The sequence below is a fragment of the Cucumis melo genome, chromosome 12, assembly GCF_025177605.1.
Source record: "Cucumis melo cultivar AY chromosome 12, USDA_Cmelo_AY_1.0, whole genome shotgun sequence".
Classification (NCBI taxonomy): Eukaryota; Viridiplantae; Streptophyta; class Magnoliopsida; order Cucurbitales; family Cucurbitaceae; genus Cucumis; species Cucumis melo.
This window is the reverse complement of record NC_066868.1, coordinates 25,277,216-25,415,043: the sequence shown is the minus strand read 5'-3', so window position 1 is coordinate 25,415,043 and position 137,828 is coordinate 25,277,216. Positions and strand designations below refer to the sequence as shown.

Here is a 137,828-nt window from a genome sequence, read left to right as displayed (position 1 = left end):
AATAATTTTTAAGTAGTTACAATTAAGAAGATGATTTTGGGCATGAAGGATGAAGAAGTGTACATTTTGAAATGATGACTACTTTAGATCCTACTATGATTTTCATATAATTGGTTTCAAAATTCTTAAATTGATTTTCATAAATTAAGATAGAATCAGTATTTAAATGCATGAATGAAATGGGAACCATGTTTGATGGGCTCGAGATATGATGAAGATGACCACGGATGTGTCAATTCTAGTTGAGATATTGGTGCATCTCCTAATCTCACGATCTCTAGTATTTTTATTTAAAGAAACAAAATAGAGGTAAAAATTTTTTTTATTAATTCTCCAATAACCATTTCATCAAGAATCAAGAAAAGCATATTTTAAAAAAATGATAGAAATAATTTTAACTGTCATAGAAAAAAAAAAGGTGTATGTTATTGAAAGTTGACGATGGAATAATAGGAGGAAGGGGCATGGGACTTAAGTGAAGTGTACGTAATAGCCTAATAGCCAAACATTTTTCTTTTTAAAACCATAAAAGCAAATTCATCGTACCAAATCAAAACGAAATTAATATTGTTTTTTTTGTGTGTTTGTGTGCATGTCTCTCTCTCTCTAAAACAGAGCCAAATAGTATCAATATATAGTGGTGAAAAAAGAGATTGGTCAGTGTGTGACATCAATGGATATAAAGAACCCTTATTTTTATCTTTGCATTATCGGATTACATATTAATTTAAATTATTATTGTATGGTTTAAGATGTGATCAAACTACTCTAATTGCTACGGATTATAAGCTGATTTGGTTCACTTTTTTTGGATTCTTTACCAATCCACTCATTCATCTTTCTAATTTCTATAATCTTCCTCTTTCTTAAATTTTCTCTTCTTTTTGGCTAAATTTTAAAATCATTTTATATATATTATTTGTTTTTTTTTTTTTCTTTTCCTTTGATTCAAATCCATCCGATTGGATTTCCAACGTAAATATAACGCCGATACGATAAGTATGACATTTGATCAAGAATTTCGTCGTGAATTACATAACATGAAGTTTTCATCTAAATATTAAATTAGTTTAAAGATAGTAATATTGTTTTTTAATCCTTGTTATGTCCTTTCAAAATATTGTCGCTTCAAATTCATCGTCTTACTTGAATCGGATTTCAATTTTTTTTTTTGGATAAGATGTTCACTTGGATTTTATAGACTTTAATATCATATTAGGTAAGATGGGATTCTTTTTTATATAATTTACCTATCAAAAAAATCTTGGATTGAATTCAATATATGCTCCATTAAATAGTATATATAGGTATTGGATCTTAGCAATACTTGAACCCTATCATGAGACTACCCAAATCTTTATTTGTCACACTCTAATCATATATACAACAAAATATATATGTGTGTGTATGTATATATATGTGTATATTTAATCTTGAGAGGGTTGTTTGGTTGCTTAGCCTTTTCTGTTTTTATTTTATAAAATTTTGAAATATGTTGACACCCTTATCTTTGTTTCTCATAGTCTCTCTCCCAATTACTTCATTTAATTAATGCATTTTCTCCAAATTTCCCTCTCTTTTTTTTCACTATATAATAACTTTTTTTCCTTTTTGAAGCATTTCCACTATACACAACTTTTATCTCCTTCCAACATAAATATCTCTCCATGTAATTTCCATTTGATCTCTTTTCTTTTTCCCTCTGTGTATCTACAAATTGTCTAGTCAAAGTCAAAAGTAGAAGTGGAACTTTATTTGAAGTATTAGTAATTATTACAAATCAGGTTTAATTGAAATAATCAACTCTATTAAAGTGATATTGGAACATTTTGAAGGCATTAATTTAGGGTACAACAAACGTGTTATATAAGATTTTGTTGCTTTTTATTTCTAATTAACTCTCTCATGTGAAAATGAGTTGCTTGGGGTACGCACTTATTCACAAAAGTTTGAACTTTTATATATATGTGTGTGTGTGTGTGTATGTTTACCAATAATTTAGGTAGCCTAAATTTTGTTTTCTCACTCTAATATTTAATCATTCACTCAAAAGCAATTTAAAAAGTGGAGGGTAGGCAGGCTTTTGAATTGATCTGACGGCGGATTCATATATATATATATATACACACATATATGGGTGATTATGGCGTCTATTAGTTAATTAATTAGGTGTTCATAAGCTAAAGTACCAATATAAAATGTGTTTATATATGTACCCAAAATTATAGATGCATATAGATATTATAATCTTAGTGCTGTAATAATTAACGTATACATATGTTGTCTTTTTAAGGGGAGTGGATTGGATCTTCATTTTAAGAGTAAATTTTGCTAAAAACATGATAGTGTATATATAGAGAGGAATTTCCATGGATATAAAATTTGTCAAACTATTTATAAAAATAGCATAGAAAAACATTGATAGACTTGTATTGATTTCTATCACTAAAAATATAAATGATGGGTTTCTATCAATTTCTTTCAATAATAGACTTTTATAAGTTTTTATTACAAATAGATTTTTATTTGTGTCTATGAGTGATAGACTTGCATTAGTTTATATATAAGTAATATTATCAACTTCTATTAATATCTATCTAGATTGTTAAGGGGGTATAAAAAATTTATTATAACTGTTAAATAGGTTGGCTCAACCTTCGTATTCTAAATATTCAAAATCATCTACTCTCTACCACACAAACCACAAGATCATAAAGCTAGCCAAACCACTTTAATTATAACTGAATGGGTTTGTTGGCTTTTTTATTTTTTTGGGTTTATCTCTAGTCCTTTGTTGGATATTATCTTGTATTTCCTTGGTTTCATTGTATATATATCGAAGTGGGGTTGATGAGGGTATTAAGAAGATGCCTACTTAGTGGGAATACCCGAATACACCTACTGACCTAGCTTGTATCTTCCGTTCGGTATTAAGAGTATGTTTGATTTAACTTTTCAAGCGTTTAGGTTTTGGAAATCAATAATTTTAAGAAAACTTGAAGCGTTTGAAAATCATTCAATATATATATATATATATATAGTTTTTAAAACAATTTCAAAGTTTATTTTAAACAGTTCCATCAAAGAAGTTAAACCAAAAGAATTACTTGTATAAAAACACTTCCTTTCCTAGGCCAATTCAAACATTCTAAAAAAAGTAGCATTTGTATGGATATTTCATATTTATATAGATTCAACATAAGGAATGAATTAACATTTTTAAAAGGTAACACTGAATTATACATATTGTAAAATGTCATTAATTATATAGATTTCCTTTAACACCTAAATATTGTATATACATCTCTAACGTAACTGTTTAAAAGATAGTCGAAATATTTTCTTCTAATAACAAATTCATTCATAAATTTCCTTAAAAAAATTCACTAATTAAATCAAGGTACTAAATTATTTTATAATAAAAGTAAATCGTAAGGAACATATGCAACAACATTACTTTATTGATAAAATTTACTAGAAAAGTGTAATCCGTAGGCATAACTAAATAAAATTAAGAAAAGCTACAACATATAGAACCAAAGTTCTTGTACTTTTATCCATCAAAACACGATTGATTAAAATAATTATTAATTACATGAGAGCCAAAAAGAAAACTATATACTTTAGTTATGCACGTACCATAGTCACTAATCTCTAGCTATTATAACATTATTACATGGTAGCTTAGAGAAAAGTTGGGTAAGTACATAATTAAACCAAAACACCAAAATTTAAAGCATTACAAAACGTACAAACATGAACAAAACAAAGAGATTTAATTAGAAGACAACATATGGTTAAACATGATTAAGGTCTGTAATTTGGTGGTTGATCACTTCCAATGTTTTGTGATTATGTTTGTCGTCATCGTCATTGTTGTCGTTGCCGAGTTCGATTTCTTCGATATTGGTCGTTATTATTACCTCAATTGCTTCAACAGAAGAATCTTGTTTTTGTTTCATTGCAATATCGTCCATTTTTGTTTGTTCTGGTAGCTTCATTTCCTTTGCTATGGCTATCTCATACTTTCTGTAAATCAAATATAGGATCATCTGTGCTACTCCAAATATAAATCCCAACACATTTGGAAGCTGAAACACATAATCAAAAGTATTAAATGTAATATAGTTTAGTATATTTATAATAGTTCAAAGAAGGTTTAAGAAATTGAAGTAATTGATTTATACCGCAACATAGATGTCTTTGAGAAATACGCCGTAAAGAAGCCATGTAATTGCGCTAAGTGTGAGGAAAAACGATAATGAAAAGGGCATGAACTCCACGCTCTTTGTGCGAATCACCAATCTCTTTTATAAAGCAAAAAAAAACACATCAATAAAAATATAACAAAACAATAATTAACATAAAAGTTATTCTTTAAAAAGGGACAATATAATTATAAAAAAAAAATAATAATAATTAAGTGCAATCTTGGATGCATCTTAAATTTAATACTGACCATGATGGTAAGGGGAGCGGCAAAGACAGAGACGGAGAAGGCGACACAAATCCATCCAACAACCTTCACTTGATTAGAGCCATGAACTAAGAAGTGAGTAACAAGTAGAATTATGCAAAACCCTCCAAAGTTCAATAGAAGAACAAATCTCAACGTTGAAACCTGTCCATTATTTGTTCATATCAAATTAGTTCATAATGAAATTAATTAGAGATAATTAAGCTAAGTAATGATATAATAATTAATCAAGTACCCGAATTTGTTTAGGAGCAAAAACAATGAAGATGGCAATGTAAAGAGTCTCAATGAGACAGCCAACAGAATTGATAGTAATGAGAAGGGTTTCATTAGAATTGAATGAAGCATAATATAACCACAACATTGCACTAAAAAGTGCCACCACATATGGAACTGATTGAAACCCTTCTGTTGATTTCTTCTTACATATTCTCATAAATGTTGGCCTGCCATAACAAAACACAGAACAACCTTTTAATTAATTACATCAATATATATATATATATAAGTAGAACATGAACAAATTAAGTCATATATATACTTACACAGGAGCCAAGAACACAATGAAGGAGATAATGTTACCTAAAAATAATAATCAATTAGACAATTACAATGAAGAATATGGAAGGAAATTAAGAAAAATGAAAAGAGTAGTTACCAAGAAGACCAAATGCAAAAACTCCAGGGTGATGAGTATCGAATAAAGCCATCACTTTCTGAATTTGTGGTGTTTGAGAGATTTATTGTATGATTGGAATGAAAGAGAAAGGTTTTCGAGAGGGGACCGTCGTAAAAAGGATCTAAACCTTATTATTATTATTTTTTTTTTTATATAATTTTCTTTTTTGGTTTGCAATAACAAATGTCAGAAGGCTACCTTATTTATAAGCCTCAATCATACGTTACTGTTGCCATCAAATCATATTATAAAAAAATGAAACCCAATAATTAATATGGGATCAATGAAGCTTCTTAGTATTATTATTATTACAGATTAAGCCAAAAGTGAATGCCACGTATGAATAATATATGAATTGAGAGGAGAATTACGTACGTTACATTACCAACACAACTCAGCCTCCTCTGCCCTCCTGCTCTTCACGTGACTTTACTTCTTTTCCATTTCCCTTTTTTCCTTATTTTCTGCCCTTTCTCTTTTATTTCCCCAAAAATATATACTTAGTGATGCATGCATCTATTTTCTTCTATCCAATTATTAATCCCTAAAATTATCACTTCAAACTTTCAAATTCTTACCCATTTCATTATGTTTTGGTTTTCAATTTTTACTTTCTTTCTTAATTTTAAATTTTTTTTTTATTTTTAATTCATCTTTTAATTTCAAAATAATTTTAGCCTCAATTTATGGTTAGATATTCATTTTTTTTTAATTTGACGTTAATTGACTTTTAAAATAGTTATCTCGTAGAATTTTATATTTCATTTTAATAACAATGATTAGAAATGAGCATTTTTAAATATAGCAAAAAAAAATTGAAATCATTTACAAATACGACAAAACCTAGGATAGGTAAGTTTTTTCTCGTAAAAATAGTTTTTTTTTTCATAACAATTAAATAGGAAATTTCAATTAACTATAATTAGTTTAATTATTTTAAATTAATTAACTAACATTAATATTAAAGGTAGAAAATGGATATTTATTTGAGGTTAAAAGTGTAAATCTTGAAACCTAAAGATCAAATTAAAACAAAATTTAAATAATCGTAAGGATAATTAAATTGAAACGTAAAACCTAGAAACTAAATTGAAACCAAATTCAAAAGATTGATTAAATCTGTAAAATATGGTAAAGTTTATTGACCAAATGAAAACTAGATCCAACTTCTAAAAACTAAGATGGTACTTTACGTTACCCTAATACTTTTTTAACGGTTACGATTTTGTTTTTGAGAGGTTGATAGGAAAAAAAAATAGGATGCAAGTCCCATTAGAGTATTGTTTTATTTTGCCCATTAATCAATGAATAAACCCTACTAATACCTTTTAATATTTTAGATAATCCAGTTAGCATAACTCAAAAATAATTGATATAGTTTTTCATTCCATAAGAGATGTCTTACTAAGAAAATATTTTAAATATTTTCCAATATTCCACATCATTACTTTTTTTTTAATAGAATGATAATAATATTAAATTTACCCCAAAGTTCTAAAAAAAAACTTTCAAATTTGTTTTTTCTATAAAGAAAAAAAAAATGATTGAATATGTTAACAAAAACATATGCAATATTAAACTATTATTCTAACAATTTTTTATACATGGACATACCACCTACTCTTGTATTATTATTATTATTATTATTTTGCCTTTTGGTAATGAATAAGTGAAATTTTCCTATTAAACGACTTAGATTATTTCACTTATCTTATCATGTTCAAATCAATTAGACGAACGATACATCAACTTTCATCAGCAAAGGGTAACAATTTTTGCATGAGACATAGTTGAGGATTTTGATTTAAAATATTGAGGGCCAAATTGATAATTATCTAAAAGATATAAGTAATGATTGAGAGTAGATGATTTATATCTTTCAAATTAATTGCACCTAAAGTTATTCTTTCTTTCTTCTTTTATAAACAAACCTTCCCCAATTATAAACCCCTCCTTGTAATAGAAAGTTTGAATCCTTTACAATTACATCCTTCTTAAACGAACCCATGCATAATTCAAATTGAATCAAAATCCAAAAATCAAAAAATTACTCATAATAGAATTTAATTAATAATCGTCATGATTATTATTATTATTATTATTATCATTATTATTAAATAGGTTAAGCGTGTAGGGTGTGATGTCTAACGAAATGAATTATGGAATGATCAGAATTTAATAAGCAAAAGCTATTGCTTTGTTATTAGATATTTTGGTTTACCAACAAATCAAAAGGAAGCAGGTAATTCATCATCTTTAAAACGTTTTTCAACTTTACTTTTACATCTTAACCTAAGAAGACACATCTGTATTAATATATAATTAATATTATTATTGAGCTCTTAATTAGTAGCACTATTGATTTGAAAATGATTTTGTTAATTTAATTCTTTATAATTTAATTTTGTTATTGCGTTCTATCTAGGCCTAGCTTTTTGACCTCCCATACATGAACAAGGGGACCCAATACTTTATGTACAAGTGGCACCATATTCATCCAAAAACAATAAGATTAAAAATAATTATTTTCCACTCAAAGTTTTTTTGTTATAATATTTATATAAATATCTCTAAAAGAATTAACTCCATATAATTGGAAAATGGTAAAAATAATAATAATAATAATGATGCAAAAGTGACAAAAATGAAATGAAGTGGGGTTTTTGGTGGGGAGTTTGGATTTTAGGGGATAGGGTGAGGTGGGGGAAAAAATAAATATAAATTTATAGAAACCCAGAGGATAAGATTTGTCAAGTAGTGTAGTGTATTTTTATTATTATTATTTTCTTTTTTTCCTTCTTTGGCTAATGATAAGATTAGCTTAATATATATGGCAATATGATATCTTCCATGATTAGTGGAATTCTTAAATATATCTTAATCAAATTAACCATGCAATTTGGGGTTGCTTTCAAAATTTTAAGAAGAAAAGTGTTTAGTAATTCAAATATATTTGATATTTATACCAAAGTATGTTTTTAAAATTTTAGAAACCCTAATAATGTTATCTACTGTAAAGACTACCAAATTCTTCATTTGGTCTATTTTGTACACATTCAAGTCTAAATACAAATGAGTTTGCTTCAAAAGCTCAAGTGTGATGTTCCTTAAGTTTATTCTCAATTTTTGTTGTTTTTATATATGAAAAATTCAAAAAAAAAAAAAAAAAAAACTCTATTGGTCATATTTTTCTACACTGTGATTTTATCAGGCACCATTATATATATATTGTATCATTGAACATTCGATTTGAAAGAAATAATCAATAAATAGGATTAGTAGTCTTATATAATTTCAAAATGTGTGTTTTTGTGACTTTTTGATCTACTTTCTACTTTATTTGTCAATTTTAACTCTTTTTCTATTGTACTCTTAAATTTACTTGCTTTTATGTAATCTCCGTTGTATATATAATTTTCTCATACATCAATCGTCAAATATCTAATAGAAAACTTAAACTAATGATATTTAATTTCATTAATTAAAATAATAAAGCAAATAGTGGTGAGAGATATTTTTTATTGAATCAATGGTGTGGGATTTTGTTGAGAAATTAAAAAAAGAAAAGAATAAAGAACTTAAAAGGAAAAATATATAAGAGAAGAAGAAGAAGAAGAAGAAGGTAAGGTAAGGCAATTATTGAGAAATGAGTTGGTAAGTTTAGATGATAGACACGAATACACTATTTGCTTTGCCATTGCCTTTGCCTTTGCCTTTGCCTTTGCCAATGCCTTTGCCCTTTGCTTTTCAAAGTTGTTATCTTCTTCACTTTTTCTTAGGTCATTAAAGTTTGCCATTTTGCTATGTATTAACACTTTTCCATCATAATGCCAAATGCCAATCCTCAACCCCAAAAAAATAATAATCAAAAGAAAGAAAAAAAAAAAAACCCTCTAAATTAATTCATTAAAACCTTCTGTTGACTTCCTATCACCTTTTTCCCAAAAGATCATGGAAAACCTTTAAATTTTAACCTATATTATTCAATTAAACTCTCCTTGTAATTTGTCAAATTGAAAAACACATACATATAACTTATGCTTCTTCTTGGTTTTTGTTTGTATATAATAATTTGTTTCTATACGACCCTAAAGTAGGATTTTCAATGATTGACTCTTTGTCTTTGTAATATATAGGCAGTCTCTTCAATCAATATAAATTGAAAGAATATAATATGAGGTAAGGGTGAGTTCGAGAGTTGTCATTTTCGTTTTCTTCGATATTGATCTTGTCCGTTGTTTACGCGACGAGAAATACAAAGAGAGTTCGAGAAGTCTCCACGTCCAAATAATGCATATTAAGCATTATTTCAACGTCTTTTTCGTATGTATATATTTAATAGTTCGAGATCTTAATACTTCTTTTTTTTTTCATTTATTTCAAAAGAAAGTTCTTGAAATTGATGATGAACCCCAAGTGTGTGTTTGGTGAAGAAAAAAGCATTATATAATTATTATCCTATTTTTTAAGATATGGTTGTTTACAATGAAATTTCATCTGTAATACAAAAAGGAAAAGGAGTGAATGAAGAAAAAGATGAAGAGCTTTTCCACTGTTAGGGGCTTTCCTAATGCATAATACAAAATTGATTCCAAACATGATTGATTGAGATATGTAATTTTTGTTAGGGAGATTTGTTTTTTTATTATTATTATTTGTTATTTATTATTACTATTCTTCTATGAAACCAATTATTATTGAAGTTTGTTTTTTCGATTTTGATACGCAATTGGATTCATCCCACACCACAAGAACTGATTTTGATTGATTTCTACTTTCTTTTTTTTTTTCTTCTTCTTTTGTTTTAGCAAAATTAGAAACACTTGGGATCACATTTTATTTTATCTTGTAAAAAGTTACTTTTTGTTTAGCGTCAGCAATGTTTCTTTTTATATTACAAATTATATAAACATTTTGCATTGAAATATCCAATTATGTTTGTAATTTTTATATAATTTCAATTTGATTAACTATATAATTAAACAATAATGTGCTACCTTTTATGGAAATGATTAGAATGATATAGTCATGAAATTAAATGGAATGGCCTTACTTGTCTCCATCTTTCCATTAAAGAGACTAGACCACTTGGATTTTCCCACACCTTCTTGTATTTAGGTTAAAAAATATTTATTGTCACAGGTTCTTTAGAAGTTTGTAAAGTTGTCGACTCTGTATGTTAAACTTAATTTATAAATTTTAGTGTTCAACAATTTAATCCAATCATATGAAATCTCATTTTCTTCATTTTATTATATAAATTTTGTGTTATAAAATCACGTATCTCTATTTAGTTTATCAATTTATTTAGGTACAAAATCTCATTTAATAATCTTGATGATGTATAAAATTAAAAAGACAAAGGTGATTTACTACCTTATATTTAGCATAATTTGCTTTGAATTACTCAGTAAATAGAACTTTTATAGTCACTTTCCAATGTTTTATAGATTTGATTCATGAACATTATAAAATTTTGATTAAATAAAATATTCAGTAAATATGTTGAAGGGAAGAATAAGGGGAGCAACAAAAACAAAAACATGTACATATTAACTTTGGTATTTGCCACATATATTCACTAATGCTTAAGTGAAGAAGTGAATGTATGTGGAAGGTACGAAGTTTTATAATATATAAGATATTATGATGTAATGATAGAAGAATTGACCTAGCTATAATAAATTATATATCAGTTTTTTTCTAATCTTAAAAGAGGTTAGGATTAAGTCTTAATTTGCCTAATGGGTAATTGACTTCTGCCTTGTTGGAACCCATGAAGTCCATTTTAATCATGAACTTTTTTTTTTTTTTTTGTAATCTTTTCCTAACCTAATTTGACCTAGCTATTATATGCCAGGTCCAGAAAAATTACTCGTAACAGTACTCGTGAACAATATGTTTATGTTTAAATTTATTACGTTAGAGGTATTTAAATAATAATGTGTATAATTAAAGTAATGGACGATGGTATGTGTGGTTAATATTTAATCGAAAGAATGGCTACGATCAATTTAAGAATACACTAATTTCCATGAGTTAGTTTTCAATACCCTAACCATGCATTCTAATATTGGATAGATTTATTAATATTATAGCAATAGAACAACATGACTTGAGAGTTTCAAATCACCGATCTCTTGATGGTTAATATACATTCATATGTTAATTGAGTTTTTCTTACTTTGATAAAAAAAACTCATACTTTACTAAGGTATATTGATTAAATTTATAAGTTAAAAGAGTAGTTTTAATCATCGAATGAAATCATACTATCAACGTTGAGGCTTGAAAAACTTTCAAAAGTATCTTAAAGATTCAAAACTTTTGATTTTATATTTAATAGGTCTCTCAACTTCTACTCTAATTTTCGTTTATAAATTTAATTGATCTATTGACATACATTAAAATTTTACATTAAAACAATAGACATTTAGACTCTAAACTTTCGATATTTGAATTATATAAAACTATAACTTTTAAAAGTTTAGAACCTAAATAGCTGCATACCACTGCCACATATTTGAAATTTAAGTTTATATTTATCTAGAATCCTTTAGTGAGATTTCTGGTGGGACAAAATTGATAAGAGATTACATGTAATTCATTTCGTAGTGATCTAAATGACAAATTGAGCCGACAAACTTTAGTCATTTGAACAATATTTGTTTTCTTGTTTTGCGAGTTGTTGTTTCTGTACATTTACAACCATAAACGGAGATGGACGGTTCAGATAATTTCCTTCTCTTCCATGTTCTCATCGCTCTCTCTGTCTCTCTCGTTTTTGTCCCATCCTCTTCTTTAATAAACAGTAACACTGATTCTTTGGTTTTATAGGTCTTTTCACGAATAATTCATCTCCATACTTTAATGTTACATCGTGGTGGTGTGTTATCAAAAGCTTCAGTTTCACTAAGTACATATCTACAATTAATTGTGGGTTACGACCAAAGATCGATTTCGGACATCATCAATTTGGCTAAAAGACCATGTACATATGTACGGGTGGACTTATTTTGTCAATGAATTTTGTTTGTTTATGTTGTGTTTGCTTTAGAAAATCATTATAACCTAAGTCCGAGGTTTAATTTTATTGGTGACTTGTTAAGTTTGATTATTTTAAATTAAGCTAGCAATTATTAGCAGCTAAATATAAATGAATTAAATGAGAAGGTTGTGTTATAAATATAAATTAAATGATAAACAAAAACATTAATCTATAAAATGAGTTGTCCATAAATTTATAATTGGACAAATTTTTGTTCATGATATTGGTCTCTGTGTCAATCATAACTTTGGGATTAGGTTCATCCTATAATGAACCTATATAAATCCACATTCTTTTTTCTTTTTTTTTTTTAATTTCAAAGTTATTGTTTTACTTTTTCATTAAGAAATAATAAATTATATTACATTTAGTAACTATTTTATTTTTTCCTCTTTTTTATCAAAATATTTATAAAAAATCAAACCAAGTTTTTTACAACTTTTTTTCTTTACATTTTGATTTAAGAATTCAAATTCTATGGTGAGTGAAAAATCATGTCAAAAAATTTTTAAAAATTAAAAATAAAATAGCGGGTGCTTGAACACAAAACGTAAAAAGCTAAAGAATGTGAGGGAAATCATTAGAAGCTCTCGATATGTAAACAAACAAAAAAAGAAAACAAGGGCAAGGAAGCTAAGTTTTTTATCGATCCAAACACCAATTTCGTTTTTGTAAGAGTGATGGGCTCATAGTAGAGTCGTGGAAGCAATAAGAGAATCAAATGTGTAATAATGAGATGTTGAATAACAATTAGCAACGACAATATTACTTAAGAAAGTGAAGGTTAAGGGGCACTATTGAAACCAAATACTCAAAAAGGATTCAATAAAAGAAGAAAGAAGAGGAGAGTTGGGAAGAAGAAGAAGAAGAAAGAAGAGGAGAGTTGGGAAGAAGAAGAAGAAGAAGAAGACCCCAAATATCCTTTTAGCTTCAAATCTTCTGTTATTTTAATGTTCAATCTTTTCTTTTCTTTTCTTTTCTTTTCTTTTGTTCTTTTCCTGATTGAAAAGTTCGCCAGTCTTAACAGTTAGAAACTTTTTCTGAATAGAGCAGGAGGAACAGGAATGAGTAACTTGTGAAAAAATATTTTTCTAAATAAACTTTCATCTACCGTACGTTTTATTAAAAAAAAACAATCAATTTTTAAATGATTTTAAATATTAAATAAGTAATTTTAAAACATAACAAAATAAATCAAAATATTTACTAAAATATTAAAAAAAAAAAAAAATCTATCAATATGTCTAAAATTTTGCTATGGTTTCAATTTTTTACTAATTGGAATTTGGAGGAAGCCTTTTCATAGAATTCAACTTCATATGGGATGAATAAATTAGGGTCAAAAGTCTCTCTTCATGTTCATAAGAATATAATTTCCAATTCCAATGTCCATAAGAAGCAGTAGATGCTTCTCCCAAAAATAATGACAATTATGATATTACTAAAAAGGCACAGCAAAATGATGGCATTTGGAACCCCATTTTGCAATAATATACACAAATATCCCTCAGGCTTAATTCTTCTACTTCTACCTTTGTAGATTATGTACCAAGCTGAGATGGGGAAGAACTTGATTTTGTAGTAATAAAGGAATTAATCATATTTATACATTCTTCTCTACTTCAGATTTGGCATCTCAAAAACTCAAGATATGTATTCTTTTTTTCTCTTTTTATTTACCCCTAAACAACAGATCCAATGATAACCCGATTGATGGCTTCAATGCACGGATGAATTTTCGAGATGAAGACATTGAGGGGTTATCTTTATCTGCTTTCTTCCTCCGAGAAGGTCCCCCGGGAGCTACTGAACTTTTAATAGATCCTGACTTTGAACTAAAAATGGAGGAGCTGAATGAAGTATCAGCTGCCCCAAATGATAGATGGCCCCTCTGGGACGTATCGTGTGGCGGGTACCCGACGGCCCCATCTTGATGAGGTGGAGGAAACTTCTCGCTCTTGCTCTTACCATTTATATTTGTCGCAATTCTCCACCTCTGGATAGCAGAGACATTTGCTAATAAGTATGGAAAGATTGAAATGTAGGGAGGATAAGCAAGGAAGTTTGACTTACATCTAAGTTTGCTTGTATCTCTGCATTAGCTTCAGGAGCTGGGACAGCACGACCGACCCGATCCCGTACTCTTACTCTCCTTCCACCACCGTCAACAGCTGTTGATTTCCCATTTAGACCTCTTTGCCTGAAATGAAAGCGTAAATTGCTTGATAAGATACCAAGACTGATCTAGATGATTGAAACACGAGCAAGGGGAAGGAGGGAGGGAAAACCTTCTAGCTTCCTCATCTCTCAACTTTACATCCAATTCTTTGCTAGGAGGGTATTTTGGTAGACTTGATGGTTCACAAGCAAGAGGCTCGGTAGTAAAGAACTGTAATCAGAAAGATTAAACATATTGTTTTATGCAAAACTAGACAATTTTATATTTGCGTAAGCAATATTATGAAGCAAAATTACTCACTTCGCTATTCAGAGCAGCAGTGGCAGTACCTCTCCCATCGGGGTCCATTGAAAGGAGAGATTCAATAAGAGGTAGAGAAGAAGATGGAAAATCTTTGAAAGTTTCTGCAATGCAGCGTTTGTATGGTTGTTGGGGTTTAAATAGAGTTGCATTTGGCAATTTGTACTTCTTCCAGTAATCCTCGGATGGAGAACCACATAATTTAAATATCTTATGGAGTTGTTCAACCTAACAGAAAAAGTTATCCATGATCAACTTCACACAATGATGATGCATCAGTTCAAGATGAACAAAGAAATATCTTGTAAGACGGAATAAACTGAGGTGGAAAACTAGAAATAAGTGTTGGAATAGACTCTTAAACAGTCGCATTATGAACTGAACTTGGAAGATAAAAATGTAAGCAAAGCATAAAATCATTGACGTCATTTTTTTTAAGTACACTTCACTGTCGTCTGGTGTCATAATCACATGCCCATTTTTTATGATAAAGAATTTAAATAATTGAAACATCAAGCATTTTCTTAACATTTTCACATGAAAAGGATTTAAATGATTGAAATATCATGCAACAGCTAATGCTCAATTCGTTACATATTTGATGACAAATCAATTATTTTTCACAATCATTAAAGGCTCAATAATTAATAGCATCATATTTTGAGGATCGGCCAATTTAGTTCAATAGAGACAGGTACAATATATAAGGACCGCAGAAAAATGTTACAAAATAAGAAGATAGGTGAGGAGGAATAGAGAGATAGAAGTTGCAATACCTCTGTCCTTCCTGGCATGATCGGCCTCCCAGCGAGCAGCTCGGCCAAGATGCAGCCAGCACTCCAAAGATCAACCCCTGTACCATAAAGAGTCGCTCCAAGTAATAATTCAGGAGGACGGTACCAAAGGGTTACTACTCGACTAGTCATATGTTGGTTCTGTTCAGGATCAAAGAAAGTAGCTAACCCAAAATCAGCTATTTTCAGTATTCCTTCGTTATCAATTAGCAAATTGGAACCCTTTATATCACGATGCAAGACACCTCGGTTGTGACAATGCTCAAGCCCGGACAATAGTTGCTTCATATAGCATTTGACCTGGTAGAAAAATTACAGCCAATCTTTTCATGTTTTTGACATAATCAACGTGGCAAATGTCTTAAGTAGAGCTACCCTCTGCAGTATGCAAGAAACCTCTGAGAATGCATTAGCATACAATCTACTACTTGGAGAAGTTAGAAAAGGTCTACTTGAAGTTAAACTAGAGTTTTTCTGTCTCTAATCATCTCAGATACCTTCACTTAACCAACCATCAATTTTGAAATATAGCTATTCCTTGAGACATTAGGAGACGATAAACAACGGAAACTAAAGCGACACGAGCAATCTTGTTCCTTATTTTCTTTTCAACTACAGAATTCGCAATTCTGAAAGTATAAAATCATGTCTAAGTGTGTATGCTGGTTCAGTGAAAATAGAAATTCAGCCAAAGATTAGTATAACGTGGAAAATTCTGTTTGAGTCTCTTCTTCTCTATGTACAGAGAATCCGGAAGAAATATGTGAATCCAAATGCACAGAGATGTCGAAGAAACTAACACTTTTTTTATCTAATCCAACCGAAACCGAATTAACTACAGGACAATATTAACTAATTCAGAATTTACTTTATATATCTCTCCGATCTTCTTGTAGCTTAATGAAGTCAAAAACATTAAATTAGGCAAGAAACCTGATGAATTTGCTTTTAAGGGGAAGAAGACAAAAGGAAGAAAAATGGCAAAAAAATCCAAGTAGCTCACGCCCTAGCAGTAATATTGAAAAACAGAGCAATCAAAGTGCGAAAAGGAAAACAAAAGCCAGACAGAGCAGGCCAGATCAACTCAAAACCTAAGAAAATTTCGCCAGAAAAAAATCAATTACAATAAACAACACCGAAATTCATATTCAAAACACAACAAATTGTACGGGTTCAGTCAATATTAGAAACAATCTGGATTAACCGGAATAAATACCTGAGGCTCCGTGAACTTGACTCCTTGACCGGCAGCAAGTCCGGCGAGGTCGTGTTCCATATACTCAAACACTAAGTAAAGACTACACGACATTCTCGAAGTAACCAAGCCTTCAAGCTTAAGCACATTGGGATGATCGAGGCGTTTCAGAACCAAAATCTCTCTGGCCATAAACCTTACACTCTCCGGTTCTAAATTATCAAACCTAACCTTCTTCAAAGCTACAATTTTCCCCGTAATAAGATCCCTCGCCTTGTACACATTGCTATAAGTCCCTTGCCCAATCTGAATCACAAACAACAAAAAAATCACACAAACTTTCCACAACTACTGAATCAAGACAAAAAAAAAAACAAAAAGTGAAAAAGAAGAAAAACGATCACGAACACGTGGCAGGCAGACCTTAGCAAGCTTCTCAAACGTATTAGCTCGACGAGGCGTCCATCCTTGGATAACCTCGCCGGCGACTGCCAGTAGCCAAGACGGCCAACCTTGCTCATTCCTGTGGCAAAGGCCCGGCGAAGGCCTCCGACGCTCTACAGAGAAGGAATCCACGTCCTGCTGAACTCCCTGATTTTCTAATGAAGTTGTGTGTTTGTTAACTCCGTGGATATGAGAAAGGTGGTCCGTGGTGCGACGGCGACGGGGAGGTCCGGATGCGCCCAGGCGAGCGTCGGCGGCTGGTGTGCCAAGAACGCAACCCATTGGGGAATGTCCCGTAGCTCATAGAGTGATGCTTTTAACTCATGAAGGAAGGAGAAGGAAAATGGAAGGAGGTGATTATGGAAGGAGAGAAAAGAGAAGTTTTGGGCATATGAATTGTGCTCTGTTTGAGATTTTAGGAATCAGTGAGTTGAAGAATGGAGAAGACGGTGAGAGTGAAAACTCGTTAACGCCTTTTCTTTTTTTTTTTTTTTTTTTTTTTCCTATTTTTCAATTGTTATTAAGAATAATAAGAATTTGATTTTCATTTTGTTTTTTCAGTGAATATTTAGGCCTTGTTTTTTATTTAAATTACAAAGATACCACTAGTTTTGCTGACGTGTTGATTTTGTATTTACCTCAAAAATCAAACTCAAAACAAAGACTTTCCTAATTTCTTTTCTAAAAACAATTAATTCACTTTGCTATATCAATATTATTAAAATTAATTCTTAGTTAATTAGTACATATATTATTTAATAAAAAACTCAAATCTCAACAATAAAATTTAACAACATTTTATTCGATTTTTCAATTAAAAAAATAAATCAAATCTAAATCTATCTTTCCATTCATATCTTTTAAATAATAATTCATTTTTTATTAACCTATAGGCTAAATCACAATAATTTAGTATTGATTTAACTTTTTAGAACCAAAATTATCTTTTAACCAATTATTATTTTAAAATTTAAAAGAATGCCTAAATTTGTAACTTAACTTTAAATATAAGTAAAGTCAAATAATGTTTTCTTTTATATTTTTCTATTAAAAAAACTCCCTTTTCAAAGAAAAAAGGCAGACCACTTTTTCTACCATTAGATATATATATATATAAATGAACTTGTTTGTAAACACATATATACAAAATTATATTTACAAATCAATGGTTTTGGAAGCTTCAACTTTTTAGTTTTTTTTAGTTTTTTGAATAAAATTAGTGGCATTTAGGTAATTTGAAATTATAGTCAAAACTATTCTCAATTTCACACTAAACAATGGGAAGGATATTTTGTATGGTTTGATTTTGTTGTAAACTATATATATAGATGTCACTTTCTTTTAATTAAATATACCCAAATATAGTGATATAATTAAAAAAATTAGAAAGTCTATAAAGTTTTCAAATTCAAAGTAAACAAAAGAAAAGAAAAATACTTAGGGTAGAGTCAAAGGATGTGAATTGATGTTTTATTTTTTATTTTAGAAAATTTATTTGAGAAAAGGAAGAAGAAAAAAGAGAGTTATTGTGAAATAAATATTACCTACCAAAGCTGAATGTATTAAAAATGGGTGTTTTGTTAGAGGAAGTGGATGAGCCACATTTAATGCAGAGAGCTCCGTTTTGGTATTATTTGGTATCCATTTTTCAAGTTTATTGTATAAACTAAATAAATTTCTATCATTGATAGACTCAATAAAACATAAATAAATATTTGAACGTTTATATTAATAGTTATTATACGGGTGTGTTGATTTTTAAATCAATATCCAATCCTTACTATACAACAACTAACTATAGGGAAAAAACTTAATTCAATCATTCATCGATCAACAATAATGGTTTTTTTTTTTTTTTTTTTTTTGAATTTCTCAATTAAGTTGAAATTGCAAGTATTTATTTTCCCTATTAAATAAATGGGCCCTTAGTTTGGTTTGGTTTAATTCTTCAATGTCAAAACATACTGTGGTACGAAAATATATAGAAAGGAGAAGATAGAAGAGAGGAAGGGCCTCTTAATTTAATAAATTATTACTGAAGGTGAAAGAACGTCGCAGTTAATATATAAAGGAAGTGACAAGATCATAAGGTAAAACTAATTATGATAAATATCTTATGATTATCATTAAGAGCTTAGTTCAACGGACACTAATGTACGTCCAAAATTAATGGATTTTAGATTTAAAGAAATTATTGTATGGTTGAGTTTTATTGTTTATTAAATTTATATTATATGTTTATAAATAGACAATAGGTGTTTGAAAAGATATAGATGAAGTTTCAAAATGAAGCTAAGGCTACAAATATTGACCAAACAAAAGCATCCACCAAAAACATTCTTAGGGAGGTTAGTTTTAATAGTCTTTGATAGGGAATATAATTAGAGATTTAGTAATGTTATTTTACTAACTTCATATATATTATTCAAACCCATGCTTTGGTTGACAAACCAACCACCACTACTGACTTGAATCTTTGCATAATTGAAGGAAATCAAACTCCCATTTAATCTTAGTACTTTGACTATTATTCTTTCTTATGGAATATATTTTTTTAACTATATTTACTCACTATTGTAAGCAATAAAATTAATGTTTTTAATTAACAAGTTAGTTAGTATCTTTTATTTGGTTTTGTTTGCTGATTAATCTAATTAACTTATTTAAGCATATACATATTCAACTAAGAGTTTAAGAGAACCAAAATTTTCCAAGCTAACTATAACTCAAGTATTATATTATTAAATTGAATAGTACGATAACAACGGAATTTTATAACTATCGAAATGTTAGAATGATATGTCATTAGTTTAAGTTTTTTGGTTAATCGTTTATTTCCTTTTCAGTATACTAATTCATATATTGAGTCCACGAGTGAAGAAAAATGTTAAAATGATATGTGATTAAATTTATATTCATCCACTAATTAACCTATGTTGTTGATTCCACAAATTAATAAAACTAAATTTAAAATATGAAAGTAAATTTACAAACAACCTTTAGATTAACGTCTAACGATTACAAAAATAGTTTATAGGCATTTGTAAAAACAGTAAAAAAATTTATGATAATAAGGTCTATGTCACTGTATTTTCTAAATTGCAAAAATAGCAAATTTAAGAGCGGATAGCTCTCCGATAGCGTTTTGATTGTCGTTTGATAACCGTATGATATTATTAATTACTTGTCATATTTGACATACTTGCAATATGAGCAAAAAAAAAAAGTGCTACAAGCGATTTTTTTGTTATCCGATGCATTCCTAATAGTTTACTTGATTTGAGAAGATTAAATTTGATTTATATAAATATTTTTTTTTTTGGTTTCTAAAAAATATAACAAGGAGACAAATATTTACACTATATCCAAGCCATATATTTAGTAGTTTGGATTTGACATTGCTATACAATCGTTTAGATTTGAAGATGAAAGACAAACCTGAAATATTTAAAAAAACGGTCATATGTATTTTTTTTTTATTTTGTTAAATGAGTCCTAAGTATTTTTCCACTTTATTATATTTAAAAAAATTTCTATTTTTTGAATTATTTTTGGACTACTTTTTCAAAGGTTGAATTTGAAAAATAAAGGAAAATGATGTAAAGTATTATAATAATAATTTTGCATGAAAATTCAAAAAAAAAAAAAAAAAGAACACATTAAATTAGAAGGGCTTGAAGATTGATTCTTTTAAAATTTAAAGAAAAAAAGAGAGAGAGAAAGAGAAAAGAAGAGAGTGTTGTGTTAAATAACATTAAATGGGTTTTTAGAGTGAGAAGAGTGAAACTCTTGGTTTCATTCATCTATTTTCTTCATTTTCAACTCTTTTTCTCTGACTACTTCCTAATTTCCTTTATGGTGACTCCATTTTTCTCTTTCACACTTTCCCACACCAACTCATGGAAGGAATCCTCTTCCTTTTCACCACAAATATACATTTCACATTCTTCCTTCCTTCCTTCCACCCCTTATCAAATTTTTCATTTAATTTAATTTCTCTATTCATAACAAATATATAATTAATTGGAACTCTTTTTTGTTCAAACCCAAAAGAAAGGAAAATAGAAAATATGTTTTTATTATTATTATTATTATGATGATGATGATGATTGGTGAGAGAGCCTAAAGTGGGGAAGAAAAAAAAGTTTTGTAACCAGAAAAAAGCTGAGAAACCAAAAGGGAATTTTTGGTTTTGGGATTGAAAAGTTGGAGAACGTTGTTTTTATTATTAAAGTAAAATCCATTCTCTTTTTCTTCTTCTTTTCTTTTCCTAACCTTAAAACATTCCATCATTTTAATTGGAATACGAATTAAAAAAAAACGATACTCTTTAAAGAAAATAAAAATCTTCAAAATGTTGAAACAAACGAGTCTAACAAACATAAAGTTGAAAAAAGCAACATTTATAAAGAAAGCGACGAAATTAATTTCATCCACGAAAAATTGTATATTTGTCGGATCAAGTATACTCTCGATTCACAAAAGAGTAAACCAAGAGAAAGAAAAAGAAAAATAGTGCATAATTGTTGATGTTTGAAAGACAAAAATGGAGGATGGGGGTTAGTTACTTGATTGGTGTTTTTAAAATTACTATGTTTCTTTCCATAGAAAAGGAGACAATTGGTCAAATTTTTTTCTCATTTTTCTTGAATTAAAAAAGAGAAAAGAGAAGAAATCATTTTGATTTTGGTTGCTATTAATTCCTTTTTGATTGTCACTTCTTCTTCAATCTTCCACACTTGTCTTTGTCTCTTTGCATTTCTTAAATGCTTTCTCCTTTTGTTTAATGATTTTGTCCATCACTTTGCCCATCATTGTGTATAAATAGCTATTTCCTCCTTACACAATTTGACCATATCTCTACCCATAGTCCCAACACACAATCACTATCTTTTTCTCTCTTACCTAGTGTGGCTCAAGTCATTATAATATTTTTCTACAACTGCTTTTGTGTCTTTCATAGCTTCATCTTTCTATATCTGTTTATTATGATTATGCAGTATACATTCATCTAAACTCTATAACATAATAAGATATATGAGATGCAAATTACACATTTCAACTACAAATATATATTAAAATTTTATTAGCCCTTTTATTTTGAATTCATTTATTTAAATAATTTCTCCACACTTGTATTGTGATGCATGCATCTTTATTAAAAGAATTACTCATTAATCTTAATTTCTAGATTTACGTATGAGTGTAGAGTTATTCAATTAAAGAAAAGAATCACTTCTAGATAATTAGATAATCTATAAAGTCAAGAGGCGTGCTCGACTTCATGTTCTCTTAGATTGTGACATGTATAAACATGTCCCCATTAGGCATTTGGTGAGCCTAACCCATTTTCCTATGCCCATTTTGGTTTTAAGTTGTCACTTCTAGTTCATATATATCATGTTATTATTTTTACTTTGTTGTTCATATTTGATCTAGATGTCAATTATCCCTTCAATCTAAAAAGAATTGATGCAGAAGAAGCACATTTTTAGTAGGTTTGTCAAATATCTCATTGCTTGAAAATGAATGTTGACAGAAACCAAGAACATGAATGTGGAAATATTAAAATGAAGAACATAGGCCGAATTGGAGTATTGCTATCTACTAAAATTGTGGGCTGGGCTTGAAGGCCCATGTGGGACGTCAAGCTTGTATCGACCCAGCCCACGTAATAGAGTTTGCCTTGTTGGGTGCATACCCAGCCTTCGAATTGGGCTCACAAGGCCTTCAATTTTTTTTTTTTTTTTTTTTTTTGCAATTGGTAGTGTTTTTTTAGATTAATCATTAAATGAATAGAAATATAGAAGGGGCATATCTTTTAAAAATGGTACATGTAGCAAAATTTGTCATGTAGGGTTGATCATCGATCCGGTTTGGTCGGTTTTGTATAAAAATCAAGACTGAAAATCAACCTAGTCGGTTTATAATAAGGAAAATTGACAAAATGTTATAATTAATAATGATTTGAACAAACCCGTTATATTTCCAACAATCGTTACAATCGTAGTTTATTCAATTAGACATTTCTGCTTCAATTAAAATTTGAAAAGAAATATAACATATTTAATAAATTATATATGATGTTATATTTTTTATAGTTGTGAGTGTTCGAACTAGTTTACATGTATCTCCATTAGTTTCATGAAACAATCCACCTAATTCTATACTACATTTAAGTGTCAAGAAACCTCGTAAAACATTAAATTCTTGGTAGGAGGCCACTATAGATATTGAACCCATTAGTCCTTAGCTCTTTTTTTATCTACCATTAGGCTAACTTACGATGATTTGTGTAATATTATAAAATGATAAAAAGAACATTTTATACCATATAGTTAATTAATAAGTTAGTTAACAATAGATTAAAATAGCTCCTATAATATTTAGTTGATACACTACAATTATATCCGTTGTTTATGAAAGAATTAAATTGATATTTAAGCTTATACCCAAGAATGATAAACTAATATAATAAATACGTTTTCAATAACTTATTTTCATGATGTACCATTAATTTTTATTTACTAATTAAATACATATTATTACTATTATAACTAATCATTAGATATTGAAAGCACATATATGGATTATTTGCAAAAAAAAAAAAAAAAAGACATGGAATAACTTGAATGAAGAAGACCGTAAAAGATAAATTCAAACTAAGAAACGCCAAGGATTGGTGGGGCTATAAGAATTGTTTATTTTCTGAAATTAGTTTTGAACTAAAAGGAATGTAATTCATCAATATATAATCTAACCAAAGATTTCATTCCAAATTGATTAAAATAAATTCACACTACAAATCAGTCCAAAACACATTTATTACTTAATTATAAGGCCGTAATCACAAAATAATAATAATAAAACAAGAAAAGGAAAAAGAAAAAGAAAAATTAGAATCCAAATTAATCAAACATAATGTATCCAACATGTGTACCAATTGCATGGTTCTGCACGGCGACCAAGTTGACAAAAGCTTATAAAAAATATATATATATAAGGACAAAATGAGTCGGGTGCATGCATGTGTATTTATATTTATTGTAAGAAAAATTACATCAACAAAACATATGTATTTATAATATATATATATATATATATTGCAACTGCTTTCTTGGCCTTGGTCGAAATCGTATATTGTTTGAAAGTTTTCTACCTATTTTTTCATTTATATAGATCATAGCTTGATATTATTATTTATGTAGTAGTGTTTTATTTATGGAGATTGGGTTATTTAATTATTTAATTAGTATGGATATACTTTTTTTTTTTTAATTTAAAAAATATTAGGGAGTTGTTCTTTCCGTTTGGGACAGCCCATGCATGAGTTAGGGTTAGGTGCTGAATGATGTGGATACATATTATTTGTTGTTAAGAGAGGGAAAGGGACAAGGCAATTCAATGGTTGAGGGGCCAAAGGCCATAGGGGGTTGCCTCCAGTGGACCCTGGCCCCATTTTTTGGCCGCAACCACCGCCCCCTCTCTCTAACCCACTGGTCCCTCCCCGGTTGCTCATCAGTAAATACGGTGGTCGTGATCGTGGTGCTAACGATGACGACAACTACGACGACGATCCTTTTCTTCTGCCTTGTCATTTGTCAATCGTCTCAATTGCTTAAGATGGAAGATTTTTGGTATTAAGAGGCGGAAGAAACCCAAACTCTTCTTAGTTTTTATCGTTTAAAACCTTGTGTTTGGAAGTAGCAAAACGACGTGAGAAAGAATAAGACAATTTTCTCTCCCTCCCATTTAGGTTCAAGACTTGTATTTTAATGTTAATTACTATGGCTTATTTTGATCTATTTCGAAACGGAAGAAAAAAATGATTAAAAAAATGAAAAATTAAATAGTTATTACTTTTTCAATGTTTTGAATTTGTTATTAGGTCTAGGGTTTAGAGAGGTGTTATGTAGAAACCCTCTTACCTAATTTCGATCTTTGAAATAGTTTAAATCATTATATGATATTTTTCACTAACAAAAATTAATCTTTCTTTATTAGGTAACAAACGGTTAGCAAACCACGGAAATCTTTATTTGAATATTTTTCCTGTCTACGCTTTCTCATTTCTTTGATTATAGATTTCATAAACATATATCAAACAACCACAAACGGCCCAAAATTTCCCTTTTTGTAGTAATGTTTCCCTTGAAAAATGTTTTGATATATAAAATCTTGAAGATGATTTCTTATTATCAAACGGTTTAAAAAGTATATACTTTTTCTACAAAGCACTTCTGAAATCTGATATATCCATGTAGTCTCTGCGATGTTTCAAGGAAAGAGAGAGTGAATAGAGTGGTCAATTCCATGGCCTGACCTTAGGGTGTTCTTTCTTTTTTCTTTTTGGCTTAAATAACTATTTTATATCTTTCTTCAGAAAAATTTAGTTTCCTTTTTCCTTTCACTGAAAAGATAGACAAAGAAAAAGACTTCACTCCCTGAATTCATTCATTCCCATATACCCTTAATCAAACACACACACACAAAGAAAGATCTCCAAACAAAAACAATATCCCCTATTAAACCACGAAAAATTAATAACAATAAGATCTTCATCATGTCCTTTTCTCAATTTTTGTACCCATTTGCTTTGTGGTCAAGATTTTCATACTAATCTAAATTTTTCTTTACATTATCTCCACCCCTCCCATCATTGTTAATATAAATAAGCAAACAGTTTCAAATACATTATATACAAACATATTATAAAAAAAAAAAAATTAGATCGAGTTTTAACATATAGTCGTATTGATATGCTTTATTAAAAGAAAAAACAAACTATTTATGATATTTAATAAAAGCTTAGAGACAATATATATAGAAAAGAAATTTGAAATGACAGGAGAGATTAAATTGAAACAGTAATGTAGGCAACGAATAATTAATAGCTCTCTCCTAATAATTAGGCAACTAATTAGCAACAGTGATATTGATTGTGGCTTTAAAAAGTTGGTACATACAATAATTAATCATTCAATAAATATAAATCAGAGTGGTATTGAATATAGAGAGATTCTACTACTTGTCCCATTCATTTCATACCAAAAGAAAAAAAAGTAAATAAAAAAGAAAAAAAGAGTCAAAGGATGATGGTGAAATTTCGGAGTGATGTTATGAAATAGTACAAGACATAGGCCAAACGGAGAGAAACAAGACCATACATGAATGTCGGCTACCTCACACACCAAATTTTAAATATATCAAAATCAAATTTAAAATTAAATGTAGATTGAGATAAGTCCTTACTATATACTATACAAATATTAATATTAAATAAACTAAAAACCTAGGTACAAAAATAACCCACTTACCCACAAACACACAAACCATCTCACTACCCTATCATCAATAATATAGAAATAAATTTAAAATCATTTACTAATATAAACATTTGAAATATAATTTGCTTCTCATACTTAAGAATTAATTAATTAAACAATCAAATCTAAAGTATAAAATTGTAACATTTTGAAACGTAGGAACTAAACTCAAAACTTAAGAACCTAAACTCAAAACTTAACAACCAAACCTAATGAAATGAAAAATAAAATTTTAAGTTCAATCAAACCTAGTGAATGAAAAATCAAATTAAACTACTTGTTTGAAAAGTCGATGGTACAAATTGAAAAGGAACCGAGCTAGGATTATTTTAGCGCTATTTCATTAATGGATTATTAATGATATAAGGTGGTGACCACCCAATTAAATGAGAGGGAGGGGCTATGCTTAAGATGTTGGAAATAAGAGGCAAGAATGGTCAGGGGGACTACCGAAAGGGCTTCTATGAAAAGCTATTTTACATAATATTTTTCTTTCTTAACAATAACATAAGGGTCCCTTCAAACACCAAATTGATGGGCTGGTAGGTTGCATATAATTCTAATTACACCATTTCCAGCTATAATTATATTCAATTTTTATTGTTATTATTATTATTTACTATATATTTTCCTATATTTAATTTTACATCCCATAATTATCCATTTTTCATTATTACCACAAATATTATTATAATTCATGTATAAGTACTAATTTATTTGGAAGGGTGTGACATTTTTATTAATATAATGAGATAAATTAAAGAAGGCCGGGAGGGAGATTTGTGATATATGAATATTTATAGAATAGGACATATTGAAGATCAACTTTGGGGTCCAAAATTATTCATGATGAGAACAATTCAACATGTGGGGGCTATGGTACTCAACAGCTGCACAACAAGAAAACCCCATTTGATTATCTATATTATGTAACTTTTCATTTAATGAAACAAACATATTTTTCATCTCCCCCTTTTCTCTCTTTCTTTTTATTAATCTTAATCCCAATATGTTGATTTACATTTGACATTGAATTATTGTCCATCCCTCCCTAATCTCTGGTAATTAAATTGCTGAAATCATATATCAAGGTCTTGATTAGCAACAATTAGATATCAAGGTGTTTGAAGCCATGACTATATGTGAATGTCTTTTCTAGCATTTTTAATCTTAACATGTGCTTGGTACCCGCTAAGTCAAATTATTTGGAGGTTGTTCTTTTCTTGTCTAGCTAGTTATTTTAAGGATCTTATTAAAGTATCATTCTTTATCTCCACGAGGTGAATATCTATATATGCCCATCTCTTTTTTGTTCACTTTCGTCATTGAAATAACGTCTTGGCTCACTTTATGGCATCAAAGGTGTCGAAAGGACAAACTTCTTCCCTTCTTAATTTTCTCTCCTTTTCATGTATCGTTTAAGTCTATGGTTTTTTCTGATGCAATCCTTCAATCCAATTGTTTTTTTTTTTTTTGTTAAACTGTTTTATGAGTTATCAATTAAGGATAAAATTAAAATCACTATTAGTCCCTTAATCTTTTATTGCATTAATAAAATTTAGTTCACCACTTTTGATTTGTAACGACTTAATCTTTATTAAGAAACAATTAAAATAATAAAATAAATTCAATATTGACAATTTTTTTATTAATTCAAACTTTATAGATTAAATTGTTGCTTAAGGAAAGTAATTAAAATCGAGCAATTATCTGTTTTTTTTTTTCCAATAAAGAAAACGCACGAAGGGCTTTTATTGGCTTCGACAGAGCTATTATTCAATTACTGTTTATAAAACAAAGTCTATATTATTTAATTACACAGTTATTTAGGATCTACTTCCCACTGTTTCTTCATCATTTTTAGCCAATAACCTTCTTCAAAACTTCATTACTTCAATTCATTATTTTCAAATATAATCTTTCCCTGTCTCCAATAATTAATGCAAATAATTGAATTTATTTGTTGTTGTTTTTCTTTTCTTTTTCATCTCTTTATGTCAAACTGTATATTAATTTCTCACCATGTCATTGTATTAATTAGTGGGTCAATCGCAATTTTTTATCATTCAAAAGTTTACTTAAAATTGGGGTGTTATATTGTATATATGTTGTTTAAATTTGTAATTTTTTTGGGAAACAGATTTATATAGAAATTATGGTATTTTGCATTCAACGTGACATATGGGATTTATGGGCACCAATAGTGACTACTTTAATATCACACCGATTCTTTCGTAAAAAACACATGCACATAAGGTTAGAATAGACTTTGAAAATTGATAGAGAAGTATCATGGGATTCTTCATTTTTCTTTTTTCTTCCTATGATTTTAATGCAAAACAACCTTACCAAGTTGTCCTACTGTGGATGATGATTACTACTTACTAGCAGTTTTGTTTTAAAATAAAGTTTATCTCTTCACATTCTATTTTTAAAGACATATTTTCTATTTTTTTTTTTTGAAATGACAATTAATTACTAGTACTTCTCTATTGTATTGTTAAATCAAGCTTTACATTAACGAATTACGATGAATATAACTATATCAAAACTTTTTAAAGTTTTCCTAGAAAATTTGTAGAAAACCCTAATTAAAAATTTATTAATCTTTTAGGTCATGAATTTGAATCTAGATCACTCGAAAATTTAATATTTTGGTGTAAAATTTAGTTAGAGAAACAATTCATCTGTATTATGTTACCTAGACATGATGACCCTCTGGGGGATTTCTTCACATGGAATCTTGGCAAAAAGAGAGATTTGGCTGGCTATGGCATTTTGTAAATGACTTCATCAACTGTCCCCTTTCAACTTTTCTTTTTTCCTTTTTTAATGGAGAAAATCAAATGAAAGATCAGATAGAAAAAAATGTCAATAAAAATTGAGAAAAATAAACATACCCCTTTTCTCAATTCATGAAATTTTATTCCATTTTGATGTCATTCAGAATATGTCATCTCATGATTTATCCCAGAAGTTTTTATCTAATCAGCTTTGATAATATAATATAAGATTCTTCTAATGTTAAAATAAAATAATCATTGTTATTTATGATGACAACATCTACTTTTCTATCTAAAATATTAGATAATTAAACTATGACACTTTAACCCATCATTGGTCTTAAAAGAAAATTCAAAACTTCACGAGTTAGAATTTTATAATTGACTTGAGTGAACTTGAAAAGAAGTGTTTTTTCCCCTTTTAGAAAAAGAAAAATTATAAAGTAAAAAGGATTTGATGGACTGATTGATTAATATATTTTTGGCATTTTGTATGAGCATAACACAGTAGAAGTTTGACAAACATCATCAATTTGCCAGACAGTGGTCTGTTCACATAACTGCATGTTTAAATCCCAATCTTATTCAACAACCATATACTATCCTCCAAATTTCATTAAAATCCAATACGATTACGACACGTTGTTTGTTGTAATTTAAGAATGGTTTGGAATGACATACCTAAATCGACCCATAATATGTTAAATTAACAAAAAAGCAGGAGGAGAATAAAAGAAAAGAGAAGATAGAATAAGTCTGTTTCTGTAGATGAAAAAATTGCATATATTAACAGATGAATGGAAATTACATACATATATATAAAATGAAAATGGATACACTTACAAGCTAACAAATCAGTTTTTTATTGTTTTTGTTTTTTCATCTAAGACTAATACATTTAAAATAAATAAATTTATTTATTTAATCTAAAAAAAATCACTGGAGATTCTCGAAACTTGAGCAGCCACAATTTGATGTCTTTGAAAAGATCAGATCCTTTCTGTGTTCTTCGTCCATTCATTTTTTTTGTTACTTCCACTTTATTCAGGTTCTCTGTCAACTTCGTATCCCTCTTCTTCTTCTTCTTTTTGTTTTTTGAAATTTAATTTTAATAATTTAAATTCTTAGTAGAGAGCTTTCTTTAATGGAAGTAACATAAGTTGTCGCCAATTCCTGATGAAATAAGAAGCTGCTTTCTTTTCTGGTCTTCGACATCCCATGATGAAACTTTAACGTTATCCTGATAAGAATGTTTAATGTTACTTCTAATGTCCTCAAACTGACTAAATCCTCAAATTACTAAACAATAATCTCATGTTTTACATTACATTTAATTTACCTGTGACGATTGAGAGTAACCGTTGTTTGGGCTTATCCCTTGTTGAAGTAGAAACAAATTAGCTGAAGGGTCCATTAAGGGAAAATTATTTCCGGTGGAGATTGCCGGAGATGGGGTTGCCGGAGGCGTCGTGTCGATCAACGCCTGCGGTGGTACGACGCTGCATTGCGCCATCGCTGGTAGTGTTGGCGTTATGCTACTCAACGACGTCGTCTGGTCAAAATTAAAAATATATATTAATTAAGAAATAGCTTTTTTTAAAACATTAATACTTTTTAATGGTTTTCTTTTTTCGGCCTAACCTCTGGTTGGATCATGAGGCCGTCTAAGTCCATTCTGAAGTCGAAGAAAATTGGGTTCAAAGAAGCGAGTTTCATGGAGAGAAACTGAAAAGAAAAATAGAAATTAGCGAAACCTAATGATGTAATAATGAGATTGATTAAAGAAATTAGTTTAAAAGAGTGTTATCTATATACATATATATACCTCAACTTGATTTTGTAGGGACTGAACATAATTGATAATTTCATCCAACATAAGGGCCTTCCCTGTAACCTATTCATCACCAAAACCCACATGGCCATTTTTTAGCACCAGATTAATTAATTAATAAAAGAAAATAATTTAATTTGAATGAATGAATGAATAAAATGAAATGAAATAGAAGTATATAAGTATATAAGTTTAATTACCTTGTCGCAACCGGGAACAAGGCGTTGCAATGTCTTCATCCTTTCACTAATCTTCTCTCTTCTCACCTGAAATGACACGACAACGACATATCGTTTTTAGCGTGTGGGGTATATACTTGATCAATTTCTTTCTCAAATAGTTAAACTTTATATTTTTGAAATTATTAATTAAACAATATTAATATAATTAATTACCCTCTCAGCAAGACTGTGGCTATCAGTGGCTTGGCCCCTTCTAGCTCTGACATGAATGTAACCAGTGGTTGCACCACCATCTTCTGAATCTTTTATCTTCTCCTCTAATAATTTCTTCCCATTTTTGGCCTTTTGATCTTTTTCTTTCCCTTCATCTAATTCTCCTTTATTTTTCGGCTTCTTCCCATTGCTCTGATGATCAGTAGTCCCCTGAAATAAATATATACACATAAATTTTACAAAATAAAGAAAAAACAATTTAAGAAATAAAAGAAAAATTGAAAATTTATTCTAGACCTTGGATTGGGCGGAGGAGGCGGAGGAATTATTCCGACTCTTCCTTTTCTTACTACAAGGGGAAGTGACGGTTACAGTAACCGCCGGTTTCAACCGATGTCCAACTGGCAGCTCAGCGCTGACGTCGGACCGGTCGACCAAAGCTGAAGATTCAGGGCTTTGTTTAGAGAGGTCAGGAAAATGGTAAATGGGTTGTTGTTGCTGCTGCTGCTGCTGTGGTTGATCTTGAGGGTAAAACTGGGAGAAACAATTTGTGTTGAAATTTTGTTCATCAAAAAAGCCTCCCACTTTAAGAGGATTATTGTGCAAGAAAATAGAGTCAAGAAGAAATGGTTGGTATTGATATGAAAAAGCTGCCATTTTTTTTCTTTCTTCCTCTTCTTTGAATGGAAGCTATTGATTCAGGTCTAGAAAAAGTGAGTGCAAGAAAATACTCAGAGGGTCAGGCTTATATAAAGAGTTAAGATAGAGATAGACAAAAACAAAAATTTAAAAATAATAATAATAATTAAAAAGAAGAAAGAGAAAGAAGAAAAAAAAAAGATGCTGAAATCTTTGGTAACGCATTCCCATGCAAAATTTCAGTGTATAATTGACTGGTCTTTTCTTTTCTTTTCTTTTTTGAAAAAGCAATTAAATTAAATTGGTTATGTTAGAAATTATAATTATGATTATATTCATATATCATTTCAAGAGATGTAATTGCTATCTTTTCATATGATGAGTCGTAAGTTAGTGTGTTTGGGTCAGGGATTGTTAAAGGACGAAAGCTGGTGACAACTATTTCAAAAATAGAAAACATTAAACTTCTTATGTGTCGACTGCTTGTTTTTAAAATGAATTAATGGTTTTGAACATCAATATTTAAGGGATTGTTTATCCAAAAAAAGTTTGTTTCTTTTTTGTCGTATGATTGATTAGTTTTGTTACCGTTGTATTCATACTTTCTCTACATCGTTAATTTTTGTTTAATTATTACTACTAACAATTATTGGGGTTTATTTATTTTTTTCTTTTTTAGTAGGAATAGCAAATTATTTACTGATATGGTAAACTAATGAAAAAAGAAAATGATGAAATCTTCTGTTTTAGGGTTCAAACAAAAGGGGTATGGTTATTTTAATATAAAAAGGAAATTCTGTCTTATTTATTGATTAAACATATTCTTTTATCCAACAAAAATAAACCATTTCATCAGAAGGATATAAGTTCATAACATTTATTTACTTCAAAGTTTAGGGGATAACTATTCGTTGGCATGAAATATTATAATTGTAAACTTTAGTTCTCACCGTAATTTAAAATTGTATTGAATTAGATTTTAAAACTTTCACTAACTTTTAAACTTTTAATTTTGTATTTAATTAGGTTATTTGATATATTTAAGCTTTTCAAGAGAGAAAAAAAAACTAATTGATAATTGATTGATGATTAAAGTTGAATTTCATGTTTAATATAACCCTAAACTTTCAATTTGGATATGTAGATTTAAAAAAAAAAAAAAAACAAATGACAAGAAGGTTAAAGGGTTCATTAGATTCTAATTTATAAAATTTGGGGATCTATTATAAAAAGTGAAGTATAACATAAGTGACATAGAGTTGGAACAATAATCTACTATGTACTTTTTAAGTTTGGAGACCTATATTACACACAAACCGTCTAAAAATTCAACTAAATACACACAAATCTTAAATTTCATAAACTAAGTTTATAATTTAACATCTCGAGAGAGCAAGAATTGTATGAACTTTTTAAATCCTATGATAAATTTTTAATCTTAAAAAGAATCATTGACCTGTTCTTAAACTAATATAATTTTGTCTCTATTAAGTTTTCAAAAAGTTCAGTACTTAACTTTTTTTTTCTTTAATAGAGGAAAACAAACGTGCCTACAATATTAAGGGATTCCCATGGGATCTTTAATACGGACATGACACAAATTTATTAATAGAATACCAGGTACATGCGAGGCTAGAAGTAAGCTTTTAGAGAGGGGAGTTAGTTTAACATTGCTTCGAAATTTGAAGCTATTGAACTTGGACTATAGTCTTTAAAAGATGGTTGTCTAGCACACCATAATCCTATGAAATTTTCAGCGTTATCTGAGAGATTAATGACATTAGCTTGTTTGCTTGTTTGAGAAGATGCAGTAGTTTCTTTCAGACCATAAGATCGACACGGCATAATTGAAGATTATGGTATTTCTTTTGTTATTTGAGTTCCAGTGGCAGAAGGAACAACAAAGAAACTTGGTTCCATTAAACATACGGCAGCTGAAATCCTGTGTGCTTATGTGGCAGAAGTACTCAGCTTTCTTAACTTTTAATTTAATTTTCAACATGTGACTATTACGTTAAACATTTTAGAATCCGTATAAATTTATTATACACAAAATCTAATTTCAAATATATTGAAAAATCAAAATCTATAAATTTGAAACATATTAATTAGGTAAATATGAGAAACGTTTGTAAGAGTTGAAAAGTGTGTTAGACTTAAAATTAAATTAAACTAAATGCATTTTTAATAACTTTTCAAAGTTATTTTAAGATTACATCATATATATATATATATAATTAATTAAATAAATAATTAATTAATTAATTAATTAATTAATTAAGTCTCTAATCAATTAGTAATAAGAAAGACAACATGTGGAAGGAAATAAAGGCAAATGGGATATTGGGTAGGGGTAGTGATTAAATTTATTTTCTAAAAATGATCACAATATATATCTTGATGGGGGTAGAAATGGAAAAATCCAAAAAGAGAGTATTAATTGAAAAGAATAGAAAGGGATAGAAAGAAATAGAGAAAAGTGTTATAGGAAATGAAATGAAAGAGGGAAACATGTTAATTGTTTTTGTAGAATTGAGAGAATTGGGAGTGTGGGACAAAAGAGGAAATTTGGCGGTTGTTGATCCCACCCAAGGGAAAGCGGCCCTCTCAATGTCTCCATACAATTTACAAACAAATACAAGTGCATTCATTAATGACTTACTAACTATGCCCCAACCTAATCCCCTACTCTCATTTCTCAATCTAACTTACATCCATTGATTCAAGTGTATGCTAAAAATTCAAAAATTTGTAATTTTAACATACAACATCAATAAACATGATAAACTAAAAAATCAAATCCACCAACCAAAATCCACAAACCAAAGGTTGGTCTGTCTGATCCGTGATAACGAAGGGTTTTGGTTAATGTTAAATGCTTAAACTCCTTTATGTCCATTGTCATCGATTTGAACATTTACTAAACCAACTATAGTCAGTTCGATGTCAATTTGATCGAAAAACTGTCTTCGATTGACTAATGTTGAACCCTAATACACAATCGAACCCCAATCACCCTTTCTTTTTCTTGTTTTCTCCCTCTTAAATAAAAATTTTACCTTTGCAACAATATTGTTTAAAAATAATGTGAAGTCAGAGTAAAATTAAAATAAATTTATAGTGGGAAAAATTTGTATGAAATTTTCCACTAAATTCTGCAAAAAAAAAAATTAATCTATGTGTTTAGTTTTTCAAAATTAAATATATTCCATTTGATCTTAAGTAGATAGTTTGGCTTTTACTAGAGATAAGTTCATTTAAACCATTAATTTTACTTAGCTTCATGAATCCTCCTTGAAAAAGAAGTTTCTTAAACCTCTTGATATGAACAAAATAAGTAAACTATCATGTTTTTAAATTAATGTCAATATATATAGAGTTGAAATGTTTTAATTTTATAAATGAAATAGGAATAAATTAAGTCAATATTTGACTTGAGTATACTGAATCTTCTACTAGTATACATGGACAACTGTGTGGATCGATAGTTCAAATATATACAACTATCTAAGTTATACAAAAAGTAATTCTAAAATTTAAATATTATGTTTATATAGTCATGATAATAATAATAATAATAATAATATATATCGAAAAAAAAGAAATAAATGAAATAGGAATACGAGGAATCATTTAGCTTAAAAGGACACTTTTCCCCCACTTCCTATCACAAGTTCTGCCTCATTAGGGCAACATTGTCATACAAAAAATGAACCTTTTGAAAAGAGTATATATGCACTACCAAAGTACTACATAATTTTTTTTTTTTTTACCTTCTGCCATTTTTGCATTTAAAAATTCTTTACCTTGAGAATTTCTCCCTAAAAAAATCCATCTCGATCACCATAAATTTAAACTAAAAAAAAAAAAAAAATTAAATGTCCTAAACCTCAAAAGTTGGATTCAAATGAAGAAAATAATAATAATTAAGAATTCCGATATCAACAATGGGCTTTGCAATATTTGACCGATGACAATTCTGTATAGTCCATTTACTATAGAAGTTCCCAGGGAATTCATTAGAGGAATGTTTCCAATCAAAATTGTTTGTTCTTGCATATCCCTACGGGTTTTCCAAATTAATCCTGCAGATACGTATAATTCAAAAGAATATGTGAGTGATTCATATACAACATCTCTTTCTTTTATCAATGGTTCTACCAATTTATATGTTTCCACATATAATTGAAATTCAATTTCTTGATCTGTATCTTCAATTTTTGGAAACTTAGAAAGTTCCTCTGTTAAGCCATGATCAATGAACCTACAAAACCCTTCAAATTGTATCTGATTAAACGCAGGTATTGTGTCTTTTTTCATTATTATTTCTCTTGTCAAGGTTTTTTATATTTATATTTCAAGATTATGTATACTTTTTATTATTTAGTCAATCATAATTTATTACGTGATAAATTTTCATATATATATATATATATTTCTTAAATTGTTTTGTTTTAATATTTTCTTCATTGAATTGACACATGGACATTATACCAAACATAGAAAATCATCATCAAATCGTCCATTTTTTGGAAACCCTCGTGGACGATGAGACTGTTCAAAGACTTCTCTTTTCTTCTTCTTTCCTTTTCCTTTAATTGCTGGGATATAAATAGAAAATTGAAAACTTTATTTACGCAATTCCTTAATTATTTTAATATCCTCAAAATAAATATAATCATAATATATGTGTGCAAAAAAAAAAAAAAAAAAACCCTTTGAATTATTTATTATATGTTGATGAGTTTAGAATTGGTTGAATTTTAAACACCTCTAAACAATTATGGAAATAGGTCACAGATAATTAGTCTCTTCTACTCCACTAGTGATATAAAAGCAACAAATATAATTGAATGTACGTATATCAAAACATTATTAATCTATGGATTTATTAAAATTGTATTGTTAGTACACATATTTAATTATATTTATAATTCAAAGCTATATGGCTAACCTCGAGCTATAATATTTATAGACACTAATTGATCATAGAATAGGAAGAAGTTTTTAGAATAACAAGTAACCAAATGTAAATTATTACAAAATATTTATCAACTATACTTAACAAGCAATTATCAAAAAAAAAAAAAAAAGAAAAAAAAAAGATAGAATCTAATTATGGGCTTTGTCGGCAGTCTTATTGGGCTGTCAGGCTCTTAAGCTCGGCCCAATGGTGCCCTCAACACACTCTCAATTGCCAACTCCCAATCAAAACCCTCTAAAAATTATCCATTATACAATATCTTCATTTCTAGATATTGAAGGTTGGTTATACTAAAATAAATAATAAAAATGAAAAGTAAGAATTAGTTGAATTATAGTTAATTAACCAACTTTTAAATGGGTAAAAATTCATTAAGGTTTAGTAGTTTCTCATATAGAGGGGAAGATGATGCCTCTTTTTGAGTTCACCTTTGGACCGAATACCTGTTTGGACAACCAAATACCTGTTTGGATTTAATGTGTTTTGATACCATGTTTGATAGTATGGACTTCGATCTCAAAATCAATTGGCAAAGAGAGGAGTGGTCCATCTATCTTATTAAAGGAGTGTGAGTCTTCTTGATTTTGTTTTAAAGTGGGATTTTCAACGTACCAACAAAGTAAATGATAAAATATAATTCTCGTAATAATTATTTAATTAGGGAAGCTTTTTCTAATAAGTAGAAAAGATTTGAAACACTAAACTCAAATAAAGATTTATTGATAATATAATTATTATCATTCTTTAATTGGATTTTGTGGTTGTAACATTATCATGAGTTGGATTGGTAGAAAATGCCAAAAATGGTCTAAAAAGTCAATAGATGAGATCACATTTTTTATACACATGTTTCAAATATTAAAGTGTCATATATATTATTCAATCAAGCATTAATTAAGCTACATGAGAAACGAGACTTTAGGGTTTATTTTATTTTTGATATTTCTATATTTTTTTTGTGTATATATCATAATTAATTTATTCGCGTTTCCCAATTTCCAAACATCCAACGTTTTCCCAAAATTGAATTTCTCTCATTAATGTGTGTTTTAACTTTATGGTCCTATAGGGTTCAAAGCTATATTAGGCTATATGTACTATCTCCCTTTTGCATAAGTCACACGGTAACAAAAAGCCTAGACAAACTATAGGCTTCAACGTATAATTAATGCCCTTAGGGTGGGATGTATGCAAGAAATCTACCACGAGTGTTTTGAGATCTAAACTTGGAGTGAACCGTGTGGACTATAATAGTTCGTTCAATGTTTGGTACTTGGTTAAACCAATATGGAAATCAAGAGTTATTTGTACCCTTCATTTTGTTACAAATTTAGTAGTGACTCATTAATCATATAATCACACTTCCTTCCGCTTGAAACATGAAATACTCTAATTAATACATACTAAAATAGTTCGCATAATGTACATTATTGTAATCTATAAACTATGAGTTAAAGTAATGTTTATACGTTTGATTAAATGGTGTGGAATATCATGATCTAGGAGTTCCAAGATCTAAGCACTTGCAGATTTCTCTTTTCACTTGGATTGACATAAATCGCCCTTGTTGTGACCCAACCTACTATGTCTTATATGACTGATTATCTGACTTTGAACTTCTCCGTAGGAGTACTTGTGCTCCCTCCTTTTGAGTTTGATCCCTGATTTCTTCAGATATAATATAAATCGTGTCATCTATCCTGGTGAGGAGAAGGTTGCTTTCAAACCTCCGATTCAAACAGCACAATTACGCCACGGTAATGTGCCTTTGGATGGTCCACACATCTCGAGGTCATGCGCCGATGAGCACATTAAACTATCCTTTGATTTGAATAAATGTGCCAAAAAGACTATAATCCCCGGTTTTCAATTGTTATCAAATGCTAGAGAACGTAAATTTTAAAAACTCGATTTTGTTTTTAAATATTTGATTATTAATTCAAATGTTTACTTAGAGAAGATGAAAACATGGTTAACAAATTGTGAAGAAACAAATACAATTAATTATTTTTTTAAAAAAATCAAACTAAGATTTAAATAGCCCTCAAACAAAATACCTATCCCTTAAAATATTCATTTCCAACCATTTTATTGTAACTTATTGAATCTTAAAATTGTTATATATTAAAAAAAATGGATTATCAATAAAAAATATTCAAAGTTGTTGAGATTTATCCCAAGTAATTCTAAAGAAAAAGAAAAAAGAAACACAGAGCAAACACAAAAATGGTAGTATTTGTAAAAACAACAAAACCTTCACACATATATTTTTACAATGAATGTGTACGACATATATAGATCTCCATTTTTGTAGTCAATGTAAGACTACATTATTAGTGGTGGCATTACCATACGTGTTATGTGTATCATATGCCATGCATTTCCGGCACTAAAATTATTCAAATTTGTACCTCTTATATTGTTTCATGTCAAAGTTTCTGACCATTTAATTTGTACGTACTCCACCTCTTCATAGTAATTAATGTTTGGGAGTAATCAAATCAAGCTTCGCGATTTAATTATTAATTTTGTCACATACGGCAATGAGAGAGAATATGGAAGAAGAAGAAGAAGAGGAATCAATATTTGAATAGTGGAAACACTATTTTTTAAAACACATGCACAGCCAATAATCAGCTTTTGTTCTTTGGTTACTACTAAAACTTACACAACAGAGAGAGTATCTTTTATGAAGATACGATCTCTCAATTTTTTATGAAATATCCAATCCAATCCCATCTCACTCCATTTCGTTTAATCAATGTCCATCTTTGTTTCGTACCCTAAAGTTAATATGCACCGCCCAATTTACGTACACAATCATGTGTGTATTCATATAAAGGCCATGGTCTAAAAAAATATTATATATTTTAAATCACAAAATCTTTTCATATATTTATAAATATAATAAATATCTCATTATAGATAATCAGTGATGTTTTACTATATTTGAAAATAGTACTAAGATTTTACAAACACTCCAAACTTTACCCTTTTACTCTAAGTTACTTATGGACGAGACTCGAAAAACGGTTACCATTTGAACTTAAAAATCAAATCTATCATAAACTAAAGTAAGAAGATTTATGGTACTTGATGGAGGACAATCCTTTCTAATTAATGATATAAGACTGTTTGGATGAAAAGAAAAATAAAACATTGAGAGCTTGTGTTTAATGTAGACAATATATCATATAATTATGGATATCTTTTAGAGTTCATTGTCCCTATTAAAACCCATATACCACATGTCTATTTTATATTCTAAGTCAACTAGACCTTCTAAAAGGGTTTCACATTTGCTGTGAAAATAACGTAGAAAATAGTTGCTAATATTGTTTAAAGATACATTCATAGTTATAGAATTGTTAAAAGTTGCTATATAAGAATTATTGTTGTTGTAGGGTTAACAATATAGTAATTTCGATGGATAGTAATTTTGAGGATAATAATCAAATATATAACAATATTTTAAAAAATTGTAGTCACCTTTTTTACGTCTTTCCCCGTCCGAATGATTCTCTTAAATCCACTAAATCTTGTTTATATCCATATTTACTTGATTCCAAATATTAGTTCAAGAGCACATTGAGTAACTTTTGGGTATGACTGGCAGTAAGAAAGAATGAAAAATCAGTCCCATCTTACTCATGATAAAAGCTCTTTCTTCGGTTGCATTTCTTTTTTCAATCGAAGCTCTTTCTTCATTCAACAGCTTACTCAACCGAGACTGGGCCTAGTCCTCTTCCTCTGTCTCTTTCCTTCACTCCTTTCAGGTTGTGCTAGTTTGTTCTGGCTTTCTTTAGCTAATAGATTCTTATGGATTTTGTTATATTTATAGTTTTAAATATGTGTATATATATATATTAATCTAATTTTTATATTTGCGATTAATAATAAAACAAGAGCAATGTTTAAACAAAAAAAACTTGGGCCTACATGTAGACAAAGTACCACAATGCTATGCATTATTATGGATTATGCGCATTGTGGAATATCCATTATTGTGGGCTCAATTACATCCATCTGGAAATGTCGAGCCCAAAGTCAAGAACTTGGGCTTACATGCTCTGCTAACTCCCTCGCGGGCCGGCCCAGAAAATACCAGCCCGAGGTAAGATCAAGGTGTGGATCTTTTAGAAAAATAAAAGAATGTTACCTCTCCCATTTCTTTTGCTTCCATGATTTCAGCAATATCATATCGATCTCAAATCTCACTAACATGAGGCCTGATGTAGCACCACAATACAATGTGTGTGTTTCTTTAACGAAAAACAAACATAAATTTTAGAAAAAAGAAAACAAAAAGAAAAGGAGTCCTGATTATTTATTTTAAACAAGTTGTATTTTATTTGTTTGCTTAGAAATAGATAACAAGTTGCTTTACTTGTCATTTAAATACACGAGGTCCATTATACACCTAAACACGACAATGTCAAACTTCAATTAATAAAAAAAGAAAGAAAGAAAGAAAGAGAAAGTTTTGTAACTTAAAATGTGACATTTAATGGTTTCCTAATTAGAATTCTTCTCATATATTGAACAGCTTATGATATTGTAAAAATTAACTAAAAAGTTGTGAACATAATTATGATATTGAGCATAATTATTTAGAAATTCCATGATCATACGCCACGAAATCGGGAATCTGAATCAAACGACGTTGTTCTATATTTTTCTTGCACGACCTATTTTGTCAACACCGATACTTTCTCTTCTCTTCTCTTCTCTTCTCTTCTCATCTCTTTTCTTTTTCTTTCTCGAGAAAATCTAGCCCCGAGAAAATTTCATCTAATTTCGGAACTGCGGTTCAATCACTTCTCATTATTTCCGTAAACGGAAATGGATCGGAGGAGACCAGCTAGTCCAGTTTACGCCAGGCAATGGAGTGGCGGCTCCAGCAGCACGGGATCTTCTTCTCCGGTGATGTCGCCGGCTCATCCTCAGTCTCGATTGGGTGCTTCTTCCACCATCAAGCGAGCTCAGAATGTTGCCGCCAAGAAGGCTGCTGAACGTTTGGCTCTGGTAATGGCCAACAGTCATGAACCACCAGAGGACGAGGATGAAGACGATGATCTCAACTTTCGATTCGGTGCTCCACCTCCTCCTCGTACTCACTCCTCTTATCCAACTGTTGTCAATAGTAATAGTACCAATTCGTTTCATACGATTTCGGGTCCAAGGATTAACAGATCTCCATCCCCCGCGGTAATTTCGAGTGTTCCTGACTCGTCTGATTTAATTAGGTGTCTGGTTGATGTCAATTCTCATGATGTTTTGTCTGTGTCGTTATGGATTGGTAGTTGAATTGGGCTTTTCTAGTCTCTACTTTTTCTTTTTTTTTTAGTCATGTTTTATAAGATCTGTGCACTAGTAGCTTGGCTTGTTATGGATTGTTCTAGGATATAATGGAGTTTGTGATCAATTCCCAGGCGGAGCATTTTCCGGCGGTTTTAATTGTTTTAGCATTAGCATGTGGTACACTATCTAACGAGAAGGTGATTGGAATTTCTGGTGTTTTGATTAGTTAGGTCGGAATATCGTAGAGATTGTTCCTCAAGTTCGATCCACATCAACTGGTAGATCCGTGCGTGTGAACCCGAGCGTACCACCGAGTAAACAACCACTTAAAACTCCGGTCTCCATACCTCCAATTGAACCTCCTTCTAATAGGATTGGAGATAGAAGGTTATTATTAAATGGAACCTTCTTTTTTTTTTTTCAAATACATGTGAATAATGGAGCTTATAGTCATGAAAAATAGGGCAGTACAACTTTCTTGTTTAGTTCAACGAACTAGCTATCAGCGGGAAGCTTTTGACAACGTGATGAGGCAGTGTGTTTTACCATTTACTCAATTCCAAATTTTTATGCCAGGTTTGCATCGGATATTGGACAGGCCAATTCCAAAGATGCCGGAGATCAGCGGGAAGCATCGGCACTGCGTGATGAGGTATGGCATTATAAATGTAGAAATCAATTTCTCTTTCTTGCATTAGAAAGATGGCTACTCCATTCGGTTGGAGGAAGCTTTTTCCTCAGTGTATTGACTTCGTCTTTTGATCTATGGAGTCGCACCGTAACTGTCGAGTCAAATGCTCCAAATCTGACTTGGATCTTTTTGCAGCTTGATATGCTACAAGAAGAGAACGAGAATATACTTGAAAAGGTCTGCTTACCATTCCAAGAAAGCTCATGAGTATGAATATCAGTTCCCTCAATATCATGTTCAGTTGATATTTACACTCGAGTTTGTTGGACAGCTTCGACTAGCAGAAGAAAAACGAGAAGAGGCGGAGGCTAGAGCTAGAATGCTAGAGAAACAGGTATTGATTGACCTGTTGATTTTTTTAATTTTGATAATAAGTTGATTAAAAAGTGAAAAATTAGTAAATCATAGTGCTTCAATAGAAAATGATGGCTGTAGGTAATTTAATGGTTACTAGACTGTCCTCTCTTCCGTTATGCTTGACTGCATGTATCTTGAGATGAGATGTTGGTCGGCTAGTTTTATTTTTTATTTTATTTATTTATTTTTTAAACTTCTGCATAGGTAGCCAATTCATTGAATTAAATTTTGCATTTGTTGCAAGATTTTCACATCTCTTTCTGGAATTTTCCGTTTATTGTTTTCCTATTAATACTTTAATAGGTGGCTACTCTCGGAGAGGGTGTGTCCTTGGAAGCTAAATTATTGAGCAGGTATGTTTGCATCCTTCTGGGTTTTCCTTTCTTTATGAAAGTTTCTGTCTTATTGGTTCACACTATTTATTTGTAGGAAAGAAGCAGCCCTGCGTCAAAGAGAGGTATGTTGAGGTCGTAACTGCATAAAGCTTGTAGAATAGGTTTTAAGGAATCAAGTCATTTATATATGGAGGCCTTTACAGTATTAAAAACCTATTTCTAGGAAATGGGCCAAGGCGTCCTTGTTTTTTGTTTTTGTTTTTGTTTTTGTTTTTAATCCTGTCTGCTATTCTTTGTACAGGCTGCACTCAAAGCTGCACAACCAACCAAGGATAGTAGAAACGAAGAACTTGCTGCCCTTCGTTCAGAAATCGAGGTCGAAATCACTACATCTGTTTACATGACTAGTTGAGTGTTTTCAATCTACATCCTGGTTTCAGATGTATGACATTGTAATTATTTTATCAGAACTTAAAAGAGGAGTCAGCGGCAGCTACAGAACAACTCCGAGAAGCAGAGTCTGAAGCAAAGGCTCTTCGTGTAATGACACAGAGAATGGTTTTGACACAGGAAGAGATGGTTAGTGTTTAGCTAAAGAAGCAATATCTACGTTCAGTTGTCTTTTCCTGTGAAACTCTATTTCAATTATATTCATAGTTTAACTTTCTTTTTTCCAGGAGGAGGTTGTTTTAAAGAGGTGTTGGCTTGCTCGCTACTGGGGCTTAGCTGTTCAATATGGTAAGAAACACTTTCTAGAGTATAAATGCCTCATAACATACTTGAGTTTTTTAGGTTCTTTGCTTATTGGGATGATTTGGCAAGATTAAAATTCTATATATTATGAAAGTTTACAACAATAAATTAAAAAGGAAATTCAAAAAGCCCTTGGTGGAGTATTAAGGTGTTCTTGTAAACCCTTTTGGTTTCTGGAGGGGGTACCTTGTCCCTTCCTATATTAGGTTGCTGGTTGGTTTCTTTTTGCAATGAAGTGGTTATCGTTTCTTACAAAATAAATAATCAATTAAAAACATAAGAGAAAAAGGCTCTACTTTTGAAGTAAGGAAGCAAATTCAAAATCATGGAAAGTATTGGTAAGATGACGAGGAAAAGAGGCAGCTGTGGTTGAATTTTGTGAACTTTCACTCTGGTTGAGAGCATTTCAGTTACTGAAAAGGAAGATAAAAGAAGGTAGGTGTTGGATGCAACTGGTTCTTTGGGTAGTTCTTTGTACTCTGTATGCTGTTTGGAAACTTAAATACCTGCCCAGAGAAGTGATCTTCTGGCGTAGTTGATATATTTGGAAGGTTGAAACTCTACTCAGACAAAGATCCCCTTATCTGGAGACTGGGTGTTTGCTCAAGTTTGATCCAGTTCTTGCTTGAAAGTTGAAGAGAATCTCAGTCATTTGTTTCATTGTTCTTATAAGAGAAAAAATTGGTGCCAGTGTTTCAAGGATTCAAGTGTTCAAGGATCCTAGATGTCGCAGTGAAAAACAATGTTCCTTTTTATGCTGTGTTATTCAGTTGGACAAGGAAGCTAGATTATAAATTATTATAGTTTAATATGGTCAAGGGTACTTTATGGGGACTCTGGACGTGAAGGATCGGCACACACTTTTTAAGGAAATCGAGATTTGTGGGAGGAAGGATGTGAAATCATCAAAGTGGGCTGTTGGCTTGCTCTCTCTAATCCTTCTTGAGCCTTTTGTAACAATTTTTGCTTTTTTGTATGATATAATGATTTAATGTTTTTCTTTCCCTTCTGATTATTTATTTCTTAAAATTGTTTACCTTAAGAAAGTTGGGGCTTGAGAGACTTCTTATTTTGATAAGAAACAAATTATATGTATGACATTACAAAAGAATTAGCAAAACTCTTTATGATGTTTTCTTCCCTTGTCCTCCTCTCCTCTCCTGAACTTGTTCATTGATTGTTGATCCTCTTTCTAGTAATTTTGTATAGAACGTGAATGACTTTTTTCTTTCCCGAAGAGATTTTGAATGCCAATTATCTCCCTTGGTCCTTTTTCCCTCCTATTTTTCATTTATGTTCTCTAAAGTACAAGGTTTTCTTTTAATAATTTTACTTCTAGACCGCTTGTATATGCTGCAAGAATTTGTCTTCTTTTATAGTGTTTTTGTTTTTGGGTCTCTCACCCCTGATTTGCTTATTTTCAGGCATATGTGCGGATATAGCAATCTCAAAACATGAGTATTGGTCTTCTTTAGCTCCTTTGCCGTTTGAAGTTGTAATTTCTGCAGGACAAAAAGCTAAGGAGGAGCCTGAAGGTTGATTCAACTGTTGGCTCTTGTTGTTTTATATGCAATGCGTTTATCTAGTCCTCACTACTTGATTAATAAAAATAATGTTGGGCATCAATGTTTCAGGTCGAAATGATCAAGATAGGAGTAAGCTCATCCAGGACATAAATGATCTCTCTGGGGAAGGAAATATTGAGAGTATGCTTTCAGTCGAAATGGGATTGAGAGAATTAACATCTCTAAAGGTTTTCATTTTCCAACTTCGTTGTTGTTTCTATTTCTCTCTTGCTTATATACCCTCTGGTTACGTCTTTGTGTAAACCATAGTATTCTCTATGATAGCTATAATAATCACACTATCTGTTATTTCTTTTTGTATTCCCTGAGTTAGATGCGAATAACAGCTCTTTGCAGCTCGATCATTCTGCTGTATCCTTGCTATTGATATGCCCTTGTGTTAGTCTTTCTCTCAAAATCCTTCATTATTGCACAGGTTGAAGATGCAACTGTGCTTGCATTGGCACAACATAGGCGTCCGAGTTTGATTCATCAATCAGGTTGTCAGTTTTTTTCCCACTTATGTTTAGAGTTTCTATTGTCTTCCAAACTTCCTGAACAATTGCAATTCCAGTTTATTTAGATATTTTGAAAATTAATTATTTTTGTTACTTTTTTATGTATTACTATTTTAAATAATCAGAGGTCCGTTCACTTTTTATGTCTATCTTTAGATGGACGATTACTTATATGTCATCTTGGTCACCGACTAAGCAAATATTTTAGAATCAGAACCTCAAGAATTAGTTTAAAGCTTTAGTTTGATTTGCAATTATTACAAACTAAATGATTTGTCAATTGAATCAAATAGGACAGGTACACATAAAGTTGCTTATTTTCTTTCGTTTTTATAATCACAGATTCAAAAGCACCTGCTGATCCGAAGTTTTCTGAGGCTTTTGGTAAGTTGACTGCTGCACCTTATGCACTACAATCATTAGACGTTTAGGAGATCAAAAGCGCAGCCAGATCTTTGTATTAGGCTGTTTGTTATTTTATGGTTGGTGGTCGAAGGAAAAGATTCTAAGGGTTTTGGACATGATATGCTTGATGAATCATAAAATTAAAAGGGTATAGGAGACAATTGACATTGACTTGATGGATCAATCTTGATTGAGTTTATGTACGAAATGTTACTCCAAGTGTAGGTATAATGCATAGGTTAAAACGAGAGGTAGACACTCTGTCAGGTGCGTTTTGACTTGACAATTTATCTATATTCTTTCATAGGCGACCCTGTATCTTGCTTATTACTCTATTCTCTCACTTCTTTCTTTCACTTTCATTTTCTGTCTTCTTTCTTTTGCATACATTTTCTCTCACTAACCTCTCCCTACATACATTTTATTTCTCATTTATTTTTTATTTTTTAATTTAACGGTTTTCGTTTTAGTAAATTGTCAATTTTAGAAGTATTTGTTATAGAAATCATTTAAAAAGTGTTTTTAGTTAAATTTAAAAAAAATCTAAAATATTAGAACCGAATCATCAAGCAATTTATTATTAAGCACTTCACTTAAAAACACCCTCTCACAAGAAGAAATGTTGAAGCTGATGGTTTTACGGTCCAACTCACGCCTAAGAACTCAATAAGAAGAAAGATGGGATAAAAAAAGGAGTGAAAGTTTCTGTAACTAGTTATTTCATGATTGAACTTCTCTCTTTGCAGAACTAAGTGAAGCTGAGGCTGAAGATGTTCTTTTTAAGGAGGTAGTTTCATCTGTCTCATCTTTCTTCTTGTTGTTGGTGACGAGGAATTGAGGATTATTTAGTTTTGTGCTATGTGAACCTCCTACTTTTGTTTGTCCTTTTGCGATTTACATTACACTATTATTAGGTGTTTGGAACACCTTTGGAGAAAAATGTTCCTTTTGTAAATAAAATTGATTTTTTTTATTGGCACCTTTGAAAAAATTAATAATCTAAAGTGGGTTTAATATAGTTTATTAAATGGTTTTAGAAAAATCCTAATAAGTAAGTTGTTAAAAAATTGAATTAATTTAACAACCTTTTTTCGAAGAAACCCTTAAGAGATAGATTATTGAAAAAGGTTTGTTTCTTGTTCCCCAAAAAAAGAAAAAAGAAAAAGAAATGGAAGTCCTCAAAATATGTGGTAAGAAATTGACAGAATCATTTCTGAATACAGTGCATCCAAGCAAAATTGTCGTTTAAAATAATTTTGATGATGCAAGATATAGTAACATTCGTATTGAAATCTTTTCTCAAATGTGAATAAATTAGAAGGTGTTCCGAATAGACCTTTATCTCTTTGGTGAAAAAATGTGGAAACTCCGGTGCTTTCAACTAATATTTGATATTGTTTGCTTTTACAGCCTATGGCATATTTTCTTTTCTTTTCTTTTTTTTTTTTCTGTAAGATTTTCATATTTCATTTCTAAGTCTAAAGTTATTATCCTGTTAAGTATCCTAGATTAATGTAAATTATCTGTTCAACTTTTATGAACTACTTTACATACCCGTATCTTGGCATCCTGGCAATTGTTTGCCCCTACAAAAATGGGCGTTGTGCATTTTTGGTTTAACTTAAGTCTGTATGAGTCAGACTTGCAAAATTTTGGTTTCGAAATTGACGGAGTTTGAAAACTTATTTAGGCTTGGCTTACGTACTTTTGGAGAAGAGCCAAGGCATATGGCGTGGATGAGGATGTTGCAGATGAGCGGCTCCAGTTTTGGATCAGCCGTAGTGGACAGCCTCCAACTTCACATGATGCTGTGGATGGTACGGTTCATATCTTCCATTTCCAGTTTGATATCTTTGCGTTTTGGATAGCTTTTCTAGTCTTGTATTTGAATTAATCTATTGCTTTTTCTATTTTTATTATGGTATCTATACAAATTAGCTTCCTTATCAATGTATTACCGACATTTCTGCAACTGCATAAAATTTCATAAAACACTGGAGTTGCCCTTTTACCCACACAAGAAGTGGAATTCCTATCCTTAGGAAAAAAAAGGATTCAAAAAGGCAACGCTTAGTATAGCCTTTCTAAAACCATCTCATATGGGGATTCAACTACATTATATATTATTTTTAAAAGCCAACAAGTGATCTAATCTTCATGTTGGACTGGTTTGAGTTAGGCCTAGCACACATGTGCCATATGTAAGCCGCCCTCTAACCCTATTAACACCTTCAATAACGATATTTCTCTCAACAATGAGAGTAGACGTAGCCAACACATTGTTAGTGAACCACGTTAAGTTTGTGTCACTTTCTTCCATCTTTTTTCTTTGCTTGTCAATTTCGATCTCTTATAACACATCAATATAGCCAGTTGTACTCTATCTAAAAAGATGATAAATATAGATGTAATTTGTTCGTCTCAAAGCTTCAGATTATGCTGGAATGTATCTTATATTCCATAAGCATAACTCTTTATAACTTCATGAAATAGCTTAAAGTTTCATATCCTTTGGCAGTTGAACGAGGGCTTGTAGAGCTGAGAAAGCTTGGAATAGAACAACAGCTTTGGGAGGCATCTCGAAAGGAAATTGATCAATCTTCTGCATTCTCACTCAGTAATCACAAATCTGCAAAAGACTTGGACACCTTATCCTGAAAGATCGCTCGCATTTATACGGACTCAAATGTCAGTTTTTTTCTTCTTCTTTTTTGCAACAAATTTTCTCTACCACCTTTCTTCTACTTTGACCCTGTTTTGCCCAGAGTGGATGCACATTATTTTATATCCTTGTGCCTTGTGTGATATTCTGTTACATCAACCCCCTCAACTGAGAGTTTATAGTGAAATGTTATTTTAGAGTGCCTCGTGCCTTGTATGATAGATAGACTTCATTCCCAATTCTTTTACCCAAAAAGTTCAATTTATTTTTTTACAAGTTTAGTTCTCTATTATAATTATTTAAGTCTCCAATTTGGGCTTTTCCCCCTCGAAAAACATAGATTGAGAAGGGGAAAGAAACGAATACAAATTCTTTAATTTAACTTCTTTTCCCCTTCATTATTTCTCTCAGGCGCGGTCTGTAAGAACAATAGCTTAGGAGGTGTTTAATCCACTGGGTTAGTGAGAAATTATGGGAGTTTTGCCACAATTTATGGAGGTCTGGTGATCCAGTGTTCATTGATAAAAATGATATATAATTGGTATAATTTTGGATTTAATTTTACTTTGATTGTAACCATTTTGTTTTTAAATTAAGACTATTTTTTTTAATCACTTACTCTAGTTTGTATCAATTTTACGTAGAAAAATTGTATTCTTAGTGTAATTTCAAAAACAAACAAAAAACGAAACGGTTACCAAATGGGACGATAGTTACTTGTTTATATTATTTCAAACTCTATCTAAAGATTCTTTTTGTCTGGCCAAGGATTTAGTTTAATAAAAAAATCTTGTAGATTTCAAAAAACTAGAAAACTATGAATACTTGTACCCATCCATAAATTTACCACTCAGTGTATTGAATGCACTAACTGTCCAACTTTTGGTAGGTTTTTTTTTTTTTTTTTTTTTTTTTTTTAAATGATGTTAACCATTAATCATGCAAAAAGGAAAAGGCAAGAGCCAAGGCAAAGACACACATGGGGAGTGTAAGCCACAGACACACACCAATGTTTGCATTTGAGCAATCAGTAGATCCATCATTTTCAGTGAATATGGTTTTTGGTATACAATGAAGTCAACATTTATTATTAAAATAATTAAACCAAACAAAAGGCCATCTCTCCTATCTCAATGGCTGCTCTCCATTTTCTGACTTCACGAGCTTGCTCCACTCATATTAATGGCTGCCTTTGTTTCTGCTACTCTCATTTATTATCCTTTGTCCCCCTTCCTTTCAGCTGAACCCTCCTCAATTTTTGAATCTAATATCTCACCCCCCCCCCCCCATCTCCCCCATTCAATTTTTGTACTTTCAACTCCCCAAATTTTACTCTTGAAGCCCCCCCAATGTGGTTTTCTCTCTTAAAAGAGGGAATTTTTCTATTTCAGTTCCCATTTATTGTTTGAGAAACAGAGAATGAATGGTAAAAAAGCAAAAAAGAAACGGAGGGATAATCGATGGGATTTTGATTTGGGGGAGGGGGAAAGAGTGTATACTTAGTAGGTGCGGTGAAAACTGAGGGTTCACGAGATGCATGGCTCCTACTTTATTAGTGTCATCCATCTAACTTAATTTTATTCCTAGCTTTCAAAGATTATTGTTGCCCTCTCCCCAACGACTGTTCTTCGATCACTTTGCTTTAATGTGGCTACTCATCGTAATCGCTGTAAATTAATTTGATAGCACATTCGTCTCATAATTTAACTGTGAAAAGATTGTTTAGTTACATTGTAACGACTTCTCATTGAATAATTTCTCTTTGCTAATGATTTTCTTCTTTTCTTCTCTTGTCTAAAGTTTTCTTGATAAAAACTCTTAAAATTAAGGATTTGTAAGACATTGCATCATTTGTGGTGTGTGATTTATTTAATTAAAATAAATTCAAACATAGATATAATTATTGTCTTGGAATTAAGATAACCACTTAGAGATGTTTGGGACGCTGAATTGGTTATTATAGTTAATAGTCGATATTTGAAGTATAGACTATTTTAGTTTGAATTACTAATGAGAAGATAGAATATTAATTATTAGAGTCAAACAATGAGATAATTTAAATTTTGTATTGTTCTTTTTTAGATCGGAAGCTTATATTTGTCCTACTTCTAACATATTTCAAACAAAAATTTCTTGTAATGTGAAAAAGTTGAAAATTGCAATATTTAACCTAAACAAAACACTTGTAAAATATTTCAAAATGCTTTTTGAGCTAGCACATAATTAAATGATCTTCACTCAAGAGAGCTTAATTATTTCCTAGTACTATACTCACAACACTTTTTTTTCTTCAAAGTCATAAATTCACTATATTATCATTAATTCATTTGCTTAATTGATTGCAATCAAACAATTTAAAAAATGGTTTTCAAAAGTATTTTATAAGCCTAAATTTGTATCAAAATTCTAGTGTACATGTTTGGTCTACGTATTTATGGGGACGTGTCTAATAAAGTTTGTGAATTTTATAAAATAAAGTATCAAATACGTTCACAAAATTTAAAATGTATCTAAGTAGTTTTTTTTAAGGGTGAGTATGACGACCAAAAAATTAAGTTGAACAATCAAAACTTCTAGTCGATCTTCTCTGTTTGATGTCTAAATCGGTTTGAACATTTAATAGATCGATTATTGTCAATTCAGTGGTAGTTTAGTTAGAAAAGTGACTCGATGCATACCCTAATTTTTGTTTTCTATAAAAATATGTGTATGTATATATAAAGAAAAGATTCACCTGAAAAATACTACTAAGAAAAGAAAGAAATATAGGGAATAGAAGAGTGGACCTAAGATGAAAAGTTCTGTATTAGTTAGAAGCAAATTAGTGTAACGGTCAGTCATTGTTTGTTTCCCCAAAATTTCATAAAAATCCAAAAACAGAGAGATGCTTTCTGCTTTCTTCTCCTCTCTTTCGCCTCATTTCAATTCTCATCAAAAATAACAAACCCTATCAATAACATAACACCCAAACTGATAAAATAAAATAAAATGACAAAATTTTATAAAAAAAAGATATTTAATTGTCTATTATCATATTATTTTGATCTATTGTTGTTTATAAGGTGATATTTTTTTTATATTTTATAAATATTTTTATTTCGATAGTAAAATAAAAGATAAAAAAAAAAAAAAAGAATAAACAAAAAGATAATGCCCTTTTCATTCTGCAACCTTTCCTCTTTCCTTTCAATTTTTTTTCTCCATCTTCTTCTTTAAACTTTCTCTCTCATTTTCCTCTCCACCTCACTGCACTTATCTCTTTCTGTCAGTTTTCCTCCATTTCTTTTCCCATTCCCAATAAACTCTTTTCCAAACCTAAACCTCCAAAAAAAATAAAAATAAATAAAGAGGTACTCTTCAACCTCATCATACTCATCACCTTCTGCTTCACCATGCTTTCCAGAGTTGGGAACGTTCTTTGGATGGAAAATCGCGAGGATGAGGATTCGTCTTCCTGGACTAAAAACAACAACGACCACAACCATCTCAACCACCCTGTTAATTGCTCTGTTTTGAACAACAAAGACGAAATCACCTCTCTCTCTACCTTCAAATCCATGCTTGAGGTTGAAGACGACTGGTGTATCTCTGCTAATGCTCTCCATAACCATAACCACCACACCGACATCAATGACATTACCTTCTCTCAAAATTTCACCGACCCACCTGATAATTTGTTGCTCCCCCCTGGAGATTCCTCCTCTTCTTGTTCCCCTTCTTCTTCTGTGTTTAATAACATTGACCCATCTCAATTGCGTTTCTTCTTGCCTCCAACTCGCACTTTGTCTTCACTTCATAAGGTAGTTTCTAACAACCCTTTAGACCATGGCTTCGATTTGGGAGCAGAGGTTGGGTTTCTTGACGTCCAAGCTTCAAATGCTTCGACTCTGCTCAACGATGGAGGTGGGTTATTAACTGGGTTCACTGATTTAAGCCCAACTAGTCAGATGAACACTCCTAATTTGTGCTTGGGTTCTCAATTGACAGCACAAAACGTGGCCCCAATGGGTGACAATTGTTCGGGATTAGCGGGATTTCAGAGTTTTGATGAGAATTTGGGAAATGCTCTGCTTTTGAATCGGTCTAAGCTTTTGAGACCACTTGAATCTTTTCCCTCAGTGGGAGCTCAGCCGACTCTTTTCCAGAAGAGGGCTGCTCTAAGGAAGAGTTTAGCTGATAAGGGAAGCAATTTGGGGGTTTTGAGCCCCGATGGCGGCTGGTTCTCAAATAGGATTGAAGGAGGCATTGGGAAAAATGAAATGGGTGACGAAAATGGGAAGAAGAGGAAAATGATTTATGCAGATGAATTGCAAGATACTAGCATTGACACATCCCGTTTCAATTACGATTCTGATGACTTTACCGAGAATACTAACACTAAATTGGATGAGAGTGGTAGAAATGTTGGAAATACATCTAACGCCAATAGTACAGTAACCGGCGGCGACCAGAAGGGGAAGAAAAAAGGACTTCCAGCGAAGAATTTGATGGCCGAGAGACGCCGGAGGAAGAAGCTCAATGATAGGCTGTACATGCTGAGGTCCGTTGTTCCAAAAATCAGCAAAGTAAGAATGAATTTCTTGGCATTATCTTTGTTTCTCGCTAGTTTCATATATTTGTATTTCACGTGATATTCTCGCATTCTCAGATTCACAAGATCATAAGAACATCCCCCCTTTCTTTTAAATAAAAGCCTCGTTTTTTAACTGCTGCAAAATTGCTTCAAATTCATATAACTGATTGCAACTATTCCACATCTTTGGTATTTCTATATTTCATAAATGGACATGTGGGTGATGCGCGAATATAGGCCACGAATGTTTTAAGTCCACTAGTAAAGAATGTTATTCTTTTGTCTTGCTAACAAGAAACAGAGACTTTGAAAAATATGGCTTGTCCTCCTTCTCTTCGTTCTCATTCTCATTCCTAATTGAGTTCCGATAACGCTCTGTTTCCCTCAACCGTCTGCGTCAATCGTGTTAGTATTCATTTGGATTCTCAGTTTGAGATTTTCAAATTTGGTTTCTAATGAAGAAGTATAGGTTAGTCTCATTTACACTTGCGCATAAATTTTCATTTTGTCATGCTCTCTGTTTAAACTTGTTTATCTCTATGCTTCCTTTCCCCCACTCCCTATCAATATGGACAAAAGGATCTATACTTGGACGATGCACTGTTTGGTTGTAAGTTAGCCTTCTCAATTATCAATGAACAGAGTTGGGAAAGGTGAAAACAGCTCTCATGTACTTTCTTTCTTTTGGATCTACATATTAAAGGAATATTCCAAGAGGTTCATATTGTTTTAGCACAGGAGGTGTTGATTAGAACACACACCTGTTGGTCTTTGACATACATTGAGCTAAGTTTACTTTGACATCTCTGAGAGATTCTTGTAATCATGTATGTAAGAATTTGTTAGAAAGTTGCTTTCAAGGTTCTGTATTCTTTTCACTGTTCTGCTTCTTAGAGTTAAACATAATACAACGTAATGTAAATTTTTCCCCTTGGTAATTACTAGATGGATAGAGCTTCAATTCTTGGAGATGCGATTGAGTACTTGAAGGAATTACTGCAAAGAATCAACGACCTCCATAATGAATTGGAGTTTTCCCCTTCTGGGGCTGCCTTGACGCCGGGCGCAAGCTTCCATCCCTTGACTCCAACACCACCAAGCCTCTCGAGTCGTATAAAGGAGGAGCTTTGTCCTAGCTCATTTCCCAGCCCAAACGGCCAACCTGCAAGGGTAAATAAATTCCTTATCCTGGAACAACTTTCCTTTGCCCTTCAAATGATCCATGACTCTAGCATTTTGCAATTGTATGATTTGCTATGACCATGTCATGAAGAAACACATTGATGGTATTACTGTACTAATAGGTCGAAGTTAGAGTACGAGAAGGACGGGCAGTAAATATACACATGTTTTGTGGTCGCCGACCGGGTCTCTTGCTCTCTACAGTTAGGGCATTAGATAATCTTGGATTGGACATCCAGCAGGCTGTGATTAGCTGCTTTAATGGTTTTGCTATGGACATATTTCGAGCAGAGGTGAGAGATTCTGTTTTGACATTCAATTCTTTTATTTACCATTTATTCATGCGTACTCGATGACATGACTTGACCCTTAAGACTTTGACTGATAAAGAGTACATATTTTTCAGCAATGCAGCGAAGGTCAAGATGTCCATCCTGAGCAAATAAAAGCAATATTATTGGATTCAGTTGGCTTCAATAGTGCTACATAAATATCTGCTAGACAAGTAAAGAATGCTTGTCCTTTGACAAACTGAACCATTTCAATCATAATTTACCTTGCTTTTTTTTTTCTTCTTAGGCTGAGTTCTCTGTTGTTCATCAAGTAATTGACTCCATTGTTGACTCAGAAGTAAAATCTTCTGGAATATTATATGCATTGACTTGCTCTTGAGATGATTGTCACAATTTAAAGTTTCGGTTTGTGTAACTATTCCATGTTTCAGAAAGAGGTCGTAACTTGATAATCTCATCCTTGTGAATCATCACTTATCAAAAAATTAGATAATTTCACTATGTTTTCATCCATCATGGTTGAGCACACCCAACTTCATCCCTACATCAGCTCCGACTCGATATCGCAGCTGCTCGAAATATATATTAATAAGATGAATTGGTTCTTTTTTCCAAGAAAAAAAAGCAAGAGAGAGAGGGAGAGGGCTGAACCATTCTAATCAGTGCAGAACTAGGATTAAATTTGCACGATGGACATGATTTATGACTTCATAATATCAAACTATTGAGCACTTACCAGTCTTAACTATAAAACTGTTCTGTCGATGTACAAAGAGCAATTTCCTGTTTGCAACGAAAACTACTAACAAACATTAAACCTCACGCTTTTTGACAATATCAAATGCCTAAAGCAAAACCAAAATACATGTTTCTACACTTGGGCCACTTCAATGGATTGCATGATACCGAAGCTTATACTTTGAATCAGAAGAACTCTATACGCCCATATCATGCGAAAATGGTTTTACCAATTAGTATAACCAAGAAACGGAAAAATATCACAAGCTATTGCGCTTGCTTGTTGGTACGCACACTTGTTAACTAGAGATCTGCCAGATGGGAGATGTGATTAGGCTTCAGCAATATGCACGGCACCTCTATCTCTATCATCCTTTTTTGGTGCCTTTTTACGCTTTCTTTCACTTTGAGGCTCTTTTGCCTTTAGATCATTGCAGATGGATGTTAATATGGCAGCTAAATGCTCGTTTCTATGGGCTGAGACCAAAATGAAGCAAAAGCGAAGAGGAATAGGCAATTAGGTACTAATTCAAGTCTGTTGCATATGGACTAAATATAACTAGACTAATTACAACAAGTAACAACTTGGGAATTGGACACGCTAACCTGTTAGTATTACATCTTCTGTATTTACCGATTTCCGACCAGCATGTTGAGCAAATAACTCAAGGTCCTTCGCCAACTGTTCTGCTACAAAATTTATCAATCCGTTATCTCATTGCAACACTAATCATAAAACCAAATCAAACACAAATATGACAGAATTATCTTCTTTCCTTGCTGGTTAGACGGAACTACAATTATTGCAAGAGAGTGACAAAATTTTGTTTTCCTCGCATGAATTGTACCATTGACATTTAATATGTTATCCCTGTGACTACAAACATAAGCATGACCCTATACCAAGCTATGAACTTAAGGTCCAGTTGAACCTTTGTAAATCTACCAAATCATTCCTGCATTTGATGAAGGAATACACTAATTTCATCCATATGATATAAGTATACGTTTACTTCTTTTAGACAACGAAAGAATAGAATATATAACGAGAAAAATAAAGAAGTCAGAAAACAGACTTTTTTTTAAAGGAGACAAGCTTTTTTATTAAATAGAACTCAAAGTAAAAAAGGATTATACAACAAGAAAAATAAAGAAGTTAGAAAACAGACTTGAAGCTAATATATTATATATAAATTAAAATAATAAGATCGAAAAACAAATCTAGTCCCATACTTTCAGTTGTCCAATTTTAGTCCTGTAAGTTTAATAAATCTTAAATTCTGGGGACGTTCGGATTGACTTTTTAAGTGTTTATAAGGGCAAAAAAAGTGTTTAAAACACTTAACAAGTCAATCAAAATTGACCCCTTAGTTTCTCAAAGTTAATTTTTGCCAAAATTGATCAAATAATAACAATAATTTTCATACAATGTGAATTACAATGTGAATATATTTTCAAAACTTATGGTAAAAAATGCTGTAGATAACAAACAGTTTTAAGCCGCAAAGTAATAACTATATGTCTTCCTTGAGGCAAAAGCACAAAATCTAAGTTAAAAGATTAGCGCCATTTTTGGTTCCTAGGGGTCTTACACCGCTTCTACCTAAGGCATATGTTCCCACAAGAGCACGACGAGAGTTAAGGCTTTACAACTAACATGATCACTGTAAGGTGCAATTCCGAAGGTAAGAAGAAACATTCATATGAACTATAAGAACGTCTGATTAGAATCCAAAAGTATCGTGCACATTCATTCCTTCAGTTATCACAATAGTCTCTCTCCATCATTTGTTGATCTAGAAACTTCTCTCTAAGTTAATTTTTACTGTCTTAAACTTGACCAAAGTAATGCAGTTTCCTTCCACCTAGGTCACACAACTTAACAACAAAGCACAGAGAGGCGTCCTAACAAACCGAATGCATGCTAAAGAGTAAAGAAATATATAGTTGAAATCACAAATAAGGTACCTAAAATTGACGGAAGCACAGGTAGAAGAGAAGAAAAATTAAAAGAATTAGCAATTAGATTATGAACATGATGAAGAATGAAAATACAAATCGCTGAAAATAACATTGCAGACTCAAAACAGGCAGAAAAGCGAGGTAAACAAACTTGTAAATTTGAATGCTAAATCCGCAACACAAGTCATCACGGGTTCAGAAATTTCCATGCCGCTTTTATTCGCTGCAAAACAAAACAAACCAAACCGTTGGACAAAAGAGTAAGACAAACAAAAAGTAAGAAAAGATGGAATTAGCATTAAGTAATCGGGGGAGGAGATGAGGTTAACCTTCAGCTTCAGCAATAGAAATGGTGGAGAGCCGGAACCTGTCCCTCAATAGTTCGGATGCGGAGTCGTCTTCTTCCATTCTAGTTTCCATTGCAGAGCAGAGGCTTTACCTTTTTCCATTTCGCATTTATTTCCCTCCACGAATGCCTCTGACGACGTGACGGGGAATGGGATGGCCTTAAACGAATCGTTTCACTATTTTCTTTTCATTTGTTTTTCTCTCTCTCTATTTTGTCCTAATAAAAATTAGAATAAAATAAATATTTACACACAAGTTTCAATTCTTTCACTTCACATCATGCAATTAGTCATTACAAGTTATGACAAAGAGGCAATTTCAATATGTTATAATGACTTTATTAAATTATTCTCGATTTAATAAACTTCTTTCTCCCTCCGATTTCGATAAGATATTTATAACGTTGCATAAGTCTAAACTTTTTCTTATGCTTGCATTAGAAAAAAAGAAAAAAATATTGAATTGCTAAAACGAGAAATGAAATCATGACACAAATAAAGACTAATTAAGATAAAAAAACGTTGCAACAAAAAAAAAAAAAGAACAATAATAAAAGCATACAAAAAGTGTAAAAACTCACACATAACACGACCTAAAAGAAAAGACCAAAATGAACATGACTCGACTGACATCAAGTATACTTCATAAACTCCATAATAATCCCTCCACCTTACACAGTGCGTGTATATATATATATAAAAGGAAAAGGGTTAGGTGAAAATCCCTATTAGGTATATTCAATGGAAGCCCTAGCCAGGCAGTTGCTTGCAATTTAATAAAATAATTACTCCTCCTCAATGGTTTCCTTTAAAAAAAATCTATGAAAAAGATGTCCAATCAGATTGTATTTAAAAATTATGTGGAATCCATTAATAAATTTATATTGTTGTTATTTCAAATATTACTAAACAATAGAATATGTAACTATCCTTATTAGATCAATTAATCTTAATCAACAATGGCAAGAAATCAATTTAAGTTTTTTAAAATATCAAAAAAAAAAAAAAAGACAATAAAAAGTTATTCACTGGTAGTTTATAATTAAAGTTTATTAGGATTGGTTTATTAATAAAATTATAAATTTTCATTAGAAGGGTAGAAGTGACCTAAAATGCAACCAATAAAATTATTTTAACCTAAATTTTGCTGGACAGTCCCGAAGTAATAGCAACGTGTCAATTGCATGTGAATGTAAGGTTTACAAGAGTGGTGTTTAGGTAACACAAAACTCTCCTCTCTACTCCCTACTCCAACACCAGCGATCGTAGGGCTTCCGAGAGAGAGAAGGCTAAAACAAAAACAAACTCATCGGAAGCTCAAAATCCTGTTGAAGGGAGCAATGAGCAATTTTTATTACCATTTTCAATAGAAAGCTAAGAACATGGCGGAGCCTGTGGAAGACAACGACGGAACCAACAGCAAAGAAGAGCAAGAAGAGGCTTTGGTCGCTCTCATCGATCATCGTTGCCGTGAAGTTCAAAATCTCAAGCAGCGTATCTCCTACTACACTTCACAGGTCTCTCTAACTCAACATCCTCGTACCCTTTTTTTAAAAAAAAAAAAAAATTATTATCCATTCGTCTTTTGTTGTAACCTAAGACTAATTTGATGTTTACGTCACTACAAACTCAACATTCTATTCATAGAATTGCTGTATCGATTGATCCATTGGAATCTCTTTTCCCGTATTTAATTTCATTATTTTCAACTTGACCTTAATCTCGTAACTGTCTGCAGCTTGAGGAAGCGCAGAAGAGATTGCAGGATTCAGAATCTAAATTGGCCCGGCTTCGTCGTCAGGGCAATGTTGTGTCATCCAAAGATTCTCTGAGAAGTAGAGCTGTGAGTGTGAAAGTGGAGCAAACGGTAAATGAAGGTAGCAAGCCCCAGCCAGTGTCAAAACCCGAGCTTGTGATTCCGGCTGTGGTTCCAAAGACTTCCCAGAACAGTGCATTGGCTGGAAATGGAGCGAAGGTTTCAAATAGCTCTAGGGCTCAATCGAGTCCTTCTCATATTAAGAATGTAGTTAAAGTTGAAGGGGACAAAAGTATTGGCAATTCTTCTCTTCGAGAAACTTCGAACCCTCCTGATAGAGGAACAAAACGGAAGCTTGGTAGGATTCCCGTTGGCCAAATATTGTCTCTATGTTTGTTTCAGTTTTCAGCTGCAGATTCCTTTGTTTTGTGGTTATTATGCACATCCGGTTCATCATTCAACAACTCTTTTGCGGTACCTGCTAAAATTTTAACTCTTTATTCCAGAACAGCAGTTCAAGGAGCATAAAGAGTTGATTCCATTAATACGTAGCAGCTCATCACCTTCTCAAATCCGCTGCGTTGGGAGCAATCACATCTCCAGTCAGCATAAGAGAAAATTGAGAAGTCTCATCTCATGCCCTGTGAACGAACAGTTATTTGTGACCAGGTAACTGATAAGATTGTATAGAACTTATAAACACTCAGAGAGACTGAAGAAACCTTTACTTAAAACTATGACCGGCGGTCCTTAAAGAACGTGTTCCTTATGCCAAGTGTCTTAATCATCATATTCTACGGTTTTCATTATTCTTACTTCTTTGATTCTTCACCCCCAAAATGATGGAGTGAATAAAAAAGGTTAGGATCCCACAATTAAGTAGTAGTCCTAACTTAATCTCACCTGAAAGGTTTAGATAATAAAGTCCCATTAATGGAAGGGTCTTAACCTGCAAAAAGTATACTTACCCTATCCACCCTTCTAGTCAAATACATAAACTTAACCTTTGTGTGGTATTGAAATGTTTATGTTTTAACAGTGCACTGGATGGAGTAGTCAACTTGTGGCAGTTACAGGCCAGAGGGTGAGTGCTGATTATTTCCCACTTTATCCTACCTATATCATATCTCGTCTACAGCTTTCATCTTCTAGAGTTATAAGGTGTGATCATTCTGGTTTGAGTATGAACTATTTGCGATGCCAATTGGTGAACCTGGAATATAGTACGTGTTTATAAGAACCCTCTTTGAATGAGATGTTGATTTATTTTCTAATGTCATAAGTATAACCATATCATTGTTGGTTTCTATCAAACAAAAATGAATATTCAATAGTTTTGTGCTAGTTAAGATGATGCTTTTAGCTGACTGAGGGTACAAATGCTCATCTGTTGTCTTTAGATCTATAGTTTGAGGGAAAAAAATCCTTTTTTTGTATTGTGGATGTAGTTTCCTATTGGAGGAATGTATTTGTAATGTTGTACGATGCTATTAACATATTACAAAGCATTTAATTAAATACCCTTGTCAGTCATCCCTTGAGGCTTGAAGTATATTTAGTTAGAGACTCTTTTCTATTACAATTACCGACATAATCTTTCCATTTTCTACCCAGATATAGAAATGCTTAAGAGTGTGTTTCTGTCCGTCTCCTCTTACTCCCTCTGTCACAGGTCAAGTGCCTCTCTTCTTAGTTCCGCGGACTGTGTATCTCCAAAACAAAGAAGATGGCCAGAAGATATGGCCTGGCATCCAGAGGGGAATCGTGTATTTCTTGTTTACAGTGCTGATGGTGGGGACTCTCAGGTCTCAATCATGAATCTGAACAAAAGTGAAGGGGTATGGTTTATATTTGTAATCAACGTTTACCTTTGGCATGCATTTTTCTGGCAAGGTTATAATTTTAATTTTTGGGTGCATATCTCTTTTCCAAGACAACTAAATTGTACTTTTTCAGATTTAACACTTTGTTAATTTGAGATTTTGGGACTAAGGTGAGTAACTATAGTAACTATGTCCATACATTGACAGAAAGCTCGTGTTACTTTCCTTGAGGATAAACCTCATGTTAAGGGCATTATCAACAGCATAATCTTCTTGCCTTGGGATAGCACGTCTTTTATCACTGGTGGAAGTGATCATGCTGTCATACAATGGAAAGAGGGAGATGGGGAGAAAATATGGAAGCCAAAGGCATTGCACAGAAGCCTGCACTCGTCAGCCGTCATGGGAGTTGCAGGGATGCAGCAGAAGCCAATTGTACTTTCTGCAGGGGCGGACAAGAGAATACTTGGGTTTGACGTAAATGTTGGAAGAACTGAGTTCAGGCATCAGATAGAAAGCAAATGCATGAGTATATTACCTAATCCATGCGATTTTAACCTATTTATGGTCCAAACAGGGTAAGTTTTCTTATACTAGAATTTGATTGCTATGAGAAATGAGTTGTCTTATGTATAATGCAAGTGATCCCAGATTTCCATTTGTTTTATCAGTGATGCATAAAATTTTGGGCTTTCATTTCTAGCGGTTGAGTGACAATCAGAGAGTGACTCCTTATACTAGACATATAATCAGAGGTTAACATGATTAGGCATGAGCTGATGAATTGCTAACTTATTCCCAGAAGAAATTAAGTTCGTTCTTCAGTTCTAAGATGGGAATAGCAAATATTTCGAGACATATCTTTACAGCCTCTCGAGCATATTTTAATTGTGTAATTCTGGTATCTAGTATTTAATTTTTTAATTTTTTTTTTGTAAGAAATTAAACTAGTAATTTTTCCGAAGGGGAATCTCCAAAAGAGAATGAGAATACCCCGTAAAACCAGTGGGGTTTAGAAAGTAATCCCACTTGGCTTAGGAAATTCTTTGAACATATACACTAAGTAGAGGGAAAAAGATCTCACTAGGTCCATGAAGCAAAGGACCATATTTAGAAACACTACACCCTTCCATTTCTTTGGAACCACAATTTTTATTGGAAAGCCATGTCATTATTGGCCCACATGTAATAGCTTTCTCTCTGGAAGGATCCACAAAGAAGTTGGATTAGAGCCAGCACTGTCTTTGGGATGCACCGGCGGTAAATTACGCATTATCATAAATAGCTACTCTGGTCATTTACAAAGCACTAACTTGGGGATAGAGTAAATAGGGATCATCTGTTCCACTTGTTGCAAGGTGTGCAGTTGATCTTCTTGGGCTAGTACTCACATATAGAACGTCATTTTATAGGAATACCAGCTTACCAAATAGCCTTGATCATGCTATTCTGTATTGTCGGAGAGTTCATCCATCTGGAAGAGACCCAAGAACTAGGATTTTCAAGTGTTGAATCCTCTACATTCCAAAATCCACCTTTAGGACCCGACATCTTGAAGCAATTTGGATAGAATGGCCATTCAGTCATCTCTAATCATTGGGATTTATGAAACTCCTTCAGGAACAACCGATAAAATTGGAAAGGTCGACAAAAGGCTGCTTAAATTACAACTCTGCAGGTGCAGAGCCTCGGGAACAGCAGCCTCAGTGGACTTCATGAAGCCAAGAAACCTCCCACTACAAACTTTAGCTTGCATCTGTACCATTTGTCCACCTGCAGCACTTGAAACTGGCTTGTGGATTCTGAACGTACTCATTCAACTGCTAGGGGTCAAGGGATAGTTGGTAGCATTAACTTTCCTGCAAAGAGCATTAGTTTTCAACATAAACCCCCAACCTCATTTATCAACATGGGCCAACATTCCTCTTATTGGTGCTTCCATTACATTACTTAGCTTTCGTGCACTGATATATTGGATTAGAGGATTTCATCTGACTTGACTTTCGTATATTATTATCTGTAAGCAAAGTTAGTATTCAAAGAAAATGATGAAATACTATATTGAGCCAAATTTACAATTTTTAGTACAATATTGATTTGGTTCAAAGATTTATATTGCCAATTGAAAGCCCCTGCAGATTTTTCCATCATTTGCTTCCATTGAAAAAGAATCGTGGTGATGAAATCCGACAAAATATCTATAGGTTTAGACTGAAATTATATATCGATTAACCTAGAGAAAACTTAAACAAGTAATTTGATTATCTACTTAATTAAATCTTTTGCGTGCAGCACTCCAGGAAAGCAACTTCGGTTATATGATATCAGACTTAGGCAGACAGAACTACATGCGTTCGGGTGGGAGCAAAAGAGCAGTGAATCTCAGTCAGCATTGATAAATCAAGCTTGGTCTCCTGATGGTTTGATTCTTACATCTGGCTCGGCAGACCCTGTGATTCATCTATTTGATATCCGGTACAATTTGCACAAGCCTTCCCAATCCATAAGTGCTCATCACAAACGAGTCTTCAAGGCTGTATGGCTCGAATCACTCCCTCTTCTTATTTCCATATCTTCTGATCTCAACATTGGATTGCACAAAACAGCGTGAAGTTCCCCATCTGGATAGTTTATTTCCCCCATTGGACTCGTTTAGCCTTTTTTATTTTTTAAAGGGAATAATTTTTTTGCATAAAGATGAGATAATGAGTGCCATCCAGTCAAGAAGGATGTTATTTTTTTGTAGTTAGAACTTACAAAGTGATACTGCAAAGCGCCATTTTTCGTCTTCAAGTTTGCTGAAGACGAGAAGCTGTCATCCTTTGAAGAAGAGTGTTGGTTTGGGTAGTTAGAAACGAAATTGCAGAGCGAAGTTTTGTTGTTGTCGCAAATGCTGTGTACTTGTCTTATTTTGAACATTGACAACCTTCTCGTGAAATGTTGTCATCTTTGTAATATCAAACAAAGGAAATTATACTGTTTTAAGTTTGTTCACCAACATTAGACAATGAGGATTCAACTACCAATATTATGGAAATTACACCTACAATGCACACTTCAGCTCACCCCTAGTAAACGCAATTTCATATAGTAATCATACGACAAAACTCTTTTATAAAAAGTTGAAAATTTATGTCACGGTTCTTTGAAAATTGAGTGACAAGATATGTAGAGTAAAAGGATTGGATCATTGGATGATTCTAAAAGGTCAGAAACCTTATAATTTATTTATTTTTTATATAATACAAGACAAATAAATTAAGAACTACGCTTTTTAGGAGTATTCTCAGTGCCTAGTAAGTAGGTTATGTAACATATATGTCGTAAAGCACTATTACTTCACTCCCTTGGGTGATAAAGACTGGAAATTGTAGCCAATAAAATTCTGTAAGTATAGTCAGTGGTGGACAAAAGTATTGCTCAAATATGTCTTGATAAGCCTAACCTTTATTCACTATCTCTCTTGTAAAAGTCATCTATCCTTCTGGCCATTATATGTTTGAACATCAGAAGATATAAACTAAGCTATGGTTGTATCTTCAGGGGATATATCTGAGCTGAGAAAGCTGGATACAATTACTGTGTCATTTTCCCTGAACCGAATTTCGTTGTATGTCCGAGAGCATGTCTAGAAGAGTGAGCAGTTGGCGTGCATTTTGCTTGCTTTCAAGAATTCGACAGCACTTTCAACTGTAATAATACACATGAAAAACATTTGACCAAAGAACAAACGAGAGAGACAAAACATGACAAGCACATATAAGATCTTATTTTAGAGAGAAAAGGTGATGGAAATTTACATTAGATAAGAAAAAATTATTAGGTGACTGTTATTGCAAGACAAATGAACCCTCTAGTATTCTTTTCTCCATGGACGGCTGAGAGAAATTTAATGGAGAAAACATGTCTTTGAGACTGGAGGCTGGAACTGGCTTGAATTCGTAAGGTCCTTCTTTTGTTCCCCAAACCTGTAACGAGTAGCATATTATACATTAAATCTTTAATTCGTTTACAACATTTTCAGCTTGTGAAATTGAAAATACGAAGTATGTAAAACAGATTAAACCTGGTTTCCATCTTCGTCGTAACCCCTTTCCCAGGTATGTACTTCATTGTTCTTTAGGATAGCAATTTCGGAAGTACAATAGGATGCTCCATTCTGTCAAGAAAAAAAGGAAGGCCAAAGGTTAGGGGAGGGAGTAATACTTGGACTACTTACTTTTGAGTCTTACTCTTAACATTCTCACACGAATTATCTGGATTGACAATGGAATATAGATATCCAGATGCTCTTACCCATGAATTTGGAAAACCACCAGGGGGAGTTGATCCTTCATACAAGCAACGTTTTCCACGATCGCAACGCTTAAGATGCAAAGTAGTCAAATGCTCTGCAATGTCCTGTGCATGAAATCTAGACTTGTATGAGATTCATCCAGCTATATCCAATTCAGTTTCAGTGAAGAACAGACTAAATCTAAGAATGATGAACTACCAAACAAGAGTGGACTTTGTTTTAATCTTACAGTAAAAACAATAATGCTAATCTTATAAACTCCAAAAAACTAAAGACAATAGCTTTGTAAAAACTAAAAGATGATAGTGAATGAACAAAAGGTCAAATGGTTCAAACTATAAACCATCTAAAATAGATAGATGACATCGGAGGGATCAAAATTCTAATTCCTGCTTCCTCACTACTTTCACAGCCTGTTTATCTTCATCATTCGCTAGAGTTTAGTAACTTATGTTGACCTGTTTTAACTTAATCCGAGTGTCTTATTTCATCACCTAACCATTCATTCTACACATTAATAGGGTATTGTTAGAAATAACTATGTGAAAAGGAACTTGACTGGGTCATTAAATTGATTAAAAGATAGAAAACTGCTACTTCAAAATCCCAACCAAGTAATTAAGATCAGCATCAGACTCATATTCCATATATGCAAAACTGCAGTCTGATTCCCAGTGGCAGCTCCAATGGTGCCTGCTACCTTACAGAGACGTGACTAAACTTTGTTCTCTTCATTGAATAGTTTGGTAATGTCTTCCAACACCCATGCCCATATTCACATTTTTTATTCTCTCAAGTCTTAACTGTGAACCCATGTTAAGTTCAGGTTCACTAGAAAAACTCACTTATACTTAAGTTTAGTTCCCTCCACAGAACCAAACTTTAGCTTTTCACTTGATCCAAAAAGTGAAAAATTAATGTATATCTTAGATTTAAGGCCCTGGTCAAAAACAAAGTGGATCAAATTGGCATTAAATTTGGACAGGTTAAGGCCAGGTACAATGAGTTTAAGCGGGTCTAAGAGAACTGTCATATATTCTCAAGCAAAATAAACACAGAGTCCCCAGTAGAAAACCACCAGGGGGGAAATTTAAAAAACTTCACAAAACTAAAGACAAGAGCTTTGTAAAAACTAAAAGATCAAAAAAAAAAAAAAGGACTCTGGACCAAGTAGGACAATTGAAAAGCTAAAATTAAATATTTTCGAACAAACTTAAGGCGATATATTCAAGCAATAGAAAATCAGATGGAAGTCTTAAGCAGATGGCTAACCCCAACAATTTCTTCAGGAAGAGGACGTTGGTCTTTTGTCCGATCACAAAAGTTCTTGTACTCCTCCATTTCCCGAATGGCATATGAGCTTAGCTGCAAAGTGAACAAATGTAAGAAACTTTTACAGCCTGTATGTTAGGCAATTTTGGCGGCAAAAGCTCCAATTAACCATGCCAACACCTTTAGAGCTTCAGAAAATTGTAGTATAAGAATACATATCATCTGTTTACACGAACTACAAAACATCATATGTACTCACCTCCACATCACATTTCATCTCTTTCGAACAAGGCTTCACCGTATAAAATCTCTGCAACCGTAGAAGTAATTGAATTATTATATGTATAATGAAGGAAAGTTCAGCAAACTGAAAATAATAGTTCATCGATGGTTAACTTCTTTTCCTTGATAAATTCCAAATTTCAAACTAGAGAAGAGGGTGATATAATAACAATACCTGGCGAAAGGGTTTCTGAGGAGTTCTGGAGAAAGCCTATCAAAACACAAAATAAAATGAGAACTGATATCTGGGAATGGGATACTACCATGCAAGAAAGAGTGCTAGACTCACTTGTTCGAAGTATAACACCGTGGAACCATCCACCATTTCTGCTGCAGGGCACGTAATCATTCTAAAACACAACAATCAAAACTGCTCATCCATGAATTTATCTAAACTACGGTTCAAAATGGAAGGGACAATGAAGCCCTATTCAAATAGATGGGGGGGTGTTCATCATTCAGTAGAGGACTGGAAATTGAACAATTCGCAGCAACTAAACAACATTCAAATTTTACATACCTAATATTGAAGTAATTATCAGGATCCCTAGCTGCTTGCTCCTTCGAAAACTATAAAAAAAGAACAAGAAATTCAGAAATTCAAAAAGGAAAAGAGTGTATCGCAAATGGGATTTTGCAAAGAGATTGAAAACAGAAACCTTCTCGCCAGAAAGGGACTGAGATACAAAGCGAGCATGATCCCATCGCGTTGTGGACTTGGTAAGGCGTTTAAGCAAAAGGGCACCTCCAACGAGTACCAAAGTCTTCATTATCAAACCCCCAGCTCTGTTCCATCCTACTGAGTTGTTATTATCATTGGAATTGGTACCCATAGCTTCCCTTCCTCAGTTCTCAAACACCCATCATCCCTAATCTTCTCCAGGTTCCCCCAAATGATTCGAAGCACAAAATCGAGCTTCAAAGAGTAGAGCCAAGAATCGGCGGACAGAGAGAAGTAAGAACAAAAAAAAAAAAAAAAAGTTGGAAGCGACGGCGAAATGGGAGAGAAATTAGGAGGTGAGCGTTAAATTAGTGCCGTCAAATTGAAGAGAACCCAATACTCCCTCACTTCCCATTACCAAAAATTGGGCGTCGTTTTGTGAAACTTCGCCACATCAAGGCGGGATCTTTCCTTCTCTTCAATCTCTCTCGATATATACACAAAGAACGGCCGTGGCCACAGAAAAATGAGTGCCCTCCAATTTAATTCGTAGTTGGAAATTCCTAATATCCTCTAATATGTAAAAAATGCCTTTTACCATTTTTTTTAGTTTCTATTTTCTTCTTTATTTTTCATTTTTGGTTTTTTTTTTATTTTTTTTTAATGGGGTTTGGTATTTGAACATAGAAATAGTTATCGTTTCAATTTCCAAAAAAGAGAAAAAAGAAAAATGGGGGTTAGAGTCTCAATTTTATGTATTTCTTTGAAAAATTAAATCTGTGACCATTCTAGATTCTAGAGAATTCATTTAACATGTTATTATCATTAGTTTCTTCCTTTATAATGTTTATGGTAAACCATAGAACAAATCAAAACATAATTCAGTTCAACTAATTTACAAAAAGAAAAAAAAAACTTAAGAGTTGTAATAAATGGCATAATCAATCATCGTGTTTGCAAATATGTTATACAAATAATTTATTTATAAATATGGCATAATTATAAGTTTTAGGTCTATTATTCTATTTGTATAGTCTATGGTTAATAACTATTTCTTTATCTAATGCTAAAATGTCACTAATTTAACTATTTTAATTTAGAACTTTGATGTGACTATCGTTTCATACGCTATTAATATGAGTTAATGTCTAGTTGTAAGGTTTGCTAGGTATTTGATGAACTATTTTAACATCTACATCTGATAAAACATCTTCATATATAAATGTGAAATAGTTTTGTATCATTACTAGTTTATTATCTATAATTGATAATTGACTGATCATACAATTGCACCATATTTTGAAAATATATTTTAATACTTTTAATTAATGACAAAAAGCGTATTTTCCAAAATAATCCTAAACTGGCTTATTGATAATTTTCTTGTTAAATCATTTCGGTAGTAAATATACTTATGATTGGTGACAATCTATGTATAACTCTGTAGGGCCAAAAAGACTCAAGATTGGAATTGTCATCCGTACATATTTTATTTTTTAAAAAGATCATAAATATCTCCTTTTTTGATAAATCAATTAGGCAAAACTAGTCCTCTGCATTTTCATTTTCAAGGAATTTGTTGTTTCATAAATAGCATTTTCTCACTGTCAATAATCCTACCCCATGGCTTCCCTGATCATTTGACTTGATGTGATGGGCTAGTGACTGTCGTGTCAACAATGCATTAATTATTGATTATGTTTCGCTAATTCATATATTACTTGATTAGTGATTTTCATGTGCTTTTGAGTGTTAATTAAAAATTAACCCATTTAGGAACAAAATTCTTTTTAGGTATATTTTAAATAGATTTTCTTGAGTTTTGATCAAAGAGGTCTTTGATTCAACATTAAAATCAGATTTTTTGGGCAAAAAGGACACTGGCAACAAATTATTAGACAAAATAGAAATACCGAGAAAGAGAAACTAAAAGAGAGGAAGAAAATAGATCCAGTAATCATCAAACTAAGATCGGAATTTGTAGGAAAAATAGGAAAAGAGGAACAAAATTTTTAAAAAATAGTTTATCCAAAGCATTGTTTTTCCCTCAAAATTCTCCAATCCATCCATCCACCCCCAAGTTTCAACAATCGGCACAAACCATCTCATCATATCTAAACCTCCAAAATAGTATACTTCATTCATGACTACCTCCAAAGAAAAAAGAAAAAAAAAAAAAAATTGAAGAATCAGCGTACAAATTCAACAGCTAGTTTCTTTCAACTTTCGCATTCAGAACCGCAAATTGCAAAAGACTCAGATTCTTCCCTCTAATTATCTCGCCTAGGACCGGACCTTCTACGAGGGGGTGCTGCAGCACCACCATCTTCCTTCTCCTCTCCTTCCTTTTCTCCACTGCTACTTTGATCGCTCGAACTCTCTGCAGCTACCGTGCTCTTCTCCTCTCTCTTTGCCTGTAATAACCAAGAAAAACAACGTAAATCCCTTAATACTCCATATGCCAACGACCACCTTGGCTGAAAGGTTATGAAGATAGTATATTTAATACTCACCGGCTGCTGCTTCTTCCCTCCGAAGACTAGCCTCAACAAGATAGTGAAGATAACAACCACTATTGAGACTATGATGCCAATGGTGAGGTTTGGTTGCTTCTCACCCTTTTCAATGACATCCTGGATTCATTCACATTCATACTCAGTATTAGGGCAATACTAAATAAACAACCCAAATCATAAATGCATAGAGACGGGGGATTTGCACACTTACGATTATCTTTGATCTGTATTGGCTTAGGAAGGAGATATCTGCTATCTTGTAGAGGACATCAAATACTTTCTTCTGCAGGATAGTTAGAAAACGCAGGCATGAGTAAAGAATTTTTAACGTTTTTCTATCAATGAGAGAACTAAAGTTGTTATAGATCTACCTGGTATTCTGCGAGACCATCTGGTCCACCAGCAGCTGCTTCCTCGGCCTTCTGTTTCTCTTTCTCAACTTCAAACTTTGGCTTCCATTTCTCATCACGGTATGAAGTTGCAAGTTTCTCGTCTTTGGCGATCAAAATGTTGTCAAACAAGATACCGTCTTGCATGGTCCAGATCTCAATACCAATTGCAGCCACAGGATCGAAGTCAGGTTTTTCAATTTCGAAGTAGCTAGGGTTAGGGATTTGCCTAGGCTTCCATATTCCCTTGTAGTTAGGATTGTCAATTTCTGGGGCGTGCCACTTGCCCTTGTATTCGGGGTTTCTCTTCATTGGTTTCTTCCATTCACCACAACCAGGAGCTGTCTCACATTTTGGGTTATCAATCTTTGGTGCCTCCCATTCACCATCTTCTTCATCATCCCAATCTTCTGGCTTGGTGGCCTCAGGATCATCGATCTCTTCAGGCTCATCATCTAGCCATCCTTCAGGCTTTTCAGCTTCCTCATCTACAATTTCTATTGGTGCATCCTCATCCCAGTCATCTGGCTTCACTGCATTAGGATCGGGAATTTTCGCTCTCTCATCCCAATCCTCAGGTTTCTTGTCGTCTGGATCGGCGATTGTCTTGGCAGGAATTATAGGCGGCTCAAAATCATCCTCAGAAAGGAAATTGGCCTTCTTCTTCTCACTCCCATCAATGAGAATGCGCACACTATTGCCAGATTCCAAAATGGCAGTGTAAACATGAGACAATTTGTCGGCTGGGACAGAAGGAGGATTCTTTAGATGATGCTCAGCGTACTCTCCAGTCTTAGGATTCTTATGCTTCACGATGAAGTGCACCTTGTTCGTAGCCCCGCACTTGTCAGGTCCAAACATGATAGAATAAGGAGATTCATTATCAAACTCCTTAGCTTTCCATCCAGCATCTTGTGGCCGTAGATACTTAAGATAGGCACCACCACATTCAAGCCCATTTTGAAGGCGAGTCTCAAACTGGAGAACCACAGTCCCGTCCTTGAGACTCACTGGCTCATCGAGCTCATTTACAATGGCGTATTTCCTTGCCTTCTCACTTACTAAAAGTCCGTAATCATCATGCCCCTCACTCTTAGAATGCTTCCAGACACCTATGGAACACAACAGAGCAATGAGTTACCTAAGCAACTCTCTCTAACCAACCCACCGAGCAAGACTACGTATTTATATAATCTCTTCTAATCCTTATTCCCCATCATCAATATTGATTTAAAGCTGAGTATAGCGCTAACGATGCAACTCCCACCCGATTATCTCATACAAAGTCAATCATGTAAATGCCTTGATAGTTACAATCGTTCATTAAGATAGAATTATCACACACATAAACCTGCATCGAACGTTAATTATTCCGAAAGTCGATATTTTCTTCACATCACGTCATTGATCAAAACAATGACTCAAATAAGAGAAATAGTTGCATATATATATAGAAATGAAAAGGCCAAAAAAAAAAAGGCATTTCCATAACATCCATGAAGTAATTGAATAACTGACACATTCACTCGGTCACCTCCATTCTCTATTGTCACACAGATCAGGCCATATACACATCCATCAAGAAGCAATTCGACATTACTATTGAGATTTAGCAAAAAAATTACAAAGGAACAATTAAATTTCACAAAAGACCGAAATGAAAACGAACCTTGATAATCGTCCTTCTCTGACACGATCCAGCGGCCTTCAAAACTCTCATCGAATGAATCGTAAAAGATCTGAACCCCACAAGATAAAAAAGGTTTTAGACATTCAAACAATCAAATGGATCTTAATTTAAGAAAAAAGAAAAAATAAAAAAAAAAAGGAAATGAAGGCTACCTCATCGTCCGATGCTCGGAGCTGAACAAAAGAAAGGCAAAGAACAAGCAAAGCCGCAGCTAAACCTAGATGAACCGCCTTCATCTTCTAGATCTCAAACCCTAAACTCTATTTCAGCTTTACAAGATTAGATCCTGATCAAAGCAGAGCTCCCTTAAAACATTTCAAAGAGTCCGGCAAACTTCTCAACCTCTATATTAAAATTCCATATTAATAGATCTCGAAGGACTTTCATTGCGTTGTTTCCACCAATCAAATCTCGTGCCACGTGAAATCATCCAATCGTTGTTCGCCACGTAGTCAACTTCCCCAACAAAGAAGACTTGTCTCGTTTACTTACCTTCGATTAAATGGGCTTTTTTTCCTTTGGGTTTCGAAATAAAGGCGGCCCATTTATTTCCTCAATGCTAGGTTGTCGTTTTTGGGAAAAACGACACCATTGAAGCCTATTGTGTACGTGCACCTGCACCAATGTCTAGTAGTTCTCGCTTTTTCTACTAATGGTTTTGTAACACGTGTCCCTTTATTCCCATAATTAGTCAATTCTAAGTTAAATTAATTATTTCTTTAAAAAATTATAGTACTTGAAATTAGAGTTTATGTTGATGTCTAATACACTTTCAATTACATAAATACACACTTTCAATTGTATGTTAGAAAAAAACATTTGATAAATATTTAAATTCTTCATTTTGTTGCCTATATTTATATAAATATTTATTTGATGGTTTATTATAGTTTAATTAATATTTCTTAATCTAAAATATATATATTAACATATTTAAAAACTCTATTTATACAAAGAAGTGTTACTTCTAACATAAATTCGTGTGCTAAGTAATATCTATATATACTTACCTAAACATATTTGTGTCACTAGACTTCATGAAACGCAACATATAGGGAGCAAATGGACTTAGTCCATACCTTGGATTGGTTGAGGTTAACTAAGGGTTTGAACCATTTTAATTATACCATAGTCGAATAGAATTAAAGAAAAATAAAATCTTATGTTAAAGTAGAAGACAACAGTAAACTATTACAAAGCATTTCTTTTGAAATATACTTATTTACTATATTCTATTTATAAAACAGAAAAACAAAGGGAGAAAGAAGTAAAGAGAGACTAAGAAAAGGCTTCTCAAAGGTGTTTATAATTATAATTTCTTAATACAAGTTCCTTCTTTTACAAGAGGTTCTTTCTACACCCAAACTTAGACAAGGAAACTCTAGCCCAACCTGAATAAATACATCAATCATATCTCCCTAAAGGAGGGTTCAAAGTCAACTCATATTCATTTAAACCTAGGTCAACTTGTCAACACCTGCTGATGATACATCTAGTGTGAACATACTTATGGGTATGAGACAGCCATTTTTTCTTTTTGTTTTACGAATTCTTCTTGATAATAAGAAATACACAATCACTATGGTTTCATTTTTTGTTCTCTTTTTACAGTATAAAACTATTGTTTTGTATTGATTCGTTTTGTGCAGCAGTGTGATTTTTTTGTTTTTCTTTATAATGGTTGGTTTATGAGCTTTAAAGTTTCATAGTCAAATCCAATATTTTGTATTGATTCATCATTAAAATTAAAATCTAAGAATATTCATTTCATATTAATGGATACTTGACATTGCAAGTGAAACTCTGTATTTAAACATATCATAAATTTCTTTCTTATAACAAAATAGCAAACTCATTGCTTTGAAATCAGACTAATCTTGACTCATTAACCTACTTCTCAAGAATATGGATCTGTCTTCATCTTCTCATAACCAACTGTTCTAGGATTATAAACATGCAGTAGCTGATCACAAACTCGCCGAGATGTTGGCCTTTCTTGTGGGGCAGTTTTAGTACATTGCAAAGCTATCTCAAGAACTTGAAATGCTGCAGATTCTTCGTCAGGTAAAATCGGCTTCAAACAAGGATCTATCAACTCCTCCCTATCAGTTGAACTTTGCATTTCAATTCGTGTCTCTACCCATCTTACCATGTCCATATCCACACCAAAGGCTTCATCAGTAGGCATCTTCCCACTTATGAGCTCCATCAGTACAATTCCCATGCTATAAACATCACTCTTTTCTGTTGCCTTAAGAGAATAAGCGTACTCTACAAAATGGAAATAAGAAATGTTAATCAACTAACAAATACCTGCAAAATTTGAAATCAAGTGAATGGAAAATGGTCTTACCTGGAGCTATGTAGCCATAAGAACCTGCGAACCATGTTTTTGATTCGGTGTCTGTGTCATAATTCTCAACGAGAGCTTTTGCTAGGCCAAAATCCCCCAAATGTGCTTCCATATTGGAATCTAGAAGGATGTTGCTTGTTTTGATGTCCCTATGGACAATCTTTGGCAAACAATCATGATGGAGATATTCCAATCCTTGAGCCAATCCAACAGCAATCTTGAATCTTGCCTCCCAATCAAGCTTCTTTTTCTTCTTTCCATTGATTGCTTGTTGGTGTAACCAATCCCAAACACTTCCATTCTCCATGTAGTCGTAAATCAATAGATTTGAGCCATCTCCTCTGTTGATGCAATATCCAAGTAGTTTCACTAGATGTCTGTGCTTTATCCTTCCTAGTGTCTTCACCTCTCTCGTGAAGCTTCTATTTGATAAAAGATCATCTTTGCACAATATCTTCTTCACGGCAACAGTTTCGCCGGTGAGCAATTCGGCTCGATAGATTGTTCCCGAGCCACCTGAGCCGATAATGAAATCATCACTTAAATTGTTTGTGACTTCCATGATTTCTTCCCAATGGAAATCTCGATTTCCACCAGGGTTGTGGAAAAGTGGTCTTCTCTGTGCTTGGGAAGAACTAGAAGAATAAACACAGTTCACTTCACCCCATCTTTTGAAGGTTTCTAGTTTGTGCTTATAGAGAAGGGTAACTGTAAGCACTAGAATCGCCATTCCTGCTAAGGTCGAAACTGCAGATATGGCTATCACTGCCGCTTCACTCAAACTTGACGACTCGCTCGAAGAAACTTCATTACAACGGTCAAGAGGGCCTCCACAAAGTTGAAGGTTTCCTTGAAATACACTAATTGGCCAATGTGAGAATTCCTTGTCCAACTTTCCTTCTAGCTTGTTGAAAGCTAGGTTCAGCTTGCCCAAACTACTCATCTTACTAATGTCTGAAGGGACTTCTCCACTGAGTTCATTATGAGACAGATCAAGCGCTTCTAGTTTGGATAGCAGAGCAATAGAGGATGGGATTTCACCAGTCAGATTATTGTAACTGAGGTCCAATACACTCTGAAGATTCTGTAGTTGAGAAATCTCAGCTGGTATTTCCCCATCTAAACCGTTTCTCGACATACGAAGCTCAAATAGTTTGCTTATCTTACCAATTGCTGAAGGAATTGAACCCGAAAACCGGTTATCATCAAGGTTGAGAATGTTAAGTGATCTCAAGTTACCAATCTCCATAGGCAGTGTTCCATTAAGAAAATTTTCATTAAGAGAGAGCACAATCAGTTTAGAACAATTGAACAACTCCAGTGGTAATGGACCAGTGAACTGATTGAAAGAAAGCTTAATCTCTCCTAATTGAGGTAATCCTCCTAGCCACATTGGTAGATTTCCAGAAAGATTGTTATTGTTAAGATCAAGGTGAGTCAGTTTCTTACATAACGAAAGCTCAGCCGGAATAGACCCTGTAAGAGAATTCCCAGATAAATCCAGCAATGATAATTCACGAATCTTCCCCAATGCCGGCGGAATTTCACCGGAGAATTGATTGTTTCCTAATCTCAGCCTCTCAAGGGAGGATGAGTTTCCCAGTTGGGGAGGGATTTCACCGTCGAATGCATTGTTTGTAATATCGAACGAAAGAAAAAACGGGGAAGCACAGAGTGGAGCAATGCTCCCATTCAATCTGTTTTTGGATAGATTTATTCTTTGAAGTTTGGCCAAATTGATCAAAGAACGAGGAAGATTACCTTCAAGAGAATTGTTGTAAAGCATAAGCAGCTCCAGAGCTCCAAGAAAACCAAATGTTGAAGGAATTACACCAGAAAGACGATTGTCAGCCAAATCCAATGTAGTTAGTTTACGACAGTTACCCAAAGTTGCGGGAATTTTACCCTCTAGTTCGTTTTGCCGGAGATGAATGAAATTCAGTTCCTTCAATCTTCCAAGGCTCACCGGAATTTCCCCACTGAACCGATTCCCAAAGAAATCAATCATCTGCAACTTTGAACAATTCCCCAACTCGAAAGGAATTTTCCCAGAAAACTGATTGTCGTAGAGATATAAAATTTCAAGCTCCCCCAGCATTCCAATCTCACGTGGGAGATCACCCTGTAGGTTGTTGTGATACAGAGCAAGAGTTTTCAAGTTGCTCAAGTTTGCAATCGACGGTGAAATCGAACCCACTAAGCTGTTGTTATGAAGGAGGATGTCAGTCAAGCTTCTTAGTTCGTAAAATTCATCAGGAATCGACCCATTTAGGCTATTGTTAGACAAATCAATCTGCGTTAGAGATCTGCATTGAATCAACTCCACCGGAATCTCGCCGGAAATTTGTATCTGAGACAGCAACAAGTGTTGTAAACTTGAAGCATTAGAACATAACTTACCAGGAATGACACCAGAAAGAGGATTGTTTGACAGAACCAAGAACTCCAAGCTTCCCATATTGCCCAACTCCTCTGGAATCCCCCCTGTGAGTTTGTTCATAGACAAATCAAGATTTTGAAGATTACCCAATTCAGCAAGTGAAACTGGAATTGAACCCTCGAGTTGGTTTCCCATTAGATTCAAATATAGAAGCTGACCGAGTTCCCCAAGCTCCACCGGGATCTCACCGGAGAGAGTATTATTAGCGAGGTTCAGAATTTGGAGATTCTCGAGACGACCCAATTGCTTCGGTATCGATCCATTAAGACTGTTACCAGCAGCAGTGAAGACAACAAGGCTCGAACAATTTCCAAGCTCACTTGGAACTGGACCTTCAAGTTGATTTTGCTGAAGAACCATATCCTCAACTCGGCCGAGTCGTCCGAGTTCTGGAGGTATCAAACCGCTAAGACTACACGAAGCCAAACCAAGAGTAACCAAATTCACAAGATTTCCAAACGAAGAAGGAATGGGACCAGTAAGTCCGTTGTCACCGATTCGCATAACTCGTAAACTCGACATGGAGCCCAACTCAGTTGGAATCGTGCCATTGAGTTGGTTAGAGAAAAGTAACAAAGACTCCAGCGAATGGAGTTGCGAGAGGTTTGTTGGAATGGGACCCATTAAGCCGTTGCTGGAAAGATCAAGGTGGAGCAGGTTCTGTAACCTACCGAGTGCCGGTGAAATAGACCCACCGAGTGACGAGTCAGAAAGGTTAAGTCCCACCACTGAAACAGAGCCACCCGCCGAGTCAGACCCACAAGAAACCCCTCTCCACTTACAAAAATTCGGATTACTCTCAGACCAATCCTCCAAAACATTTTCTGGATCATCCACAAATGACTTCCTTATCTCCAAAAGTACGTTTAAACTCAACCCATCATCGCACAAAACAACCCCATATTGAACAGACCACAGAGAAAAACAGAGCACAAGAACAAACGGTAAAAACAGAGCATAACAATCCGCCATTCCACTACAAATGCAAGTAACACCCTGTTCTTAGAAACACATCAAAATACGAACAGAGCTATATATCTTGAAAATGAGCGAGAATTTGGGCGGTGCTTATGAAAGACGCGTGGTGAAAAATTGGAAGAGACAAAGAACGGCGCTGCTGCTGCATGGAGGAGAAGCTCTGTTTCTCGAAGACAATAATAATAGCTGCTGCTTATGTAAATGGTTGTGAGAAAAATCGATCTCCTTGTCAGAGAAATGCCATAAATGAGCGGCGGATTTCTACTGTGCCATTAATAATTCTTCATTTTCAGCTGCTCAAATTCCAAGAAAAGATCAGAATCAGATAAGTACATGCTCTGTTTTCATAATTCCATAATAATAAATAGAATGAAGCCAAGGTCAAAAGGGTGAGTCAGAAAGGAAGAATATTATAAAATTAAAAAAAAAAAAAAAAAGGGGGAAAGATATTCAATTTTATGTCATTATAATTTAGAAGTACAGTGGTTGAGAGGATGAAGATGGTGGGTTTGCTTGTTATAATGTGTTAGCTCAAAAAATGGAATGAAAAACAACACTATAGAGAAAGTGAGCAGTTGAAATACTAAATAAATATATGTCAATATGACTAATAAACATACATACATTTCATCTTATATTTGTGTGTATATATATATATTTCTTTTGATAATATCTGAACATAAAATGTGATTGGGTTTGGAGTATGGATTTGAAAAAATGAAGCTTTTTGAAAAAGTCAAAGTTGTCTGATACAAAATTTCAATAATTCCCACACGTATGCAAAACCATTCCATGGTTGAAAAAAAAATGAAAAACAATGCGAAGAGAGCAGCAAAAGAGAGTCCATGCAATATTTATTTAGGGTTTTAAACACTTTTGTTGGCTTTATCTTACCAAATCTTCATGTCTTATTCTGATTTTATTACTTTTCTCAATTATATATATATATGCTCATCTTGGTACGTCAAAACCAAACCACAAATCATTAATTTTCACTCATCCTATTATTTCCCCATTCGCTTACCTTTCTCTTTTGACCTTCTTAAGTAACACCATCTCCATAATCAAGTTTGATCTTAATATTAATTTGTATGATTTTTTTGGTCAAAGTCCTCTTTTTATAGATGAATGAAATAAAAATAGAGGTTATTTAAAATCTATACAATTTTTTCGACGGTATTTATAATTTTTTAGGACTTCATGTTGAATATATTTTATTGGTTTTTTGTTTTCTTTTTTTAATACAATGTCAAATAATAATAAATAAAAATAAGTGAGGTGAGCTATGAGGAATGGGCAGGTGTGTCATTGTCTATCTCGAGGGATTTTTTCCCCATATCCTCTTTAACCCCATAAGGGGAGGATATCCCTAAATCATAGTAGAATTCAACATTTGTTTTTGTGCATTTTTTTTAAAATAATATAATAAATTTGTATAAATTATAGCAAAAATTTCATATTCTATCCATCATTAACACCGATAAATATTGATAGACTTCTATTAATAATGTTAGTTAATATTATATTAGTGTTTACGTTGATAGAATCTAAAAATTATTATATTTTGTAAATATTTTGAATATTTATGTCACCTTCTTTTAAGTTTTTATTAAATTATAATTTAATTTAGAAAAACTTAATTTTCTTTCTAGCATGAATTAAAATGATAAATATTGATAAACTATAGTTTCTTGAGATATTTATAAATATTTTAGTTAGTAATAGTTTTGTAATATAGGTACCCAATTTTGTATGTTTAATTATAAATTAAGTGATTACTAATAGTAGTATTATATTATGAAATCTTAAATTAGGGTTAAACTTGTGAAATATTATTAAAGTACTTCCATTGTAGCCTAGCTTTTAATTGAAGCCATTGATGTTGTACACAATCCAATGTGCACTCCATGGGGACTCTAAATCAAAGTGGAAAGATTATTAAAAGCTCTCAACAAACCCAAAACTTCTTCATGAAAAATATAAAACCTTGTGGTATGTAGATAAGGGTGGTTGTGAATTAATATCAATTCTCTTGTCAAGAAACAAAAGAGTACTTATTGTTTATTAAAGAAAAAAAAAAAAACTTTGTTGTGGTTGTTTTCTCAAGGCAAAAAGTCTTTTTTTTTTTTCTCTAATTTTTTTGTCCAATTCCAATCTATTAATGGGTATGAAATTATGTTAAAATTTTGAACTTTGTTTTAATTTGATTTTAATTAAGTTAGTTTATATTTTTAACTTTAAAACTTTATACTTATTTTCACAATTAAGTCAATGGTAAAAAATAGAATACTTGAAAACATATTAATAAATTGTGTGGTTCATTTTGTTATAATTTGTCAATTTTTTCTATTTAAAAAAATCCATTCATTTTTATTGTTAATATTTATTAATATCAATTTAAAACAGCGACAGAGAATTAATTTCAAAGTGATCGAGAAAATAATGAAATTAATTAAAATAAAATAATCATTTTGCAAATCTAGAAACAAAATTTAAAACATTATTGAGAAAAAAAAAGATATAACATTTTAAAAATATAAGAGACCGAATGAATTTCTTATTTATTTGTTTATTAGTAATATAATAAAGAAAACAATTATTGTGAATTGGTTTCTTTTGATTTTCGTATCAATTATTGTCAATTGGTTTCTTATATCATACTCTTTTCATACTTTAAGAAGTCTCTCTCACTTTGATTATATCGTGTATGTGTGTGTATATATATATAATTATAATCGGCAGTAATAACATCTATAAATATAGCAACGTGTATCAACAACATACTTTTATTATCGATAAATATTGACAGATTTTGTTATATTTGCAATTATTAAAAAATATTGTTACACATACAAAATTTATCCAATTCATTTGAGTTTTTTTTTTCTTTTCTATGTATATATTTTTCTTTTGAAATTTTTATTCCTTAAAATTGTTCATATGTGAATATATAAAAAAAATTTGGAATTGCGGTGTGTGATCCATTATTTTGCTTAATATGTCTAAAACTTGACATTCACGAGAAAGCAAAAAAGAGAATAAGAATATTATGTCCTTTTGTCGGGTGGTTCAATTCCTCCTTAATATTTATTTTCTTGGGGTTAATTATGATTAATTGTTCAACAATTGTCCTTTCCTTCACCAATATTATCTGTAGTGTAGTCTGTATTCACATTTATTCATCTTAAAATTAAGGGGTTCCATATTCACACAATTTCAATCTTTTTTCCAATAAAATTATAATTCTAGAGTTTAGAATAATCCAACTATATATTAAGATTGATCTCTATAATAACTGTTGTATTTTTAATTTGATCACTTTCAACCTCAAAATTTTGACTCATCCATGGCTCTATGGTCCAATTATAACCCAACAAGATCTAAACAGAAATATATTCTTCGGTCATCTTAAGGGAGATTTACAAAACTGTGTGCTTAACATGTTATCTATTTAATAATTTGTAAACTTAATTTACTGTCTGCCTTTAATGTTTATTATGTAATATATATCCATTCAAATATAGTTTGGTAAATAAGTTGTGTAATGACCATTCTTACTTGGATTGATTTTGGATTGAACCATATAATCGACATCAAATAGAGATAGAAGTAATAAGAACTTGAGAAACAACGTAACAACATGTTCATGTTAAGAACCAAGTCTATTGAAGAGAGTTAGTTTGTGTCAAGATCCAAATCAATGTAGCCCACGCCATGTCTCAAAACAATTTCCCTAAAACCAAAACGAACTTGGGGAAGATGGTCATTCTCGACAACCTAGTCAAACGTGGTAAGCTGAGCCATAGCTAAACTCGAAACAGGACACCATGTCCTTTAGCTCGGTGAATTGAAACATTATCCTAAAGTAACACTCGAAACCCTAGCTAGGTCTAGCTCTCTTACATAAGCTGGCAACTTGAATCCTATCTTAAACTTCTTAGCTTCTACGATCTTTTAGTTTTTAATGACTTAAACATCGAAGTGTGTATTTGTAAGCATCACAGTATGTAGAGTTTTGCTTTTTATCAGTCATGTTATTTCTCCCTTTCAAATAAATTTTTCCTATTCGAATTTAGCATCAACAATTTTGGTAAAAAGTTGAATGTTTGATCTCTCCACATTCACATTATTTGAAATTTTTTAATTAAAAAAAGTAGTTACTCACTATTATACCCTTAACATATCTTGGCTTTATACATCATAAATAAAGCCAAGAAAAAAGACGTGTTGTTTTAGCAAAACTAAGTCACTTCAAGACATGTTATAATTTAATTTTAGAACAAAGGGTTATTACAAATCTTATCTTTTGAAATGAGGACCACATAATTATATTCAATAAGCTAATTATATATATATGAGAGAGTTAATCAACAATGGAATTTCCTTTTGAAGTTAAATATAAGGCAAAAGTAATTAATATGGTAACCTGAATCACTTGTTAATTTGCTTGACATATATATATGGAATAATGCAAGGTCAAAGCTAGCAGGTGGCTAAACCAAACAAAATTAATTAATTGAGATAAGTTAAGCCATATATAGAAGTTTTAATAATAACAAATAAAAAAGCTAGATGCCTTGTCCAAATAGAGTATGACAAAAAAGACTGTAAATTAATAATAGTTTTGTGCATTCATTTTATTATCATCAACACTTTGGGGATGGAATAATATCATTAATTTCATCCTAAGCTGGTGGCTCAATTATGCAAACCACTTTCCACAATGGTTATATATACTGTTATTATATCTTAATTAAATTATTTTAATATCAAAATTTCCTTTCTTTTCTCAAACAAAATTAAAGTCAAAGTTATAATAAATGATTTTCAAAAACAAAAACTGAATAAGCCTAAGTTAATGTGTTTGATCAACCAGGCCGAGTTCTGCCATTCTCATGCTTCGACCTAGTAAGGTACTAGAAAGATAATCCTAGTTTAGTCTTAATTAAACTCCTATACGAATAACCTAAGTTATGTATAAAATACAACATTATGCACATTCACAAACCTTTAGAACTGATATATTAATTCTCTCTTTGACTTTAATTAAGCCTCTTTTCATGTCTGAACCTATAAACATGCATTAACAGCAATATTAACAATAATAGTATAAAACAACATATAAAGTTTTCACTCTCAGTAATAAATTCTTTAGAAATAATATTTTTTATAAAAAAAATGACAAATCTGAATTTTGATTTTTCTTATTCATGTGATGAGGTAATACATATGCAGGAGAGTCGGTGACTAAACTTATATGGAGAAAAAAGAAAGAAGAAAGAAGAAAGAAGAAAGAAGAAAGAAGAAAGAAGAAAGAAGAAAGAAGAAAGAAGAGAGAAGAGATGAAAATATGCGTAAGAGTTGACATTTTCAACAACACATACATCGTTAATACATATTCACCTAACCACCAAGTTTTCGTCAGATCCACACATCCAATTATTTATTATTCTCATTTAATATAGTTAAGAAAATAAATAACTCTTCTATTTTTTTTTTGTTTACATTGTTGACCTCTGAATTTAAAAATTCTCATTAGATTTCAATATAACATTTTGTTTGAATTCGTTACGTCTATTAGTGTCGAGATTTACATTTTTAATTTTGATTTTTCCACTAAATGTCTAAATTAAATGATCTAAAACTTAAAGTATATATAAGAAAGGAATTTGATACTAAACCAAAATTATTCAAATTTTGTATGCACTAAATTTTTTTCTTCTCCTTTTCTAAATAGAATCTTATATTCTAGGAAAACAAGGAGACTCGTTAAATTGACAATGATATTAACAAATAGAGTAAAATGCAATTTTAATCTATCGGTTTGAAGTTTATGTCTTTGGGACTCTAAGGTTTTAAAACATACATTTTAGTTCTACATGTTTCTAAAATAATTCTAGTTTTTAACTGATTTTTTCAATTAATTAAATATCAATATGTCACCAAATGTATATTAGTATCTACATCATCACATAACTGTCTAGGAAGCATTTTGTTAATTTAAAGTTTGTAAACGTGATGGATGTAAAATTTATGTCTTACTTTCTTTACTAAAAACAAAAACTTACGAGTCAAAAGTAAGTTTGACTTAGTGATATTGATATAGTGTTTATTCATAGAGATTAGAAATTAATGGTTCAATTCTATCCTAATGTTGCTTTATATATATATATATATATATGTAAAATCTTTGAAATATTAATTTATAAAAAAAATATTTTCATGAAAGTGAGTTTTCTTGTTCACGGAAAAATAACTATACATATCTTTAAAAAAATGTCAGCATAGAAAAATTTGGTCAATCAAATTTCATCATGTGATCACAATGAAAGCCAAATTTATTAAGATAATTAGGGTCTTTAAGAATTATTGTCCCTAAATTAAAGTTGGAGACACACAAATATCAAAGGAAGAAGAAGAATGTTGTATCTTTGGATCAAATTTCAACGGTGATTGAACACAAGAACGGTACTTAAATTGGGCCTAAAATTGTGAATTGGTTTGGGCTATAAGTTGTTCGGCCTAAGGCCCAACTCAATTTAAGCTCATTATAGAAATTGAGCTAAAGAAGAGGTTGGGCCCAAGCCATTATCATAAGTTCAATTGTTGGCCCATAAAGAAAATCAAGCTCACACTAACTTAAGGTCTACGAAAAACTCTATAAATAGGGGTCATATCCCTTTCATTCTTTTTTGGAAGATTGAAAGTACTAAAGGCCTAACCTCTCAAGTTACGAAGAACAAATTTTGAAGTTTTCAAATTGTGAAAATCCAAAGAATTGAACCTTTGAAGCTCTCAAAGTTTTGAAGATCATTAGACAAAAAGTTAAGACTCTTACAAAGATTTGAAGACTCAATATTTAGGAAACTAATTTTTTTTTTTTTTTTGTGTTCTTAACTTGCTTGAAAGCTGAATGTCCACCTTAGTCAAATCAATAGAAGCCTAAATTAATTTAATGAATTAAAATTAGTTAAAAATATCATCAAATGAAATGGTTTTACATAATTCTAAAGTAGTGAATCTACAAAAAAAAAGAAAAAAAAAAGGATAGTTGCAAAATGGAATGATTTTACATGAATTTACATTACAATTAAATCGATTTAAAATTCCAAAATACAAATATGAAAGTCAACACTCATTCTTGATCGTTTGATTTGAATACTAGAAAGAAGAGATCATGGAAGACACTACAAAATTCTCCTCAACTAAATGCTCCCCACGTTTTTCAATCTCATTTCTCATCATCTCTTTCATCCTTCACTTATAAAATCCCCATTATCATCCATTTCCATTCACCTTCAATTCCTTCCTCTCATCACCCACATATTTCCCCGGCAATGGCACCTGCATTGCCAACGTCCGACAACTTCAACAATTCCAGGTCCATCTCCGGAAAGCTCGAGTTCATCGTTTCAACCTATTCTCCCGATAATGCCGAATGCGCAGATCAGAAGGAAAAACAGATATCAGTAGATCCAATATCATTGAGAGAATCATCAGCTAGAGAGGACATAATCGTGGATCCTCTCACGGCTCCTGACGTCGCTGATCTTCATCTCCCGCCGCCACTCCCTCCGACCCAGTTCAAGTTCTTAAGCTACAGCCTACCAAATTCTGCCAATTCCTCTCCCAAATTCATGAAAAAGAAAGGAAAATTCGAAAATCAAGCGTCATTACTTAAAGTCTCCAATTCCACAAAACTCAATTCTTCGGTTCAAGATATACAGAGTACTACTCCGCAAGAAGATACTCAATTTCGAAGGAGCAAATCGTGTGGCGAAGGCAGAGCAAGTGCTCCAGCTGACGATTTGGATTTGTGGTTAAATAAAGCAAAGTTTCCCGAAACGAAAAGCTACGACGACGGTTTCTCAAAGACTGAATCGAACAAGAATTTAGAGGCTCCGGATGAAGGATTTAACTGCGGAGCACTCTGTTTGTTCTTACCGGGATTCGGCAAAGGGAAATCGGTTAAGTCAATGAGAAAGGAAGAAGAAACAACAGAGATGGAAAAAGTGAGAATATCGAAGACTGAGATTGGAAGTGTGATATCGAGGACGGTTTCTTTGGAGAAATTCGAATGTGGATCATGGGCTTCTTCTGTTTTGCCAAACGAAACCGGCGAAGACGAAGCGGGTAGCAGCCTTTTCTATGATCTTCCATTAGAGTTAATGAGAAATAGTGTGGATGCGAATGCACCAGTCAATGCAGCTTTCGTTTTTGATAAAGATCATAAGGGAGTAATGAAGAACAACTCGTCGACAAAATTAGTTCAAAAATCGCACGAATCTTCTTCTCATCGTGCTCGATTTTCAGCATCGTCTCCTTCCTCAGGACCATCATCACCAGCTTCTTGCATTACTCCTAGATTGCGAAAGGCAAGAGAGGAGTTTAATGCCTTCCTAGAAGCCCAAAGTAGTGCTTAAGAAATTAAAATTGAATACTTAATTAGTTGATAACTCATTTGTGATTGCGTAATCATGAAAGCTAACTCAAATGAATTGTTTCGAGCAAACAATAATCAATGGTAATTTAAAAAGTGAAGTTGTAGTTGTTTATTTGTGTTTCTGTAATCTTTCATAAATTGTGGAGCTCATCAATAAATCTGTAATTAAAACCTGCAATCAGATTAAGGAACAAAAACAAAAGTGCAATCTAATTGACCAATTAACCTATATTTCAAGAATATGAACTTGTTTGCATTTAATTCTCATAAACACCTGTGGTCTAGGATTATAAACATAGATGTTATGACAAAAATAAAAACCCCACAAGCGAAAAATAGAGATTAGAACAAGAGGAAGAACAATTCATAAATTTGTTTGATTTGATTTGATAATAGTGTGATAATTATATGTTCATGCGACAACTAAGAGTAACAAAGTACAAAATAACCTCTTTGTTTAGCAATATGGAGCATCAAGTAACAAATTCAAGACATCTACAACATAAAACCTAATGAACCTTGATCCGATTGATATGTCAGTGTCATAGTTGAAAATGAGGGCTTTTGCTAGGCCAAAATTTCCTAAATATGTCTCTATGTTAGATTCTTGGTGGGAATATTTTAATTCATTAGCTAAATATCTAGGTACGACATCGAGTTACCGAATTAGAAATTAACAAGTGGTAAACATTTTTTAAAAATTTTAAATTAAGTCTTAATATTTAGATCTAAATTCTATTTTGATTCTTAATCTCTATATATGTTCTATTTTGGTTTTTAATTAAATCTTTTGAAAACACCTGCTTTAGTCATTAAATTTTTAAAAAAAAAGACATATTTTGATCATTGCTTTTAGAATTTTATTAATTTTAAACAAAACGATCAGGTAGATTATATATTTGAATGATCAGACTCTAGAAAGATAATTACTCTTAAAAATCTAAGGTTTTAATTTATAATTTAAGATTAATTAGATGATAAATTAATATTTTATCGGAGTACTTAATAAAGGAGAGTTGCATTAGGTATAGTCTAGGATACACTTAATCACACCAATCCAATCAAAATGATAATTAGTCCTCAATTTTGCTTCCATGTTTTTTCTTGTTCCCATTGACTATATTGGTTGTTGGTGCACCCTAATCCCCCTTCCAAGACATTATACATGTTGACCTAATTAAGAAGTAAGAAGAAGCCTAAGTTTTAATTTTTGTTTCCAACCAAAGTCAACAAATTTAAACATTTTTCACTAACCGCATGCATATTTATCCTATATTAACATTCCATATTAAATTTTCATTAACATGTTAGATATTTATATACTTAAATAAAATCTATATCAACACAAATATAGAGAATGAAATCGAACATTTTCATTGCATCGTTACAAAATTCATGTAAAAACAAAAATAAGTAATAAAATGTTAATAACATGAATATAATATAAACATTCAAGGATCAAACTAGTTTAAAAAGCATAAGATGATTATTTATTTAAACAATTTTATTTTCATGCTCAAATTCAATTTAAATTTCAAGTTTGACCATTCTTTTTGGCTTAGGTTAGACATTTTTGTTTGTCTTATCTTAAAAAACAGCTCAATTAGATTTCTCCATTTTCTTGAGATTAAACCAAAATCAATAGAAAAACATCAATTTATTATTTATTTTTATTAAAGATAGGTAGATTAAGAGAATCATACCTCTTGTTTTTCGAAGTAGATAGCATAAACATTACGTCGGTTCAACTATGCTTATATATGTCAAAATATTTAAAGAAGAAAGAAACAATATAATTAAAAAAAAAGGAAAGAAATCATACATATAAGAAATATTAAAATTGTCAACGATGAAGAGAAAAATATTTAAAAAAGGAAAAAGAACATGCTAGCAAGTCCTCCACTCATTGTATTTGTAAACATAAACCTGATATAGAGAAATTAAAGGAAGGTGCGCATCACGTAGTTCCCATCCATACAATAATGCATTTCTCTATTTCCCTAACTATATATATATATATATATATATATATATATATATATATATATATATATATATATATATATATATATATATGATTCATACATTTTGAAAATACTCAAGAAGTGCACAGCCAGGGAGTTGTGTTTTTAGATTATTATTATTGTTATAAACAAATTAAAAGAAGAAACAATGAAATGGGGGGTTCTTCTTGTTCTAATTCTGGCCTCCGCGACCGCGGTGTCGTGGGCCGAGAAAGATTTCGAGGATGACGGAGAAGAATACTCGAGCCTTGAGATTCCGCAGTTGAAGGAGTTTTCAGCTTTTGGGGACTTCCTTTCTTATGGGTTCTACCAGAAAAGTTGCCCCGGCGTTGACGGCATTATTCACCGTAAAGTCAAGCAGTGGTTCGATAAAGATAACACCATTGCCGCTAGCCTCTTGAGATTGCACTTTCATGACTGCGTCGTCAGGGTAACTATCTTTCTTTTCTGGCCTAAAACGAGACTTAAAAAGCACTAAAATAGTCAAATAGTAAATAAACATTACTTAATATCTAAACTGAACATTAAGTAAAATAGAGGGAAAATTGGCACTAACATGCATGGGCTCCGGGCGGGGTTGTGCAATTGCAGGGCTGCGATGCTTCTATTCTTCTGGATTACGAGGGAAGTGAGAGACGGGCTCCGGCGAGCAAGACACTTAGAGGTTTCGAAGTAATCGACGATATCAAAGCCGAGTTGGAGAAAAAGTGCCCGAAAACAGTTTCTTGCGCTGACATTTTAACCGCTGCCGCGAGAGAAGCGACTGTCCTCATCGGAGGGCCATATTGGATGGTACCATATGGAAGAAGAGATGGAGTTGATTCCATTGCCAAAGAAACAGAATTAGTGCCAATGGGTATTGAAGACATCACTTCTCTCATTGAATTATACCAATCTCTTGGCTTGAATGTCCTAGATTTGGTCGTTCTTTCAGGTATACCATTCTTACTATCTAACTCTTACGGTGCTACCTTTCAACTGATTTGTGCTTCAATATTTAACATTAAAACCTCTAGGTTATACCTTAATCTTCTCACTAATCTTTAATTAAATTAAATTAGATAAAATGATGTGCTATTTGTGATTTAGTAAGTTTCAAATTTGAAATCCTAACTGTTGTCCATGGATTTCATCTCAAAATTATCTGGATTAGTTATTTGGAAAAGTCAAACTTCTAATTTTGAAGTTAATATATATAAAGATTAATAGTATATGTGTTTATTTTTTCTTATTAAATAAAACTTTAATCATGTGAATTTGGTTATTTTGTTATTAAATGGGGTTTGGGTAAAAATTTCATAATCAAAACAATTAGATTTCACCCTTTTACCAAAAAAAAAAAAAAAAAAAAAAAAGAAAGAAGCAATTAGATTTCACATAATTTTGAAAAATTACATTTTTTTTTTGATAAGTTAATATATAAACTTTATAATCAAAGTTAGTTTAAATCAGTTCCAACATGAATGATGTCTTTAGAAGTCGGAAGTTTAATTCTACCCCTCAATTATTGTTGTACGTACGAAAAAAGATAGAAACCTTATATAATTAATCCAATCCATAGGCAGAGACACTACTTACCATGGTAATGGTTTATGGTTTAATTTCATAACTAAAAAAACTCATTTTTTCCTTGCATATTCATTTCAAATAATTTAAAATTATTATTTGGATTCTAAATTGTTAAATCATCCATCCATCTAAAAGAAATTTAAATGAATAAGTGCATCATAAATATTATGTTTTTCCAATTAATATCGAATATTCACTTGTCTGCATGCCTTGTATACAAATCTTTTATAAATTTATTGTCAATTCATCAACTTAGATCTTGGATATTATGTACAGGGGCGCACACAATCGGAAGGGCAACATGTGGAGTGATACAAGAAAGACTTTACAATTACAGCGCAACTGGAAAACCCGACCCATCCTTGAACCCAAAATACTTAAACTTCTTGAGAAGAAAATGCCGATGGGCCACCGACTACGTGGACCTTGACGCTACAACTCCCAACAAATTCGACAACGCCTACTACTCTAATCTCCCAAAAAAGATGGGTCTTTTGTCCTCTGATTCGGCTCTCTACACCGATTCAAGAACTTCCCCTATTGTTAAAGCCTTGGCCTATCAGCCCTCCATTTTCCGCCACCAATTTGCTGTGTCCATGGCTAAGCTTGGGAACGTTCAAGTTCTTACTGACCTTTTCGAAGGCGAGATTAGAACCAAATGCAGTTGTAGGAATTCTCCTTGATATGTTATATATCTACTACTGGTTGATCTCTTTCATTTTCTTTCAACATTTTTGTTTTTGGGTTGTTGGTAAATTTTTTTCTTCTGTAATTTCATGTTAAGGATTGATGTATTATTGCAGTCTTGATCTTTGGGTTTGGGATCAGATACCACCTTTCAATGATTATGGTATTAATGATGCTTATTGTGGAATTGTGTACGTAAGAGTTCTACTCTATATTTTTCCTTTTTTTGTGTCGTTTGTTACTCTGTTTTGTGTGAGAATTAATCAACACAGTTTAATTAATTACCACAACATGGTCAAGTAAGTTTAGGTTTGAGTTAATTGACATGATTTTCTATTTCGACTTAGGAAGTTTGATCCTCAATTTTTACGATTATTCTACTACAAAAATAATAATAATAATAGAATTACTATGACATTTGTTTTGCATAAAAATTTGATTGAAGCACATTTGCAAACCTTCATACTATAGTCCTAACAAAAATCAAATTGTGTTACTATTTCTTCCTTAGACTATTAAGTGGGTAACGTGGATAAATTCCAATCCCTCTGTATTAACAAAATAATATATATAATAATCATCCCAACTATTATCAAATATATCACAATATAAAATAACATATATAATAATCATTCAAACTATCACGGTGAGTCAATTGATTAATTTAAAATATATAATAAAATTTAGATCACAATAGAATATTGTTTACTATATTTGTAATTTTTTATAGATAGATGATCTTCTTTTAAGAAAATCAGTAATTTAAATTTATCACCAATAAATTTTGTTATATATAATTTTTAAAATTGTTGTTACGCACTTTAATTATAAATGGAAGAGTGCTACCCTATATTGCAATAATTCCACTTTTTGACTATGCTAAGTGCTATTGCTTGTGGCGTATAACTTTATCTATTTTAAAGAAAGAGAGCTATTGCTTGTGTGCTTTCTTTTCTCCCTCTCTACACCTATCTTCCTTTCACCCATCACACCTACACATATTAAGTTACGTTTGGCAAGATGTATGGTTGTCCCATGTCGATTATCGGTTATTTTGCATGAAGGTGGGTAACTCCGAGCCTATAAAAAAATTCCACCTCCTTTATTTAAGCTTTAACGTGTTAACTTCAATTAAATTCGTTTTATATTCTTTAGTTGGAGAGTAGATAAAAAGTGTGACTGACCAAAAGCTTTGAGAGAGTGTTCTTGTAAATTGAAGTTGGGAGAGAAAAGATTATTCTTTTTTATTTGAGCAATTTTTTTCCATGGGTGGATTTCTTTTTTGTCATTAATTTTTCTCTAGGTTGGGATTTTTTCACGTAAATTATTGTGTTTCCATATTTTTTTTTTAATTTCTCTACTATTTTTCTACTTATTCCTGTTGGAAAATTGGAAGGCCTTGTCTCAATGCTATATTTTTTACGATAAGAGTAAGGGATGCATAAATTTTTACACATGCATTTCACTTTTCATCATATACATACAAAATGAATTGAAAAAACTTCCTAAAGGAAGAAATAAAAAATTTAACATGTGTGATAAATTATGATAGAACAAGTTATTAGAATGTACAAATACATGTGTTGTCAATCGGAGATGTATCTAATTATTTTTTTCTCCAAAATGTTTTAATATTCAAGATTTTATTACTTTTAAGATCATTCCAAATCACCTATCGATCATTATTCACAATTTTTTTTTATCTCTTTTGATGTTTTCTTGGTATTAATCATTCCCTAACAATAGCACGTTTTGTATGCATTAAGCCCATTATCTATTAATATATAATTTGTTAAATTTTAATTTTTAGAATTACTATTTATAAGAGCACTATTTACAATATTATATATATAACCAAGAGACAAAGATTTGGCACTTTGAGAAACTATGATGATCAACATTTGCTTTTACTGCACACTTGTTTGTGGTAATGTGAAGTCCTAATGTTAATTTCTATATGTAATGGAGAACTAATTATGATCTACATATGTCTATAGTGGGTCAAGTAATTATAATTCATCCCATTTCATTTTTTTAAACAAATCTATAGCTTAGCCTCTAATTTTTATGTCTTGAAAGCTTACAACAATTTTTAGAAAAAATAAAATAAAATAAAGCTTCAAGGAAGTTTATATATATATATGCAATCAATTAGCAGGATTTACAAAGCAGTTTTGTTCTGTAAAAAACATATGGATAAGCATTATTTCATAACTCGTTATGTCTCATTTGTATGGCTGCTTTGTGTAATATTGCTCTCAACTACCATCGTTGGTGCTTATACTTCAAATAATTGTAGCGATATTGAGAGGGAAGCCTTGATTTCCTTCAAACAAGGCTTGTTAGATCCTTCTGCTCGACTTTCTTCTTGGGTCGGCCATAATTGCTGTCAATGGCATGGCATAACTTGTAATCCCATTTCAGGAAAAGTCATTAAAATTGATCTACACAATTCATTGGGCTCTGCCCTTTCTCAATTTGTTGAGTATGGAGATCTAGAACGACCTTGGATAGATCTCAAGTATTTCTTACGAGAGTTCCAAAAGACTTGCTTGACAGGGAAAATAAGTCACTCTCTACTTGAGCTCAAATATTTGTACTATTTGGACTTGAGTTTCAATGATTTTGAAGGTGCTTCAATCCCATATTTCCTTGGGATGCTCAAAAGTTTAAGGTATCTCAAGCTTTCTTCTGCTAATTTTAGTGGACAGATTCCCATTTATCTTAGAAATTTGACTAATTTGAGTTATCTAGATCTTTCCGACGAACGAGGATTCATGTTACATGTTAAAAACTTGCAATGGCTCTCCGGTCTTTCTTCTCTTGAGTACCTTAATCTTGGAGGTGTGAATTTAATTAGTGTTGAAAGAAATTGGATGCATACAATCAATGGACTTTCTTCTTTATCAGAGCTGCACTTAAGTAATTGTGGTATTTTAAGTTTCGATACTTCAATTGCTTTTTTAAATCTCACTTCACTTAGAGTTCTTGATTTATCAAGTAATTTGATAAATTCTTCCATACCTTTATGGCTATCGAATTTGACTAGTCTTTCAACACTTGATTTAAATAACAATATTTTTCGAGGAACAATTCCTCATAATTTTGTGAAATTGAAAAATCTCCAAGTTCTTGAGTTGACTGGGAATAGTTTGAGTAATGATATTGGAGATCACACCCCTCCAATCTTTTCACAAAATCTTTGTAAGTTACGATTTTTGCACCTTGCATACAATCATTATGATTTTAAACTGGGAACTTTTTTGGATAGTTTCTCAAATTGTTCTCGCAATAGGTTGGAATCCTTGGATTTGGTAGGTAATAAAATTGTGGGAGAGATACCAAATTCACTAGGGACATTCAAGAATCTTCGATTCTTGAATCTTTCTGATAATTTTTTATGGGGTTCACTTCCAAATTCAATAGGTAATTTGTCATTATTGGAGCATCTACATGTTTCGAGTAATGTTTTGAATGGAACTATACCTTCGAGTTTTGGTCAACTTTCAAAATTGGTTTATTACGAAGACTATGGGAATTCATGGAATACAACTATAACAGAAGTTCACTTAATGAACTTGACAGAATTGAAAATCCTTCAAGTGTGGACGAAAAGTATACAAACTTTTGTTTTCAACATCACATACGATTGGATTCCTCCCTTTAGTCTCAAGATACTTTTTTTGGAAAATTGTCTCATTCGCTCTCAATTTCCAATTTGGCTTCGAACTCAAACTCAACTATCTGAGATTGTTCTCTCTAATGTTGGGATTTTTGGCTCTCTACCAAACGAGTGGATTTCTAAGGTATCTTCTCAAGTCATTAGGTTGGATTTGTCCTACAACTTATTCAATCTAAAGCTATCTCACATATTCACATCCCATCAGAAAAATGATAGCGGTGAAAATGATTCAATTATTCCCTTAAGATATCCTAATCTAAGACACTTAGATCTTCGAAATAATCAATTGTTGGGCACTATACCCTTAACCATCAATGATCCAAAACCCAATTTGTATAGATTAGATTTGTCAGAAAATAATCTCCATGGTACAATTCCATCATCCATTAAAACCATGAATCATCTTGAAGTACTTTCAATGTCACACAACCAACTTTCAGGGAAGCTCTTTGACGATTGGAGTAGACTCAAATCATTACTCGTTGTTGATTTAGCCAATAACAATCTTCACGGAAAAATCCCAACCACAATAGGTTTGTTGACATCCCTCAACAAATTGATGTTGAACAACAACAATCTCCATGGAGAAATTCCCAATTCTTTGCAGAATTGTTCACTCCTCACAAGCCTTGATCTTTCTGAAAATATATTCTTAACCGGAAACCTACCGTCATGGTTAGGAGTAGCTGTGCCAAAGCTACAATTGTTAAACCTACGGTCGAACCGTTTCAGTGGAACCATCCCAAGACAATGGTGCAATCTTTCTGCCATCTGTGTGCTAGATCTATCAAACAACCATCTTGATGGGAAGCTCCCAAATTGTTTGCATAACTGGAAATTTTTCGTGCAAGATTACTACAGAGATGGATTGAGATCTTATCAAACCAATAGTGGAGCCTATTACAGTTATGACGAAAATACAAGATTGGTTATGAAAGGAATGGAATCTGAATACAATACTATTCTTGACTCGGTTTTGACAATAGATCTTTCAAGGAATAAATTGACTGGTGAAATTCCAAAGGAGATTACAAACCTTGTCCAACTTGATACCTTAAACTTATCGAACAACAACTTTGTTGGTATCATACCAGAAAATATTGGAGCCATGAAGAAATTAGAGACATTGGATCTGTCATACAACAATCTGAGTGGCAGAATTCCTGCCAGTCTAGCTTCACTAAATTTCTTGACACATTTGAATATGTCATTCAACAATTTAACAGGAAAAATACCAATGGGTAATCAACTTCAGACGTTGGAAGATCCCTCCATCTATGAAGGGAATCCTTCTTTATGTGGACCTCCTCTTCAAATCAAGTGTGCAGGAGATGAAAGTTCAAACAATGTTCTTGTTTCAACAAGTGAAGAAGAAAAAGAATATGGCAATGAAAATGACTTGGAAATGGTTGGCTTCTATATTAGTATGGCAATTGGTTTTCCAGTTGGAATCAACATATTGTTCTTTACCATTTTCACAAACGAAGCAAGAAGAATATTCTACTTTGGTTTTGTGGATGATGTCAATTACAAAATACTCCAAATAATTGATTTTCTTATAGTTGGTGTGAGGAGAATGATGAGATGGAGATGAAGAAGCTACTATTAATCAAAGACTGCAGTTTCTTGGTTGGCCAGCGGCAAATGGAAGAAGTTTATATTTAAGAATAATATTGATAGTTTTAACTAAGTGAAATGTTACTTTATATTTTCCATCTTTTTCAGTTTGTGGACTGTTTTTTAGTTGATTATAATAAATGTGAAAGCATGCATGAGTTTAATTTAATTACTAAAAACATGTTTTTGTTATTTCATTAATCTATATTCGTTAAATGACTGGTTAAGACTAAATCATTATTTATTAGTGATATTTTATTAATATTTTAGTTAATTTTACTATTTTAAAAATATGTTCTAAGAGATAAAAAATCTAATATCAGATATTTGAATGAGGTACGTAGGCATGAACACGAACATTCTTTTCTAGAAAATAAATAAAAGAAAGAAAAACATTGTGTTTTTAATTTGTTCCCCTTTCTCAAACTTTGTACAATTTTGTTGACAAATATTACCAAAAAAGGAAATATAGTAGAAAAAATAATCAAAATACCTATTTTGTGGAAAATTAAACATTAGCTTTTCTTTCTTTTACCGTTGAGTTTGTTGGATCTAATGAAATTTCATTTCAAAATCAATTAGCAATTAGATGAGTAACTTATTCATCTTATAAGAATTGTGAATTTCTTTTGATTTTTTTGATTTTTTCAATGTGAGATTCTCGACATCTAAACATGTCCCTTCAAGATGGTGTTTCTCTGAGAATTCATCAATCTTAGATCAAATACCTGTTTGGGTTTAATAGGCTCTAATATCATATTTGATAGTATGATCAAGTTCCATCTCAAAATCAATTGGTAATTAGAAGAGTAACCTATCCTAGCTATTTTATGAGCAGTGTGATTCTTTTTGGTTTTTCCAACGTGAAATTCTCAACATCTCAACAATTTTCACATATATTTCCAAAATATAGATATACGAACAAAAGACTATTTTTTTGACTCAGGCCACACCTAAATTTCATGCTTACATCTTCTTTACATACGATGAATTTTTTTTTTTAAAGATAAGAAAAAGAAAGAAAAACACACAATGTGATATTTCTTTTGGTGCTAATTGGGGTTTTACAAAAGATAATAGGACCATCCTAACTTTTTTATCTTTTACTTTTAATTAATTGTCATTTTTGGTACTTTGGATTGGGTTGGATAAACAATAACATTGATGGATGCTGCAACCACTTCAACTTTAGTTGATTTTGCTCCTTTGTAGAAAAGAAAAAAACAAACAAACATACTAACTTTTACAAACATATCTTCATTATTTCATTTTTTTTGTGTTTTTTTATTAATTAATTTATAAGTACCTTAAATTTAAATTTAATTAAATATCTAACTACGATTGTTTTTCTGACAATTAATAGGTCTTAAGTTACCAATAGATCAAAAAGTTTAGCAGGTGAAAGACAAATTTAATATAATATCTAACAACAATTGTTTTTTCGACAATTAAATTAGGACTCCATTTAAAGTAGCTAAAGCTAAATAGTTTTGTGCATTGCAAACATAGGAAACCCAATAATTTCATTATGGCTGGACAACACTAACTCTTTAACCTAAAGCTAATTTTTCGTACATATATCAAATCATTGTAAGTTCTGTTAAAAGAAAGTATTTAAAGAATATTATAAACTTTTAAATATTATTGATAGTTACGAATAAAATAAAAAATATGAATTTTTACCATATTTTTTAAATAGTTTGATTGATTTTGCTATATCTGAAAATGTTCCATAAAGTCATTAATTAAAATTAGTATTTATAGCTTTACGAGAAAATCATAAAAAAAAACTTTCTTGAATATAGGAAAAAAAATCAAACTATTTATAAATATAGCAGTACATCGAAAATATTAAAAAAGAACGTAACTAAGAAAGAACACCATTTAAAAAAAAAAACAAAAATGAATAAGTTTCAACCGACACACTCAAGTGTGATTGTGATAATGAGAAACTTCAACGAAGCATCCAAAATCATGTCGTTCAAACAATAATACATGTCGAAATATCATATCGATATCATTTCTTACACATAAATCATCTAACCATTTGAAAAATGGGACTATAACTTTCCTAATCTTTTTAAAGATAGAATTTTGTTGTTTGGTGTTGAATTTTCCAATGCATAAATCACTCTCTTCAGGCAGTTTTGGATAAAAAAGAATTATATAGCCATTTTTTGGAGGCATGTGTGGGAAATGAGGTCATAACTCATAATTGGGTTCACTTCCAAACGATTGTTAGCTTCTCTCTCTAATCAAAAGAAAAATAAGCCTTAAGATTGTTTATATATATATATATGTCCAATAGATTTGCAAATTCTGCAAAAACATATTGTGTGAAAACTATTGGAATTCGCAGATGGCCAATAAGCATTTTATAAATTGTTATGTCTCATTTGTATGGCTGTTATGCGTAATATTGCTCTCAACTACAACTGTTGGTGATTATACTTCAAATTATAATTGTAGCTCTGCTGAGAGGGAAGCCTTGATTTCCTTCAAACAAGGCTTATCGGATCCTTCATCTCGTCTTTCTTCCTGGGTGGGTCACAATTGTTGTCAATGGCATGGCATAACCTGTAATCTCATTTCTGGAAAAGTCACCAAAATTGATCTACACAACTCATTCAACTCTACCATTTCTACACCATCTCTTACCATTTCTCCATTATCTCTTACCATTTCTCCATCATCTTTTCCGATTATGATTATTGGTAGGGGTTATGAACAACCATGGAAAGATTCCGAAGATTTTGTACAAGAAATCCAAAAGACTTGTTTGAGTGGGAAAATAAGCTCTTCTTTACTTCAGCTCAAACATTTGAATTACCTCGACTTAAGTCTAAATAATTTTGAAGGTGCTCCAATTCCATATTTTTTTGGGATGCTCACGAGCTTAAGGTACCTCAACCTTTCTTTTGCAAATTTTAGTGGACAAGTTCCCATTTATCTAGGAAATTTATCTAATTTGAATCATTTGGATCTTTCTACTAGGGATCTAGAGTATTTCAAATGGCCTAATTTGCATGTTGAAAACTTGCAATGGATTTCTAGTCTTTCTTTTCTTGAGTACCTTAATCTTGGAGGGGTGAATTTAAGTAATGTCCAAGCTTCAAATTGGATGCATGCAATCAATGGACTTTCTTCTTTGCTAGAACTACACTTAAGTCAATGTGGTATTTCAAGTTTTGATACTTCACTTGCTAATTTTTTAAATCTCACTTCACTTAAAGTGCTCGATTTATCATGTAACCGAATAAAATCTTCTATACCTTTGTGGCTATCTAACCTTACTACCATTTCAACGCTTGATCTAAGTCTCAATCATTTTCACTATACGATTCCTCGTGATTTTATGAAATTGAAAAATCTCCAACACCTAGACTTAAGCTATAATAGCTTAAGTAATATTATTGGAGATCACTCACGGCCAAGCTTTCCACAAGATCTTTGCAAGTTACGACTTTTGTACCTTGCGGGCAATAATTTTAAGGTTAAACTTGAAGAGTTTTTGGATAGTTTCTCAAATTGTACTAGGAATAGTTTGGAATCCTTGGACTTGTCAAGGAATGGATTTGTTGGAGAAATACCAAATACATTGGGAACATTTGAGAACCTACAAATCTTGGATATCTCCCAAAATCAATTGTGGGGTTCACTTCCAAATTCAATAGGTAATTTGTCATTGTTAAAATATTTGGATATCTCAAATAACTCTTTTAATGGAATTATACCTTCGAGTTTTGGACAACTTTCAAACTTAGTTGAGTTTAACAATTACCCAAATTCATGGAAGAATATAACCATAACAGAGACACACTTAGTAAATTTGACAAAGTTAGAGATCTTTCGCATCCAGGCAAAAGATAAACAAGAATTTGTTTTCAACATCTCAAGCAATTGGATTCCTCCATTCAAACTGAAGGTTCTTTATTTGGAAAATTGTCTCATTGGCCCACAGTTTCCAATTTGGCTTCAAACTCAAACTCAACTTGTTGAAATCACTCTCACCCATGTTGGGATCTCAGGCTCTATACCATACGAGTGGATTTCTAACATATCTTCTCAAGTCATTAAATTGGATTTGTCCAAAAACTTGCTCAATATGAGCTTGTCCCACATATTCACCAAATCCAAATCTGTTGATCAAACTAATTTTGTTGGTGAAAGTCAAAATCTCCTCAATGACTCAATTCCCCTCCTTTATCCAAATCTAATATACTTGAATCTACGAAACAATACACTGTGGGGCCCTATACCCTTAACTATCAATGATTCAATGCCCAACTTGTTTCGATTAGATTTGTCTAAGAATTACCTTATTAATGGTACAATTCCATCATCCATTAAAACAATGAATCACCTTGGAGTACTGTTAATGTCAGACAACCAACTTTCAGGGGAGCTTTTTGATGATTGGAGTAGACTCAAATCAATGCTTGCTGTTGATTTAGCCAACAATAATCTACACGGAAAAATTCCAACCACAATAGGTTTGTCAACATCCCTCAACATATTAAAGTTAGAGAACAACAATTTGCATGGAGAAATTCCGGAGTCCTTGCAAAATTGTTCACTACTCAGGAGCATCGATCTTTCAGGAAATAGATTCTTAAACGGAGACCTGCCTTCATGGATAGGAGTAGCTGTGTCAGAGCTGCGGTTGTTGAACTTGCGGTCTAATAATTTCAGCGGAACCATTCCAAGACAATGGTGCAATCTTCATTTTCTTCGTATATTTGATCTATCAAACAATCGTCTTTTTGGAGAAGTTCCAAGTTGTTTGTATAATTGGACATCTTTTGTCCATGGCGATAATGACTATCGTGGATTAGGATTTTATCATTATAGCAAAGGAGTGTTTAGTTACGCATACGAAGAAAATACAAGGTTGGTTATGAAAGGTATAGAGTCTGAATACTACAATAATATTGTCAAACTTGTTCTGACAATAGATCTTTCAAGAAATAAATTGAGTGGTCAGATTCCAAATGAGATAACAAAGCTCATTCATTTGGTTACTCTAAACTTGTCTTGGAATTCTCTTGTGGGTACCATACCACGAAATATAGGAGCCATAAGGAGTTTACAGACACTGGATCTCTCCCACAACCATCTTATTGGAAGAATTCCTGACAGCTTAGCATCTCTAAGTTTCTTGACACATTTGAATATGTCATTCAACAATTTGACAGGAAGAATACCGACGGGTAATCAGCTTCAAACACTGGAAGACCCCTCGATCTATGAAGGCAATCCTCATCTATGTGGGCCTCCTCTAATTCAGATCAATTGTCCAAGTGATGAAAGTTCAACCAATCTACTAACTTCAACAAGCGAAGAAGAAGAAAATGGCTCGGAAATGGTTGGCTTCTATATTAGTATGGCAATTGGTTTTCCATTTGGCATCAACATACTGTTCTTTACCATTTTCACAAATCAAGCAAGAAGAATATTCTACCTTCGCATTGTGGATCGTGTCAATTATAACATACTCCAAACAATTGTCTTTCTTATAATTGGTCTGAGGAGAATGATTATATGGAGACGATGAAGCTACTAATTAAAACTGCAGTTTCTTGGTGGCCAGCAACCGGATCGAGTTAGTTTTTAAGATCGATAATTTAACAAGTGTGTTGCTTTTTTTTTTCTTTTACATCAAATTTAGTTTATATGCATGTATATGTAATGTTTGTAGACTGCTATAGTTGATTATAATAAATCAATGGATAATTGATTATAATTATAATGACTTTGTTTTTCTTGATTATTATTCCATATTCATCCAATAATCCCATAGAGGAAAGGATGAAGTGAGTTGGTTAATTAATCAATAGGAAGTAAAATTGGATAGAGATTTGTTTGTCCAACAGTTTAATTCAATTCATAGGCAAATGGATTATACTTAAACGTTAGTTATTTCATATGATACATTTTTTTAGAATAAAACTGAAGTGTTATTAGTATGGATTTTTAAAATATTTAGGTTTTAACCTAACCAAATTCCATCGATGGTCACTTCTCCATACATCAGCATTTCACCTTCAGATTTTGGTCCAGTATGATTAATTGACCGCCACGTCATCACCTTCAAGTATTATTTTTCCACTAAACTTGTTTTGAGCGATAACCTTTTCATATGAGCCCTGATTTAAATGATTCAAATGCATTTAAATCCTTGTTTTGAGCTTTATGCAATGGATTTTTCGCAAGGTTAAAATTATTGGTGAATAGAATTAGGTTTGTTATCATCAAAAGGTTGATTAATTAATTCATTAAAATTACATAATTTGACATTCAGCCCATTAGAGGGGATTTAAGATTGACAATAATTTGAACAAGTGTGTTGCTTTTTTTTTTTTTTTTTAGATCAAATTTAGTTTTCATGCATGTATGTTATATATTATGGTTGTGGATTGTTATAATTTATTAAAATAAGTCAACAGATGCTTCCATCTTTCACAACTAGCACACATTTTGTAAGAAGTAGCATAAATAGTATTGTTTTTTCTGGTGCTTCTTAACTAAGATCGCGACTGAGGTGAAGTTAGAAGTTAAAAATGCAAAATTTTGAAATACAAATTGTCTCATCAGTGTTTTAGAAACACCATCTTGACTTGATCAACAATTTTATGCCCTCAAAATATCTTCTTTACACATTTTGGGGTTTCCTTCAGCACCCTCTTTATACACATTTTGGCCCAAAAAATGTGTTTCATATGATCAATTACGTTTAATTTCAGTCTAAACACATAAATCACAATTGAGATTCTTATGTATTGCCTCGAGACATGTATTATTGTCGTTTTTTGAAAATTAAACATATTTCCTTTCAATTTTTTACCATGTTTTGTATCGATATTAAGTAGAAGAGTTGCATTCTTTCAAAAATTTTAAAAACAAAAATAAATTTTTGAAAACTACTTTTTTTTTTTTGTTGTTGTTGTTGTTAGACATCAAAGTAAAAGAATCAAAGGTGAAAGAGGTGTTTTTATATATAAGCTTAATTAGAAAAAAATATATATTGACATCCGTTTAATGAGACTTAGTTTAAAGCTTTGCAAAAATATTAAAAGGAGTTATAATAATTGTAAATTACAAATTTAGTTCATAAAAGACTTTTCAATTTCGTATCTTTGTACTGGACACCATCGAAGTTATAATATTTGAACTCATATATGTTTATTGCGAGGGATAAAACATATGGCTATATGACTTTGTTTCATACTATTTTAGAAGTGCATTGAATTTAAAGGAGTCTTGAGTTATCAATAGACCAAAAAGTTTAATTGCCAAAGACAAATTTAATATAACATCCAACAGAAAAAGAGTTCTAATTCCAACTGGATGATAATTAAATTCGCCCACGTTAAGGAACCTCAAGCTAATATGTATGCATTGCAAAACTAGGAACTCAATAATTTCTTTCTACATGGACAGCGTTAACTCTTAAACCTAAAGCAAAATTGATATAGCTCCATTTTTCAAATGGTAAGATGATTTATATAGAAAGAAAATGATACTCAGGGTAATTATAATATGTAGCAATATTTAGAATAATTATTAAGTATGTATCAATATTTTAAAAAAATTGCAAAAATAGCAAAATCTATCAGTGATACACTTCTATTGTTGATAGACTCTTATGGTTTATCAGTGATAGACCAACATTTGCTACATGGTCTATCAGTGATAGACTCCTATCATTGATAGATTTTAACAAATTTTGCTATATTTGCAATTTTTTTAAAATGTTGCTACATAATTAATTATTTTGAATATAATGGTTACATTTGCAACTATCCCTAAACCTAAAGTATGTATTGTTTCAACCACTTGATTTTGGATACTTTGCTGAAGTTTCTTAGCTTATTTATAATTTTGTTTTCTTCCATATGGTTGCGTTGGTGTTCTTTCTTAGTCCTTTTTCACTATTTTTAGTGGGGTGAATCAAATGAAGAAAAGGGGCAGATTATTTTCATTGGTAAAATTTGAAACATCAATTTGGATGACACGTTTCATTCTCAAATTTAACTTTTTTTTTTTTTTTTTTTTATAATTGTTGTCAAGGCGCTCTAGACAATTGCTTTCCGATGGCCATCACCAGCAAACTTCCAACGAAGTCGTCATTGACAAACTTCCAATGATATTTTTTTATGACGCTCGCTAGTCAACCTCTAATCACGTCTCTGTTGTCCGACCATTTTTTTCACAACTGCTACCAACCAACCTCTAATGACTGCATTTTGATCATCGCCGCTCAATTTTTAACAACTATTTTTTTATGACAGTTGTCGAACAACTTCATGCAAACATTGATGCCAACCTCATATCGACATTTTCCAACATCACCATTTGATCAATTTTCAATGATTGCATTTCAGCAACAAACCTTGAACAACTTTCAATATATTTATTAAAAAATAAATTAATAAAATCATATATTTATTAGAACTTCGGGTGACCATATTCCTGACAACCATTTTCGCAATTGTCAACAACTATGTTTCGGTGATCATCGTTGATCAACTTCAGCGACCACTGCTGCCAACCTTCTAATCACCATTTTTCAATGACCATCACAAGCCACTGTTTTCAACGACAATTCTTCAACAACGGTTGGTGGCCAACTTTTTAATAAAAACAATTTTAAAAACAATTTTAAAAATAAATTAATAATAAATTTATTATAATTAATTGGTTAAATAATTTTTAAATATATAATATAATTCGGTAATTTTAAAATCACTCTTGGAACCAAACATATAGTAATTAAAAGTCACTTTTAAGTATTTAAAAATCACTCTCAAAAGTTTGGAAACAAACAAAAAAAATTGGTTGTTAAAAAATAACTTTTACAAAATCAATTACATATAAATCCTTTATTCTAAAATCACCACCTAAAACAGATATCACTCCCAAACATACCTATATAGTCTATTAATGACGATACAAAGTGAATACACACTAATAAACATTAATCAATGTTTTTAAATATCTATTGATGATAGAGTATAATAGTTTACAAATGTCTATCAACCATTTATCATTGATATTTTGTTATATTTATAAATATTTTTATTTATTTTATTACTAATATTTAAAAACATGTTCTAAGAGATAAAAAAATAGATATTTATTAAAATAAACTAATAAAATTAGGTATTTATTAGAACTTCAGGTGACGTATTCACGACAATCATTTTTCAAATGTGGACCACATCGTGTTTTGGTGACCATCATTGATCAACTTCGGTGACTGCCACAAGACGTAGTTGCCAACTACAGTAACCACCACGGACCACAGTTTCCAACTACAGTTTTTCAACCTCCGTTGGTGGCCAATTCTTTAATAAAAACATTGTTAAAATCAATTTTAAAAATAAATTAATAAAAATATATTATTATAATTAATTGGTTAAATAATTTTCAAATATAAATATAATTTAGTAATTTTAAAATCAATTTTAGGAACCAAACATACCCGGAATCAAAATCAATTTTAAGTATTTAAAAGTAAGTTTCAAAAGTTTGTAACCAAACAAAAAATTGATGGTTAAAAAATCACTTTTACAAAATCATTTGTATATAAATCTTTTTTTTTTAAAAAAATCACTGCTCCTAAGTATCACCCCAAACATACTAGTCTATTAGTGATACATATTGATAGACACTAATTAACCTTTATCAATTATATTTTGTTATATTTATAAATATTTTAGTTTATTTTACTATATTTAAAAACACGTATAATAAGAGAAAAAAATATCAGATATTTGATGGGGTTGTTGGGTATGAACACGAACATTCTTTTATAGAAAATAACTAAAAGAAAGAAAAATGTTGTGTTTTTAATTTCTTTTCACACGCACCAATCATTTGTTCCCCTTTATCAAACTTTGTATAATTTCGTTGAAAAATATTACAAAAAGGAAAAATAAATAAAAAGAATCAAAATATGTATTTCGTGGAAAATTCAACGTTAGCATTTCCTTTTTTACTTTTGAGTTGTTTGGACCTAATCAAAATTTTACCTCAAAATAAATTGATAATTCCAATAGTAACTCTTCTATCTAATTTTATTTGGTTTTTCAAGGTGGGATTTTCAACATCTAAACATGTTTCCTCAAGATGGTATCTTTTTTGGGTTTACCAATCTTAGATTGAATTCCGTTTGGACTTAACAGGCTATGATGCAATATTTGATAGTATAAGATTTTATTTTAAAACTAATTGGTAATATTTTTTTTAACGATAAGATAAGTCAGTAGGTGCACCTGTACATATTTTAAAACTAATTGGCAATTAGAGGAGTAGTCCTCGTTTTTCCAATGTGAAATTCTCTAACATCTCAACAATTTTCACACATATACCCAGAATATAGATATATGAATAGAAAGACTATCTTGATCTGACATAGACCACACCTAAATTTCATGCTTTCATCTTCTTTACACACCGATGAATCCTTTTTAAACAATCATTTTTTGAAAAAAAAAAAGAAAAGGAAAAAAAAAGGCACCATGTTGACACATTTCTTTTGGTGATAACTCAATTGTACAAAAGATAGGTGCATCCTATATTTTCTTTTTTCCTTCAAATTGGGTTGGATAAACAATGACACATCGATCGACGTTGCAACCACTTCAACTTTTAGGTGTTTTTGCTTATGTTGTTGAAAATAAAAATTTAAAATTACAAATTTAGTTCTTAAGAACTTTTAAATTTTGTGTCTTTTGTGTTGGACCATTGAACTTATATTTATTATGAGGATTAAAACACGTAGTTACTATGACTTTCTGTTATACTAATTTATTAATTTGGAAATTCCTTAAATTTAAATGGATTTTAAGTCATCAATAAATTAAAAAGTTTAGTAGGTGAAGATAAATTTAATATAATATCTAATAAAGGTTGTCCTTCTACCTCTATGATAATTAAATTCGGCCATTTAAAGAAACTCGTGATAAGTTTTGCATTTGCAAAAATAGGAAACTCAATAATTTGATTCCAGCTGGACAGCACTAATTCTTGAACCTAAAGCTAATTTTTCATTTTCATACATATATCAAATCATGGTCCCATTTTTCAAATGGTTAGATGATTTATATGTAAGAAATATTGATATTTTCACATGTCTAATTGTTTGAACGACATGATTTTGGATGCTTTGCTAAAGTTTCTTATTAGCACAGTGACGCTTGAGTGTATCTATTTCGCTTGAGTATATCTGTTTGAAACTTATTTATTTTTGTTTTCTTCTAAACGATGTTCTTTTTTAATATTTTTAATGTTTTGCTATATTTATAAATAGTTTCAATTTTTTTCGTTATTTGATAATGCTTTTTATTGATCTTCTCGTAAGGCTATAAAGATTTTTTTTATAGTTTGTATCAATCATAAGTAAAAGAATTGCATTCTTTAAAAGATTCAAAACCAAAAATAATTTTTTAGTTTTTTTTAATTTATTATTTTTTAAAAATTAAACATATTTTCTTTCATTTTTTTTACCATATGGTTTGTATCAATCTCAAGTAGAAGAGTTGCATTCGTTAAGAAATTTTAAAAACAAAAATAAGTTTTTGAGAGCTATTTTTTTTAGTTCACAAATTTTGGCTTTGCTTTTGAAAACATAGGTAAAAAGTAGAGATCAAAGCAAATAAAATAAAATTAATAAAATAAAAATTAGATGTGAGTTGACAGCATTTACAAGAAACAATAAAAACAAGAAACAAGAAACAGTTACCAAACACATTTTCTGTTTCTATTTCTTTTTTAAAAAAAACAAGAAACAGAAATAGTTATCAAACACGTTCCTATTTCTTGTTCTGAAAAAAGAAAAAATAGGGAACAAGAAACAGAAATGTTACAAAACGGACCTTTAGCTTCTCTCTCTAGTCAAAAGAAAAATAATTAGCCTTAAAGACTTTTTATATATATATATATGTCCAATAGATTTGCAAATTCTGCAAAAACATATTGTGTGAAAACTATTGGAATTCGCAGATGGCCAATAAGCATTTTATAAATTGTTATGTCTCATTTGTATGGCTGTTATGCGTAATATTGCTCTCAACTACAACTGTTGGTGATTATACTTCAAATTATAATTGTAGCTCTGCTGAGAGGGAAGCCTTGATTTCCTTCAAACAAGGCTTATCGGATCCTTCTGCTCGTCTTTCTTCTTGGGTTGGCCATAATTGTTGTCAATGGCATGGCATTACCTGTGATCTCATTTCTGGAAACGTCATTAAAATTGATCTACACAACTCATTGGGCTCTACCATTTCTCCATCATCTCTTAGGTTTGGTGGGGATTATGAACAACCGTGGAAAGATCCCGAGGATTTTGTACAAGACTTCCAAAAGACTTCTTTGAGTGGGAAAATAAGTTCTTCTCTACTTGACCTCAAACATTTGAATTATATCGACTTAAGTCTAAATAATTTTGAAGGTGCTCCAATTCCATATTTTTTTGGGATGCTCACGAGCGTAAGGTATCTCAACCTTTCTTTTGCAAATTTTAGTGGACAAATTTCTGTTTATCTAGGAAATTTATCTAATTTGAATCATCTAGATCTTTCTACTTGGAATCTAGAGTATTTCAAATGGCCTAATTTGCATGTTGAAAACTTGCAATGGATTTCTAGTCTTTCTTCTCTTGAGTACCTTAATCTTGGAGGGGTGAATTTAAGTAATGTCCAAGCTTCAAATTGGATGGATGCAGTGAATAGACTTTCTTCTTTGTCAGAATTACGCTTAACTCAATGTGGTATTTCAAGTTTTAATACTTCAGCTGCTAATTTTTTAAATCTCACTTCACTTAGAGTCCTCGATTTATCGAGTAACTGGATAAATTCTTCTATACCTTTGTGGCTATCTAACCTTACTAGCATTTCAACGTTTGATTTGAGGTTCAATTATTTTCACAATACAATTCCTCGTGATTTTATGAAATTGAAAAATCTCCAACACCTACACTTAAGCTATAATAGTTTAAGTAATATTATTGGAGATCAATCACGGCCAAGCTTTCCACAAGATCTTTGCAAGTTACGACTTTTGCACCTTGCGGGCAATAATTTTAAGGTTAAACTTGAAGAGTTTTTGGATAGTTTCTCAAATTGTACCCGGAATAGTTTGGAATCCTTGGACTTGTCAAGCAATGGATTTGTGGGAGAAATACCAAATTCATTGGGAACATTTGAGAACCTACAAATCTTGGATCTCTCCGAAAATCAATTGTGGGGTTCACTTCCAAATTCAATAGATAATTTGTCTTTGTTAAAATATTTGGATATCTCATATAACTCTTTAAATGGAACTATACCTTCAAGTTTTGGACAACTTTCAAACTTAGTTGAGTTTAGAGATCACAATAATTCATGGAAGAATATAACTATAACAGAGGCACACTTAATAAATTTGACAAAGTTGGAAATCTTTCGAATGTCAAAATATAAACAAGAATTTGTTTTCAACATCTCATACGATTGGATTCCTCCATTCAAACTGAAGGTTCTTTATTTGAAAAATTGTCCCATTGGCCCACAGTTTCCAATTTGGCTTCGAACTCAAACTCAACTTGTTGAAATCACTCTCATCGATGTTGGGATCTCAGGCTCTATACCATACGAGTGGATTTCTAACATATCTTCTCAAGTCACTAAATTGGATTTGTCCAACAACTTGCTCAATATGAGCTTCTCCCACATATTCATCAAATCCGATCAAACTAATTTTGTTGGTGAAAGTCAAAAGCTCCTCAATGACTCAATTCCCCTCCTTTATCCAAATCTAATATACTTGAATCTACGAAACAATACACTGTGGGGCCCTATACCCTTAACTATCAATGATTCGATGCCCAACTTGTTTCGATTAGATTTGTCTAATAATTACCTTATTAATGGTACAATTCCATCATCCATTAAAACAATGAATCACCTTGGAGTACTGTTAATGTCAGACAACCAACTTTCAGGGGAGCTTTTTGATGATTGGAGTAGACTCGAATCAATGCTTGTTGTTGATTTAGCCAACAATAATCTACACGGAAAAATTCCAACCACAATAGGTCTGTCAACATCCCTCAACATATTAAAGTTAGAGAACAACAATTTGCATGGAGAAATTCCGGAATCCTTGCAGAATTGTTCACTACTCACGAGCATCGATCTTTCAGAAAATAGATTCTTAAACGGAGACCTGCCTTCATGGATAGGAGTAGCTTTGTCAAAGCTACGATTGTTGAACTTGCGGTTTAATAATTTCAGCGGAACCATTCCAAGACAATGGTGCAATCTTCATTTTCTTCGTATATTAGATTTATCAAACAATCGTCTTTTTGGAGAAGTTCCAAGTTGTTTGTATAATTGGACATCTTTTGTCCATGGCGATGAAGACTTAGGTGGATTGGGATATTATCAATATAGTACGGGATTGAGGTATTACTCGTACGAAGAAAATACAATGTTGGTTATGAAAGGTACAGAGTCTAAATACTACAATGCTATTGTTAAGCTTGTTTTGACAATAGATCTTTCAATGAATAAATTGAGTGGTGAAATTCCAAATGAGATAACAAAGCTCATTCATTTGTGTGCTCTAAACTTGTCTTGGAATGCTCTTGTGGGTACCATTCCAGAAAATATTGGGGCCATGAAGACTTTAGAAACACTGGATCTCTCCCAAAACCATCTTTCTGGAAGGATTCCCGACAGCCTAGCATCTTTAAATTTCTTGACACATTTGAATATGTCATTCAACAATTTGACTGGAAAAATACCAACGGGTAATCAGATTCAAACGCTGGAAGATCCCTCCATATATGAAGGCAATCCTTCTTTATGCGGGCCTCCTCTTAAGATCAAGTGTCCTGGTGATGAAAATTCAAATAATACCCCTATTTCAACAAGGGATGAAGAAGATGGAAAAGAAAATGACTCAGAAATGCTTCTTGGCTTCTACATCAGTGTGGCAATTGGTTTTCCAGTTGGTCTCAACATCTTGTTCTTTATCATTTTCACAAATGAAGCAAGGAGAATATTCTACTTTCGCTTTATTGATCGTGTCAACTACAACATACTCCAGACAATTGACTCTCTTACGATTGGTTTGAGGAGAATGATCATGTGGAGAAGAAGCTACTAATCAAAGGCTGCAGTTTCTTGGTTGGCTAACAAATCTCAGGTGAAAGTTTTGTTTCAAGTCTGATTATCTTAAGAAGTATATTTTTGTTTCTTTCTTTTTTGAAGTTTTAATTTAAGTTTGTGGACTGTTTTAGTTGATTATAATAAATGAATGGATGAGTTTTAATTACTCTTTTTTTGGTTGAATTATTCCATATTCATTCAAATAATGATATAGATCATGCAAAAATTGGCAATGAAATAGATTAAATAGATTCTTTTTCTATTTCTACTTGTATTTTAATGTCTACTTTTGGGTTGAACAAACCATTCATAATCAATTTGAATAGAAAAATATGAAAGAATGTGAAATTTTGTATGCTTAAAGTTGAAATTAAATTGGACAAGATTAAAAGAAAAACCACAAAAAATGAAGTATAAGAACATACCAGAGTTCCTTCTGCCACTGTCGGAACTTCCTAACAATCGGAAATTAGAGGAAGGGTGAGGAAGGGTGAAGACGAGAGAATTTAGAGAGGATCTAGCTTCAAAAAAATCCATTAATTGAGTTATCATTACCTATATGTATATATATATATATATATATATATATATATATATATATATATATATATATATATATATATATATATATATATATATGTATGTATATGCAATTTTGATCCCCTAACAAATTTAATTGGAAAAGCCAATTAAACTATCCTAAAGTTCTAATTGTTTCCAATATGATGCAATATTTTTCAATAACATTAAGTTCTAGAAATCCTAAAGTAGAATGCCTAATTTCCATGCGTTTAATTGACATTCAATAAATTCAATTCTAAGTTGGTTAAAATTGATGTGCATGCATTAGAATTACAAGCTATGCCATTAGAATTATAAGCTAATCTAACATATTGCTTCTAACCAAAGTTATAACAAAATTACATTCAAAATCAAAATTGAACCAAAGATTGTATAAAAATAAATTCAAGTTCTGATGAATTTATAGGGATAAAAGAGAGAATCTAATAAACTCGAAGCTAGAAAATGGTACCTTAGACTCTCATCCACATGTCGAACGATAAGGAGTTGTTTGATATTAAAAAGTGCATGAAAAGAATCTAGAAATCAACCTCTTGAAAACTTGTTATCGAGGAAGACGTTCTATCTAAATAGGATACTTAATGGATAATAAATACTTGATGAATCAAGGAGGCGAAGTGAGTTTAAGATCTTCACTATGAAAGAGAAGGGTGAGAGAGATAAAAAAGAGGAGAACAAAGAAGAAGAAAAAGGAGGCATAGAAGAAAAGGAATCAAGAGCACAAAAGGCACGAACCGACCACCTAAGGAATTAGAGAGTTAGGATTCTTAGGTGAGGAGGTTAATAGAGAGAAAATAGGTGGAAGTCGGCTGGATTTTTGAATGAATTTGGTTAGAGCCAAAAAGAAGGCTTTATTTTAGGGGCACGACAATGCGACGCTCAATGCTACACGCGTGAGACATCCGCTTCAAGTTCGGAGCACAACAGCACCCAAAGGCAACATCGCGACGCTTTGCCAATTATACAAAGACAGAGGCATTATGCCTTTTCGACGTCGTGGCATTCATAATGTCAACATCATTTTTTGCTCCGTGGTTTGACTCGGTTTACATATTATTATTTTAAATACTTCTGCAATACCTTAACCCTGTTTAAAATAAGACATATTATAATCAATTTGATTCACGAAAATTGTAGCTTAACTATTTTTAATAATAAAATCAAGGAGGGGTTTGATTCGGAAAATATGTATATGTTAGATGGTTAGAAACAAATAGTTAGTATAAGTGTGTCCGTGAGCGACAATAGATAGATTTAGCTTTACGTGGTTACCCTAAAAGGCCCCTTTGCCTTTGTCTTTGATGTCAAAAGGAAAAGAATGAGACTTTGCAAGGAGCAGAGTCGCGTTGAGTCTGAGAGAAATGAAGAGAATAAGGCAACAGCTTCTTACCCTACAACGTCTTCCGCTCTCACCAGAGCTCCTCCGCTTTCAAATTCCTCCCATTCTTTCTCCATTTTCTTCTTCTTCCTCCTTCATTTCCGGTTCTCCATCAGCTTCCATAGCCACCGAACCCAATACCACTCTGACCCACGACGAGCTCACAAGGATCAATCTCCTCCTTCCTCGTCTTTGTCTCTACAACCACCTTTCTACTGCTATCACTCTTCTCCATGCCACTCTCCTCACCAATCCTTCACTTCAATCTCTTTCCCTTTCAGTTCTCTCCCACTCACTTGCTTCCCAGTCCGATTTTGCCCTCACAATGTCCCTCCTCACTCGTCTTAAGCACCATCCTAATGCCCTTCTCTATTCAACCCCTATCGTCACTATGCTTATTTCCTCGTATTGTAAACGCCGGAAATCCAAGGAGGCCTTGAAGATTTTCCATTGGATGCTGAGACCGGGGTCGCCATGTAAGCCGGAAGAGAGGGTTTATAAAACCCTAATTGCTGGACTTTATAGGAAGGGTATGACATTTGATGCTTTGAAGGTTCTCAGGAATATGATTGATTCGAATTTGGTTCCGGATTGCGATTTGAGAAATTGGGTTTTTAGGTGTTTGCTGAGAGAAGCGATGATCCCCGAAGCAATGGAGTTTAATGAGACTTTTAATTTCGTTGGCGATCAGGATACCATTGACCATCTGAGAACGGTATCGGAATTGTTGAATCGTATCATCACCAATTGGATAGACTAGAGAAGATCTTCTGGTAAGCCATTTGCTCTCTGTCATTCAATTAATTTCACCATCTCTAGACTCTAATTTTGACGATATTGAGAATATAGGGGAAGATTGAGTCAAGCAATTTGTTGATCATAAGCAGATAGACCTTACAATGCATTTATAAGCTAGGTTCTTTATTGAGTTCTTAAATTTATTCCGATCTATTAAAGTGCATATAAAGTTGGGAAGCTTGGCATCAATTATCTGATTGTTAATATTGAATTCTTTTTACTTCTTTGCATTGTGTTGTATAGTTAATTATAGAGTAGTTTTGTGACATTTGCTGCCATTTCATTTCAAAAGCTAGACCACATAAAGTAATTCCACAGAAAGGATTAGCATTTAAGCTAGTTTAATAAGCTAAAAAATAAAGTACAAGCTTCTAAACCATGTAATTTTCCCTGCTTTTCTATCAGCCAAAACTAGTGCATTAGTTACTATTATGTGTTTTATAATTGCTTTCCCAACTTGCTACAACAAAATGTAATTTCTGCATTCTTCTTGCAACTTGAATTCATATAATTGAAATCTTAAAGCTTAGACAGCATGTAGCTAGAAGGAGAAGAGAAAGAAGAATAACAAAAACAGATATTATGGATTGTTTATGTTTAAATGAGCATAAATAAGACGGTTAAAGTTGATGTATTATGATAAATTTCATGGTATCAAGTATTGTCATTTTCTCTCAAAATTAATATGGTTTCACTTGTTCGGCTTCAACAAATTTTTAAGTTTACAATTGAGGGAGAATATTTCATAACGCATCAACTTACACTTTTAGATTTAGTTACTTTTTTTATATAGCTGGACGCTAATCTAAGAGTTCAAAATCTTGCAGTAACAGGTTCCTTTCTTGGAGAAGGAAGAGAAACTTGGCCGTTACCGGTGTATTCAATCCCAGCGAGAGGAAAGTCAGTGACGCAGGACCCTATAGTCTTCGCAAATCTTCAAGGTAGAAAGGCTTGAGCATCAAGTTCACATCAAATGTTACAAACTGGGATAAACAGCTTAGAAATTGAGGGTATAATGTAATATAATGGTGGTTAAATGTCCCTGCAACCCGAGTGGAGGTTTTAACTACACAATTTTTTCTCTGTTTGGTGTCATCCTTTTGGACTTGGGGTTTCAATAGAATCTTCGTACAAAGTTCTCTCTCAGATGGTGGTTGGTACAGGCACTATCTAATTCAAACTCGTAAAGACACAAGTAGGTGGGCGTTCCAACTTGAAGTTTCACTTGTTGGAGTTTAGGGAAGAAAAATATCAAAGCTTAAAATTAAGTTTTTTAAATCGTCAAAAGTTTGAATCTCCGTCCTACTCCATTTTCGTAAAACTTGACATCAATTTTGAACTGTATAGGTTCAACTTCGAGACAATACTATGTAATGTATAAAATTTAAATTCTAATACATATTTCAATCATATTTTTCATTATTGACTTATTTCAATGGGATAAACTAAACAAATTAATATCCATTCTAATACCTATTTTTTACCTATGAAGGGAGAAAATTATATATAGAAATAAATAATGAATATTACAAAAAGAAAGAAAAATTAATCTCATAAGTTTTAATTTTAAGCTCCAAGGTTAAAAATTTAAAAATAGGTGGTTCAAATCTTCTGATGATTCAAATTTTTCGATTCCTACCGAATTTAGGTTCGTTGTGCACATATCTTACAGAAAAAGAAATTATATAAGTAAATAACTGTTGGAGACTTTTATCTTACAAATAAATCACTTTTGAAATTTATCTTCAGAAACATATTTAAGCAAATTGTGAAGTGAAACATTACATTAGACTGTGCCGTTCTTTAGAAAATGGGAGGGAACACGAAAGCAGAGAGGTGAAGTGGATAACGTTTTGCTCTGCTCTGCAGTTGATCGGAACGGTAGCTAAAATGGCGAATTCCATCTCCTTCCATCACCCCACTCACCGGTTCATTTCCTGCCCGCAGGTTCTTTCTTACTTTCTCCCCATCTCAACAAAACCTTTCTCCTTCTTCCTCTCTCATCTTTTCTTTTTCTCTATTACGAATACAGGTCAAGGATTTCCGGTCTTTTCCGTCACCAAGATTCACCTACAATTCTTCCACTTCCCCTAAAACCAGACTCCGGCCGATTAAAGCTGCAACTGGACTCCCTGCATTTCCTCTTCTTCAACCTCCCAAAGCGGACGAATCTCCTTCTGAGGTGAAATTCCTCTATACCCACCATTTAATTTTCGTCTTCCATGAATGATTTTGTACAATGCTTTGACATCCTCCTGCGTTGGGTTAATTTTGAATCTTATTGACTATTGAACTTCCGTAGTTGGAACCAGCAGACCCTGATTTCTATAAGATAGGATATGTTAGAAGTATGCGAGCTTATGGAATTGAATTCAAAGAAGGACCTGATGGATTTGGTGTTTATGCTTCCAAAGATGTTGAACCTCTTCGTCGTGCTAGGGTCAGTTTTATGCATTCCTTCTAAAGTTCTCAGTTCTGCTCAAATACATGGAGTATAACATGCTACTCGGTTGTGATAACTAAGAATGGTGTTTTCTTTATGTATTGTTTCACAGGTAATTATGGAAATTCCTTTAGAAATAATGTTAACCATAAGCCAGAAACTCCCGTGGATGTTTTTCCCCGATATAATCCCAGTGGGTCATCCAATATTTGATATTATTAACTCGACAGATCCAGAGGTAAACCAATTTTTGCATAAGATTGAAGATAATATTTCTTAGCTAAGGTTTGCTTTTGATTTTGTTATTTTAACTGAAATATTCATTTTATTATTTTATTCTGGTTTAGCTGATTTGATTAATGTCTCTAGCTTAGCTCCTACGTGGTTCTCTGATATTTTATCCTATTCAGTTTGAATAAATTTCCAGTTATCATTTGGCATATTATTTTAGATGATTGTTTGTTATTAGTTTTATTGATTCTGTTCTTTTGTTTAAAAATAACTCATATAAGGCATATCTTTTGATGGCAGACAGATTGGGATTTAAGGTTAGCGTGTCTTCTGTTGTATGCATTTGATCGAGAGGACAACTTTTGGCAGCTCTATGGTGATTTTCTACCAAGTATTGACGAATGTACAAGCTTGCTTCTAGCCTCTGAGGTATAAATAAACAGAGAAATTATTCTACTGATGATCATGTAACGAAAATATCTTTTGTGCCCAACTATGGAGGTATAATACAATTTAATGAATCAACCTATGGTGAATTTGAAGTAAAAGAAAGTAAGAAGTGTTGAAATTTTTGTTCCCCAGGTTGCTCCAAATACTTGTTTTATTTTTAAAGATTCTGTTATTTCTTATTTTATTGTCAATTATTCTTTTCCTTTGGTCAATCTGTTTCTCATTAGTTTCATGGTTCTTTAATGATTAACTTGCGTTATGTAAAATCTCTAATGCATTTTAGGAAGAACTTTCGGAGCTGCAGGATCAAAACCTTGCTTCAACCATCAGAGATCAGCAACGTCGTGCTTTAGAGTTCTGGGAAAGGAACTGGGTAAATTTTCTCTGTTACATGAATGTGGTGTGCTTTTAATTTTCCATTATACCAATGTGCCTGCTGCTCTTTTATGGCTTTGTTCCTTTGATACTACAGCACAGTGGTGTACCTCTTAAAATTAAGAGGCTTGCTCGAGATCCTAAAAGATTCATTTGGGCTGTGAGTATAGCACAATCGCGATGCATAAACATGGAAACAAGGATTGGAGCCCTAGTACAAAATGCAAATATGCTAATTCCTTATGCTGGTAAACTTCTGCTGAGTATTATGTATTAGGAATTAAAAGCTAAGATCCCTCAGAATGCATCACAGGATTAGTTTCTTATGTTAATTTTCTTATGTCATAAAATGTATAATTTTGTACCATATTATGCAGATATGCTGAACCATTCTTTTGAGCCCAATTGCTTTTTCCACTGGCGTTTTAAGGATCGGATGCTTGAGGTGATGATAAATGCTGGGCAGCAGATCAAAAAAGGGCAAGAGGTTTTTCACAGTCTTATTATATTCAAATTTAGCAATGTCCCTGCATAACTAAAACGATTTTTTTTCTTGGAAATCCTATATGAAAGGATATTGGTTGCATCATTGCAAAAAGTTCATTGATTAGAGGCAAACCATTTCATATCAGAGATGGAAAAAAGAAAAAAAACTTTGCGTGGGGGATTACCAATTTCTCAAGCACTCAAATGGGGGATTTCAAATTTACAATCCAGAATTTAACACTCAAAGGGAACATAAAAAACTTTGTGTAGTGCGGCAGTTTATAGTTTTATCGACTGGAGGTGGTGTGCTGTACTTCCTTCCAAAAGCTATAAAAATGTGTGTTTCCCTTTGAAAATTTTATTGTTTCATCGTATCAAAGTTTTCCAAAAGATATCTCTAGTAACAGTTTTTCAAGAGTCTTAGTTTTTGCCATAGGCCACCATCCTGTAAAGACCAAATTTAGTTCTGCATGCAGACAGCTAAAACTTATCAAAGGACAGGAAAAATAAAAAAGACGGTTGATGGTTTTACTCTTCCTAATGTTCATACGTACTTGTCAAAGGAGGATGATATGAGAATTTTTCTTTCGGGCTTTGTCTTGGTTGTTCTAGCTTTTGTAAGCAAGAGACAAAAGGAATCACTCTTTTTGGGACTTTAAATTGACATTGTCTATTTTCTTGAACTATCAACCTGTGTTACTTGTACAAAGATATTTTGGTCTAAGTAAATAAAACCTGATACAATTTGCAACTTCATCTTGCCAGAATTATACAATAAACCTATTAACATTAACATCTAATGCTAGAAGCCTAGAACTCAATTTTCGTGATAATTGCTTCTATGCCTACCTGTAGATGTAATAGTCTACTCTATCTCTTGTTTAACTCGCAGATGACCGTCAATTACATGAATGGGCAACAGAACAACATGTTTCTGCAGAGATATGGTTTTTCATCTCCTGTGGTAATTTGATCTCAAGCACTTTCCGAATATAGTTGAGTTAATGATGCAATTTATTTCAATTCATTTGCAGAAGAAGATTGTGTTCCCTAGAAAATAGTGTGTTTACTGCTTAAGTAGCACTCTGAATCAAATTGTAGTGTATGGTTTTAACATCAAATTGTAGTGTATGGTTTACTGCTTAAGTAGCACTCTTTCATTGCAAATTTGAAATTTTCATTCAATACTCTATCATTATCGACATGGATTTGGTATTTGTAGTGTATGGTTTTAACATCTAACTTGGGAAACTGCAGAACCCTTGGGATATGATCAAGTTCTCTGGCAATGCATGTATTCACCTAGATTCATTCTTATCTGTTTTCAATATAGCTGGGCTTCCTGAAAATTACTACTACAACGGTATGGTTGTTGAGAATTTTCCTTTTGTTTGCCTCTTTTATAAGGGGAAAAAGCTATTAGTAATTCAACAAAGTACTGAACAAACTGACAAAATAGCGATAGCAGGTCGCTTATCTAAAAAGGAAGACACATTTGTTGACGGAGCAGTAATTGCAGCAGCAAGATCTCTGCCTTCATGGTCCGATGGGGATATCCCACCAAGCCCAAGCAGGGAGAGGAAAGCAGTTAAAGAGCTACAAGAAGAGTGCCAACGGATGCTCGCAGCATTTCCGACCACATCAGAAAAAGACCAAAAATTGCTAGGTACGCTGTGCAGTCCTTGCCTTCTCCCATAGTTAAATGCCTCTCTAGTGAACAGCCAAAAACCCAAAGTGACTCGACTTCTAAAACCATTTGAAATAAAATCTCAAGATCTTATATTCAAAGATATTAATACGTTGTTGTATTGCTGCTGGAAACAACTAACAGATTCAATGTCACAAGCTACCAGGACGCTAGAAGCCTCGATCAAGTACACATTATCTTCTTCCTTCATAAGCTAATTATATGATTTTCACGATTATTCATCAATGTCCCGTTTGTTTTGTGGCTAACAATGGAGCTCTTACCTCCTGCAGATATAGATTACACCGAAAGTTGTTCATAAAGAAAGTCATCAAGGCATTGGATGTTTATCAAGAGCGGATACTCTTCTAGTTTTGAAAATTTTCTACTCCAATTTGATGTTAGGAGATATTATTGGTAGCAGCATGAAATTGTCATCAGTTCCTGTAAAGATTTTTCTGTAGCTTAAGTAAATTCACTTAATAGTCATAGATGTTTTATTAATTGTAGCATCAATTGGAAGAAAATTTGAGAATCAAACTTGATTGGTTGCATCTTAGTTATTACAGAGCCACACAATTTATATTCTGTTTCTCTTCAATTTATTTGTAATTTTATTTGGCAAATAAGAATTGCAAAAAAATAATAAATTAATTAAAATCTGCAAATAAACCAATAGAAAAGTGTTTATGTCAAATCCATAGTCATTATTTATAGTCTCACATGAAAATCAGACCATTAACATTAATTTTGAAATACTATTTAATCTAAACTAATAACTAAACGAATATTAATTAATTGTTGAATAAACCGATCTAAATAGGAATAAAGAAAACTGATCTGTTCAGTGAATTTGTATGGAAATCATCTTATCGATAATCTGTGGCTATAAAGGAAATTCTACAAATATAACAATTAGTTTTAAATTATTTAACATACGTAGTCACCTTTTCAAAAAGTTACAAATATACTAAAATTTATCGGACTCTATCAACAATATAAATTTTAGGAGTCTATACTATCGTTAATTAACTTTGACATATTTTAAATTTTTAAAAAAGATGCTATATTTTTAATTATTATTCTTAAAATAATAATCTATTATAATTACCGTTTTATTTATTCAATTTTCATCCTATCGTAAGATCCAAATCGAACAAACACAATAAAAAAACGACAATTTGCAATTTAAAAGAAAAGTATATATTTCATGTTTGAAGGTAACTTTTGTAATTTGGTAGTATTTTATATATATATATATATATGTACATTCATTAAGTTTGCACACCATAGTATTGCAATTTTTTAAAATGAAAATTAGTTGGTAAAAACAAGTAATTTGTTTTAATGTTGGTCGGTTTCCGGTTTAGACAAACATAAGAAAACCAAACCAAACCGAACCAAGATTTACTCACAGAAAGGGGTTTTAAGGAAAAAAAAAAAACATCAACTCTATCCTCCGCTTATGATCTCTGGACGGCGGCGCCGATTACCTCCCGCACCGATCGTGCTTGTTAGTTTTGAACTTCCAATTTCTCTCTGTCATTGGTATGTCGTTTTTTGTCCTAATGTTTTGTATTTCATTTACTATAGTTCCTATTCCATATTTTGTTTAAGTAAACGAAATGAAAAGACGTAAACTTATACCTCTTTCTTTCCCTTCCTGCTGCATTCTCCCTCTTCCGTCGTTGAAGCTCCCAAATCCGACCAATTTTGGATGGGGTTCTAGTTTTTTTAATCAAAACAAGATTTCAAATCATTTTGGTTATATTCGATATTGAACTATTTCTAGAATAGGGTTCCTCGAGGATTAAATGATGAACTTGAGGGATTCGGCATTGTGATGTGAATTACTGGTCAGTGAATTTTTCTTCTTGACTAAGCTTTGAACTTGTGAAAACCTGATCTAATTTAGGTTATTATTATAGTGATAAATGCATGTCGGGTTTATTTCTTATTTCTAGGATTATCTCTAGTAAGAACAGATTTGTGGGATTGAGGCGATCATTTTAATTGTTTTGCAATTTCTTGTTGATAATGGGAATACTTTGGCTTATTCCCATAAGCTTTTTACAATTACCAAACTATTAGTTATCATACTGTGGTGTAGAGCAATTGAGAATGACCGGTTTTGATATGGACGCACTCTCAAGGAGTGTGAAGTGTTTGGTTTATGAGCTTTGAAGTTTCATTGTCGAGTCCGATGTTCAGTATGATTCCTCATTGATTTTCTTTACTTGATAATTCTTTATAATTATTGATTGGGTACCAATTGTTTCATATTACTGGATACTTTATACTTCCAGGAAATTATTATTGCAGGTGAAACTTTCTATTCGAAGGTTCAACAAAAGGCTCATTTACATCTCCTTGAAAGTCGTTTGTTATAAAAGCAAAAAAAGGCTCATTCACATTCTTGGTTATCTTAATCTGATAAGTAGTTTCTGTAAATTTGGTGTTGGATAGTACTAATTCATGAGCTGAAGCTTTTAATGAAAAACATGTTTTTGCATTATTTTCCTAGAAATTAAAATCCTCAAGTGCTTCTTTGGTGAAATACGTAGGGAAAGCCAGAAGAGAGAATGGCTACAAATAGCCTGAAGAGTATGATTGCCGCAGCAGTCAGTAAGGGAGTGACAGAAGCAAGGGCAAGGATATTTGGTCACATACTTAACCCAACAGGTCAACGATCTACCCACAAGCTTCTGCGCAAAAAACTCATTGGTGACAAAGTAGCACAGTGGTATCCGTATGACATCAAGAAGGATGATCCTCTTGTCATGGCTCGCCTAGAACAAGAGTATGCTCTCTTTCTATTTGTGACTCTGCCATGAGCTAGACATATCATTTGAATAAATTTGGTGCATCATCTGTTGATTTTCTACGTCAATATACTAAGTGATATTAGGACAAGGAGTGATTTGTAGAAAGGCCATATCTGTTTATGCCTGAGTGTTCTTGCATCTTTTGAAATTACAAATTTAACACTGTAGAAACGTTGCCTTCATGTGGGAAGTGGGAACTTGAGATATATACATACTACTGTCTACTAGTGAATTTTCTAGTTAGCAAAAGTAGGTTTCAATCAGCAGTGCATTGTTTGAAAAACCAAATCTGGGGTGTGGATTCAAACTTCCAAGCTCAAGAGAAATGTGCTTCTATACCTTATCTTAATGATGTTTTGAGAAGGAAATCAACATGACAGAGCAGTTCAGTAACTGAGTTTCAAATGTTTCTAGAGACATATTTCATTTTCTAACGAGCATACAGCTTATCTGGGTTTTTAGTTGCATATCGATTGCCAGAGCTTTTAAACTTTACGAACCGGTGGTTAATTTTATGTTTTTTCATTCAATTATCTTCTGTTTTTGCCCTGCATTTTTATCTTTCTGTTCATAGATTTGTCCCAATAGTCTGATTATCTTCCATCTACTTTGCTAGGCGCTTGTCCAAGCTTGAAATGCTAAAGCGTCGTGGTAAGGGACCACCTAAGAAGGGCCAAGGCAGGCGTGCAGCCAAGCGCAACAAGTAGAGTCAATGACAGTGGAATTGTTCCTGCCAGTTATTTTTGTTGTTTTTTCTTAACAAAGTTTAGGTTATGGGCCAGTTTCCTCACGGTTGTAATGACTTCTATTCATCATTATGATCAATCTTTTCTACAAATGTGTTTGGTTCAAGAAAATCAATGCGTACTATACATGGAAAAGGCCAGAAATAAATCACATACAACGCTTAATCTGTGAATGAAAAGCATTACTAGAACTGATGCTTCTATTAAGGAAAAAACCGTGGCAGTGGCTAGAATTCATTACTAGGTTCAAGATCAAACCAACTGAATATTGATACATTTCTTCAGTAGAGCTTTGTTTCATGGAAAAGAAAAGTATACGAATACAAATATCAGGTTCAAGTGTGATAAGTTGATTGCCTTGTAACTGAAATCCAGTTTATTTTCCACCATGTTCTGAATCTAAGGACCTGCACTGGGCATGGTTTCCTCCTGAACCTTCTTTGGGGTAATTAACTTGTCTTGTTGATGAGCCATATCATACGTTGCATGAAGACCAAAGAAAACATAATAGACAAGCATTACCAATGTGCAGATTCCAAATCTTTCAAATGCCTCAGGACCTAGAGATCCCATGAGAAAGATGTTTGTCGCAATCGACAAACTTGGCAGCCATGGTACCAATGGCACACCCCAAACTTTCGGCTTTCTTTGCATTGGCAGAAGCAATGCAATCCCCAAAGTCCCCAGAAACCAAACAGGGACGGTCACAACGTATCCTATCCAACCGTTTGGATAAAGTCCCCAGTATGCAGAAGTAGCCATGGAGGAACCAATGATGATTATCAAGAGAATGAAAAGCTTCAATTGATCTAACCGCGGAGTGACCCCTCTTGCATAGTATCTCCTTACCAGAAGTGCCACAGCCATCATCGTGAAGACAAAGAGCGTGCTGACGGACAACAAGCTCGCTAGAACATCCAAGCTAGAGAAGAAAGCAATGCAGCCACTTGTTATGGCAATCAGAAGTGTAGCATTGATGGGAGTTCCAGTCTTTGGATGGACAAGAGCAAACCAAGGGGGAATCATGTGAGCTCGAGCAATGTGAGTCGTATACCGAGCTTGCCCGAGCGCCCCAACCAAAAGAACGGTAGTCATACCCTTCAAAGCACCAAGAGCCACCAAATACTTGGCCCATTTCATTCCGACCCTCTCAAAAGCAACAGAGTAAGCTGCGTCTGGGCTTATATCAGTATATTTCTGCATCATACTAAGCGACAGTGCCATCAAACAATATATCACAGTGATAATCGACATCGATCCCAACAATCCCAAAGGTATGTCTTTTGATGGATTTTTAGTTTCTTCAGCCATTGTAGCAATGTTATCAAAACCTCCATAAGCAAAGTAAACAATTGCGGCAGCTTGGAAAATGCCTTTAACTCCAAAAGGCGTAAAAGGAGTCAAATTTGATTTATCAGCATGAACAAAACCTGCAATTATAACAAACAGAATCACAACTGTATTAATAGCTGAAGCAATCCAATTCAGATATGAAGTTTTCCTCGTGCTTGTCATTGCTATCGTTGCCGCAATCGCCAATACCCCAACGGCTATAGGGTCGAGAAGATTGTATCCATCTTTGAGATTCGTGTGGATAAGTAAAGATTTGTCGGGTCGGTCCAGAAGTGAAGTGAAGTAAGAAGTCCATGATCGAGCAACAGCAGCGGTACCAACAATACTCTCGAGGAGAATGTTGCCTGCAGTAATGAAAGCTGCGAAGTCTCCCAATTCAATTCTTAAGTATGCAAAAGATCCCCCAGCAACTGGGATTTCAATAGCGAACTCTGTATAGCAAAAAACAGAGAGCATCGCAGAAATGCCGGAAGCTACATAAGAAAGAACAATGGCTGGTCCAGCATGTGCATTAGCTTCTTGGCCTGTGAGAACAAAAATTCCTGCACCAATTACAGCACCAAATCCAAACCAAGTAAGATCCCACCAAGTAAGGCAACGTTTCATTTCATTCTCGCTTCGTTTTCTTAGCTCTCCTATTTCATTTTCGTCAAATGATCTGCTTTGAAGACGGTCGATGAATCGAAACCATGTCTGTGACAGAGCAGTTCTGTAATTGCTCCAACTTTGAAAGGATTCTTCTGGTAAGAAATCTTGTTTGCTCCATCTCCACCAATAGCTTCTTTGTTCATGAACAATAACTTCTTCCCCCATTTTGCTTTCTACAATTGAATTTTCTGCCATTCATGATTGATTTTAACAAATTATAAAGATGGGTTTTGAAGATACCGACGGTGGGATTTGGATTGGCCCACAAAGGCTTGAAATTGATGGTGTTTGTCTGTATCTTCAAGCCATAATATCAATGGCCGTCTTGCAGAGAAGTTTGGATGTTGATTACAGAATGTCATTTTCGGTTAATTCAATACATGAGCATTTGGAGGCTTTCATTGGCGTTAGGATCAAAGACTTCAAAGTCAACTAATTTGGATGTTACTGTGACTTTGAGTGTGACCGAGGTTTTTTCTATACTATATGAATACTTTCATTCAATTTTCAATTCTATTATTCGTTTGGTGTATAATTTCTTTAGCATTAAATGTATAGAATTTTCTAATTATCGTAATGTTTAGTGTTTAGTTCGTTGTCTACCAGCTTAGCTGCTTCCTTCCATGCGATGACAGTTTGTTTAACTATCAAAATATCTCTTTCAAGTGTAATCTGTCTTAATCCTTCAGTTATTTAACTTCAAAATCAGTTTGGCTAAAAAATATTGCACAGTGTACTCCTGGTTTTAGAAATTTGAAATTGGTTTGCAACAAATTTCAAGGTTTTAGAGTGTTTGTTTCGAAAGTTTAGAAACTAAATAAACAATAACCTCAAATTTCGGTTTAGTTATGTTCTTTGATATTGTTCAATTTTAACTTATATACTCAGAAGAGTGTTCAACTTTTAGTCTCTATTTAAAGAAATCTTAAAAAGAAGACTTCAATATTAGTTTAGTTTGGAGTTAGAAATATGATTGAAATATCACATTTTTTATCTATCTACTTTGAAATAATTTGTTCTATTTTAATTTATATATTTTCAAATGATTCTAAGCGGTAGATTTGAGTTTATGAGTAGGTATACTATTGTGTTTGGACTTAATTTTGAACGTTTCACATAAGAAATCTCATTTCATTTCTTTGTGAAATTCTAGCTAGTCTCTTTAATGTAGTTTGAGAATCGATCAAATTTTTTAAATATTACGAATTAAAGAAAACATTCGTATATATATATATATATATATGAAGGAATCAATCCCACCCTTTGAAAGAGTTGTTTTGTTTTGAGCTACAATCGATCATTGAGGAGTCAAACGACGTGGGCAAGGCTAACCCTCTTAGGCATCAATCGACCATGACGTGGGTTGACCCTCTAGGGCTATGGCCAGCACAATGGGGCCAAGCATCTTTGCCCACGCCACTAGTCTCACCCTTAGGCTTTGACGTTGATATGTATTCATACCTCATGCCTATGCTTCAGCCTTTATGGCTTGTGGCCTCATACCTCCTCATGTGACCATCTCTACGTCTTTATGTCTCGGCTTTAAGGCTTGACCACCTAGTCTCAAAGTTTAACTTTTTAAAATTTACATCAACTCACTTTATCTTTATCTCTTGTCTAGTGATTGATAATTTCACTCACAATTTTTTTGGAGTACAAATAAAATTGATTAGAGAAGAAAATGATCATGAGTATATATGTAAGTTGAACAATTATCTTTAGTGGTATGTCTCACACTCTACTTCTGATTACCTACTGAAATTAGGACAAGATGTGAAGACGATAGGACAAAACTTACAATACGTCAAAACTTTTCTTATGTTCTTATGACAGATTATCTCCTTAAGCATACACGTTCAATGGCCAACTAAATGTACATATATACAAAAAGTGACAAGACTCATAGTGTAAGTTATGTGGGATACTCCTAAATAATCTTGGGTTGAGACTTAAGAACAACTTGATGGAAGAAATAACGAGGAAAGAATAAACTAAAAAATTTCTTAGAGAGCGGTAAGTTCAATAAAAGTTCAAAAAGTACCGTACACTAAACTATAGAATCTAAGTTAATTAGACGTTTAATATTACTTAAATATTAAAAAATTCTAAGAATTAACTTTTGATAAATAAAACATGAACACTTAAAAATTCATCGTTCAATCTAAATCTTAACTCTACAGTTGTTTTGACATAAATTAAGATGATATTGGACTACTCACGTGAAATCACTTATGCTATCGAAACAAACACATCCTCATGGTGTATCCAAAAGCATAACCATATCATTTATACCTTAACAACACTATCACTTTCATTACGTCACAATTGTTCCAATTTATCATATACATAATGAGACCAACTTCAAGATATAATAATAATAATAAAAGAAAAATCCCTTTCGTCTTCGCCCTCTGAAAGTTTATCCCTTTCTTCTTGTTTTTCTTTTCTTTTTCTTAATTCTTATAACCAACTATTCCACATGTCAATCCTCACATGCACCACACAACACTCACTCCTGCACCAAACCAAACCAAGCCACCTCAAAATATAATTTCATATTTTTCCCCTTCTCTCTTTCGATCTCCTTTTTCTTTGAACAAAGAAAAAGAAAATGGGATTCTTTGCAAGTAATGAGACATTTTTTTATGTTTCTAAAATAGAATCATGTATTATAATAATTGTGGGGATAGAATAGAGGAATGCGAAAGAGATTTGGGTGATACTGTTTTTCTATAGTAGAAAATCACTAATTAATTAAAAGAGATGGAGGGATACTTTCAAACGTTAAAACTACGTAACAAAATCGTCTTTTGAGTATTTTTACTATATATATATCGTAAATATTTTTAAATTTTTACTATTTATAAAAATTCGTTTTAAAATAAACTAATTTTAAGAAAAATTAAGTTACAAAAATATAAAAATATTTACCGAAATTTAGATTCTATTGATGATAGACATTTGTATACGTGTCTATCAATATCACATCTAAATACTGATAAAATTATTTTTTATTTGCAAGACTAAAAATTTTGGACTTTGTTAAATTTAAAACCAAGTTACAACATGAACAAAAAAAATTGAAAATAGATATCCAAACTTAGATAAAATTACAATCACTCCAATCCCCACAGGAAGAAGAAGAGTAAAAACATGAGTAATTAACATATTCATATTGCTACGTTGTCTTTTTTCACATGAGAAAAGCAGAAACACACACACAAGCTGCAGAGATAAAATATAACTAAAAACATAGCAGAAAGAGAGAGAGATCATCAGCAAGGCTAAGACCGGACCGCGATGGTGGCAGGTCAGATGAGGGCCAACTGTTGGACATTGATGGGGTAGGAGTCGGAGGGCGGACCTCGGAAAGCTCGACCGGCAAGAACGTAGGAGGCTGCTTCAGTTGGATGAAAGGCATCCCAAAAGACATACTCGTTTCGATTAAGGCATGGAAATTGGAGAGGTAAACATGTGATTTGGCCTCTGTTTAAACCTACTCCACAGCATGCTGTGTCCACCACTCTAAACCCTGCATGCATATTTTTCATTTTATTAACTTCTTCCCTAACCTGAAATAATAATTAATCATACCAAATTCAACTAATAAAGCAATCGAAATTAATGTTATTTTTTCTAGATCACAAAATACCAATTTATTAATTTATTCAATGTGTGTGTGTGTGTATATATGAGAATGCTCACCGTAGGTCTCAGGGTTGTTCAAGATGTCGCCAAAAATGCCATAGATATTAGTATACACGAAGTTGGAATCAGGATAGTGACTATTTAGCTGAGTTACTAGCGATTTCAACCCTTCATTAAAGGCTCCCAACATCTCGTTCACATTATCAGCGCATCGCCCCGGAATGGTAAGCCCGGTCGCCCTCTGGTTAGGAATACAACCCAATGGTCCCACTCCAGCCACCACCAACTTTCTTAGCCCTACGCTTCGAAGTGCCTGTGTGCATGCATTCACACGATATATATATGTATGGTTGTATTATTTCTTAGTATATAGTAACTAATAGTTTTGCACGGCTAGATATATGAAAGAGAAATCACTTACGAGAAGCTGTCGAGAATAACGATTAAGGAGAAGGTTGGCGAATTGGTTAGAGTTGTATCTGAATCTTGTAGTGTATAGATTGGGCATCAAGTAGTTGTTTATGTAATCGTTGCTTCCAAACGCTAAAAAGGCTATGGATTTTGATAAGTAACGAGTGAGATTCCAACTCCCCATTGATCTCCTTAAGTCATTTAGAGTGCTTTCGAAATTCACCACTTGTTGGCTTAGACTGTACCTATCTCCCTGTATTCACGCAGTATACCAATGCATTAAACTTTTTTTAGGGCAATGATTAGGAGCTACATTTAATCTCATGCATGTACTTTAATTTTTTTTATCGAGATGTTGTCTCAACGCACAAAGATCGGTGTATAGCTATTAATTTCATACATATTGGTATAAATTTATGCCAGATTGGTAAGCATTTTGATTTAGAAAAAGGTTTATAAATACTATTTTCCTAATGTATGACTAAGAAATTATGAGATCAAAGTATAATCTTCAAAAATAAAAAATAAAAACAACAAAACGGTCATATCAAAAGAGGGCTTTAAAAACTTAATTTTCTGTTTTTGAGATGTAATCACTATGGACTCGAATTATTTTCGGAAATTCAAAGCAAAGAGAGAGGTAAATTAAGCAATAAAAAAAAACAACAAACAAACAAATTAGATTTAACCAAAATTAATTTTACTATAAATACAAACATCTTATTCAATTGATATTTGAGATCATAATAATTTTTTAAGAATCCATTTTTATCATATTGAAAAGTTCTCTTAAACATACTTTTAATCAATAAGGAATTACTTCATGCATTAAAATAAATTATAGAATACATACGTAGTGTCGGCCGGTCTCGTCGAGGATGCCGGCAGCGGCCGAAGCGTAGTTGACGCCGTTCAGTATTCTGTCTCCGGAAGTGTCCGGATTTGCAAATTCTGGAGCGTTGGGAATTCCAAGCATGTCCACTGCATCATATATATATATCACCAGTTCTTAGTGACTAAAATGTTCTTTTTCCATTAAAAAAAAAGTTTAGTTAATAATATTATTATTTGTACCAAACATATCTATAACTGTTCTTCCATTAGAGAATCTCCCAGTAGGACCATCACTAAAATCAATGCCATAAGGATAATAATTGGCTCTTGCAGCTGAGTGAAGAAAATTATTGTTCCCAACATCCACAAGAGAGTCTCCAAACACAAAAATCGCCGGAACCCCATAAGTTTCTGCCGCAACCATTTGGTTAGAACATTTGAGGAATACGAGCAAGACAACCCCCGCAGCGGCCGCCACGAAACCATGTAGCCGGTCGGATATCATGATCAGAACAAAGTGATACAGAAATGTAGGTTTGACAGAGATCAGAATTGTAATGGGATTAATTATATGGAGGAAGGTTGTGGGTTTATAATAGGGAGTTTGATATTAATTACAAGGGTAAAAGTTTTATAACGGAAAAGTTTGTCAGTTATTTTGATGGCGTAGGTCAGCTTTTTGGCTCATGCTTCTTGCTTGATCACTCATGAATGAAATGGAAACTTTCATGTATATCGTTTTGGAGACAGGTGTTGTTCATGCATAAATCTCTATACATGTTTTGTAACTGTCTTTTCTTTTTAGTACGTAATATTAACAAATTATGATTACTCCTGAACAATAATGTTCGTCTCAGTCAAAAAGTTATTCCAGTAGAAAATCAAACTGTAACTGATAGTTTTGTAATTGTATTAAGATAAAGTTTAGGCAGGCGAAGTAAGTTTGACTCAATAATATTGACATAACTTTTGATATTATATCTTAATTTTTCGATCTATAGTTGTTGTACTAAAGAAAAATATGTAAAGCATCTTTTAATTTTCAAGAATTTTTTTAAATTTTTTAATCAATATTTAATAGTTATTACGTGAGAATATCCAACTATTGTATTTGAGTTATTTTATAACTGATACTTTGATTTATCTAAAAAAATTATTATAATAGGGGGATAGAAGAGATATATTTTCAGAATTTCTTTTTTGTTGGTCTGAGTTATTATATTTTCAGAATTTCTTGTCTTTATTTATTTGTTCTATTTTTTATTTTATGGAAGAGAAGTGGGATAGAAGAGATATATTTAAAATTTTAAATAACCAAAGCAAAAAAAAACAAAAAAAAAATGTTTCTTTTTCTACACAAATGTTTGTATAGACTAGAGATGGGTAGAAGGTTGAATTCTAAGAACATCATTTTTAATAGTTTAAAATGTAGATTTTGAATTTAAATTTCAAATTGTAAAATTATATTAAATAAAGATAAAAACAATTACAATATTTCGTGTTATAAACTTAATTTTGTTTTTAAATTAAAAAGTATAAATAATTATGTAATGTATTATAAAGTATATAATACTACAGAATAATAATTACATTAATTAAAAAAAAATTAAAACTACAACTATTTGTATGGTTTATAAATAAAGTATTGAGCAATAATTGTTTAAACTAGAAGTCAACTTTTTAAATTCGTAGCCAAATAAATATTTAAAAACATGAAATATAAATTTAGATAAAATGTAGTCTTAGATCCCCGAGAATTAGTGTCATTGTTTATTTGGTCAGTATGGTTTTAAAAGTGGTACTTGAGTTCTGAGAAAATAGTTCTAAATGATCTCGATGTTAAAGTTGACCGTTAGTTGACTAACGAAAAAATAGCAGTAATTACTCTCGTTACCCTTTTGATTTCATTGTCTTCTTTCTGTATATATAAACATGAATTAAATTCATGCTCACAAAGTTTTTCCTTTCTTGTTGTCTGTTTGGTTATTTTGATTCCAAGAATCTGATTTCTTGGAGAATTTCTTTTCATTTTGAGGGGTAAATGGGAGAATGAGATTTGGTTTGTTTTGATTGAGAATTTTGTGCTAGGATTCATTAGAGGAGAATTGGAATGGTCAGATTAAAGGAACCAAACAACATAGCTTAGGACAGAGCTTTTCATCCTTCTTCATTTTCTTTGGGTGGTTTTTTCAACAAAAAGTGACAACCGTGGACGAAAAATGAGATTTTCCCATCTGAGTTCTTCCGAAAAATGAAGAAAAAGAGTTTAATTGGGTGATTGAAGTTGAGAAAAAGGAGGAGAAAATACCTTTGATTTTGATGTCCGAATGAAACATAACGCTGCCACAGGCAACGGAGACAAGTTTGCTGAGGAAGAAGATGTTAACTAACGGTCATCTTTAACATATTGATCATTTAAAATTATTTTTCAAACTTCAAGACTTTAGGTGTCAGAATCAAATAAAAATAACACCAAATCTCAAAAACTAAAGGTATATTTTTTTCTACGGTTTTATTTTTTATTGAACCACTTACTCTTAAATTTATGTTTACCAAAATGTCAAAGATACTGATAATTTAAAAAAAAAAAATCATTTTCCACTTCAATATAGTTTATAACTTTTGTTATATGTTATCAATTCTACTTAAACATTGTTGAACTTCAAAGTTTTACCCATTAAAAATATTGCATAATGTTTTTTTGCCCAAAAAAAAATCTTAACTCAAATTAGTCCTATAGGGTTTTTTTAAAAAAAAATAAAAAAACATAAAGTTGAAACATTTTTAAGAATTGACATCTTTAGATTTATTTTAGAGAAGAAATATACATCTGATTTGGATGGAAATTCATGACAATCATCAAAATTATATATGAATATGATAAAAGATAAGAGTTGAATTAAGCAAGATTAAAATTTCATTTGAGATTAATTAATTGTGCTTGTATAGTTGTCCCAAAAAAACGAGTTTTGTACTTAAATTATTACTTTGCTTTTATCAAAATTTTGTAGATTTCATAAAACTTATGTAGCTCTTATTCCAATTGGGTGATAATGTGCATTAATTCTAATAACATGATAGGTAGAAGGTTGTTTGTGTCATGAGGATTTGTTATTTGGATTGAAACATTAGATTGTGTTATAAAAATGTTGTGTATAGACTCTTTTATTTATGGAGAAATCATTATAGAAATTTCATGACAAATATCAATTTATATTCATTAAATTTTGAAAGATGTACTGATTTAAGTTTTGAATTAATAATTATATCTCCAATCTAGTTCAAATAGTATATAATACACATTTCAATGACCATTGCTTTAATTATATGACCGTGATGTAAGGGATTACGTTTGGTGGTATACTAAAAGCCATTGATTATATACTTTTTATACATTAGGAATAATGAAAAATGTAGAATGATGGACCTAACTCCGACCCTACAATTTCAAATAAACTATCTAATAATTCTATGGTTGTCTTGAAATTTTGAAAGGTAGACCTAACTCCCACCCCCACAATAATGTCACCTTGTTTTTATACACATAAAAAAAAAGAGTGATTAAGTACAAGTCATACCGACAACAACATTAAATACGAACATACATTTCAAAAATTAACTATAAATCAAATAGTTATCGTACGAAAATTTGATTAAGCATCAAACTCTTGTATTAAGTAATTAAAGCTGCAAATTATTATTTAGAAATTGAGATAACACAAAGTTTCATTTACTAATCTCACAACTCTAAAATATATCTGAAGAAAAAGAAAATCAATTTTATCAAGTAATGAACCACTCAGCTTCCAGTTCAAAAGCCTACAATAATATAATTGGTTTACCTCCAATCTCAAACATATCCCCACCATGACCATACCTCATCATCATCTGGTCTTCATCTGTACTCCAGCAATCGGAAATCTAGTTCCGGCCGTCGAATTCGCCACCCGGTTAATCAATCACGACTCTCGTTTCTTCGTCACGTTTCTCTCCATCGACATCCCCGGAACATCCCTCGTCACTGCCTATACCCAATCACGTTCCTCCCTTTCCCCATCTCCAAACCTCCAATTCATTCATTTCCCATCTCTCCAACCCCCATCCCCCAATCTCTACCATTCCTATGTCGCTTATTTATCCTTAATCTTCAATTCTCATAAACCCAACGTCAAACATGCTATCTCCGACCTCCAAAAAAAACTCCACAACTCCTCGCGTATCGTCGGGATCTTTGTCGACATGTTCACCACTACATTCATCGACGTCGCTAACGATCTCCAAATTCCTTCCTACCTCTTTTTTGCGTCCCCTGCCACTTTCCTTGGCCTCATGATTCATTTATCTAAAACCGATCACGACCGGTTTAACGCGTTGATTCGTAACTCGGAGGCTGAGTTCGTTTTACCGAGTTATGTTCAGTCGTTGACTGTGAGTATGTTGCCGCCGACGCTTTTGACGACGGAGGATGGTTTGTTTTGGTACGGTTATCACGGGCGACGGTATGGGGAGACGAAGGGTATTGTTATAAACACGTTTGAAGAGCTTGAGCCACACGCTTTGAGGTCGTTGGATTTGGATGAGGTTCCACCGGTTTATGCTGTTGGGCCTGTGGTTGATTTGGGTGGGCCGGGCCAGTGGCAGGCTGGTGAGGGAAGGCTCGAGAGGGTTGTGAAGTGGTTGGATGGTCAGGAGGAAGGGTCGGTTGTTTTGTTGAGCTTTGGGAGTATGGGGAGTCTTGATGAAGATCAAGTGAGAGAGATTGCGTTTGGGCTTGAAAGAGCCGGGTTCCGGTTCGTGTGGGTTGTACGGCAGCCTCCAAAGACCACGATAGAACAACCGGATGACTACTCCGATTTAAGCGATGTGTTGCCGGAAGGGTTCCTAAGTCGCACGGCCGGACAGGGATTGGTCTGTGGGTGGGCCCCGCAGGTGTGTTTTCTCTCTCTTCTCTCTTTTTTTTAATTTGTGAGAAAAAATCATGTTTATATTAGGAAAATTTTCATAAATATACGACGGCTGCAACAAAGGCATTTTTTTACTGCATGCATCGTCTTTTTTTTATTTTTTTCTTTTTTTACGTCATTTAGATTTGAGTAATCAAATCTGATTTCTTTTTATCATTTTTCTTCTTTTTTTCGTTCGTTGTGTGCATCGTCTTTCTTCTTTTACTGCTTTTTTTTACGTTATTTAGACTAGGGTTATCAAATCTAAACGATTGTGTACCAAACAAAGGTCACCAAACCTAAACGATTGTGTACCAAACAATAGTCAAATTTAAATGATCGTGTACTGCGTTGTTGATGAGGGCATTTTTAGTATTTTCCATTTGGACTTGTAGATTTTTTCCGTTAAAATTGTTTTGATAAATATTTTTTCGCTTTGTTATATTTTTTAAAAGACACTTTTGTATTATGCAAAAATTTCAATTAGTTAATGGGAAAAGATCCCACTAAATTTCAAAATCAAATCCTCTTCCTCAAAACAACCATTTTAATTTCACTCACGTAGAGAGGAAGTGATCATTTGAATCTTTAATCTAAATCAATCTAATGATTAGTTAAAACGGAAATTTTGTAGGATTAGAATATTTGATACTCTGTTAATCATTTACGACTTAAGCATGAAGTACAACTTTACGAAAAAAAATAGTATATCCTTAAGAGGGTATGTGTTATAGTAGTATTATAGGATTCTTTTGATCATTGATTTATGTTCATATTGGCTTGCAGGTGACTATTTTGAGTCATCGTGCAATTGGAGGATTCGTGTCACATTGCGGATGGAACTCAATTTTGGAGAGTTTGTGGTTTGGTGTGCCAATAGCAACATGGCCGTTGTATGCAGAGCAACAAATGAATGCCTTTGAAATGGTGAAAGAATTGGAATTAGCAGTGGAGATACGACTCGACTATAGGAAAGGAAGCAAGGTAGTGACAGGAGAAGAGCTAGAGAGGGCGTTGAGGCGCTTGATGGATGACAACAATGAGGTCAAATCGAGAGTGAAGCGAATGAGAGAGAAGTGTAGAGTGGTTCTCGTGGAAAATGGATCCGCATACAACGCCTTGAATTCTCTTATTGAGAAATTAACAACTCGAACTTTGTAATTATTTGAATTTGGATATGATATCAATTCTTGTTACTTTTTCTTCTTCTTTTTTACAATATATATACATGTCGGAAGAATCGAATCTCTGACTTTGAGAATGATAATAATATGGAGATTGTTAAAACAATTTTTTTCAACTAACTTTCATTACATGTGTGCTCTTGTGGTATAGTCTTCATCAATTTCCCTCTCCTCCCTAAATCATCCTAATTATAATGCTTAAACTCTCACAACAAAGTAGGTTATTATCAATAAAGTTGACAGACAACACAATACTATTTTAATAAACATTACCTTTTTTTTGAAATTTTAACTAGGAATTCAAGAGTATTGTTAAGAAAATATAATAACAATGGAAAATAGATTAATTGAAAGATATACTTAATTGCTAAGAACTAAAGGTGATCGATAAAAATTTAAGGGTAAAATGGTAAGTT

The 137,828-nt window shown here is 32.3% G+C and overlaps 21 protein-coding genes across 30 annotated transcripts; 12 read left to right on the top strand and 9 right to left on the bottom strand.

Annotated features, from left to right (window-relative positions):
* Positions 1-3,551: 3,551 nt before the first annotated feature.
* On the bottom strand, positions 3,552-5,331 carry LOC103484624 (bidirectional sugar transporter SWEET12-like). Its single transcript, XM_008441803.3, has 6 exons — positions 5,136-5,331; positions 5,023-5,059; positions 4,713-4,923; positions 4,460-4,621; positions 4,188-4,307; positions 3,552-4,091 (listed from the first exon to the last, which is right to left on the bottom strand). Exons 1-6 carry the CDS (start codon positions 5,185-5,187, stop codon positions 3,798-3,800), a joined length of 876 nt encoding a protein of 291 aa, XP_008440025.2. The 5' UTR covers positions 5,188-5,331; the 3' UTR covers positions 3,552-3,797.
* Positions 5,332-13,590: 8,259 nt separating this feature from the next.
* LOC103484639 (probable serine/threonine-protein kinase At1g54610) lies at positions 13,591-17,624 on the bottom strand. 2 transcript variants are annotated; one of them, XM_008441827.3, is made up of 7 exons: positions 17,096-17,624; positions 16,694-16,978; positions 15,460-15,777; positions 14,684-14,911; positions 14,493-14,593; positions 14,278-14,404; positions 13,591-14,200 (listed from the first exon to the last, which is right to left on the bottom strand). In XM_008441827.3, exons 1-7 carry the CDS (start codon positions 17,396-17,398, stop codon positions 13,877-13,879), a joined length of 1,686 nt encoding a protein of 561 aa, XP_008440049.2. In that variant the 5' UTR covers positions 17,399-17,624; the 3' UTR covers positions 13,591-13,876. The 2 variants fall into 2 exon arrangements, with proteins under 2 accessions (XP_008440049.2, XP_050936057.1); XM_051080100.1 differs by having other exon boundaries at positions 17,081-17,609.
* A 12,361-nt stretch (positions 17,625-29,985) lies between these two features.
* Positions 29,986-32,306, bottom strand: LOC103484648 (transcription factor bHLH137). The gene is made up of 7 exons (XM_008441838.2): positions 31,749-32,306; positions 31,452-31,661; positions 31,257-31,322; positions 31,051-31,119; positions 30,867-30,950; positions 30,565-30,777; positions 29,986-30,465 (listed from the first exon to the last, which is right to left on the bottom strand). Exons 1-7 carry the CDS (start codon positions 32,106-32,108, stop codon positions 30,367-30,369), a joined length of 1,101 nt encoding a protein of 366 aa, XP_008440060.2. The 5' UTR covers positions 32,109-32,306; the 3' UTR covers positions 29,986-30,366.
* A 9,418-nt stretch (positions 32,307-41,724) lies between these two features.
* LOC103484657 (coiled-coil domain-containing protein SCD2) lies at positions 41,725-50,397 on the top strand. 2 transcript variants are annotated; one of them, XM_008441860.3, is made up of 18 exons: positions 41,725-42,282; positions 42,602-42,762; positions 42,952-43,027; positions 43,202-43,243; positions 43,338-43,400; positions 43,727-43,776; positions 43,853-43,880; positions 44,060-44,134; positions 44,227-44,337; positions 44,436-44,496; positions 45,936-46,046; positions 46,146-46,264; positions 46,513-46,576; positions 46,937-46,978; positions 47,746-47,786; positions 48,690-48,816; positions 49,518-49,687; positions 50,073-50,397. In XM_008441860.3, the coding sequence occupies exons 1-17, from the start codon at positions 41,917-41,919 to the stop codon at positions 49,655-49,657; spliced, it is 1,677 nt and encodes a 558-aa protein (XP_008440082.1). In that variant the 5' UTR covers positions 41,725-41,916; the 3' UTR covers positions 49,658-49,687; positions 50,073-50,397. The 2 variants fall into 2 exon arrangements, with proteins under 2 accessions (XP_008440082.1, XP_050936055.1); XM_051080098.1 differs by lacking the exon at positions 50,073-50,397 and having other exon boundaries at positions 41,749-42,282; positions 49,518-49,882.
* A 2,418-nt stretch (positions 50,398-52,815) lies between these two features.
* Positions 52,816-56,124, top strand: LOC103484672 (transcription factor ICE1-like). Of its 2 annotated transcripts, XM_017044396.2 has the most exons (5): positions 52,816-53,564; positions 53,649-54,226; positions 55,180-55,404; positions 55,539-55,709; positions 55,823-56,124. In XM_017044396.2, exons 1-5 carry the CDS (start codon positions 53,054-53,056, stop codon positions 55,904-55,906), a joined length of 1,569 nt encoding a protein of 522 aa, XP_016899885.2. In that variant the 5' UTR covers positions 52,816-53,053; the 3' UTR covers positions 55,907-56,124. The 2 variants fall into 2 exon arrangements, with proteins under 2 accessions (XP_016899885.2, XP_008440093.2); XM_008441871.3 differs by having other exon boundaries at positions 52,832-54,226.
* Positions 56,125-56,408: 284 nt separating this feature from the next.
* On the bottom strand, positions 56,409-58,906 carry LOC103484694 (protein MHF1 homolog). 2 transcript variants are annotated; one of them, XM_008441920.3, is made up of 4 exons: positions 58,739-58,906; positions 58,561-58,632; positions 57,054-57,137; positions 56,409-56,924 (listed from the first exon to the last, which is right to left on the bottom strand). In XM_008441920.3, exons 1-4 carry the CDS (start codon positions 58,827-58,829, stop codon positions 56,779-56,781), a joined length of 393 nt encoding a protein of 130 aa, XP_008440142.1. In that variant the 5' UTR covers positions 58,830-58,906; the 3' UTR covers positions 56,409-56,778. The 2 variants fall into 2 exon arrangements, with proteins under 2 accessions (XP_008440142.1, XP_008440159.1); XM_008441937.3 differs by having other exon boundaries at positions 57,054-57,134.
* A 1,019-nt stretch (positions 58,907-59,925) lies between these two features.
* On the top strand, positions 59,926-65,333 carry LOC103484685 (uncharacterized). The gene is made up of 7 exons (XM_008441908.3): positions 59,926-60,273; positions 60,495-60,870; positions 61,019-61,181; positions 61,552-61,596; positions 62,185-62,350; positions 62,543-62,913; positions 64,628-65,333. The coding sequence occupies exons 1-7, from the start codon at positions 60,139-60,141 to the stop codon at positions 64,944-64,946; spliced, it is 1,575 nt and encodes a 524-aa protein (XP_008440130.1). The 5' UTR covers positions 59,926-60,138; the 3' UTR covers positions 64,947-65,333.
* A 197-nt stretch (positions 65,334-65,530) lies between these two features.
* On the bottom strand, positions 65,531-69,370 carry LOC103484677 (chromophore lyase CRL, chloroplastic). The gene is made up of 10 exons (XM_008441897.3): positions 68,846-69,370; positions 68,707-68,756; positions 68,476-68,536; positions 68,362-68,397; positions 68,164-68,214; positions 67,905-67,997; positions 66,632-66,736; positions 66,402-66,494; positions 66,136-66,303; positions 65,531-66,025 (listed from the first exon to the last, which is right to left on the bottom strand). The coding sequence occupies exons 1-9, from the start codon at positions 69,017-69,019 to the stop codon at positions 66,166-66,168; spliced, it is 801 nt and encodes a 266-aa protein (XP_008440119.1). The 5' UTR covers positions 69,020-69,370; the 3' UTR covers positions 65,531-66,025; positions 66,136-66,165.
* Positions 69,371-70,801: 1,431 nt separating this feature from the next.
* On the bottom strand, positions 70,802-73,938 carry LOC103484728 (calnexin homolog). The gene is made up of 6 exons (XM_008441969.3): positions 73,595-73,938; positions 73,422-73,491; positions 71,735-72,864; positions 71,575-71,646; positions 71,361-71,480; positions 70,802-71,261 (listed from the first exon to the last, which is right to left on the bottom strand). The coding sequence occupies exons 1-6, from the start codon at positions 73,676-73,678 to the stop codon at positions 71,118-71,120; spliced, it is 1,620 nt and encodes a 539-aa protein (XP_008440191.2). The 5' UTR covers positions 73,679-73,938; the 3' UTR covers positions 70,802-71,117.
* Positions 73,939-75,181: 1,243 nt separating this feature from the next.
* LOC103484719 (LRR receptor-like serine/threonine-protein kinase GSO1) lies at positions 75,182-79,531 on the bottom strand. The gene is made up of 2 exons (XM_008441957.3): positions 75,796-79,531; positions 75,182-75,713 (listed from the first exon to the last, which is right to left on the bottom strand). Exons 1-2 carry the CDS (start codon positions 79,205-79,207, stop codon positions 75,340-75,342), a joined length of 3,786 nt encoding a protein of 1,261 aa, XP_008440179.2. The 5' UTR covers positions 79,208-79,531; the 3' UTR covers positions 75,182-75,339.
* A 7,019-nt stretch (positions 79,532-86,550) lies between these two features.
* Positions 86,551-87,636, top strand: LOC103484735 (uncharacterized). Its single transcript, XM_008441983.3, has one exon. It carries the CDS (start codon positions 86,551-86,553, stop codon positions 87,634-87,636), a length of 1,086 nt encoding a protein of 361 aa, XP_008440205.1.
* A 2,095-nt stretch (positions 87,637-89,731) lies between these two features.
* LOC103484738 (peroxidase 7) lies at positions 89,732-92,123 on the top strand. Its single transcript, XM_008441998.3, has 3 exons — positions 89,732-90,110; positions 90,272-90,614; positions 91,526-92,123. Exons 1-3 carry the CDS (start codon positions 89,829-89,831, stop codon positions 91,930-91,932), a joined length of 1,032 nt encoding a protein of 343 aa, XP_008440220.1. The 5' UTR covers positions 89,732-89,828; the 3' UTR covers positions 91,933-92,123.
* Positions 92,124-94,128: 2,005 nt separating this feature from the next.
* LOC103484754 (receptor-like protein EIX2) lies at positions 94,129-97,212 on the top strand. Its single transcript, XM_008442021.3, has one exon. It carries the CDS (start codon positions 94,129-94,131, stop codon positions 97,210-97,212), a length of 3,084 nt encoding a protein of 1,027 aa, XP_008440243.2.
* Positions 97,213-99,515: 2,303 nt separating this feature from the next.
* LOC103484744 (receptor-like protein EIX2) lies at positions 99,516-102,984 on the top strand. Of its 2 annotated transcripts, none has more exons than XM_051080096.1 (2): positions 99,516-100,136; positions 101,636-102,984. In XM_051080096.1, exons 1-2 carry the CDS (start codon positions 99,595-99,597, stop codon positions 101,646-101,648), a joined length of 555 nt encoding a protein of 184 aa, XP_050936053.1. In that variant the 5' UTR covers positions 99,516-99,594; the 3' UTR covers positions 101,649-102,984. The 2 variants fall into 2 exon arrangements, with proteins under 2 accessions (XP_050936053.1, XP_050936052.1); XM_051080095.1 differs by having other exon boundaries at positions 99,569-100,136.
* Positions 102,985-109,012: 6,028 nt separating this feature from the next.
* On the top strand, positions 109,013-112,900 carry LOC103484769 (receptor-like protein EIX2). Its single transcript, XM_008442051.3, has one exon. The coding sequence runs from the start codon at positions 109,242-109,244 to the stop codon at positions 112,386-112,388; it is 3,147 nt and encodes a 1,048-aa protein (XP_008440273.3). The 5' UTR covers positions 109,013-109,241; the 3' UTR covers positions 112,389-112,900.
* Positions 112,901-114,235: 1,335 nt separating this feature from the next.
* LOC127144299 (pentatricopeptide repeat-containing protein At3g22470, mitochondrial-like) lies at positions 114,236-116,294 on the top strand. 2 transcript variants are annotated; one of them, XR_007815937.1, is made up of 3 exons: positions 114,236-114,880; positions 114,969-115,123; positions 115,976-116,294. XR_007815937.1 is itself a non-coding variant. In XM_051080094.1 (2 exons), exon 1 carries the CDS (start codon positions 114,334-114,336, stop codon positions 115,108-115,110), a length of 777 nt encoding a protein of 258 aa, XP_050936051.1. In that variant the 5' UTR covers positions 114,238-114,333; the 3' UTR covers positions 115,111-115,123; positions 115,976-116,294. The 2 variants fall into 2 exon arrangements, 1 of the variants encoding a protein (XP_050936051.1); XM_051080094.1 differs by having other exon boundaries at positions 114,238-115,123.
* A 617-nt stretch (positions 116,295-116,911) lies between these two features.
* LOC103484777 (protein PLASTID TRANSCRIPTIONALLY ACTIVE 14) lies at positions 116,912-121,360 on the top strand. 2 transcript variants are annotated; one of them, XM_051080092.1, is made up of 13 exons: positions 116,912-117,095; positions 117,181-117,330; positions 117,451-117,588; positions 117,704-117,829; positions 118,123-118,251; positions 118,556-118,645; positions 118,745-118,895; positions 119,025-119,134; positions 120,026-120,097; positions 120,391-120,496; positions 120,602-120,799; positions 120,965-121,007; positions 121,114-121,360. In XM_051080092.1, exons 1-13 carry the CDS (start codon positions 117,039-117,041, stop codon positions 121,190-121,192), a joined length of 1,449 nt encoding a protein of 482 aa, XP_050936049.1. In that variant the 5' UTR covers positions 116,912-117,038; the 3' UTR covers positions 121,193-121,360. The 2 variants fall into 2 exon arrangements, with proteins under 2 accessions (XP_050936049.1, XP_050936048.1); XM_051080091.1 differs by having other exon boundaries at positions 116,918-117,095; positions 120,593-120,799.
* A 763-nt stretch (positions 121,361-122,123) lies between these two features.
* On the top strand, positions 122,124-124,483 carry LOC103484788 (uncharacterized). Of its 3 annotated transcripts, XM_051080090.1 has the most exons (4): positions 122,294-122,368; positions 123,143-123,162; positions 123,385-123,620; positions 124,262-124,483. In XM_051080090.1, the coding sequence occupies exons 3-4, from the start codon at positions 123,403-123,405 to the stop codon at positions 124,350-124,352; spliced, it is 309 nt and encodes a 102-aa protein (XP_050936047.1). In that variant the 5' UTR covers positions 122,294-122,368; positions 123,143-123,162; positions 123,385-123,402; the 3' UTR covers positions 124,353-124,483. The 3 variants fall into 3 exon arrangements, with proteins under 3 accessions (XP_008440305.1, XP_050936047.1, XP_050936046.1); XM_008442083.3 differs by lacking the exon at positions 123,143-123,162 and having other exon boundaries at positions 122,124-122,368; XM_051080089.1 differs by lacking the exons at positions 122,294-122,368; positions 123,143-123,162 and adding an exon at positions 122,413-122,676.
* Positions 124,484-124,560: 77 nt separating this feature from the next.
* On the bottom strand, positions 124,561-126,768 carry LOC103484797 (cationic amino acid transporter 5). The gene has a single exon (XM_008442094.3). The coding sequence runs from the start codon at positions 126,585-126,587 to the stop codon at positions 124,791-124,793; it is 1,797 nt and encodes a 598-aa protein (XP_008440316.2). The 5' UTR covers positions 126,588-126,768; the 3' UTR covers positions 124,561-124,790.
* A 2,765-nt stretch (positions 126,769-129,533) lies between these two features.
* LOC103484808 (GDSL esterase/lipase At1g71250) lies at positions 129,534-132,039 on the bottom strand. Its single transcript, XM_008442107.3, has 5 exons — positions 131,526-132,039; positions 131,305-131,432; positions 130,462-130,704; positions 130,098-130,353; positions 129,534-129,924 (listed from the first exon to the last, which is right to left on the bottom strand). The coding sequence occupies exons 1-5, from the start codon at positions 131,788-131,790 to the stop codon at positions 129,704-129,706; spliced, it is 1,113 nt and encodes a 370-aa protein (XP_008440329.2). The 5' UTR covers positions 131,791-132,039; the 3' UTR covers positions 129,534-129,703.
* Positions 132,040-134,928: 2,889 nt separating this feature from the next.
* On the top strand, positions 134,929-137,518 carry LOC103484818 (UDP-glycosyltransferase 43-like). The gene is made up of 2 exons (XM_008442118.2): positions 134,929-136,214; positions 137,015-137,518. The coding sequence occupies exons 1-2, from the start codon at positions 135,153-135,155 to the stop codon at positions 137,387-137,389; spliced, it is 1,437 nt and encodes a 478-aa protein (XP_008440340.2). The 5' UTR covers positions 134,929-135,152; the 3' UTR covers positions 137,390-137,518.
* The last annotated feature ends 310 nt before the right edge of the window (positions 137,519-137,828 follow it).

What these genes read in the sequence shown, in the direction of transcription:
- LOC103484624 (XM_008441803.3), bottom strand. Translation starts at nt 5,187, where the DNA reads ATGGCTTTATTCGATACTCATCACCCTGGAGTTTTTGCATTTGGTCTT. An exon ending in ATTGTGTTCTTGGCTCCTGT is followed by an intron (nt 4,924 to 5,022) that starts GTAAGTATATAT and finishes TTGTTATGGCAG; the next exon opens with GCCAACATTTATGAGAATAT. An exon ending in TTGCTCCTAAACAAATTCGG is followed by an intron (nt 4,622 to 4,712) that starts GTACTTGATTAA and finishes AATAATGGACAG; the next exon opens with GTTTCAACGTTGAGATTTGT.
- LOC103484639 (XM_051080100.1), bottom strand. Translation starts at nt 17,398, where the DNA reads ATGGGTTGCGTTCTTGGCACACCAGCCGCCGACGCTCGCCTGGGCGCA. An exon ending in CTAAGGTCTGCCTGCCACGT is followed by an intron (nt 16,979 to 17,080) that starts GTTCGTGATCGT and finishes TTTGTGATTCAG; the next exon opens with ATTGGGCAAGGGACTTATAG. An exon ending in CTGCTGCTCTGAATAGCGAA is followed by an intron (nt 14,594 to 14,683) that starts GTGAGTAATTTT and finishes TTCTGATTACAG; the next exon opens with TTCTTTACTACCGAGCCTCT.
- LOC103484648 (XM_008441838.2), bottom strand. Translation starts at nt 32,108, where the DNA reads ATGGCAGCTTTTTCATATCAATACCAACCATTTCTTCTTGACTCTATT. An exon ending in GCCACAGTCTTGCTGAGAGG is followed by an intron (nt 31,323 to 31,451) that starts GTAATTAATTAT and finishes GTGTCATTTCAG; the next exon opens with GTGAGAAGAGAGAAGATTAG. An exon ending in TTGTTCCCGGTTGCGACAAG is followed by an intron (nt 31,120 to 31,256) that starts GTAATTAAACTT and finishes GGTGATGAATAG; the next exon opens with GTTACAGGGAAGGCCCTTAT.
- LOC103484657 (XM_008441860.3), top strand. Translation starts at nt 41,917, where the DNA reads ATGGATCGGAGGAGACCAGCTAGTCCAGTTTACGCCAGGCAATGGAGT. An exon ending in TTTTGACACAGGAAGAGATG is followed by an intron (nt 44,338 to 44,435) that starts GTTAGTGTTTAG and finishes TCTTTTTTCCAG; the next exon opens with GAGGAGGTTGTTTTAAAGAG. An exon ending in AGCTAAGGAGGAGCCTGAAG is followed by an intron (nt 46,047 to 46,145) that starts GTTGATTCAACT and finishes TCAATGTTTCAG; the next exon opens with GTCGAAATGATCAAGATAGG.
- LOC103484672 (XM_008441871.3), top strand. Translation starts at nt 53,054, where the DNA reads ATGCTTTCCAGAGTTGGGAACGTTCTTTGGATGGAAAATCGCGAGGAT. An exon ending in TTGTTCCAAAAATCAGCAAA is followed by an intron (nt 54,227 to 55,179) that starts GTAAGAATGAAT and finishes GGTAATTACTAG; the next exon opens with ATGGATAGAGCTTCAATTCT. An exon ending in TGGACATATTTCGAGCAGAG is followed by an intron (nt 55,710 to 55,822) that starts GTGAGAGATTCT and finishes CATATTTTTCAG; the next exon opens with CAATGCAGCGAAGGTCAAGA.
- LOC103484694 (XM_008441920.3), bottom strand. Translation starts at nt 58,829, where the DNA reads ATGGAAACTAGAATGGAAGAAGACGACTCCGCATCCGAACTATTGAGG. An exon ending in TTTAGCATTCAAATTTACAA is followed by an intron (nt 57,138 to 58,560) that starts GTTTGTTTACCT and finishes TAAATTTTGTAG; the next exon opens with CAGAACAGTTGGCGAAGGAC. An exon ending in AGAAGATGTAATACTAACAG is followed by an intron (nt 56,925 to 57,053) that starts GTTAGCGTGTCC and finishes TTTTGGTCTCAG; the next exon opens with CCCATAGAAACGAGCATTTA.
- LOC103484685 (XM_008441908.3), top strand. Translation starts at nt 60,139, where the DNA reads ATGGCGGAGCCTGTGGAAGACAACGACGGAACCAACAGCAAAGAAGAG. An exon ending in TCTCCTACTACACTTCACAG is followed by an intron (nt 60,274 to 60,494) that starts GTCTCTCTAACT and finishes AACTGTCTGCAG; the next exon opens with CTTGAGGAAGCGCAGAAGAG. An exon ending in CTATTTATGGTCCAAACAGG is followed by an intron (nt 62,914 to 64,627) that starts GTAAGTTTTCTT and finishes TTTTGCGTGCAG; the next exon opens with CACTCCAGGAAAGCAACTTC.
- LOC103484677 (XM_008441897.3), bottom strand. Translation starts at nt 69,019, where the DNA reads ATGGGTACCAATTCCAATGATAATAACAACTCAGTAGGATGGAACAGA. An exon ending in AGTCCCTTTCTGGCGAGAAG is followed by an intron (nt 68,757 to 68,845) that starts GTTTCTGTTTTC and finishes CTTTTTTTATAG; the next exon opens with TTTTCGAAGGAGCAAGCAGC. An exon ending in GTGGTTTTCCAAATTCATGG is followed by an intron (nt 66,495 to 66,631) that starts GTAAGAGCATCT and finishes TTTTCTTGACAG; the next exon opens with AATGGAGCATCCTATTGTAC.
- LOC103484728 (XM_008441969.3), bottom strand. Translation starts at nt 73,678, where the DNA reads ATGAAGGCGGTTCATCTAGGTTTAGCTGCGGCTTTGCTTGTTCTTTGC. An exon ending in AGAGAAGGACGATTATCAAG is followed by an intron (nt 72,865 to 73,421) that starts GTTCGTTTTCAT and finishes TGTGTTCCATAG; the next exon opens with GTGTCTGGAAGCATTCTAAG. An exon ending in ATGGTCTCGCAGAATACCAG is followed by an intron (nt 71,647 to 71,734) that starts GTAGATCTATAA and finishes ACTATCCTGCAG; the next exon opens with AAGAAAGTATTTGATGTCCT.
- LOC103484719 (XM_008441957.3), bottom strand. Translation starts at nt 79,207, where the DNA reads ATGGCGGATTGTTATGCTCTGTTTTTACCGTTTGTTCTTGTGCTCTGT. An exon ending in TTATGGCTACATAGCTCCAG is followed by an intron (nt 75,714 to 75,795) that starts GTAAGACCATTT and finishes TCCATTTTGTAG; the next exon opens with AGTACGCTTATTCTCTTAAG.
- LOC103484735 (XM_008441983.3), top strand. Translation starts at nt 86,551, where the DNA reads ATGGCACCTGCATTGCCAACGTCCGACAACTTCAACAATTCCAGGTCC.
- LOC103484738 (XM_008441998.3), top strand. Translation starts at nt 89,829, where the DNA reads ATGAAATGGGGGGTTCTTCTTGTTCTAATTCTGGCCTCCGCGACCGCG. An exon ending in TTCATGACTGCGTCGTCAGG is followed by an intron (nt 90,111 to 90,271) that starts GTAACTATCTTT and finishes GTGCAATTGCAG; the next exon opens with GGCTGCGATGCTTCTATTCT. An exon ending in AGATTTGGTCGTTCTTTCAG is followed by an intron (nt 90,615 to 91,525) that starts GTATACCATTCT and finishes TATTATGTACAG; the next exon opens with GGGCGCACACAATCGGAAGG.
- LOC103484754 (XM_008442021.3), top strand. Translation starts at nt 94,129, where the DNA reads ATGGATAAGCATTATTTCATAACTCGTTATGTCTCATTTGTATGGCTG.
- LOC103484744 (XM_051080095.1), top strand. Translation starts at nt 101,671, where the DNA reads ATGCTTGCTGTTGATTTAGCCAACAATAATCTACACGGAAAAATTCCA.
- LOC103484769 (XM_008442051.3), top strand. Translation starts at nt 109,242, where the DNA reads ATGGCCAATAAGCATTTTATAAATTGTTATGTCTCATTTGTATGGCTG.
- LOC127144299 (XM_051080094.1), top strand. Translation starts at nt 114,334, where the DNA reads ATGAAGAGAATAAGGCAACAGCTTCTTACCCTACAACGTCTTCCGCTC.
- LOC103484777 (XM_051080091.1), top strand. Translation starts at nt 117,039, where the DNA reads ATGGCGAATTCCATCTCCTTCCATCACCCCACTCACCGGTTCATTTCC. An exon ending in TTAACTCGACAGATCCAGAG is followed by an intron (nt 117,830 to 118,122) that starts GTAAACCAATTT and finishes TTTTGATGGCAG; the next exon opens with ACAGATTGGGATTTAAGGTT. An exon ending in ATGGTTTTTCATCTCCTGTG is followed by an intron (nt 120,098 to 120,390) that starts GTAATTTGATCT and finishes GGGAAACTGCAG; the next exon opens with AACCCTTGGGATATGATCAA.
- LOC103484788 (XM_008442083.3), top strand. Translation starts at nt 123,403, where the DNA reads ATGGCTACAAATAGCCTGAAGAGTATGATTGCCGCAGCAGTCAGTAAG. An exon ending in ATGGCTCGCCTAGAACAAGA is followed by an intron (nt 123,621 to 124,261) that starts GTATGCTCTCTT and finishes CTACTTTGCTAG; the next exon opens with GCGCTTGTCCAAGCTTGAAA.
- LOC103484797 (XM_008442094.3), bottom strand. Translation starts at nt 126,587, where the DNA reads ATGGCAGAAAATTCAATTGTAGAAAGCAAAATGGGGGAAGAAGTTATT.
- LOC103484808 (XM_008442107.3), bottom strand. Translation starts at nt 131,790, where the DNA reads ATGATATCCGACCGGCTACATGGTTTCGTGGCGGCCGCTGCGGGGGTT. An exon ending in ACGAGACCGGCCGACACTAC is followed by an intron (nt 130,705 to 131,304) that starts GTATGTATTCTA and finishes GCGTGAATACAG; the next exon opens with GGAGATAGGTACAGTCTAAG. An exon ending in GAACAACCCTGAGACCTACG is followed by an intron (nt 129,925 to 130,097) that starts GTGAGCATTCTC and finishes ATATGCATGCAG; the next exon opens with GGTTTAGAGTGGTGGACACA.
- LOC103484818 (XM_008442118.2), top strand. Translation starts at nt 135,153, where the DNA reads ATGACCATACCTCATCATCATCTGGTCTTCATCTGTACTCCAGCAATC. An exon ending in TCTGTGGGTGGGCCCCGCAG is followed by an intron (nt 136,215 to 137,014) that starts GTGTGTTTTCTC and finishes ATTGGCTTGCAG; the next exon opens with GTGACTATTTTGAGTCATCG.